Source organism: Prunus mume, linkage group LG2 (genome assembly GCF_029339155.1).
Source record: "Prunus mume cultivar Tortuosa linkage group LG2, ASM2933915v1, whole genome shotgun sequence".
NCBI classification, from domain to species: Eukaryota; Viridiplantae; Streptophyta; class Magnoliopsida; order Rosales; family Rosaceae; genus Prunus; species Prunus mume.
In genome coordinates, this window is record NC_142699.1 from 6,230,390 (window position 1) to 6,345,666 (window position 115,277).

Sequence of the window (115,277 nt, forward strand, 5' to 3'; positions counted from 1 at the left end):
GAGCTGTTGTATTATTACATATTCAGATAAAATGAAAATGGGGTCTGTGTTTGATTAGGTGAATGAATGAAAAAGAAGGAAAAAAAAAAGGGTTAAATGATATTTTGATCACTGGGTTTTATATGGAAATTCAATTTGGTCATTGGAAATTTTTTATAACCAAATTGGTCACAGTGTTTTCCAAAGTTTCTGATTTATAGACATTCTGTTATCTTACATTAAGTGCAGTTTTTATTTTTATTTTATGAAGAACTTCAGTCTTCTTCCTCTAACTCAACAAGTTAGGTATATTGTGCTATTAGGGTTTAATGATTGAGAAAAAAAATTGGGTTGAAATTGAAATTGTGAGGTATAAGGAAAATAAAAAAGCCAAACCAAATTAAAATGAAAATCAACAACTTTCGAATATATTTTGGTGCCCTATCACCTTGAATACGTCTTCTTGCCATTCGAAGTCACAATACGGTTGTCACTCAATCGATTCAAGTTCAATATATCATCCATTTTGTGACCTTATACCTCACAATTCCGATTTCAACTCAAAATTTCTCTCAATTTGTTAAAACCTAATAACACAATGTACCCTAACTTGTTTTTTTATTATAAAAAAACTACACTTAAAGGAAGATAATAAAATGTCTATAAATTGTAAACTTTGAGAAACACAGTGACCAATTTGACTAAATTTTTTTCTCAATAACCAAATTGAATTTTCGTGTAAAATCCAATAACAAAATAGGCATTTAACCCCAAAAAAAATCAGTGATAGTGCAATACTATCTGTTAGAATAATATTGCCGTCGCAATTGAGATTTCACTTGTGCCCAAATATTTTTTTCAACATTGTCGTCGACGAAAGTGTCAATTATACGAAATTACATAAATACTAAGACAAATATTAGCAAAATATGAAGGCAAAAAAAGAGCTTACTTTAATGAAATGTACTATATAATTTTTTTCTGAAACAAAGTGACGTTGTTATCAATCAATTAGTAAAGGTACAATTCGAGAACGATCTTCAATCAGCACATCCAGAATAATATCTAGGGTCTTCCTAATGAAAATGAATTATTATTTAAGAAAAATATTTTTTGTCATGCACAGAAGATGAGATTTGCTAAAAGGTCATACCTAATATTAGGGTCTTACTACTATTAGTGAATGCTCATTATACTAATATTTCGTTAATTATGTTTAAAAATATGATATTTTTTTAAATAAGATTAAACACCATGATCCATGGCCATGCAGAGAAGATGAGATTTGCTAAAAGGTCAAACCTACCCTTCCATAGTTTTAATGGCCACAAACACAACCGGGTTCAGGTAAGGATTTGCAGATGCGTCCCCAAAAGGCTAAGCCATAAAAAATAATGTTAACAAGAGGAAAAGGCTTTGGCTTTGGCTTTGTTTAAAAGGCACGTGTTTTTGGTTTGGGCATTTCAAATTTCAACCAGATTTCAGCATCGGCCATGATTCGATCCGAGTAATATTCTTGTTCAAATACAATCCAAACACCCACATCTCCAGCCTCTCTCTCTCTCTCTCTCTCTCTCTCTCTCTCTCTCTTGTTTTAAGAGTTGACCCGTTCTGTGGTTTGGGACTGATGAGGAGCCCGGAATAGTAGCTTAGCTCGGATTTTGTGAGGCCCCCAATTCTTCTTCAATCTGTTTGAAAAGGTCGGATCTTGCCATTTCTTTCGTAGATTATAACCGTAATTTTAGTGGGTCGGTTTGATTTGCATTCCTTGTGCTTGAAAAAGCTTGTTTATTTACCATGATATTGCTGATTTGGTATATTGGGTGCATAATTATGTTAGTTAAAAGGCGCTTTTGTGATTTTTAGTCATGTACTTTACCCGAAAGTTGGTTGATTTTTTTATGGTTTTATGAAAAGAAGAATATAGATTTAATTTCATGAACAAATAGATAGGACACATTGCAAAAACCCACATGAGCAAATCCCAGCTGCACAAACAGGAGATTTTATGTCAATACATTTTCCGGTTATTTGTATGTTAGATGAATGCCAATCCAAGACATTCTGATTAGGTAGATTTGGATATTACTACAAGGTACAAGTTAGTGGTGATTCCAGAGTTGTCATGTCAAAGCTATCACAAAAGGGCTTATTAGGTTGAAAATTTTACTTCAAATAGTAGTACATTGGATGCGAGAAAACATAGTTCAAAAGGCTGTATAGTTTACATGTGAACAATTTCAATTTAAGTCTGATTGACTAGAACATATGAATCTTAATGACAGATAAGGTTGAGACTGAAGGTTTTGAGTAGGATTTCAGTGCTTACCAAATGGTGACACAAATTCTTGTTAGTCATCTCGTGGTTATAGAAATGACAATGCATATGCTGTTTCCAGTTAATAAAATAATGCCAATGTAATTTTGTTCGTAATAGAAAGGAAATGCATATGCTTTCAAGGAAAAGGTTATAGGATTGTATTATGGTTGACATTATTGATCGAATCGTGAAATTGTTGAATGGCATAGGTTCGTTAGTGTTTGGCAGACAGAAAAGTTTTTGTTCCAAAAAGGAGATGAAGGTGGGGCATTCTATTGAAACTGACATGATCCCATGTGTAATTTCTGCAAAGGTGGGAGGATAATCTCAAGGGGGTAGGAGAAATTTAGGAATTTTGTGGTCCTGTCAGCTAAAAGGTCCATGCTAAGCGATGTAATGTTGTAATCCAGCATAAGTTTTATATAGAACGAATTTGTGCAACTCTTGGCATGGTTCAGGGTGATTTGTAAATTTGACAGCTTGAGAGCAGGGAACTAGGTTTCAACAATGTAGTCATTGAGGCTATTTAAATTCTTGGAAATAGATGCTTGAAACCAATTTTTCCGTGCCTGTAGAAACCAATTCAATAGTATTCATTTCCGTTGTGTCTTTTCTTTTCTGTAGTATTTGGATTAGTAACTTAATAATTGAGTAATTGGCATATGTAACTAACATGTAAATCTAAATAACTTCTGACAAAATTAAAACATAATATAAATGAATGTGACCCCTCTTTTCAAAAAATGAATGTGATCCCATACATGATGAATTCTGTCACAATGTCTATTCTTGAAATGTGCTAGCCTTTCTTGAATCATGCTTTTTGATTTTTCAGAATAAGATTGGTTTAATTGTTTTCATTGCTCATTCAAGTGTTTTGTAGCTTATAAAAATATGTATTGACCATAGTTGAGTTGACCGTTCAATCTTAAAACAATAATATAACTATGGTGATGTACTTCATGACTGCAATATGCTAGTTTCCATTGTGTTCAATTAAGAAATTTAATTCTGGTTCTCTAGGGATAAGCTTAAAATATCGTTTTGTTTTTGTAGGATAGAGAACTTGCCTTTTGTTTTTGCACTTTTTTGTATATGTAAGTGATGGAGAGAGGAGACTGAAATGGGAACAAGACATTAGTACTTAAGTTCTGAAGTCTTCATTGTTGATTTACAGATTCTTCTCTGAGAACTATGAGTACGGGAATAAAGAAATCCCCTTCAAATGGCTCTGAGAAGATTTTATCATTTGAAGAGCAGCAGGCAAAGGTATCTGCAGTAAAAGTGCTCCTTTAGCATTTCTATAATCGCTTTCTTTAACTTATTTTAATTCCTTAAGTTGGGGCATGATAATACTATCCTTATTTTGGGGAGAAAATCTATTTATCCTGCAACACTCTTCATATATGCAGATTAACGAAGTGAAGAGGTTGATAGGAACATTGCCTGATAAGTTGTCCATTTATTGTTCTGATGGATCCATCTCAAGGCATCTAAGGGCAAGAAACTGGAATGTCAAGAAAGCTACGAAAATGTTAAAAGATACCTTGAAATGGAGGGCAGAGTACAAACCGGAGGAGATTCGTTGGGTATGCTATCATTTATTGCTTTGTAGTCCGAATTCACATACACAATGTCTGCCAGATTCTACCTTTTCATCCTGCTTAAAACAGGTTCCCTACTCTGATAGTGTACTAGTAGTCAAATGAAGCCTGATATATTCTGCAGGTTGCATCCTTTGTTTTTCTTTCTTTGTTTTCAGTGCATACTGAACTGGCTTATATGGTTGTGGTTCAGTGTACTGAACCTGAGTCAATTGACCTTTCTGGATTTTGTAAAATTTCAACCTTCCACACCTATTAGCAGTTCTTTCTGAATTCAACCCCACCTATCTAGTAAACTGTAAGAAAATTGATAGACACTCAAGAGTCCAGCATAGCTATAATTACTTCAAACCCAGATAATTACAAGGGTCATCTGGAGTCGTTAGGGTTGGAGGTTGTGGATCCATGTCAAGTTCTTCTAGTATATGATTACTGAAGTAACAATGTTCTTACAAATTCATCATTTCCATTTGTAATACAGGAAGAGGTAGCTCGTGAAGCAGAAACAGGGAAAATTTACAGATCAAATTATTTTGACAAGCATGGGAGACCAGTTCTTGTCATGAGACCTAGTTGTCAGGTTTTATCTTCAAAGCCCTTCTGACACCTCCATGAATTATTTGTGATTCATAAGTTAGCTATAACTTAATATTTGAATTTGACTCTGAGCTACATGTGGAATCTTATGTGCTGTAAAACTGTTGTTATTTGTCAGCTTTATTCATCTTATCTAACTAAAATATCCCATATTGAAGCAGATAGTTTTTCCAAAAAGAGATAATAAGCATATTAATCGTAGTGCACGATCAGTGACAAAATCATTGCCTATAGCATCTTCTCGAATTCCTGATAATAGGATATGCTATATATACCCATAAATGTAATGCTTTGGAGATCTATATTTCAGAAGAAATCTATTTTTCCTTGTTAACAGTTCGTAGTTTCTTTTAATTGCAGAACTCAAAGTCGACAAAAGGACAGATTAGATACTTGGTATACTGCATGGAGAATGCTATTTTAAATCTACCTCCAGATCAGGAACAAATGGTTTGGATGATAGATTTTCAGGGTTTCAATTTGTCACATATTTCAGTGAAGTTGACACGGGAAACTGCCCATGTTTTACAAGACCATTATCCAGAACGCCTAGGTCTTGCAATACTGTACAATCCACCAAAGTTTTTTGAACCATTCTTTACGGTAAGCCCAGTTGATTGCAAATTTTGTTGTTAAAGTTTTCACTAGCTCTATACTTTGCAGATGATCATTTTTATAAAGCTGTAACAGTATCTTTTCGCTGTTATACAGCTTTTGGCCTTTGGTCATATTTCCTTTTGGCATATGAATTGCGAATCACAACCTAAATTTGAAAGTGGAAGAAAGCCAAACTTTTTCGTGATAAATTAATAAGATCCATAGTAATAAAATTTGTACACTTGTAAACATGATTTTTTTTGGCAGTTTCATGTTATCCTGTGCCATTCCAAGGGGCTGGCCATCCCCTTTTCCCCTTTTAGTAAAGTCTCAAATAGAGAGGATGTCGCTTGGTACTTGGTAGATTTGTATTAATGTGGAGAAATATATAGCCAAATATATCAGCTTGGTGGCTATGATACTTAAAATAATGTCTTTTGTTGCAGATGGTAAAGCCTTTTCTAGAGCCAAAGACTTACAACAAAGTCAAGTTTGTTTACTCGGATGATGTCAACGCCAAGAAGATAATGGAGGATTTATTTGATATTGATAAACTGGAGGCTGCATTTGGGGGAAATGATACATCAGGTTTTGATATAAATAAATATGCTGAGAGGATGAAAGAGGATGACAAGAAGATGCCTGCAATTTGGACAAGAGGAAATCCTGCTTTGGCAGCCTCAGAACCTGCCCCTACTAGTGCTGCTCTTACATTGGATTCTATCAAGTTAGACTCAGATTCTGATGCATCTGATAATGAAAAAACAGACAGTTCCTCGTCCCATGGGATAGAACCAGAAGTTGTCTCAGACCATGACGAACTGGTGGCTGCCGGTACCAGAAACGCGACCGAAGATGTACATTGAGTATAATAATGGCTCAAGGTATATGATGAGTTAACTGAACTGCTGTATCTTGCTGACCCTTTTTGGCTGTCTGGTTAGGTACCAAAATTTAGAGGGATTCTGTGAACTCGAGTTATCAATTTATTTGACCATTTTGGAGACTCAATGAATGTATTCGCCTTGTGTAAGTCAGAACTCATGTAGTCCACAATTCACATAAGAGATATAGTGTTCGTCTCCGTTCTTTGTGCCTTATTGTTCACTCTTCACTTAAAACATTTTCTCCACGCATGTGCATCATCTTTTTCCTCATAGAAAAAAAGTTCAATTCAATTCAATTGCAATTGGATTTGCTATATTAGAATCCAATCCGATCCAATTAAGTATGTAAAACCAATTCAAAACAAATCCAATTATAGATGGGAGAAATGTGTCTGTCGTACTGAGAACTATGAATCAAAGCCATTATATATACAAGTTAAACCTTTCCTTGACATATAAAGTTCAGCGTTTTAAGATGGAGAAAAACTCGAAAAATTGAATGTACTGAACAGAACCAGTTGCTGGGAATTGCATTACATATAATTTAGGTTTGAACACTACCACAAAAGCTTAAAATACCAGCCGCAAAGCTTACTTATAGCACAAAAAAGAAAAAAGAAAAAGAAGATTAAAGAGTCTCATGGGAAACTCTTGCACTCAGAATTTAATATAGATATATAATATGGTCTATTTGAAAACTTCATCATATTACATCAGATGCTTATACATAGTAATGATAGTAAACTATATATATAATTGTATAAAGAATCATTACCAGTCATCTCAGTCAATGATCACTTAGTGATTAAGTGCAAGCTGTTATTGTCGTTACGGTTAGTTAAGTGATTATTGGAATTAGTGGATTAGCCTATAACAAATTGTACAGCTGGCAGCTCAGCCTTGGTTTTTATATATTTACAGCGTGACAGTTAATTGTTAATTAAGTGAGAATATTCATTTCTCGGTATGGCAGCTCAGCCTTCTGTCTCGCGACTGTTCTCCCCTCATTTTCTTTCTTTTTCTTGCTCTTTCCCGCTTCTCAAACATCTGATTTCTTCACCACCACCACCACCACACCCTTTCCTCTCATTTTCTTTCTTTTTCTTGCTCTTTCCCTTCTCAAACATCTGATTTCTTCACCACCACCACCACCACACCCCTCTCATTTTCTTGCTCTTTCCCTTCTCAAACATCTGATTTCTTCACCACCACCACCACCACACCCCCTCTCTCATTTTCTTGCTCTTTCCCTTCTCAAACATCTGATTTCTTCTCTCTCATTTTCTTTCTTGCTCTTTCCCTTCTCAAACATCTGATTTCTTCACCACCACCACCACCACACCCCTCTCATTTTCTTTCTTTTTCTTGCTCCTTCCCTTCTCAAACATCTGATTTCTTCACCACCACCACCACACCCCCTCTCATTTTCTTGCTCTTTCCCTTCTCAAACATCTGATTTCTTCACCACCACCACCACCACCACCACCACACCCCCTCTCATTTTCTTTCTTTTTCTTGCTCTTTCCGCTTCTCAAACATCTGATTTCTTCACCACCACCACCACCACACCCCCTCTCTCATTTTCTTTCTTTTCTTGCTCTTTCCGCTTCTCAAACATCTGATTTCTTCACCACCACCACCACCACACCCCCTCTCATTTTCTTTCTTTTTCTTGCTCTTTCCCGCTTCTCAAACATCTGATTTCTTCTTTCTCTGACAATTATTGTTAGGGGATTGAGAGAATTCGACTTTTCTTGAGACTTCCTACTCCCCTCATTTTCTTTGGTTTTCTTGATGGTTCTTGCTTCCGAAACACACTGATTTCTTCCTTCTTTGTACTTTAATGGCTTCTCCTTCCGATTCTGAGGCCTCTGTCCCTCCCTCCACTCCGCTCACTCCTCAGCCTACTGGTCCTCTGCTCCCTCCTCAGCCTACGTTAGCTCCGACGGCCGTGGCAGCATCACCTCCTCGGAACCCAATTGACTCCTTTTATGCTGAACTCAATGCCAAGGGATATGAATTTGCTGAGCCAGAGCATCCACCTGAAGTAGAACCAGAGCATCCGCCTGAAGTAGCTGCTGCAATCAAACTGAAAATACTGATAGACGGCAAAGACCTTAACATGGCCATTGCAGAAAATGCGGCCGCAACCTCCAAAGCCACCAGAGGGCCCAAAGCCCCCAAAACCCCAAAAACCCTCAAAGCTCCCAAAGCCCCCAAAGCCCCCAAAGCCCCACCTATGAAACTGAGGATTCTGATGAATGGCAAAGATCTAGCCCTGTCTATAGCAGAAGCTGCAGAGGCCGCGGCAGCCGCCACCGCCACAGTCCCGACACCAGGCTTCAAAAAACCAACGCTTCCAGTCGACGTCAACCCAGAAGCCGAGCCCGCCGTAGTTATTAAGGAGATGTATAATCAAATGGAAGCGGCGGCAATTCTTAAATCACCAGTACAACTACAAGCATCTGATGATTCCTTCAAACAAAAAGAATCAGATGAATTAATGTTACTGGTGGAGGAGGCACGTGATGCCGTTGCTTTCACTGAAAGCCCTGCTGCCCCTGCCTCCGCAATTGATGTAAGGAACCGTGCTATCGTCGACCTGTTACACCGACGCCAGTTGGCCCGTAACATTTTTGTCACCCATAATCTGGGTTTCCCAATAGTGTTACACTGGCTTGTAAGCAACAACCTCATCAATTGCATGCAATGGATTACCCCGGATGCATTCGCAGTTAATGATCTGGGTGGTGTGGCACAACTGATCGAGTGGGGGTTCTTGGGCCGTATATCAAACCTCTCGGAGTTCAGTTTGACGTTGGAGGTGTTTGTAAGTATTACTTTAATAAATTGTTTGAAGTATCAAGATTTGCATATAAGTATCAAATTTTGTATTTAATAACTATTGGAGTGTCTTATATTTTGATTAGGGATTTGTTGGAGTGAGCCAGGATGGTAAAGTCTTTAAACACAAGAACGACTTATTCATTGAAGGGCGTCAAGACTTGCTGAATGATATCAGGGCCTAAAAGAAGTGATGTAATGTTGTTGTAATGCAACTTTTTGCAAGGTTGATTTGTAGATCTGACACCTTTCAAAGGAGAGACTGTTTCAACAATGTAGCCATTTGCGACATTAAAGTTCTTTGAAATAGATACTTGGAAACCAATGAATTGCATGAATTTCCTTTCTGTTTTTTCTTTTATTTAGTTCTCGCCTCTAAAAATGGTTTGAGTAAGGGTTATTCCCATATTAGTTGAATGCCAGTCCAACACATTCTGATTTAATTTTGCAGACATAAGTGTTTGTTCTATAAAGGAGATGAAGGTCAGGCATTCTATTGAAACGGTCTTATGATCCCATGTGTAATTTCTTCAAAGGTGGGAAATAGAGGATAATCTCGATGGGGCAGGAGAAATTTAGGAATTTTTTTGTCCTGTCCTGTCAGCTAAAAGGTCCATGCTAAGTGATGTAATGTTGTAATCCAGCATAAGTTTTATATAGAACGAATTTGTGCAACTCTTGTCAAGGTTCAGGGTGATTTGTAAATTTGGCAAGTTACTTGTTGCCTTGCAATGGATGGTTTCAAAGTACTTGCCTCTGGTTTTGAGGGAGACGAAAAGGTAACTGTATGTTATGTATCTAGATTACTTATTTAAAAATTTCTTGGCTCAGCTACATCAGCAATTGTAGTTTCCGAGTCCAACAGCAAAATCATCATGTGCTTGCTGGTTCCATTTGATAAAGTTTGTTATCCATCTTACCTTTCTGAATTTTCTTCTATTGTTACTATTTTAAAATATGCATTCTTATATTCTGTATTGTAATCAACAGGAACAATTTTACTAGAAATCTTCTGGTTACTTGTAGTGACTGACCTCTATCTCTCTCTTTCTCTCATTATTGATATTTTGATGCTTATTATTGTGTTGCAGGTTAAGATAGAGAAGTTAGTAATAGCAATGGGGGGAGTTTTGCATGCTAAAGCATCTTTGGATGTTAACTTTGTCATTGTGAAAAATGTCTTGGCTGGAAAATACAAGGCCAGTTCCTTTAATTTCTCTCTCTGTATTTTCAAAATTTAATGCCTTATAATTTATTTCTATGTCAATCATGTTGGAATTTGATAGTTTGGTACATTTTAGCTAATAAAAAACTTTAGAACTGTTTTAGCAAGTCTCACTATACAATGTCGTATAATTTGACTTTGGCATGTTTGCTTCAAGCTTGGAGTCAAGGCTTCATCGTGATCCATATATCCTGAATCCAGGGTCTGTAAATACAGTTGTTTAAACTTACAGGTATTCAGATGTTAAACATTTATAGTCTTTTTCTTCAACGGTATTGAAATATTGAGGTTGTCCTTAAGGTTCTCTTTGTTCCCAGTGGATCAGCATCTGCATATTTTCCTAACTTGTACTTTTTTCTTCTTCTCAATGATGGTAGTTTTGATTTTGAACATTAACATGTTGCAAAAACCTTCACATGGGCCCAAAAGGGATAGTTCCAGTGTAAGGTCAAAAAGTTCAATGCTTGAAAAGGCTATTACGGATTTAGAGAAGATGGTTGCATAAAGTTATATTATTCCTTTGAATTTTTGTTTTCTTCTTTTGTTTTAAATGATATTTTGGGTTTGTCCCAGTACCCTCTCTATGCTTTGTAGATGATGATTTGAGGAAGCTCCTTTGCAAACGATCTTTCCTTCTGTGTACAATTACAGCTAGGCCACCTGCTGTGGATAATCAAGAGGCAGATAATTTATCCCAAGCAATTACAAGGAGATTGCCAAGAGATATAAAGGCGAAACTTGCTAGAGTTGCTAGCCTAGCGGTATTCTAAAAAATCCATTTTGATTGTAACTGTTTAACTCTTGGTGTTTTGGTTTATTTGAATAGTCGTATTCACAAACTCGCATACATATTAAGTTGAAACCTGTAATAAGTTTAAAAATAAATGCTCTTTCTGTTGCAGCAGGCTAGCCATGGGAAAATAATGAAAGGGTTACTCAAATGAATATCCTTGGTCACTTAATACAGCTCAGAACATTAAAGGTATCACAATTCATTTTGTTGCTCTTGACTACCGTCTTTTGTTTTCATGGGGCATTTGCTTATGCTAATTCAAGAGACAGGGCCTCTTTCTTTACATTCCTAATGTTGACCTGGTTTCCCCAGCTTTCTTTCCATTGCTGGTTGTTCACTTGTCTTTGTTGCTTTTGACCAAGTCATCCCACATTACTTGCGCGATTTGATTATTTATTTATTTTGTATTATATCTTTTTAACCATCCTTTCTTTAGTGTTACTTTGCTATCTTTGCCACAAATGGAATAGTGGTTTTTTCAGTAACTCGTGTTTTAGGTAGTGCCTTCTGTGGAAGATATTTCATATTTGTTCCGTTGTGAGAAGATTCCGAACCATTGATTTTATTTTTCCATTTCCCCTCGTGATGCTTGCACCATGTCATAATGGAAAGAGTAATAAGAATAACCTTTGTCTGTGGCTCTAATGGAAAGTGCATAATATGTTTTCAGGCATTGCAACAACAATCTCGAGCATCAGATGATTTTCAAGAAATTGCCTCTGGAGCAAAAGAACTTTCTCAAAGAAAACTTAGCATGGATGCTGCATTGGAGGATAAGATTTGTGACCCCTATGACCTTTTTGTTGATGTACTGACTCAAGCTTGCAAATTCCGTCATTGAAAATTTTGTTCCTTTATTTTGCAGATAAATTCCTTTATTGTTGCCTGATTCCCTGGTCTTTATTTCTTGGTTCTAGGGGCTGGATGAAGATGCAGGTCCCCAAATAAGAAAGCTCTATGCTGAGGTACTTCACTTTTTTCGCTGTATTTTTCCCTGATTTGTGATTTGTATTGTCTGTGCTCTCTTGCAGCTTCCAACATGCTCTGTTTAAAGTTTCTGTACGATGCAATGTAACATGAAGGCAGTTGATCTAGGATTTGATTCTTCTTACTGCAGTATTGGAGGTTTGCAGTTTAGTTTTTGGTCGTTTCACTTGAATGCTTCAATTTGAATTTTGAGTGCCTGTTCTCTCTCTCTCTCTCTCTCTGCCCACAAACACACACACCCACCCCTATCCCCAATGTAATATTTTCTTTCACAAAGAGTTGTGATATCTGAATTCAACATAGCAACTTTCAACCAGTAATGGTACATCTCTGAAAGTGTTCTTTTAAAGGCTTTTGTAATCACCTAAACGTATGAAGCTTTCCTGACTTAATTAGTCTCATATGATTCAGCTAGCAGGATTGTGGCCTAATGGTTTCATGGACAACCATGGGATCAAATGCGTAATTTGTCGGTCAAAAGAAAGACGGAGGGAGCATCAGGTTTTGATATAAATAAATAAATATGCTGAGAGGATGAAGGAGGATGACAAGAAGATGCCTGCAATTTGGACGAGGAAATCCTACTTTGGCAGCCTCAGAACCTGCCCCTGCCAGTGATGCACTTACGTGGGATTCTATCAAGTTAGACTCAGATTAAGTGAGTCAGAACTCATGTAGTCCGCAGTTCAAATAAGAGTATAGTGTTTGTCTCCGTTCTTTGTGCCTTCTTGTTCACTCTTCACTTAAAAACTCTCCACGCATGTGCATCTTTTTCCTCAATAGGAAAAAAGTTCAATTCAATTCAATTACAATTGGATTTGCTGAGAACTATGAATCAAGTATGTAAAACCAATTCCAAACAAATCCAATTGTAGATATACTGAGAACTATGAATATATATATATATATATATATATATAGGGTTTTAAGATCATGAAAAACTCGAAAAATTGAATGTACTAAACAGAACCAGTTGCTGGGAATTGCATTACATATACTTTAGGTTTGAACGCTACCACAAAAGCTTAAAATACCAGCCGCAAAGCTTATAGCACAAAAAAGAAGATTAAATAGTCTCATAGGAAACTCTTACACTCAGAATTTAATATAGATATATAATATGGTCTATTTAAAAACGTCATCATATTACATTAGATGCTTATACATAGTAATTAAAGAGGAGGTGGTCTTCGCCATCAGTCATTGTTGCCGGTGGTTGGTTGGTTCGCCGATGGGAGTGTAGAAGAGAAGATGATGAAGGGACATAGAAAACGAAAACGTAGTGCCATCTTCAGAAGTTCTTCGAGCTTCCATTTTTCGTCCATTGGTGATCGTTGAGCCAATGCCAAAATCAAAAGGACCCATTTACCTCTGTAACAAAACAAAAACAAAATCATAATTTTGTATCCAACATTTGCTGACTCATTCTTTTCTCGAGTCTCATGCTAAAATTCGAACAAGTTTCCTCTTGGTGAAAAGAAAAAGAAAATACATATCGTACCTAGAGAGCTACATTATTCTTTAATTAATAGAATGAAAAAGAGTCAGGAAGGGAAATTAAGATATGCTCTAGAATCTAGATGGCAACGAGCATATATACATATACAGGAATTCCTGAATTCGCCTGCATGAGAAAACTGCAGAGAATTAACCACTCCCAATTAAAAGACAAATTCCAATCGCAAACAAATAAAAGTTTACTACTTTAATTCTTGCAATCTACTAGCTAGCTTCTAGTTCCTCCAGCAAGCAGAGATGGGCATGCTGCTGCTGCTGCTGCTACTGCTGCTGTTGCTGGGGTAGTCCAGGAATTGAGGTCGGCCACCATGGGAGAACAACTGTGTAATAGCCCCAACGTTTTGCCCAGTATTTAAATATCTTTGACCACTTTCCTGTGTGAACGTTCCACTTGATAATATCATCGTCCACATGCAGATAAAAAATATCCTTATTACTTGGGTCAAAAGCAATCGGTAAGATATTCGATTTGAATGGAATCATTTCAGCATCAAAGGAATAAACCCTGCGTTTACTCAAATACAACTTTTTGCCAGCAGCAGCTCCATCATCTTGTGATTGTTTCAGTTCATATACATACAGGCTTCTGGAGAGCATGCTCATGTTGCACAATAGCACATATCCTCTGCACACACCTGAGTACTGAAGCATAAAACCAAAGTCTAGAGTCTCCTCAAATATGGTGAAACCCAGTTTATGATCAATAATACCATCACCATTATTGTTGCTGCTGCTAGTTCCATCATTGTCGTAGAATGGACCCAAACCAATAACAATAAAGTCGCGATCTGATAGCCAATATAACATTCCATTGTATGTAAAGGATAACTCCTTTAGGCGACCAAAATTGAAGTGCTGTGGGGACGAGACAACTGATTCTCTCCACTCCCCAGTGTCAGAAGAGAAGATCTCCAAGTTTAATTTGAATGTATCACATTTCTTCTCACCATTTTCAAATTCGACAGGAGGAAGAATTCTCACAACCGTGTACCTACACTCAACATTACGCTGGAAGTTGTTTCCTTTCCAATCATCTTCCTCACATTTATAGTCAGGAACATTGCAGATGAATCCTACCCGCACACTCTTGTGACATCGACTTGGGGTGGGAGGAAGTACAACATATTGCATGGTGTATGCATTGCAGATGTAGTATGTGCGTTGATAATCCTCGGTCATGCAGCACAAAACTAAGTCATTATATGTCGCTACAACAACTGGTTTTTCCATCAAACGGTGGAAACGCATGAATCTATTGAGCGCCCAAGTTCTTAGATTGGGTGACAACGACACCATAGGACGGAATTCCACAGCCCCTTTGGTTATCAAAGTGCGTATCTTTGGAATTCCCTTATTACTTTGGATACTTACAAAGCAGCCAATAAAATAAGGATCTTCGATGAGGGTGCACCAACGCTTGGACACAGTTTTGCATTGAAAAACATATTTAGTGCATGCAAGTCGGCATAGGATTTCAGCCAATATAACGTTAGGTAGATCATCAATTGATGTTCTTCTTTCTGCTGATAATGATCTCTTTGATCTTTTTAACTTACTCGAGGTCGGCAATCCAAGAGACAATCGGGTTCTCTTCCTTGCTTTGGTAACAGTATCGCCTCTCGTCGACCTGCGCCATGCAATATATTATACATATAATTTACGCCCTATAAGAAAATGTTGCGTGGAATCGACAAATGGTTCATTAACTAAAACGAATTTGTACGGCAGAACTAGGCCTGTAAAATGGGTCAGGCCAAGCGAACAGGGCTTATCCCATGCCCTACCAGTCATGAGCTTTTTCGGCCCTAACGGTTGAACACCGGCCCGCCTATCTTAAATAGGCTAAGTCCAAGTCCTACAAAAGGGCCATGAATTATCGAGCTCATGGACCGAACCTATGTGGCCCTATCAAATGGGCCACTAATAACAAATTAAATGCAATCATAATTAAAACTAGTTTACTGTTATAATAATATAAAATAGAATGATAATTAATATTAGTATTAAATAGGTCATTAGTTTCTTTTAAATTTTATAATTCAATGAAGAGGTAATTTATGCACGCTTATTTTATTAACTTATTATAATATATATTAACTTAATTATCAGGCCGGGCCATGTCCGGCTGCCCATGGGCTTAAAAGTTAAGGCCCAAGCCCTACACTTTAGACAACAGGCCGGGCTAAGCCCGCCCATAATACAGGGTCGGGCTAGCCCATAGCCCAAAAAATAGGTACGGGCTCGTGCTTGGGTAATTTTTACAGGCCTAAGACTTAAAGAACATAATGTACCTGAAAGAAAGTCCTTTTCCACCACATTGTTTTCTTAAGAAAGAGAACAGAGATAAAACTTGTTTATCCTTGTTTCTAGATATGGTGATGATACCAATGGATGGTTAGTCGGAATGGTCAGGTGCATGTTTGCTCTCATGTGGGCTGAGGCTTGAAACCCCAAAGGTACCTACCTAGCTAGTCGCTAGTGTTTCCTGCCTCCCAAAGATTATAGAGCTCGGCAAGGAGCCCCAGTTTAAAAGCTGTGTATAGGAAGGTATGTACACTGATTAACATGGTTTTCCGAGTTGATGCATCCTTGTTCACTAAAATGCTGTTTTCCAATCCTCTATAGTTTTTGGAAAGTTTTTGTTGTTTTACCAAAATGTTAAGGTATATTGCAGAATGCAAGGTATGGAACTATGGATGACAGTAAGTAAACCTTCACCAAACAATTGTATTCAACAAATACACCGGCTTCTAATCAACAACCTAAATCTAAATGTTGGAAACCCAGGTCCGAAAAATTTATAAAGAAATGAGGCCTAGATCACATGAATGTTCCTAAAACTATTTATCCCTAGAAGGGATAGAGAAGTGTGAATTCTAATCTGTTTTCAACTCTAGGAATAGAAATTGTGTAATCTGAAACAAACCTGCATAGAGTGTTGGCCTTGAATTGGTTCTGCTCAACAAATCCAGATAAAAGCTTCATGGAACCATTGTCATGCTTAGAGCTCATAAGAGTATTGGTGCTGAACTCGGGCATCTTTGCAGATCTAGCAACATGTTTAGCATCACTAGATTTCTGAATTCCTGCAAGATTCATAAAACAAGATTCTAACTACATTGGCCATCAAAATAAAAATAGTTCTGCATACATTGGGAAACGAAAACTACAAGTAGTCCACCCAGCACATAAGCAATAACAATTAAAGCATCAATCTAATGGAAAAGCTTGAACTGGTAAACGGTTTACCAAGAGTTCAAAACTCATAAAACGAATCGCACACAACGCAAGTGATTTTCAACAGCAGCAATGAACATACAGACAGTTTCTTCCTGACCATGACTACCAAATTTTTAATAAGACCCCATTAACATATGAAAATTCCTATTACCTTAACCGTTAATTCTAGTCACCAATAACAAAGTGCGTAAGGGTCATGAAACCAGATTCAAAAAGGGCACCTAAATTCCACAGATTGGAGAAATGAAGTTTCTTACCATTGTCGGCAATTCTGTTTCTATTGAAGCTTTTACAAGCATTAACGCTCTGTTTCAAGCATTGGCCGGCGTTGGGGTCCGGCACAGGACAGGGGGCGGGGCCCTTGAAGCGGATGCGGAGCCGGCGGGATTGCGCGGCGGCGCCAGCGTCGGCAGCACAGAATTCATTGAGGAGGGGGTTTTCCGATTCAGCCATGAGAGAAGAAATACCGAGAGATAAGATTCAGTTTGAAAAAAACAAATAAATAAACTTATTAGATGTCGGAACAATGGAATGGTGATTCTCACGGCCGGGAGGGTTTTATGGTGGATGAGCTGGCTGATTCCTTTTAGTTTCGGGTATACTGCAATTCAATTCCTTATTGTTAAGGGTTTCGAGAGAGAGAGGGAGAGAGAGAGAGACGTGAGATAAATAAATGGCTTAATTTCACAGTTCACGAAAATATATCAGATTGTGGCATGTTTACTAATCCTAATCGGATTAGAGGAACTGAATTGAGCAGAAATGATTAATTTTGAAAAGCCAATATCAATTAAATTGAGGAGGCATGTTACTTTAACTTAAGGTATATCATCACCACCCTTCTTAATACTTGATATGTATCCATAAACATAGCTATGTTTAACTTTTTATTTTGTATTATGAAACTATATAGTTATGCATATGAACACGTGTCAAATGTTGAAAAGAGTGGTGAACATACACTTTGGATTAAAGTGGTAGACAAAATGCTTTTGTTGAATAGGCTATTAGAGATGCTCTTTTAAGTTGTTTCCTAAGTACCCGTTTGACATTGGATATTTGGGGCTATAAGTGATTATTTTGAATTTTTTGAAAGCGCAACCTGTTTGGTAAAAGATAATAAAATCACTTATTTTGAATAAATGCTATGAGAGAAAACAATTAAGGAAAGCTGGTAATGAGTTGCTTTCATTATTTTTAAGAGGACTCAATGAAACTTTAAATTCAAAAAATAACCCCTTTTTATTTATTACCAATATTTAACAAAAAGTTTACCAAACGCCAAACTACTTTATCTCACAATTGATTTTTTTCACAAATCTGGCATTGATTATTTTTAGGAGTTTTAAAACACCCAAAATGGAGGTTGAAATTATAAAAAACCAACACCCAAAACACTTTATAAACACACCCAAAACCCATCATTAAACACTCAAAACTCATTTATAAACACACCTAAAAAGTTGACTTTGGGGTTGATTTTGGGTGTGTTTCTATGTTTACATAGTGTTTGGGTTTTTTTATAAATACATGTCTAGGATTGGGTTTATTTATAAATTTGTATTATTTTTTTGAACATGAAGAATGCCAAAAATGTCATGAATATGAACTGAAAGCAATTTGATTGTTAAAATGCACTTATTCTAAATAAATTATTGAGTTTATAGTGAATTACAAATTTAGAATTTTAAATTTTGTATAAGGATATGATGGGTAAAAATGATGGATGCCTCATGGGCTAGTTCTCCAATAATTAGAATAGGGATGTGCAAGATCCAATCCAATCCGCCCAAACCGATCGATGATGTTCCCCATTATGAGTTACATTATAAATGTAAATTCATAATGTATGTGACTCTTCATGTACCATATGATTGGATTAGATGGCTGATTTGCTTGTGAAGATTTAATCAAATCAAATCCAAGAAAGTTATTTCGCTCATTAGGTAATTTTCATTAAGAAAGTTATAAACATTATAAGTAATTTGATTGAGTTATGTTTAATATATTATAAAATCAAAATAATTTTGTCTAACATATAATTTATATTTTATATTGACGTCTATTAAAATTCAAACAAGTTTCCTTGGTGAATAGAAAAAGAAAATACATATCGTACCTAGAGAGCTACATTATTCTTAATTAATAGAATGAAAAAGAGTCAGGAAGGGAAATTAAGATACGCTCTAGATGGCAACGAGCATATATACACATCCAGGAATTCCTGAATTCGTCTGCATGAGAAAACTGCAGAAAATTAACCACTCCCAATTAAAAGACAAAGTCCAATCGCAAACAAATAAAAGTTTACTACTTTAATTCTTGCAATCTACGAGCTAGCAGAGATGGGCACGCTGCTGCTGCTACTGCTGTCTAGGAATTGAGGTCGGCCACCATGGGAGCACAACTGCGTAATAGTCACAACGTTTTACCCAGTGTCTAAATATCTTTGACCACTTTCCTGTGTGAACATTCCACTTGATAATATCATCGTCCACACGCAGATAAAAAATATCCTTATTACTTGGGTCAAAAGCAATCAGTAACATATTCGATTTGAACGGAATCATTTCAGCATCAAAGGAATAACCTCTGCGTTTACTCAAATACAACTTTTTGCCAGCAGCAGCTCCTCCATCATCTTGTGATTGTTTCAACTCATATACATACAGACTTCTGGAGAGCATGCTCATGTTGCACAATAGCACATATCCTCTGCACACACCTGAGTACTGAAGCATACAACCAAAGTCTAGAGTCTCCTCAAATATGGTGAAACCCAGTTTATGATCAATAATACCATCACCATTATTGTTGCTGCTGCTAGTTCCATCATTGTCGTAGAATGGACCCAAACCAATAACAATAAAGTCCTGCTCTGTTAGCCAATATAACATTCCATTGTATGTAAAGGATAACTCCTTGAGGCGGCCAAAATTGAAGTGCCGTGGGGACGAGACAAATGATTCTCTCCACTCCCCAGTGTCAGAAGAGAAGATCTCCAAGTTTAATTTGAATGTATCACATTTCTTCTCACCATTTTCAAAATCGACAGGAGGAAGAATTCTCACAACCATGTACCTACACTCAACATTATGCTGGAAGTTGTTTCCTTTCCAATCATCTTCCTCACATTTATAGTCAGGAACATTGCAGATGAATCCTACCCGCACACTCTTGTGACATCGACTTGGGGTGGGAGGAAGTACAACATACTGCATGGTGCATTCATTGCAGATGTAGTATATGTGTTGATAATCCTCGGTCATGCAGCACAAAACAAGTCATTATATGTCGCTACAACAACTGGTTTTTCCATCAAACCGTGGAAACGCATGAACATATTGAGTGCCCGAGTTCGTATAGGACGGAATTCCACAGCTCTTTTGGTAATCAAAGTGCGTATCTTTGGAATTCCCTTATAACTTTGGATTCTTACAAAGCAGCCAATAAAATAAGGATCTTCGATGAGGGTGCACCAACGCTTGGACACAGTTTTGCACTGAAAAACATAATTATTGCATGCAAGTCGGCTTAGGATTTCAGACAATATAACGTTGGGTAGATCATCAATTGATGTTCTTCTCTCTGCTGATAATGATCTCTTTGATCTTTTTAACTTACTCGAGGTCGGTAATCCAAGAGACAATCGGGTTCTCTTCCTTGCTTTGGCAGCAGTATCGCCTCTCGTCGACCTGCGCCATGCAATATATTATACACATAATTTATGCCCTATAAAAAAAATGTTGTGTGGAACGACGAATGGTTCATTTAACTAAAACGAATTTGTATGGCAGAATGAGGCCTGTAAAATGGGTCAGGCCAAGCGAACAGGGTTTATCCCATGCCCTACCAGTCATGAGCTTTTTCAGCCCTAACAGTTGAATGCCGGCCCGCCCTATCTTAAATAGGCTAAGTCCAAGCCCTACAAAAGGGCCATGAACTATCGAGCTCATGGACCGAGCCTATGTGGCCCTATCAAATGAGCCACTAATAACAAATTAAATGCAATCATAATTAAAACTAGTTTACTGTTATAATAATATAAAATAGAATGATAATTAATATTACTATTAAATAGGTCATTAGTTTCTTTTAAATTTTATAATTCAATGAAGAGGTAATTAATGTACGCTTATTTTATTAACATATTATAATATATATTAACTTAATTATCAGGCCGGGCCGTGTCAGGCTGCCCATGGGCTTAAAAGCCCTATACTTTAGACAACGGGCCGGGCTAAGCCCGCTCATAATTCCTGGTCGGTCTAGCCCATAGCCCAAAAAATAGGTACGGGCTCGTGCTTGGGTAATTTTTACAGGTCTAAGACTTAAAGAACATAATGTACCTGAAAGAAAGTCCTTTTCCACCACATTGTTTTCTTAAGAAAGAGAATAGAGATAAAACTTGTTTATCCTTGTTTCTAGATATGGTGATGATACCAACGGATGGTTAGTCGGAATGGTCAGGTGCATGTTTGCTCTCATGTGGGCTGAGGTTTGAAACCCCAAAGGTACCTACCTAACTAGTCGCTATTGTTTCCTGCCTCCCAAAGATTGTAGGGTTTGGCAGGGAGCCCCAGTTTAAAAGCTGTGTATAGGAAGGTATGTACACTGATGAAAATGGTTTTCCGAGTTGATGCATCCTTGTTCACTAAAATACTGTTTTCCAATCCTCTAAATTTTTCAGAAAGTTTTAGTTGTTTTACCAAAATGTAAGGTACATTGGAGAATGCAAGGTATGGAACTGTGGATGACAGTAAACCTTCACCAAACAATTGTATTCAACAAATACACCGGCTTCTAATCAACAACCTAAATCTAAATGTTGGAAACCTGGGTCCGAAAATTTATAAAGAAATGAGGCCTAGATCACATGAATGTTCCTAAAACTATTTATCCCTAGAAGGGATAGAGAAGTGAGAATGCTAATCTGTTTTCAACTCTAGGAATAGAAATTGTGTAATTTGAAAGAAACCTGCATAGAGTATTGGCCTTGAATTGGTTCTGCTCAACAAATCCAGATAAAAGCTTCATGGAACCATTGTCATGCTTAGAGCTCATAAGAGTATTGGTGCTGAACTCGGGTATCTTTGCAGATCTAGCAACAATTTAGCATCACTAGATTTCTGAATTCCTGCAAGATTCATAAAACAAGAGTCTAACTACATTGGCCATCAAAATAAAAATAGTTCTGCATACATTGGGAAACGAAAACTACAAGTAGTCCACCCAGCACATAAGCAATAACAATTAAAGCATAAAACGGTTTACCAAGAGTTCAAAACTCATAAAACGCATGGCACACAACGCAAGTGATTTTCAACAGCAGCGAAGAACATATAGACAGTTTCTTCCTGACCATGACTACCAAATTTTTAATAAGACCCATTAACATATGAAAATTCCTATTACCTTAACCGTTAATTCTAGTCACCAATAACAAAGTGCGTAATGGTCATGAAACCAGATTCAAAAAGGGTAACTAAATTCCACAGATTGTAGAAATGAAATTTCTTACCATTGTCGGCAATTCTGTTCCTATTGAAGCTTTTACAAGTATTGACGCTCTGTTTCAAGCATTGGCCGGCGTTGGGGTCCGGCACAGGACAAGGGACGGGGCCCTTGAAGCGGATGCGGAGCCTGCGGGACTGCGCGGCGGCAGCACAGAATTCATTGAGGAGGGGGTTTTCCGATTCAACCATGAGAGAAGAAATACCGAGAGATAAGATTCAGTTTGAAAAAAACAAATAAATAAACTTAGATATCGGAACAATGGAATGGTGATTCTCACGGCTGGGACGCTTTTATGGTGGATGAGCTGGCTGGTTCCTTTTAGTTTTGGGTATACTGCAATCCAATTCCTTATTGTTAAGGGATTCGAGAAAGAGAGGATAGAGAGAGAGAGACGTGAGATAAATAAATGGCTTAATTTCACAGTTCACGAAAATATCATATTGTGGCATGTTTACTGATCCTAATCGGATTAGAGGAACTGAATTGAGCAGAAATGATTAATTTTGAAAAGTCAATATCAATTAAATTGAGGAGGCATGTTTCCTTTAACTCAAGGTGTACCATCACTACTATTCTTAATATTTGATATGTATCTATAGACAACTCTGTTTAACTTTTTATTTTGTATTATGAAATTATAGTTATGCATATGAATACGTCTCAAATGTTGAAAAGAATGGTGAGCATGCACTTTGGATTAAAGTGGTTGACAAAAATGCTCTCAATGTTGAATAGGCTATTGGACATGCTCTTTTAAGTTGTTTCCAAAATTGTCATGAATATGAACTGAAACTAATTTGATTGTTAAAATGCAATTATTCTAAATAAATTATTGAGTTTGAAGCGAATTGCAAATTTGGAATTTTAAAATTTGTATAAGAATATAATGGGTAAAAATGATGGATGCCTCATGGGTTAGTTCTCCAATAATTAGAATAGGGGTGCAGAAGATCCAATCTAATCCGCCCAAACTGATCGATGATGTTCCCCATTATGAGTTACATTATAAATGTAAATTCATAATGTATGTGACCCTTCATGTACTATATGATTGGATCAGATGGTTGATTTGCTTGTGAAGATTTAATCAAATCAAATCAAATCTAGTTAGTTTCATGCTTATTTGCTCATTAGGTAATTTTCATTAAGAAAGTTATAAACATTATAAGTAATTTGATTGAGTTATGTTTAATATATTATAAAATCAAAATAATTTTCTCTAACATTACACTTATATTTTATATTGATGTCTATTAAAATATTTGATTATATTCAATTTGACTATAAATGTTTCATATTTCATTATTATATTTGTTTCATTATGAAAACTGATCATCCAATCCAGTCTAATCCAATATCAATTGGGTTGGATTGGATCATATTGGATTTAAGCCTCTGCACCTTTCAAAACTACTCCGTGTTATTACTGACTTAGGCATCGGAGGGCCCTTGGCTACCACCACACCGATGGTTTTTCGATTGATTTATTTTGTCTTGCAGGGAATCTAGTAGGAGGGATGAACAAGAGAGAAGAATCATCTACAAATATTCTCAGATGAGAAATTTGCATAAAAAAGGAGACAAAAGCTACGTTTTTTACGAGGACCTCTTTGATTTTCCGGAGGACCCAGAGAATTTGAGAGAGGAAGACTTGAAGGAGCTATGGGGTGATGGTCCATTGGAGATGACCAATACCGACAAGGGGTATAAGGTCTTCAAGATGGTGGCAACTCAACAAACGACGTAGTAATGCAATTTCCGAAGGCAAAGGGGAAGCGAAGGCGTAGTGGGCTGAGTAACGAATTAAGGGAGGCGACGGCGACTTCCAACTTATGCTTCTTCGATACAGCCTTGAGATGGCGTCAAAACACTATCTTCTTGTCTATGATTACGTCAAACACCATTGCCAACCCTTTTCTCTATGGCAGCGGTGGTGGTGGGTTTGCACTAGGTTATGGAAGAGTGCGAGGAGGAGGTGGATCTAGGTGGTGGGGATGGGGGTTGGACAAGAATACCCTCAAAAGTTGAGGCACATGGCATTCATTTGGTTTTTTTAAAAACAAAGATTTGGATGGAATTTGCTAAAAACTGACCTTTGGGGTGTAAATTGGCGATCAAAAATTTCAGGGTGATCACTTGACATGCGTGATAGTTCAGGGCATTTTTCCACAAAAAACCTTATATTAGGGTTTGTGGGTTGGATCTAATGTGGGGGGTCTGTTGTGGGTGTGGGTCAGGGAGAGGTCTAGAGGTGTGGATTAAGGGTGCTGTGTATGAGTTGGTTCTACTTTGGATGGGGGAGAAAGCGAGAGAGAGACCAGATTGGGAGGCAAAGAGGGGAGGTGGAAGGGGCAAGGAGAGGTGCAGTTTTTTTAATAAATAAAATAATCTTATATTTTTTTTAATGGAATTTAAGTTTTTACCTATATTTAAAAAAAAATTCATGTGCTATTATATTATTGGATATCTCCACATATTGAGCGCCCAAGTTCGTAGATCGGGTGACGACGACAACATAGTACGGAATTCCACAGCTCTTTTGGTTATCAAAGTGCGTATCTTTGGAATTCCCTTATTACTTTGGATACTTAACAAAGCAGCCAATAAAATAAGGATCTTCGATGAGGGTGCACCAACGCTTGGACACAGTTTTGCATTGAAAAACATATTTAGTGCATGCAAGTCGGCATAGGATTTCAGCCAATATAACGTTAGGTAGATCATCAATTGATGTTCTTCTTTCTGCTGATAATGATCTCTTTGATCTTTTTAACTTACTCGAGGACGGCAATCCAAAAGACAATCGGGTTCTCTTCCTTGCTTTGGTAGCAGTATCGCCTCTCGTCGACCTGCGCCATGCAATATATTATACAAACTACTTTCTCTCACAATTGATTTTTTTCACAGAAAATCTGTCAGTGATTATTTTTACAGCACAACAATGCTAAACTAGCCTTGTCATGAGAGCTAGAGAGAGCTACATTATTCTTAATTAATAGAATGAAAAAGAGTCAGGAAGGGAAATTAAGATACACTCTAGATGGCAACGAGCATATATACACATACAGGAATTCCTGAATTCGCCTGCATGAGAAAACTGCAGAAAATTAACCACTCCCAATTAAAAGACAAAGTCCAATCGTAAACAAATAAAAGTTTACTACTTTAATTCTTTGCAATCTACGAGCTAGCAGAGATGGGCACGCTGCTGCTGCTGCTGGGGTAGTCTAGGAATTGAGGTCGGCCACCATGGGAGTACAACTGTGTAATAGTCACAACGTTTTACCCAGTGTCTAAATATCTTTGACCACTGTCCTGTGTGAACATTCCACTCGATAATATCATCGTCCACACGCAGATAAAAAATATCCTTATTACTTGGGTCAAAAGCAATCAGTAAGATATTCGATTTGAACGATATCATTTCAGCATCAAAGGAATAAACTCCGCGTTTACTCAAATACAACTTTTTGCCAGCAGCAGCTCCTCCATCATCTTGTGATTGTTTCAACTCATATACATACAGACTTCTGGAGAGCATGCTCATGTTGCACAATAGCACATATCCTCTGCACACACCTGAGTACTGAAGCATAAAACCAAAGTCTAGAGTCTCCTCAAATATGGTGAAACCCAGTTTATGATCAATAATACCATCACCATTATTGTTGCTGCTGCTAGTTCCATCATTGTCGTAGAATGGACCCAAACCAATAACAATAAAGTCGCGATCTGGTAGCCAATATAACATTCCATTGTATGTAAAGGATAACTCCTTGAGGCGACCAAAATTGAAGTGCTGTGGGGACGAGACAACTGATTCTCTCCACTCCCCAGTGTCAGAAGAGAAGATCTCCACGTTTAATTTGAATGTATCACATTTCTTCTCACCATTTTCAAAATCGACAGGAGGAAGAATTCTCACAACCGTGTACCCACACTCAACATCATGCTGGAAGTTGTTTCCTTTCCAATCATCTTCCTCACATTTATAGTCAGGAACATTGCAGATGAATCCTACCCGCACACTCTTGTGACATCGACTGGGGGTGGGCGGAAGTACAACATACTGCATGGTGCATGCATTGCAGATGTAGTATATGTGTTGATAATCCTCGGTCATGCAGCACAAAACTAAGTCATTATATGTCGCTACAACAACTGGTTTTTCCATCAAACCGTGGAAACGCATGAACATATTGAGCGCCCGAGTTTGTATAGGACGGAATTCCACAGCTCTTTTGGTTATCAAAGTGCGTATCTTTGGAATTCCCTTATAACTTTGGATTCTTACAAAGCAGCCAATAAAATAAGGATCTTCGATGAGGGTGCACCAACGCTTGGACACAGTTTTGCACTGAAAAACATATTTATTGCATGCAAGTCGGCATAGGATTTCAGACAATATAACGTTGGGTAGATCATCAATTGATGTTCTTCTCTCTGCTGATAATGATCTCTTTGATCTTTTTAACTTACTCGAGGTCGGCAATCTAAGAGGCAATCGGGTTCTCTTCCTTGCTTTGGCAGCAGTATCGCCTCTCGTCGACCTGCGCCATGCAATATATTATACACATAATTTATGCCCTATAAAAAAAATGTTGTGTGGAATCGACAAATGGTTCATTAACTAAAACGAATTTGAATGGCAGAACGAGGCCTGTTAAATGGGTCGGGCCAAGCAAACAGGGTTTATCCCATGCCCTAACAGTCATGAGCTTTTTCGGCCCTAACAGTTGAATTCCGGCCCACCCTATCTTAAATAAGCTAAGTCCAAGCCCTACAAAAGGGCCATGAATTATCGAGCTCATGGACCGAGCCTATGTGGCCCTATCAAATGGGCCACTAATAACAAATTAAATGCAATCATAATTAAAACTAGTTTAGTGTTATAATAATATAAAATAGAATGATAATTAATATTACTATTAAATAGGTCATTAGTTTCTTTTAAATTTTATAGTTCAATGAAGAGCTGATTTATGTACGCTTATTTTATTAACATATTATAATATATATTAACTTAATTATCAGGCCAGGCCACGTCCGGCTGCCCATGGGCTTAAAAGTTAAGGCCCAAGCCCTACAGTTTAGACAACAGGCCGGGCTAAGCCCGCCCATAATACCGGGTCGGGCTAGCCCATAGCCCAAAAAATAGGTACGGGCTCGTCTTTGGGTAATTTTTACAGGTCTAAGACTTAAAGAACATAATGTACCTGAAAGAAAGTCCTTTTCCACCACATTGTTTTCTTAAGAAAGAGAATAGAGATAAAACTTGTTTATTCTTGTTTCTAGATATGGTGATGATACCAATGGATGGTTAGTCGGAATGGTCAGGTGCATGTTTGCTCTCATGTGGGCTGAGGTTTGAAACCCCAGAGGTACCTACCTAGCTAGACGCTAGTGTTTCCTGCCTCCCAAAGATTATAGAGCTCGGCAAGGAGCCCCAGTTTCAAAGTTGTGTATAGGAAGGTATGTACACTGATTAACATGGTTTTCCGAGTTGATGCATCCTTGTTCACTAAAATGCTGTTTTCCAATCCTCTATAGTTTTCGGAAAGTTTTTGTTGTTTCACCAAAATGTTAAGGTATATTGCAGAATGCAAGGTATGGAACTATGGATGACAGTAAGTAAACCTTCACCAGACAATTGTATTCAACAAATACACCGGCTTCTAATCAACAACCTAAATCTAAATGTTGGAAACCCAGGTCCGAAAAATTTATAAAGAAATGAGGCCTAGATCACATGAATGTTCCTAAAACTATTTATCTCTAGAAGGGATAGAGAAGTGTGAATTCTAATCTGTTTTCAACTCTAGGAATAGAAATTGTGTAATCTGAAACAAACCTGCATAGAGTGTTGGCCTTGAATTGGTTCTGCTCAACAAATCCAGATAAAAGCTTCATGGAACCATTGTCATGCTTAGAGCTCATAAGAGTATTGGTGCTGAACTCGGGTATCTTTGCAGATCTAGCAACATGTTTAGCATCACTAGATTTCTGAATTCCTGCAAGATTCATAAAACAAGAGTCTAACTACATTGGGCATCAAAATAAAAATAGTTCTGCATACATTGGGAAACGAAAACTACAAGTAGTCCACCCAGCACATAAGCAATAACAATTAAAGCATCAATCTAATGGAAAAGCTTGAACTGGTAAACGGTTTACCAAGAGTTCAAAACTCATAAAACGAATCGCACACAACGCAAGTGATTTTCAGCAGCAGCAATGAACATACAGACAGTTTCTTCCTGACCATGACTACCAAATTTTTAATAAGACCCATTAACATATGAAAATTCCTATTACCTTAACCGTTAATTCTAGTCACCAATAACAAAGTGCGTAAGGGTCATGAAACCAGATTCAAAAAGGGCACCTAAATTCCACAGATTGGAGAAATGAAGTTTCTTACCATTGTCGGCAATTCTGTTTCTATTGAAGCTTTTACAAGCATTAACGCTCTGTTTCAAGCATTGGCCGGCGTTGGGGTCCGGCACAGGACAGGGGGCGGGGCCCTTGAAGCGGATGCGGAGCCGGCGGGACTGCGCGGCGGCAGCACAGAACTCATTGAGGACGGGGTTTTCCGATTTAGCCATGAGATAAGAAATACCGAGAGATAAGATTCAGTTTTAAAAAAACAAATAAATAAACTTAGATATCGGAACAATGGAATGGTGATTCTCACGGCTGGGAGGCTTTTATGGTTGATGAGCTGGCTGGTTCCTTTTAGTTTCAGGTATGCTGCAATTCAATTCCTTATTGTTCAGGGATTCGAGAAAGAGAGGAGAGAGAGATAGAGAGAGAGAGAGAGAGAGAGAGAGAGAGACGTGACATAAATAAATGGCTTAATTTCACAGTTCAAGAAAATATCATATTGTGGCATGTTTACTAATCCTAATCGGATTAGAGGAACTGAATTGAGAAGAAATGATTAATTTTGAAAAGCCAATATCAATTAAATTGAGGAGGCATGTTTACTTTAACTCAAGGTGTATCATCATCACTCTTCTTAATTTTTGATATGTGTCCACAGACATAGCTATGTTTAACTTTTTATTTTGTATTATGAAACTATATAGTTATGCATATGAACACGTGTCAAATGTTGAAAAGAGGGTTAGCATACACTTTGATTAAAGTGGACAAAAATGCTCTTGTTGTTGAATAGGGCGGTGCAATAAGGACCAGTGTGGTCCCGAGCTCCTCCCATTTTATTTAAAAAATATTATACTATCGGAGATGCTCTTTTAAGTTGTTTCCTAAGTGCCGTTTGATATTGCATTGTTGTCTTTGTAAAAATAATCATGAGATTTTGTGAGAAAAATCATGAGATAAAGCATTTGCGTTTGATAAATTTTTGTCAAAAGTGTTATTGGTATTGATTTCGCATAATCGAAAATGATTGCCGATAATTATTAAACTCAGTGCATCTTCAAATCGATTCTCATAATCGAAAATGAAAGCACCTCATTATGCTTTCCTTTATAGCTTTCTCACAGCAATTTTTAACAATAAGTGATTTTTTTGCATTACTTATTGAGTTTCACTAAAACACCCAAATGGGGTTAAAATTATAAAAACTCAAGCACTATTTAAACATATAAACACACCCAAAACCCATCATTATACACATTCAAAACCCATTTATAAATACACCCAAAAAGTTGACTTTAGGGTTAATTTTGGGTGTGTTTCTATGTTTAAATAGTGCTTGATTTTTTTATAAATACATGTCTAGGATTGGGTTTTTTTATAAATTTCATTTACTTATTTGGGGTGGTAAGTGATTTTTTAAAAATTTTGAGAAGTCCAATCCGTTTACCAAACGCCAAACTACTTTTTCTTACAATTGATTTCTTTCACAAAGAAATCACGGTGATTATTTTTACAAAGACAACAATACTAAAGCCCTGTCATGAATATGAACTGAAAGTAATTTGATTGTTAAAATGCACTTATTCTAAATAAATTATTGAGTTTAAAGCGAATTACAAATTTGGAATTTTAAAATTTGTATAAGGATATAATAGGTAAAAATGATGGATACTTCATGGGCTAGTTCTCCAGTAATTAGAATAGGGGTGTGCAAGATCCAATCCAATCTGCCCAAACCGATCGATGATGTTCCCCATTATGAGTTACATTATAAATGTAAATTCTAATGTATGTGACTCTTCATGTACTATATGATTGATTGATGGCTGATTTGCTTGTGAAGATTTAATCAAATCAAATCCAAGAAAGTTATTTTGCTCATTAGGTAATTTTCATTAAGAAAGTTATAAACATTATAAGTAATTTGATTGAGTTATGTTTAATATATTATAAAATCAAAATTATTTTCTCTAACATTTCATTTATATTTTATATTGACGTCTATTAAAATTCAAACAAGTTTCCTTGGTGAATAGAAAAAGAAAATACATATCGTACCTAGAGAGCTACATTATTCTTAATTAATAGAATGACAACGAGTCAGGAAGGGAAATTAAGATACGCTCTAGATGGCAACGAGCATATATACACATATAGGAATTCCTGAATTCATCTGCATGAGAAAACTGCAGAAAATTAACCACTCCTAATTAAAAGACAAAGTCCAATCGCAAACAAATAAAAGTTTACTACTTTAATTCTTGCTATAGGCGGCCCATGAGGTGTGCGAGGTGTACGACTGCACAAGGCCCCCAAAATTTATGGGCCTCCAAATTTTTCCAAGTCAATCTATTAAATTAATTAAAACATGAAAATTAAAATGAAATATTAAATATCACCCCACAACACCACATGCAAGGCACCAAAATTGAATTGAATATTAATTATCAACAAATTATACGACTTAGAGAGTAGATGAACTAATTTAATTCATTTTCCTCTTCCCAACTCTCACGCTGCAACTCTTCTTTTTATTTATTTATTATGGTTTGAAACTTGTGTTTTCCTCTTCCCAATTCTCAAGCTGCAAAACAATTCTAATATTCTTTTCTCTTTCAGTAAGTCTTTCTCACTCTCCTCCATCAAAATAAAGACATTTCTCTTCAGTACCAGTGTACCACCCTCTTCCATCAAATTTTGGATTGTAAAAATCCAAGCTTTAGCCATTTCCCCAAAATCACAGTTCTTTCTCCCTCCCTTATTCATGTGAGAATTCACCAAGTATTGAAATTGGAAAATAAATTTATCAGCTATGTGATTTGGAAGGGTGACTAAAGAAATTTTTCTGGGAAGCTCTTTTCGAATATGTTCTTTCCGTGTCAGAAATTTTTGTTTCTATATGAATTTTTTTTTTCCTACTTGTATATATAGGGCCTTGACATCCATATTTGCACAAGGCCACCAAAATCAATGGACCGGCTCTGATTCTTGCAATCTACGAGCTAGCAGAGATGGGCACGCTGCTGCTGCTACTGCTGCTACTGCTGCTGCTGCTGGGGTAGTCTAGGAATTGAGGTCGGCCACCATGGGAGCACAACTGTGTAATAGTCACAACGTTTTACCCAGTGTCTAAATATCTTTGACCACTTTCCTGTGTGAACATTCCACTTGATAATATCATCGTCCACACGCAGATAAAAAATATCCTTATTACTTGGGTCAAAAGCAATCAGTAACATATTCGATTTGAACGGAATCATTTCAGCATCAAAGGAATAAACTCTGCGTTTACTCAAATACAACTTTTTGCCAGCAGCAGCTCCTCCATCATCTTGCGATTGTTTCAACTCATATACATACAGACTTCTGGAGAGCATGCTCATGTTGCACAATAGCACATATCCTCTGCACACACCTGAGTACTGAAGCATACAACCAAAGTCTAGAGTCTCCTCAAATATGGTGAAACCCAGTTTATGATCAATAATACCATCACCATTATTGTTGCTGCTGCTAGTTCCATCATTGTCGTAGAATGGACCCAAACCAATAACAATAAAGTCCTGATCTGTTAGCCAATATAACATTCCATTGTATGTAAAGGATAACTCCTTGAGGCGACCAAAATTGAAGTGCTGTGGGGACGAGACAAACTGATTCTCTCCACTCCCCAGTGTCAGAAGAGAAGATCTCCAAGTTTAATTTGAATGTATCACATTTCTTCTCACCATTTTCAAAATCGACAGGAGGAAGAATTCTCACAACCATGTACCTACACTCAACATTATGCTGGAAGTTGTTTCCTTTCCAATCATCTTCCTCACATTTATAGTCAGGAACATTGCAGATGAATCCTACCCGCACACTCTTGTGACATCGACTTGGGGTGGGAGGAAGTACAACATACTGCATGGTGCATGCATTGCAGATGTAGTATATGTGTTGATAATCCTCGGTCATGCAGCACAAAACTAAGTCATTATATGTCGCTACAACAACTGGTTTTTCCATCAAACCGTGGAAACGCATGAACATATTGAGCGCCCGAGTTCGTATAGGACGGAATTCCACAGCTCTTTTGGTTATCAAAGTGCGTATCTTTGGAATTCCCTTATAACTTTGGATTCTTACAAAGCAGCCAATAAAATAAGGATCTTTGATGAGGGTGCACCAACGCTTGGACACAGTTTTGCACTGAAAAACATAATTATTGCATGCAAGTCGGCATAGGATTTCAGACAATATAACGTTGGGTAGATCATCAATTGATGTTCTTCTCTCTGCTGACAATGATCTCTTTGATCTTTTTAACTTACTCGAGGTCGGCAATCCAGGAGACAATCGGGTTCTCTTCCTTGCTTTGGCAGCAGTATCGCCTCTCGTCGACCTGCGCCATGCAATATATTATACACATAATTTATAAATTTGTATAAAAAAAATGTTGTGTGGAACAACAAATGGTTCATTTAACTAAAACGAATTTGTATGGCAAAACTAGGCCTGTAAAATGAGTCAGGCCTAGCGAACAGGGTTTATCCCATGCCCTACCAGTCATGAGCTTTTTCGGCCCTAACAGTTGAATGCCAGCCCGCCCTATCTTAAATAGGCTAAGTCCAAGCCCTACAAAAGGGCCATGAACTATCGAGCTCATGGACCGAGCCTATGTGGCCCTATCAAATGAGCCACTAATAACAAATTAAAGGCAATCATAATTAAAACTAGTTTACTGTTATAATAATATAAAATAGAATGATAATTAATATTACTACTAAATACGTCATTAGTTTCTTTTAAATTTTATAATTCAATGAAGAGGTAATTAATGTACGCTTATTTTATTAACATATTATAATATATATTAACTTAATTATCAGGCCGGGCCGTGTCGGGCTGCCCATGGGCTTAAAAGCCCTATACTTTAGACAACGGGCCGGGCTAAGCCTGCGCATAATACCTGGTCGGGCTAGCCCATAGCCCAAAAATAGGTACGGGCTCATGCTTGGGTAATTTTTACAGGTCTAAGACTTAAAGAACATAATGTACCTGAAAGAAAGTCATTTTCCACCACATTGTTTTCTTAAGAAAGAGAATAGAGATAAAACTTGTTTATCCTTGTTTCTAGATATGGTGATGATACCGACGGATGGTTAGTCGGAATGGTCAGGTGCATGTTTGCTCTCATGTGGGCTGAAGTTTGAAACCCCAAAGGTACCTACCTAGCTAGTCGCTAGTGTTTCCTGCCTAGAGTTCGGCAAGGAGCCCCAGGTTCAAAGTTGTGTATAGGAAGGTATGTACACTGATTAACATGGTTTTCCGAGTTGATGCATCCTTGTTCACTAAAATGCTGTTTTCCAATCCTCTATAGTTTTCAGAAAGTTTTTGTTGTTTTACCAAAATGTTAAGGTATATTGCAGAATGCAAGGTATGGAACGATGGATGACAGTAAGTAAACCTTCACCAAAAATTGTATTCAACAAATACACCGGCTTCTAATCAACAACCTAAATCTAAATGTTGGAAACCCAGGTCCGAAAAATTTATAAAGAAATGAGGCCTAGATCACATGAATGTTCCTAAAACTATTTATCCCTAGAGAAGTGTGAATTCTAATCTGTTTTCAACTCTAGGAATAGAAATTGTGTAATTTGAAACAAACCTGCATAGAGTGTTGGCCTTGAATTGGTTCTGCTCAACAAATCCAGATAAAAGCTTCATGGAACCATTGTCATGCTTAGAGCTCATAAGAGTATTGGTGCTGAACTCGGGCATCTTTGCAGATCTAGCAACATGTTTAGCATCACTAGATTTCTGAATTCCTGCAAGATTCATAAAACAAGAGTCTAACTACATTGGCCATCAAAATAAAAATAGTTCTGCATACATTGGGAAACGAAAACTACAAGTAGTCCACCCAGCACATAAGCAATAACAATTAAAGCTAATGGAAAATACTGGTAAACGGTTTACCAAGAGTTCAAAACTCATAAAACGCATGGCACACAACGCAAGTGATTTTCAACAGCAGCGAAGAACATATAGACAGTTTCTTCCTGACCATGACTACCAAATTTTTAATAAGACCCATTAACATATGAAAATTCCTATTACCTTAACCGTTAATTCTAGTCACCAATAACAAAGTGCGTAAGGGTCATGAAACCAGATTCAAAAAGGGCACCTAAATTCCACAGATTTGAGAAATGAAGTTTCTTACCATTGTCGGCAATTCTGTTTCTATTGAAGCTTTTGCAAGCATTAACGCTCTGTTTCAAGCATTGGCCAGCGTTGGGGTCCGGCACAGGACAGGGGGCGGGGCCCTTGAAGCGGATGCGGAGCCGGCGGGATTGCGCGGCGGCGCCAGCGTCGGCAGCACAGAATTCATTGAGGAGGGGGTTTTCCGATTCAGCCATGAGAGAAGAAATACCGAGAGATAAGATTCAGTTTGAAAAAAACAAATAAATAAACTTATTAGATATCGGAACAATGGAATGGTGATTCTCACGGCCGGGAGGGTTTTATGGTGGATGAGCTGGCTGATTCCTTTTAGTTTCGGGTATACTGCAATTCAATTCCTTATTGTTAAGGGTTTCGAGAGAGAGAGAGAGAGAGAGAGAGACGTGAGATAAATAAATGGCTTAATTTCACAGTTCACGAAAATATCAGATTGTGGCATGTTTACTAATCCTAATCGGATTAGAGGAACAGAATTGAGCAGGAATGAGGGAAAACCAGAGTTGCAACTTGCATGGATATGATTAGGTACTATTTATTAACTTAAGAACCAATAGAAACATGATAAGTGGGATTGGATTTTAATCGGTTTCGAACAACCTAAAACCAACATCCAATCTGATCAAAAATAAAAAAAACCAACATCCAATCCAATTTGGAGTCTTGAAATTAGCATGAGATTAAGTTGGTTGGTTCCATTGGTTTGGATTGAATATTGCACAACCCTAAAAGGCAACAAAGCTTTGATTAGATTCAGAGTGAGTAATTTGTCTGTGAATATATATATATATATATATTTACTATGAAAAGACGATGAACTGCATGTTCTGTACGTGAGTGACTAATCTCCTTGACAGTGTAACTCAACATCCTTTATTCGTTTGCTGCTTCCCCTAGATCTTTAATTTTACTTTTTCAAAAAAAAAAAAACAAAACAAAAACAAACGAACCAACAAATAAAAAGAATCTAAATAAAATGGCCAAAAAGATGTACCCTTATTCCAATCTATCATTACATGATTACAAACTGAGAAGATTGAATAATAACACAGGAACCAATTTCATTCTACCACATGAGCTTGATTAAATTTGCTTGCTACACACATACAGAAAGTATACAGAAACAAGTAGCCAGGTCTGTGAGCTTGAGAACTGTAACAATATATTTCGTATATACGTAAACCTTGAAATAAGCTGACATCAAACGGTACACTACTGAAAGATAAGCCCCCTGAAAAAGCAGAAGCAGAGAAAACCTGTAAATGAGGTTCCCTAATTGAGAATAAATTGGGCTACCTAGTAAATGAGGTTCCCCTGAAAAAGCAGAAGCAGAGAGAATGTGCACTAGTGAACCATCTCATCTAACTTCTGCCTGTAAAGAGCCAATTTCTGCAACAAAATCCAAATAGCAGAAGCATTAGTGCCTTATTTTAGGATTAATAATTCTAGAAACTAAAAATAAAGAGAAATATAGTTGAAAGTGATATTAAACCCTGTCCATTTGCTCATACATATACTGGGAACTATGAATGAAAGCCATTTTGAGATGTACATTATTAGGGCCTGATTAGAGCCATATATATGAGTCACTGCTTTCCTTGACAGATAAAGTTCAGTGTTTTAAGATCAAGAAAAACTCAAAAAATTGAATGCACTAAACAGAACCAGTTGCTGTGTTTTGGGAGCTCCCTTTCTTTACTCAACAAATGGAAGAGAATATTACACCACATATTTTTTTCCAGCCCAAGTACTCAAGTATTTTTCAAATTGCAACCATTTTGATCATGCTCATGAGTGTGCATGAGGAGACAAGCTATTGAGACTCTAACATTGAACTGCGGAAAAGATCCAACTAAGTGCAGGAAGTTGGATACCTTGGTGTAGGCATAAACCCCAGCCTCAGCAGGTCCGGCAGGACTTCCCCTCCTAATGAATTTCCCCTCTTTGGAAATGTAAAGCATGGGTATTCCAGTTGATAGTTCTAAACTAATAACCTGCCAAAAAAGAACAAAAAATATATATGATTCTTATCTTTTGTTCTGTAAAATGATTAGTCCCAAATATGTCATGCAAATCTCATTGATCAAAATGGGCTGATACCTCTTGAGAAGTTAGTTTGTCAAGATACATTATTATGGATCTCAATGAATTCCCATGGGCAGCAATCATCACATTCTTTCCAGCTAAAAGTTGGGGTTCAATCTGCAGCGTAGTATTTATGCAGTCAGATGTTAGAGAATGGCATAATGTCACTGAGTCTTTTAGAACTACACATAACATATTGAATGTAATACAAACAGGAGGACAATCATATAGGTAATGGTCATTCTTACTTGATCTTTGAAATAAGCAACAGCTCTTTGAGCACACATTTCCAAACTCTCGCCATTAGGAGGGGGTACATCATAACTCCGACGCCACTCATGAACTTGTTCCTTCCCATATCTATCTGCTGTTTCCTGTTTATTGAGACCCTGTAATTCCCCATACCTGAAAACAACATGAATGCCATGCGGGAGTAAGCAGAGGAAGGGGATAAAGGGAAGAAGAATAACTAGACAAAAAGCAGAGATGGAATAACTACATTCTTTCATTCAACCGCCAATCTGCTACAACAGGAATGGATTGCTTTTTTGTGTCTTCACTAAAAATCTGACTCCATGCCGTAGCTTGTTCACTCTCATTATGCATTATAACTGGCACCTGCAGGCTAATTGATGGTTAACAGGCTGAAAAAAGAATATAAAATAAAAAAATCATCCCTCATCCAATGTAACATATTTAGGCCAAAAAAGGAAAACATAGAGACTTAAAAGAGTCTTAATAGTGTACTTTTTTTCTCTTTTTTCCTACTTCTTTATATAGGATACAGACAGATGTTTTGTCTGCTTACCCCTGCCAATTACAACCAAGAGTATAAAACCAATTCAATTATGTATGGACATCAGTTTCCAGTTTCTACTATCATAAAGCTTCCAAATAGCCATTTAAGTTCTTCCTACTGACATTCAACAAAATCCCCAAATTACCTTCTTACGACGGTGCTGTGTCATGGCAAGCATGGCAGTCATCTGTGCACGAATCAGTGCAGATGTATAGATCATGTCAATAGGTATGTTGCTGATTCTCTTGCCAGCTTCAATTGCCTCTTCCACACCCTTCTTGGTCAGAGGGACATCAACACAGCCTGTGAACAAGTTCTTTTCGTTCCACAATGACTCACCATGCCTAATCAAAATCAGAGCTGCTTCACCTGAAATGGATATGGAAACAACAGTTGGAAAATTTCACCAAGAGAAAATGTATTTCAAACTCATGCACACATGCCATATCAATTGTATAAAGTCAACCAATATGGTATTCATTCAGCTCTAGCCTCATAGGAAACGATTTTATGCAAACATGTTATTGTAGAATCAACAACAAACAATTACTATGCGTATATTTACTATTCCCCAATGAATCAAAATAGAATGAGTAAAACTGCTTACCAGATTTCTTCCGAGAATCATTGGATTTATTATGTGAGGGGGATGAAACTATATCGATCAATGAAGTCTGGGAAGTCGAGGCTCGAATTATACTAAGGTTTCTCTGACTGGAGTTATAGCATCCTCTTTTTGACAGTCCAACATCAACCTCAAAAGCCTTTGAAATCAATCTCACTGAACCTTTCCCAAACTCTTGATGCAGGCCGGAGGTATTAAAATGCCCAAGGGACTGAGAAGCCCCAATGCTTTGGTTAAATACAGCAGCAGCCATGCTGAAAATTCAAAATATCCCAAGTAATGGCATAAGTACAAAAGTTATACATACGGGAGGACAAAACTATCTTCAAAACCAAATCATCATAGCTTTGGGGACAAAAGAAAAAGAACATCTTCTTCATCTTCCTATGGTCAAAAGCAGAGATGAAAATAAAGGAAAAAGATTAACTGAAACAAAAAGGCAGTTAAAAGTATTGGCATGCTTCCAAGCAAATGACAAATACCTTTTTCTTCTAAGAGTTCTTTGGCATTCCAAATTCAAAATCCCACATTAAGATGAACATAATCAATCAGCTCCTATTAACTTTGAAGAAAAAAATCCATAAACTTAAATACAAATAAGGAAGGAAACAACAAATGCAGCTCTGAAAAAATGTTTATAACATCATGATCAGGCAAATTTGACTGACACCTGGAAGGTTAATTATTAGAAAACAACTAGTACTGAATATGTAATAAAAGTTTAGAGAGAGAGAGAGAGAGAGAATGTGCAGATCAATATGGAAAGGGTCGAAGCAAGCAAATTTAATGCTCTCGAACAATCAACTTATTCCCAATGAAGATTAGACGAAACTAAAACACCAGAAAGGAATGGCTTTTCCTTAATTCTTCTAAATGTTCAAACACATTCAAGTCAAAATCACAAATGAAAAAACAAAAAGGAAAGGAAAACAGAAAAAAAGAAGAGACCTTTGCAGAGAATCAAGGTATCAGAGAGAAACCCAGAAGCCAAAATGCCCAGAAGCAAATGCAGAACAAATAAAAAAGCAGTTTAGAGAAGGGTAGCGGGTACTTAGAATTTACCTTGATATATAAATGAAAAGCGACACAACCGAGGCAGAGAAAGTGCAAAAGAGAAAATGGGTACAGAGTTTATTACGAGAGAGGTTGACGGAGAAGAAGATGATGAGTTGTTTGTGCAGAGTTAATAGCTACATGTCCTTCTCATTGATCTCCAAATCTCAACGAACAAAACAGGAGAGGGAAAGACAGAAAGAGAGTTACATGTGTATTTTGTGTTTTATATAAATTTTTATTTATAGAAGAAATCGTTGTAGTTTGTCGTCGTCATTAAAAGGCTTCTCAAGGAAACAGTATATTGACAATGGCACCAATTGCCCGACGTTGGCAACAGATTGGTGGGCGTTTATGCCTCTGACTAAGTTGGGCTTGTTTGACTTCAATCTTTTGCTTTTGATTTTTTTCTTCTTTTGTCTAATATTAGTGATTTTTTATTTATTTCAATTGTTATTATCATAGATAATAGAACTTAATTACATGGTTAATATGAGATGAGGAGATAAAGCACCGGCTAATTACTCGGATAACAAATTTCATATCATAATTTGGATAAAGAACATGTTAGAATATGCGATGCGCGTATATAGAAACTAATATAAAAAAAATTTGATGTTGATAATAAAAAAGAATTATTATTACCATTATTTTGTGTTTAAAGTACATGATCCAAATTAGGCTGCCTCATCTACCACAAGAGGGTTTAGCTTTCATGCCCGTGCATGAAAATGAGCGTTGTAATTTATAAATGAGTTAAGAGTTTGAGCGACAAAATGGGTGTCTTATTTTTCAAATAAAGCCAACAATATTTTTGTCTTTTGAGTAGTTGGAAGGGCCATGGCCTCCTAAATACATATAACCAGCAGGTGCAGCTAGCAACACAGATTTAAGGAAAAAAATTATACCAAACAAAGCAACCCTTCAAAGTCACCAATTTAAAAGTACCACCTACCTACACCACCTCAACACACAACTCTCTCTCTCTCTCTCTCTCTCTCTCTCTTGGTCAAGAACATTTTCTCTCTGGTTTATTTGGTGTTTGCATATATAACACGTGCTTGTTTTTGCTTATTCACACAGCTTATGCATGGTTACACCAAATACATGCAATGCAACCATGTGACACCTAACCCCTCCTCCATCAGCAGCATTCAATTATTTATATCAGATCTGGAAATGGACTGGCTCAATGTTGAACGGTTCCAGATTTAACCACGTGGCAATTCAACAAGGAAGGAAGAGGGGTTCAAATAAGTGCGCTGGGTGTACAAAGAATATTCTGGCATTGTTCCTCTCTTCCCTAATTGGAGAAACGTGTGGGTTTTATTGGACTTTAGAGTAAAGCTTCAAGCTTGCCATCCTCACGGATTGTGTTTTAAGTTCAATTATATAAACCATTTTAGCATATTCTCTGGCTATTGTATTCCCGACTAACTCTTGATCTAATGATATTTTTTTTCCAATATTAGAAGAGATTTTAGATTCGAATTCCACATTCTGCATTAATTTAACCCCCAAAAAAAAAACAAAAAAAAAACTATTGATGTTGTGGAAAAACCTATTTTGACCACTTAATATAGTTCGAATTTTTTGTAAATTTTTTTTATCAACATATTCTAGTTCTAGGCATAAATGATTGAATAGGTGGGTGGAAATGGTGAAGTAAACCAAGAATATTAGGGTTTAAAGATGACCAAAAGAGCAAAACTTGTAAGTTTTCCTAAAGGGTGACCTTGTTTCCTGCCTAATTGAGTTAGGCTTCAAATGATTATAAATCTCAGAATGAAAACCAAGTTTCCCATCTTCATACCTGTTAATGCCTACCGCTTATTAATCTACGACTCGATGATTATAATCCATTTAGTCACTCAACTGAACTGAGATTATGACCTCTTATAAAATACTAATCCGTAAAATCATCAGAGGTTGCACTCAAACATACCATACGTATAGAAAATTATAAACAACATGAGCTGAGCCTTTTGTTCATAATTTTTGACCCTTTGTAAATTTTCAAGGCCCAATCCTTGAAGAAAAAAGTCCAACCTCATTTTGAGGGTGTTAGAATCTTTGACCAAGACCCCAATGGCATTCAGACATCATTAAAGACTTCTGCGGAGAAAATATGAAATAGGGTTATAAACAATCATGAACATTATGAATATTTTTGGAATGAATTAAAGATATTGCTTGATATATAACTCTCTGTTCAAAATTTTTTTTTTAAACCCACTTGGCTAAAGCGGATGTGTTCTCTACTCTACATCCGAATTCAATTCTCCCTCCTTAATTTAATTGTAGTTTAAATTTGATTAAAATAAAATATCATTTGTATCTAAAAAGAAAAACCCACTAATCTACCCACCAGGGAAAACCATTATTTATTTGTGTCATATGCGAGACTTGGGCCGACTCAAATTTATCAAGGCCTGCTCCAAATTTTGAAGGACTAAAGTCCAGCCGGTGAGCCCATATAATCACAATTTACATAGACGTTTGCTTGGGACGACTTTTCCCTTGCGCCTTAAAAACACAAATTGGAAAGCTCAACTTCAAGATGCTAATCACTGGGCTTGGCGTGCTAATCAGATTGCATGCTTTAATCCTTCACTAACAATTTCTATGCAATGTATCAGTACCATATTCGATTCAAATCCATTGAGAAAATCAATTTAATCAATAATTAATAATATTATTTAACAGAAGCTATAATTACCAGGCCAGTAGAGACCATGTAATATAGTTTAAGAGAGTATTAGCAAATAAAATCAAGAATCTCTAGATGTTGAGATAAACAAACCAACAAATAGTAGCAAACATTGGCAGGACAAGCCGAGCAAAGTTTAAAAACTAGACACATTCTAGAAACTCAAACCACGGCTACTCGTCGAACTCCTGCAATTGCTTGAGAATCTGGGCACAACCAGGCACGGCTTCATTCTTCATGAACCCCATTGCATTGGCAAAACGGTTGTATGATGCAATGCCGTTGTAGCCAGTGAGGATGACACGTGCACGGTCACGCCCTGGGGCAGCTGCCGCACAGTCCTTCTGAGAGCTGCTAACAAGAACAGCATCACAAAACTGGTCCTCATGGTCCTCTGTGACGGGGATCTTGTAGGTTCCTGTTGAGTCAGTTCTCCCTTCTTTGGTGTATCGGATATCCATGGTCTTCCTGTCTCTGCATTCTAGTCTAACAGTGGCACCTGATACGAACATCACCAAATAAAACTTGTCAACGGAAATGTACAAATCATAGATTCATAACAGTTTCTTCCAATTCCTTATCAAATATCACTTCAAATAATCAATAACACTGAGGATAAATACAACCAATCCCAAGACAATACGAAAGCAGCTATGCACCCTAAATTGATATCCAAAACTAGTTGTCAATTTGCCACTACCTATGTCAAATAGGAGAATAAAATTGTATCAATAACCATCGAATCACCAAACCTTTCCCCAATTTTAGTCACGAATCGATGTCATAACAATGTGTTAGACATAAATGCAGTTGAGAGTGAACCTAGATATGATGAAACACTGTAGCCATTTGTTTTGATGTCCTTAGCATTCTCAAATTGTATGCTAGTATGTACACTCCCACAATGCTTGGGCTTGCTTACAACAATTCTTTTTTTTCAAAACAATTTCATGGGTCTTAATTTTCAATAATTTTTCTGAGATGGGTTCTTTATTTATCTGCACAAAAGAATCCTAAAGCGTCAACATTTTGACCATCTACAGTCCAACAGGTCCAAACCCAGTAAGATCTGAAAGTACAAAACCCATCTGTCACTTCAAATTACAAACCCCATCTTTCACTTCAAATTACAAAGCAAACAAAGAACCCTTCCAGATCTAGCGAGTTAGATCGAAATTCTAAACCATCAACAAAAAACCCACATAACACATAACCAAAATCCAAAATGGAAAGACAAAACCGGAGTAAAAATGCTTACCGGGAATGTAGGTGGTGGCTGAGGTCTCAAACCCAGCACGGCAAGTGTCACAGTAGACCTTTCCTTCCACCGTGAATGGGGTCCTCATGGGACGCGTGGCGACGGCCAGAGCCGGAAGCACACACAGAGCAAACAGCACAATCAACTTCGCCATTGAAAAGCTTTTGAAGTTTGAGTCTTTCTTTTGTTTTTACAGAGATTTGAGGGAGAAGATAAGAGTGATATATGAAGAGAGGAGAGTCAAGAGGCAACGTGATGATGATATTTGATGATAAAAGGCAACGCAACGAGTGGCATTAGTGGGAAAAAGTTCAGCAATAGGCGGACAATTGATTGCCCTAAACCGCGTAAAGAGGGCTCTCCTCTACTTGTCGAAACTATTACACCGCCTTTTAAAACGAATAGGATAGTGCCACGTGGTGAACATTGGTTTTGTGGTAATTTTGAATGAGTTGAAAGTGTTGGGTGGGGAAAGGGTATTGGCGATTGCAAGGAGATATGGGGCGAACGGGAGCAGAGGAAAGAACTGGGCTTGTGATTAAGGGCAGCTGGCGCTGTCGGTGGTCACATGGGGGCTCATGCTTTTGGAAGCTTGTGAAAGCAGTAAAGTGGTGAACTGGAAATGCGCTGTGAAACGACCGCGTATTGACTATAGGATGTAGCGTGTTTTTTAAATAATGGAAACAAATCGAATAAAAAATGGAAATAAATCGAACAAAAAACCAAATGGAAATTAATAGAAAAGGGTCTGGTGGGCTCTAAAGCCCTCACCTTTGACAGTGTTTCAGGCCTAAAACAGAAGTCCATTACACTACATTATGGGCCACATAATCACTTTTTGAGCACAAATGCATTTATATATTCAAGGTTTTTTTGTTGTTGTTGAAAATTAGCAATAATATATATTCGAGTTTTGAATTAACGATTTCATCAATAAATCCCACCTGTTTGTTTGCATACGTGGGTTAGAATAGTTGCCCTTTTTACATTATCTTCCTTCCAATACATTAGAGTGATTTAAAATATTACTTTGTTATAAAAAATCACTCACCTGCCAACTCCGATCATGAATTTTTAAATTTATATATCGCTACAATCAATGTAAGGTTAGAAATTTGTTTGGTAGATCAGACGTCACTAAATTAGACGACTATCAAAGATTATCTTATTATAAGTTATAACCCCTTACGATAACCCCACATTCAAGCTTCTCTCCTTATTGAATGCTTTTTTGAGTCATTTATAAAACCTTCATATAATAGTCATGATGAAACTAGCCCAATCTATTTGTCCCAAAAAAAAAAAAAAAAAAAAAAACTAGCCCAATAAAAACCGAGTCAACCCAGCATCATAAAACTTCAATTTCCGAGGGAAGTTGATTTGTGGAAATCTCTACTTGCCAACTGTCCTGCAGGGGTGCAGGCCACAATAGCACGTGCCACATTGATCATTGGCAGCAAATGAGGAAAAACGAAAAACAAAAACAGCATACAAGATTTGAAAATCTATGGAAGTTGTGAATGCTTTGTACTGGAGCAGGCCTTATGTTTTTTTATGGATATATTCTTGACGGCAACCTATCGCGGTGTTGAAGTGGAGACAATCTAATGGAAATTTGGGAAGCCACTTAGTTTTATATATTTTGATACTGGCAAAATGTTCCTGTTAAACAAAAGAAGATAAAAACAAATCTAAGTTTATTTGCTAAAAGATTTACTTTGGCCTTGATTCCTTCTTGTCATTGAATTGATTAATGATCATGTTTAAAAAAAAAAAAAATCAATGACCTTGTTCTTTGCATCTTCTAGAGGATTGGCCACTTATTTCTTAAGAAAATATCTCTTTTTATATCACTATTTTGAACTTGTCAAATTTAATTCACGAGAAGTCGCTTTAGTCGTATGTGAAATGAAAATTTGGTTGAATGATCAACACCAATGATTTGCTTGCTTGAAGTCTCCACAGGAAAATCTTACATTAATGTTTTGTGACTTTGTGTTATCAGTTACTAGTTGCAAAAAGTAAGTCTGACTTGTTTCGATCAAAGATGATCGATGCTTCATTTTCATTTTCAAACCTCTTCATAATTAAGAGTAAACAAACACCATTTCCCTTTCCACTCAACTGTCTGCCTTTTTGTGATCTTAAATGGAGTTTAAACCCTAAACCTTTATAGTGGTCTAGAAGAATACAATACAAGTAAATCAAGGAACCCTTTGGTAAGTAGTCAACTAATGAGCAAAGCTTGGAATAGGTTTACAGCATTTCTAACAGGCTAAATGTGCGCTTCTATGTTGAACTTTAGAGAGAATGTAAAAATAAGGAGATCACTAGAAGCTCCTAAACATAAACTAGCGAGAAATGGATTTTTAGTGGCTCCATTTCATTAATCTTTAATTATTTAATATTATTTTGAACATCGGATAAAGTAAATGATAATCAGACAGGTTCAACCCCATATAAATGAATCTTAATTCGTTTGCCCTTTTTCCCCACTTCAAATTGGTAGGTTACCACCACTAAAGTTTTTATTTTTTATTTTTAGAAAGAAAAAAATAATTATATTCATAAATTAGGCACAAATACCATCAGCACAAGGACAAATACGAATACCCATAAAGGATAATACAAATATGAAATCACAGTAACCACACATGGTTAATCCATATACAAAATTTCCACCGAAAATATAACAAGTTGTTCTAGTTGACCAATTAAAGTCTTCATGTCAATTATTTTGTACAGAATTTCCAAGGATAACAAGTTGTTGAGTATGTGGAAAATAAATACTCTAGAACTAAAGCTTAAAGCATCCATAAGCTAGAAGATAGCCTTGCATTTAGGATTGGCTAGTATTTCGAACTTGGAACATTATTTTGGTAAGGCTTATTATCACAAAACGTCCCTAAGGTTTACGAAACTATCAGATTGTATCCTTAATAATTTTTTGTGTCACTTGTAGTCCTTAAGATTAGTATATGTGATCACAAATGGTCCCTGCCGTTAGGTTCCGTCAAAAAATCCGTTAGTTTGCTGACGTGGCATATATATATCACAAAACATCCTTGAGGTTCACACACCTATCACAAATTGTCTATATGCAATTTTTTATTTTTTTATTTAAAATTCATAAAATTTGGGTTTTCTTTTATAAATTATTTATAAATGAAAAAACCATTTATATAAGGATTTTAATATTGAGGACCATTTATGAACCCTAAATCTTTAGTTTTTTCATTTTTAAATTTTATGAATTTTAAATTATTTTTTTAAAACTCCATTAGTTTGTTGATGTGGCATATATATGGAGCCCATATCGACAATAATATAGTGTCACATGTATTTAGAATATAATATATATTTTAAAATATTTTAAAATTCATAAAATTTTAAAAAGAAAACTAAAATTTTATGAATTTTAAATGAAAAAATTAAAAAAATTTGCAGGGACTATTTGTGATAGGTGTGTGAACCTCAAGGATGTTTTGTGATATATATATATATATGCCACGTCAGCAAACTAACGGAGTATTTGACGGAACCTAACGGCATGGACCATTTGTGATCACACATACTAACATTGAGGACCACGAATGACAAAAAAAAATGTTAAGGATGCAATCTGATAGTTTCGTAAACCTTAGGGACGTTTTGTGATAATAAGCCTTTTGGTAATATTCGAAAGTTGGACTTTACTTGTAAGTATGAAAAATAAGTTCTCTACATCTAAAGCTAATAAAAGCTCCGCATTAAAGAAAAACACCTCGAATATTGAATATCCTAAACTTCAAACTTCTCCTACCTCTGCTTTGCTTGAAAAAGATGTTGAATCTTATGGATTTGGTTGGAAGCTTCTGATCCAATTGGAATCGCTTTTCATCTCAAAACATAACAAGGAAATAAAAAATTAGAGGGATTCGGATCATACAAATTGACGTCATAGATGAATCCTACAAATGGAGGATTGGCAACCAGTTGCCTTAAATTCTATGCATTGTTATATGAAGTATGATTTGGATGGAGGTCTCTTTACGTTCGAACTTAGGGTGATAAACTAGTGCACGTTTCTGTGTTTCATAATCTTTAATAGGAAAAACGAAGAGGAAGTTTTTTTTGTAACCGGTGATTACAAGGTCAAAAGAGAGAGGGAGACTCGAGACAATTCTCATTCTAGATGATTATATAGTTTTTTTTTTTTAATAACAATTGAGGGAAGATATTCGAATGAGACTTCTTCGAATATTTTTTTTTAAAAAAAGTACCATTACATGTGAGAGAGAGAGAGAGAGAGAGAGAGAGAGAATAGGTTTGCATACACATGGTAAAAAAATTTAGAAGTATTTATGGATTATATAATTCCTTTTTAATTCTTGTTTGGAAATCATAGGTGCTCATCGAAAAGGGCTTTAAAGTCCGTTTGTAGGTAACACTTCAATTTTTAATAAAAATTTTAAGTGCTTCTTTATTTTTTTTATACAATTGATATTTGGTGAATCAAACTTAGGACCTTGAGTGCTCTTAGCCACTTAAACTACACGTTCCTTGTATATTTTAAGTACTTTTTACAGAAGTGATTTCAGTATATGTGCTTATGAGCCGGCAATGCACTTATTTTTATTTTTTGCTGAAGCACACTGAAATGCCCTTCAAACTTCTGTATAAACTCTGCTTTCGAGCATTTCTCTGTGATTAAAGGGAAACCCTGCGCTGACTTTCTAGAAATCTTTGTTTAGGCACCGAATATTATGGCTGACAATGTTGGTTCTAAATGCCTCCTATTCAACAAGGCAAAGTCTAACCTGATAGGTATATGTACTCCGTATCCATCATTGTATTCTGCAAATCTTGTAAAATAATTCAAAATGGGGCATTAAAATATAGAAAATATAGCAGCTTTCCAGGATTCTAAAACTGCACCTATGGCATCCTAAAAGAAGTTTTCAAAACTCCTAAATATTGGTCAAAGTTTTGTATTTTTTGGTTGATATTTGACTCCTGCTATATATCCATTCCATTTCTCACTCCTCAATCTCTTATATAAGTTTTCCAGCCATAGATGCCTGGCATACGACACAAACAAACATAAACAAACCAATGGCTTTCAGCTCAAGGACATGGCTGCTAAGCTCAGCTGTCCTTTTTTCTATCATGTCTCTTTCTTGTGGGAGAGAGCCTCCCAATTCAGGTACAGTAAAAGCTGTTAACCTTGGAGGCTGGCTGGTCACAGAAGGCTGGATCAAACCGTCTCTTTTCGATGGCATTCCCAACAAAGATTTCTTGGTTATTAATTTATCTATCTTGCTAATCATTTCATATCTTGTATATAAGCTTCAACTTCGGTTATAGTTTTTTTTTTTTCTTTTTCGTTTTAATTGTTTTAGGATGGAACTGAACTTCAGTTAAAATCTGTGACAACTGGGAAATATCTTGCTGCTGAGCTAGGAGGAGGAAGCATCATAGTTGCAAACAGAACATCAGCTTCAGGCTGGGAAAGATTTAGGGTAAAATTTTGACATGTTTTTTTTGGTTGATTTGCATTGTCAATATATTCTAGTGTATAGTTTGTGCTCACAGAAATCGACATGGTGCTGGTTATTATTTTGTTGCAGCTGTGGAGGATCAATGAGACCACATTCAACTTCAGGGTTTTCAACAAAGATTTTGTGGGGCTTGATGTCAAGGGCAATGGAGCTCAGGTGGTGGCTGTTTCGAAAACACCGGGTAGCTCAGAGACGTTTGAGATCATAAGGAAGCCTGATGATTTGAGCCGGGTTCGAATCAAAGCACCCAATGGATTCTTCTTGCAGGTGAGTGATTTGATTTGGTTTCATCTTTCTTGTTTTGATTGTTGAGACAGAATGTGATGGTGTGATTGGGGGATGCAGGCCAAGACAGAGGATTTGGTGACAGCTGATTATGCAGGGAGTGGTAGTGGATGGGGAAACAATGATCCATCTGTTTTTGTGATTAGCTTTTCTGGAAAATTGGAGGGAGAGTTTCAAGTAACAAATGGTTATGGTCCAAAGAAGGCTCCACAAGTTATGCGGGTAAGAGATATTGACAGCACAAAACTTCATATTCTGTTTCGTTATGTCAAAACAAACTTATTGGGACATAAGTAGAATAATGTTTTCTTGTCAGATTTATGTTGTCGTACATATGCTAATATGGTTGAACTATAAATCTCAACCACATATTCGAGCAAGAATCAACATGATGTATGGTCTAATTAGTAGTAGTAATTACAACATGTTTTTAGGGATTTATATATATGTGACAATATTCATTGCCTGAAATGTGTATTCAGGAGCATTGGAACACATTCATAGTTGAAGATGACTTCCACTTCATAAAAACAAATGGATTAAACGCTGTGAGAATACCAGTTGGTTGGTGGATTGCAAGTGATCCAACGCCCCCAAACCCTTATGTTGGTGGTTCCTTGCCAGCGTTAGACAAAGCCTTCTTGTGGGCACAGTACGTTTTACTCTTCTTCTTTATTTATTTATTAATGTTTAAAAAAAAAAAATATATATATATATATATATATTCTGCATCCTAACACATTTGCCCAAATATTCTTACTTTTAGAAGATGGTTAGAATCATCGTGTCCAAGACCTTTTTAGCTGCACAGGTCCAGGACGAATATTAAAAAAATCAAAAACAAATAAACAAAAGTAGTGGTTGAGTTTTTTGGACCCAACCCAAAATCCAACCCAAACATGTTGAGATGGTCCAGTCCCACTTTGCAGAACCACTTCCTGTTTCTGAGTTGAGAAAAGTCGCAAATTGGCTTAACACATAAATGTTCACACTTTGCAGGAAATATGGATTAAAGGTCATAATTGACCTCCATGCAGCACCAGGCTCTCAAAATGGTTTTGAACACAGTGCTTCTAGAGATGGCTCTCAGGAATGGGGCCAAACAGATGAAAACATACTGCAGACAGTTGATGTCATTGATTTCTTAACTGCCAGGTAAATACACTAGAACCTAACTAACTTTAGAGTAAAATTATAGGTGCCGTCTTTATTAACAATTTTGTTGATCATTTACATTGTCAAACTGTAAATATAAATGAATGATTTAGGTTAAATTTCGCATGATCAATGTGTGACGCAGATTCATAGTCTAACAATATAAATATTTATCCTAATAACGTAAATTTGACAAGAGAACGTTACTCCAAATAGCAGTCTAATCTTATCCTATGGTTACAATTGTAGGTATGCTAGGAGCCCAAGCCTATACGCAGTTGAGCTCATAAACGAGCCTTTCTCCCCAGGAGCATCTCTACAGAACGTGACCAAGTTCTACAAGGCTGGTTATGCTGCCGTTCGCAAGCACTCCTCCACGGCATATGTGGTGTTTTCAAACAGGCTAGGACCAATGGAGCCAAGGGAGCTTTTCCCCCTTGCCACTGGCTTAAAGGGTTCTGTGATTGATGTCCATTACTATAACCTCTTTGTGAGCGCTTTTGACAACTTGACTGTCCAACAGAACATAGACTTCATCCACACCAATCGGTCCCAGGAATTGAATTATGTTACCACATCAAATGGTCCTCTCACTTTTGTTGGTACGTGACATGACCTAACCGTAGCGATTGTCGATTTTGGCACTTCTAGTTTAGCTTATCGCATTAAACTGGGAGTGCGAAAATCGTTAGCAATAACCCTGATGCTATATTGTTTGCTTGTGGATTTTAGAATGTGGGTTGTGACCAAATTATGGTTTTGCAGGTGAATGGGTCGCTGAGTGGAAAGTTACCGAGGCAACAAAGGAAGATTACCAAAGATTTGCAAATGCTCAATTGGAAGTTTGGGGGAGAGCAACATTTGGGTGGGCTTATTGGACTCTTAAGAACGTCAATAAGCATTGGAGTCTTGAGTGGATGATAAAGAATGGTTATATAAAGCTAACTTAGGTTGTAACATCAATACATGCATGGCGCCTCTATTCTGTAAGCTAAGGTTAATTCAATCTGGGTCCCTCTGATGTCCAAATTATTCAGAATCAATAAAAACCACTGTGTTGCTAGGATCTATTAATTATGTGACATGACAGCAATAAAAGGCATTTTATGACTGTATCAATAAACAATAACAGTTTCTCAAAACTAAAAAAACATAAACTCATGTTTATGGAATTGAAGGGTTGAAGCATACAGGTGAAGTGTAAAAACCCAGCAAGCAAAGGGAAAACAAGTAGAATTCTATATTGTGTTAGATCAAATTGGTTAGTTTAATCCAACGGTTAAGAAATAGGATCTTATCTGAAGACCTCACTATTAGAATGACTCGGAAACCAAATGCATTAGTCAAAACAGAAGCTCTATTAGGCTAAGTTAGACAGACCCAAAACCATTTATTCCCTACTGCTAAAGAACTTTTTTTCCTTTTCTATTCCCTACCGAAATAGAAGCCATATTGGATGTCCATATTTTGGAAAGCCGTTCAACTTTCAACTTGCTGAACCTGATTATCTTATGGTCTTTCATCTTATATATGAGTAATTTTTCGGTGTAATGGTAACACCTAAATTAATACCGTACTCTAAATTTATAACATATCAATCATTTATCTATATTATAACACCTTTATATTGTGTGATTGTGTAACGATCACACCTTATAATAACGACACATTGCATCATACACTAACAAATAAACATGTAGGATCCACTTCTGTTTGATGAACTTTACAGTTTTGTATCGTAATGGTTTGGATATACACAAAAAGGATTTAACAGCGTGACGCACCTAGCAGCTCTTTACACAAAAATCTAGCCAAGTTGCCAGTTGGGGCTGTTTTGGATTTGTCATGATTTCAGTTACCAAAATTCTAACATATTCATTTCATTCACTCTCTTGGATTCGTTTTAAGTATCTATTTATTGATTGATACCTCAATAAGATCAATCTTGTACTTACTTTTATTCATGAGTAGTGGAAATAAATAGAATAGAATAAATAGTTTATTTTACCTAAGAGAATCAATTGGCAGCCCAGCAGAGTGAAACATGAGGGGTAATATATATTATATATGGTACTACTGAATCACACATGATGAAAAACTTTAGGTGCTTCCAATTATGTGTTTGTTGTGTGCATCAAACCTTTTACCCCACAAATGGGATTTGAGCAACAAACTCAAGTGGTGTCCCCATTGCAATTGGAAATGACAGTATAGGCAATAATTTAGGTATAGCCTTTACACAGGCATCAAAAAGTTTTGCTCGTGCCCAACATGTTGGTGGGAAACACATCTTTTATTAATCCATCAAAAACCAAATTTAGATTAATATATTTCTACTTACCTCTTTTTTTTTTTTCATCTTAGAAAACGTCATATATATACGTGCAATTATTTATATGGGATTCAAGTAAACTTCAGATACGTGTAATTACTTGTAAACCACGTGTATAAGATATTTTTCCATAAGTAGTTGAGTGAAAATATAATTTTGGAATGGTCGGTTTTGGTCCGGTGCTAGTGTTATGTTATGGAGGATATTTTGGTTATGATGGTGAGTGCTCTACTCTTCTTACTAGACATTGAAATGGAAGCAACTTACTTGTAAATGTCCACTTGGTGAAGATATTCGTAGGTGCTAAGAAAGCTCTTTGCTTAACAAATTTTAGGCCAATTATTAAAAAGAAAACTATAGCTAGCATTTGGACGTCTCAACTTTATGTGAGCTGTTCACATGTTGTGTAGGCTCCTCCAAAGTTTAGATGGACCACTGGTATAAATCGGTCCCACATTCAAGAGGCCTGATGTGCATGCTCATAGTGATTTCTACATCTGGCAATGATTATGAGTATTGGTCAATTGGGACACATCCAGCATCGATTTTAACAGCCATAGAAAATCTGGCACAAAGAGCTACAAAACTTTCTTCCACCATGAAGTGACAGTTACCTCTTTTGTCAATAAACCCAATTTCACAAGAGGTTTCAAGGCATGAGGTTTCGAGTAGTCAATTCAATTGTTTTAGGTTTGAATTCAAAAAATATCTAACTTCAATTAATATATAATTAAAATTTTGTAATCAACGAGGGAATCGTAGTCATTTTTTCTACTACCAAAATAAAATTAGTAATGAATTTATGGTGTGAGATAAATATTCTACAATCTAAAGCTACAAAGTCTTATATCGATTTTTTTATTTATTATGATTTTATATATATATATATATATATATTATATATTTAGGTCTTACGAGAAATTCATTTTCAACCCATTAACAATAAGATCATTTTTCTTCCCTTTTGACATTTCTTTCTTCAAGATAATTATAATTTTCATTTGTTTACTTATAAGAAAAGCATAGACAGAAACACACTTTGTCTTGGAGTAGACGTGCATGAAATGAATTGAGGAAGTCTCTGCAACAAGGCAAGTCAGAGGAAGTCAGAATGTTCTATACAGAAAGTCGATAGACAAAGCCATTCCTGTATTAGCTACATTAATTGCTAAAAGAAAGAAAAGGCCTAAGCAAAACCTTGTTTGTAGTGTGTAGATTTAGAAAGGAACAATATCTAAATGAAAAGTAAATCCAAGAGATATTAATTCCTTAAGAAAAAGTGACCAAATAGAATATTATAATTTTGCATATGTTCCCCTTCTGCTAATTAGGCTCCGGGCACGATATGCAAATAATCTTATTTGACTGTCACTTGCTATAGCATTTTGTGCATATTGTGTTAAGAGCATATTCTCCACATTAAAAGAATAGGCTGAATTCCCATATAAAATATATGCCACTTTATATTCGATATATCTTCACTCTTCACTCTTCACTCTTCTGAGAGAATGCAAAGTATGGAGAAGAGACTTTAAATGAGACCTAGTCTATTAAAACCTCTATTGAAATGGTGACGATTTCATGAATAATATATGTGTAATCACGTCATAATGGTGACAATAATCACACAAACAACAAAAGGCGTGCAGTTTGAACCGTTAATAGTAAATATTGTGCATTTGTGTTCAAATCTCTCTTCCTTAATCTTACTTGTATTAAACCCAAAAAAAATACTATAATGATTCACACTTTTGCTCTCTTAAATCCTATAAGATCGATACAACTATATAAGTGTTCATTACAAAAGAAAAAAACTAGAACCATAAAAAATAGTTTACATATTAAATTAAACTAGTTAAAGTGCAAATTTTTACAAATATCACCCTTTTAGCCCCTTTCTGTAAACCCTAATTCTTAATCTCTCTCTCTCTCATCCTTGGTCATCTCTCTTCTAATTAGTGTCTCTCTTAGGGTTTCCTTATCCTATAAAAGTCTTATTTTATAGGACCTAGGTAACAACTTCAACTGAAGTAGGAAGCTAAATCCTTTTTTAACCACATTGCAATGATATATTTACATTTTATTGGGACCTCCTTCAAGACTGGTGCATCAGTTTACTTGAATACCACGATATGAGCAGAATTTTTAAAAAAGGTATTATTTTGAGCTACTTGGATATTTCAATTGTTTGTTGTACAGGGCAAGTGGGCAGACCAGGGGTTAAGCAAACCCCGTAAATAGTTGGACTGAGCGTGCAACTCCGAAAATGACATCATAGGTGTGGTAACTTTTTTTTGGTAGTGTATACTGTATTTGTTAATATTTGAAATAAATGAACCAAGAATTTACTACTATGAGAGCACCGATAATGTTCTCAACCTAACTTTTTGCATAATTCAATGGTTTGAGATTTTACGATGACTTTTTGCATAATTCAATGGTTTGAGATTTTACGACAACATGCATCGTGTATCATGTATTGATAGTAAAACCACATATTATATATTTTATTTTATTTACACCGTAAGCTCAACCAAAATTGTAACAATATTGCATTATATATATATATATATATATATACTTTTCTCCAACTACTTAATTCAACTAACCAAACGAGCCGTAGAAGGACTAATACTTTTCTCCCTAGCTACCATACTTTTTCTTTCTCCACACTTATTATTTTCTTTTTCAATTTAGAATGGATGTTTCTAATTTCTGATTAATCAAACACAAAACGTATTCTAATAGTTTGAAGGATTAAAAAATAAATAAACTATAGCTAGACCAACCATTTTTCTTTGACCTTTTTTTTTTGGGTTTGAAAATGAGATGTTTTGTGATTATTTATTTATTTTCTATACAAGTTTGATTGCGAATTCATATGACTATTTTGTAGGCATTGTGCAACTACGTATAGCATTGAACCTTAAATTACCATGAATCTGATCATTTTAAACCTTAAAATCTTATTAATTTGATTATATTTTTGTGTTTTGCATATGCTAGTACTTAGGATAATTCCTTGTGAAATTACCATTATTCTTTTCTTTTTTTACTGTTGACCTATCTTCTCCAAGTCCAAAAAATTAACTCCACCGTATCCAAAACAAAACCAAAATTCTGACAATTGTCAAGCAAGTATTACGTGTCAAATAGAGAGCATGTTTAGGACCTTTTTAATGTGACAAGCAACAAGTACTGCAGCAGCAGCCAGTAAAAATCACTGTAAGTGACTGTAAGCTCCGGAGAATGAAAAGAAAAAGGAAAGAAAAAAAAGCATCCGAAGCTCCCATTTGCCCTAAAAATAAACAAATCAAAATCAAATAAATTATACACTAATGACAATTAGGGTGCTGACGTGGATTTCCCATTTATGCAAACAATAACAACTCACTCACAAGTCACAACTCTCAATCAAATCTCTCTTAAGCACTGCAACAACCAACGGTCCAGATTCACTCCACAGTTTCTGGCTCCTCTTTATCTTCCTCTCCTTCACTTCGCTCTAGGCCTTCCTCTCCCTTTACCTCTCTCTCTCTCTCTCTCTCTCTCTCTATAGCAGTTGTAGCCTTGTGGGTTGTTAGAGAAAGCAGCAGAGAAGAGAAAAAATGTTGCTGGGGAAGAGACCAAGGCCTCCAATGAAGAGGACCACAAGCATGTCAGAGATCACCTTTGATCTGAACACCATCAGTACTGAGGCAGCTCAATCTCAACCGTCCGATCCCAACAACCCTTTTAACCCTTTGGCCTTCTGGGGTGGTGGCGGTGGTGGAGGTGGGCTTGATGGGTTGGATCAAAGGCTCATGATGAAGATGGCCTCACCATCACCATCATCACCATCACCAAGAAGCCACAGAAGGAACTCGGCTGATTTTGTAGAGACTGCCCACTTCTTGAGGGCTTGTGGTCTCTGCAAACGCCGCCTTGTTCCTGGCCGTGATATTTACATGTACAGGTAATAATTCTTCTTCCCGAATGAAATCTTAATTATTGCAACCAACTAGTTCTTAGTCTAGTGCTATTTCTCTCGACTTTCTTGGTCGAAGTTTCATATCTAAATCTCTATCCTCCAATGAAAATAAAAATCTTAGCATCCAATTCCTCGCATACTTCCAGTTTTCAATCAGTCTCGTGTGACCAGTTTTGTGAGAGAAAAGTTTGTACCTAAGAATTTCTCATCTCGTTTCTCCTCGGAATTTTTATTTAGAAAGAAAATATTCAAGGAAGTACTTTAATTATGGAAACCCAGTTGGTTATTTTTGGACTAAGTACTTTAAGTACATGGATTTGTTTTTCACTTTTCTGTCAAATTAAGTTACTTTCACGGTCTTTTCTTACTTGTTGTTTTTACCTTTTTTGGGTACTATTATTACTTCCCAGATTGTTTTCTGATCTTTTTTGGCTTATTTTGCCAGGTTTTTCAATAAATACTCCAAAATTAGGAAACCCTCTATTTATTTGTGTGTAACTTTTTTTTTTTTGTCCCTTTGACTCATTCTTTTTTAACCTGTAATTTGATTTTGCAGAGGTGACACTGCTTTCTGCAGCCTAGAGTGCCGGCAGCAACAGATAAACCTTGACGAGAGGAATGACAAGTGTTGTTCCACCGCCGGAGGCCAAGTCTCCACCAAAGGCGAAACCGTCGCCGCCTTGTAGAGTCCGTCGTCAGCCCGGAACACAGCACCATGTTTGCGAGCTTTGCTCTAATATATGAATATATAAATAGGTTTGGGGGGATGGTTTTAGGTACGTTGCATGAAAATGGGAAAACCTTGAAGCTTTCAGTCTTCATTAATTATATGCTTGTTTCAAGCAAAATTAACTTCAAGTGTTGTACTTCATTTTCATGGTTTCCTCTCTCTTGTTTTCTTTTAGGTAGTAATGGAAGTAAATTGCAAATTTACAGAGTTAATTTAATCTTCCTTTAGTATATTATCTCTCTCTTCTGCTTTTTCTTCTCTCTCTTTTCTGGGTTTTTATCGGCATATACATGTTATGTTTATGTAATATATATGTACGAGTGGTGCTGCAATTTAGTCAGTAAATCGATGCATATATGGTAAGAGCCGGTCCATTGATTTTGGAGGCCCTATGCAAATATGGATGTCGAGGCCCTATATATACAAGTAGGGAAAAAAAAATCCATATAGAAACAAAAATTTCTGACACGGGAAGAACACATTCAGAAAGAGCTTCCTAGAAAAATTTCTTTAGTCACTCTTCCAAATCACAGAGCTGATAAATTGATTTTCCAATTTCAATGCTTGGTGAATTCTCATGTGAATAAGGGAGGGAGAAAAGAACTGTGATTTTGGGAAAAAGACTAAAGTTTGGGTTTTTACAATCCAAAATTTGATGGAAGAGGGTGGTACACTGGTACTGAAGAGAAATAGCTTTATTTTGATGGAGGAGAGTGAGAAAGGCTTACCGAAAGAGGAAATAATATTAGAATGGTTTTGCAGCTTAAGAGTTGGGAAGAGGAAAACACAGGGTTCAAACCATAATAAATAAATAAAAAGAAGAGTTGTAGTGTGAGAGTTGGGAAGAGGAAAATGAATTAAATTAGAAATTGTTGATAATTAATATTCAATTCAATTTTGGTTTTGGTGCCTTGCATGTGGTGTTGTGGGGTGATATTTAATATTTCATTTTTATTTTTATGTTTTAGTTAATTTAATTGATTGACTTGGAAAAATTTGGAGGCCCCTAAATTGTGGGAGCTCTGTGCGGTCGCACACCCCATGGGCCGCCTCTGTTTATGGCCTTTTTGAGGCTTGAGTTTGGATGGTAAATTTTCTTTTTGTTGGTGATGAAGAATTGGATGGTATTGGATTTCAATAGATAAGTGTACGTTTAAATCAATGGTAATAATTCATTCTTTTTTGTTGTGGTACGAAAAAACAAAGTCATGGATCTTCTCTCCCTGCACAAAAAAACAAAGTCATGGTTTTAGTAAATATGAAATCAAATTACAATTAATTCTTTTCTATACTCCAATGATCATTTCATTTGTAAATTGATCTACATCGCACTATGAATCATAAGCACTTATAATCTGTGTGGCGATCATAATTTCCCATGGAAACATTAGCTTCAGCACACCACCTGATGTAATTAATCAAAACTGATTTATGATACATACAAGTATATATATATATATATATATATATTGTATTTTTCTCATCTAAACTTTTTTTTTCTTCATCAAATAGAAATTTTATTAGATAAACTTCAATAATCTAATTTTAATGTCACTCAAGTTAGAATTTTATGTATGGTCAATTTTCAACCACTAAGTATTTATCATGTTCACAATGGTTGAATTAAAAGTCATGCAGAACATTATTCTTTCTTAAGGATGAACACATCGACAAAACTCATTTAACTCCACTTTGACCTCATCAATTTTATTGAACTTGACTCTTTAGACTTAGATTTTATCTGAGGTTCTAAAAACCCTAAAATCTAGGTTCTGAATGATGACTCTACACCCTAAACTATTAAGCATATCAATAAATAAGGTTAAAGTTGAAGAAAACTGAATAATCGTTAGATTTTTGTATTTTTATTTTATTTTAAAAGATGCTATCTTTGGGTAAGAACTTAAGGGCCCATTTGATAACTATTTTATAAGATTGAGAGGGAAGATGAGATGAGAGAACGTGAGGGAGGAGTAATAAGAGTGAAAACAAAAACTAAAAACTGAAATCTATTTCAAATTGTTTTCAGTTTTGTCACTCCTCCCTCTCATCATCTCTCTCAATCTCATTCTCATTCCTATTCTCACTCTCATTTTCCTTCATACACTAGCACAAAAACTAAAAACTAAAAATTAAAAACTAAAAATGAAATTGTTATCAAACGGGCCCTAAGATTTAAAAATATGTAGTTAAGAAAATGATACACTAATGGTTTGAAATGTGATACAAAATGAGTATCTTTGTTACTACATAGATGTAGGGCCTCATGTGGTGGAGTAGGGTGAAATTTGATGACCCTAATATTGATATATTTAAGAAGATTCTGTGTGCATGACATAATAAGAGTCCATCATTAGTGCTTGTATAGCAAGTGATCGAGGAATCTATGGCCGAGTCAGCTTTGCATGGAAATGGGCCCACACTTTGCAAAATACAAGAAAATTAACATTACCAAATTGATTTGAAAGAGAGATTCATTTTGAAATATCGACATTGAAGACTTGATTATCTCCCACTCCCATACCATACCAGTCTTCTGATTCGATCTGGACTGGGGAGAGGACCCAACCCAAAGGTGGGACCACTCTTATAAATATACTGGCCCCACATTTTGTTGTCTCGTGGGCCCGGACTATTGGCTCCACATGATTTCTTGATTTAATAAGACAAGCCATGTGAGCAGAGAGAGAGAGAGAGAGAGAGAGATATCGACAGAAACTCTGTTGTGCTTTTCTCGCGATATTTCGGGCCTATGAATGAAGAACGAGTGGATTTACAATGATAGGCATGAAGTGAAACTACTCAGTTTTCCTTGGGGACCAGGGACAGCTGTTTTTGTTTTTTGTTTTTTGTTTTCATTTTTCTGGTTCAATTTTGAACTTCCTTTTTTGTTTGTGTTAATGGAAGATGGATCATATGAAAATCAGTATTTTTGGCATTTTCAACTCCAACAGGGAGGCAATGCCCCAAATTATTGAATTCATTTTCAACGCCAACCCATGCAAGGGCATTTGTCAAGTCGCAATGAAAAGTGATTTTAAAAAATTAATGCACCAACGTAATATGTCAAATAACTTACCTCTTAAGTTGTACTAAAGCTTGCAAATTTAGTAGTAAAACACTTATTTCAAACGCAATATAAGAGCATGACTCTCCGATAATGTGACAAGATTTAATACATCACGTCGGAATGTCATGTAGTGTATCGGGTACACATGACCATTTTTCTCATCATCTTCTTCCATTATTTTTTTTTATAAAAAAAACTCTATTTGTTGTATTTTTTATATATAATTCACATATGCATGACACTATTCTCTAACAAGATATATAAAATATTTACGTTGTTACACTGTTAATATGCAGTTCACATTCGCATAATGACCATATTTCTTATTTGTAATCTAACAATCATAATTCTCTTTCAAGAATTATTCATTGGAAAAAATAAGTTAAATCCACATTTTTAAATGATCAAATAACTTCCAATACAAATTATATTATTATTTTTACAGGGACGAATTAAAATACATACATAGAAAAATGGTTTAGCTTAGTTTCGTGATTCTAACATCTCCTTTGAAGTATGTTTCAATATTAATTCTTAATGGATTTAATCCTTCATATTTTAGCATACATATATTGAGGCTGTCTCTTACCTCAAATCAAAAGCAATAGACTTGATCTTCAAGAAACAAGTTGTTCAAATTAAATTGCTTAGGACATGACACAAGAAGAGTACTTTACAGCAGTTAGTGCAAAGTCACACAAAAAAGCTCAACTACTGCAACCCTAATTTAATCTTCAAGGAATGCAATATACTTTTATATCTAACCCAAGATTCCAGGTATTCATCTCATATACATGACACGTAAAATGTGAACCTCTAACTCAAAATCAATTGGCAACTGATGACGAGGTACAAGATTTTTAAGCATACTGCAAAACTTCCATTCTCCAAAGAAGTTTCTTGCTACTCGAATGAACTTATTTTATATCTCTGTTTAGATTCAGTCAAATGGTAAACTGCAAAGAAGTTAATATATACTTTGTGTACGTACTAAAGCTAGGGCACCAATTATAAGATGCACAAACATACATAGGTGTACCCCAAAAATAAATAAATTATTACTGAACAATGTTTTTATATAAGATCTAGGACAGCTGAAGAAGATATTACTATATTTCTTTTGAAGGGTCAATGGCCCTCAAATTGGCTAAATGGGGGACAGAACTATTGGGATCGAATAATATCAAATGCGTTTAGGAGATATTTTAATGTTCTCTCTCTTTGCTTGTACACATAAAACAATTGCTTCTCACTCTTCAAGTATGTGCGGCATACAAGTATACATACCTGTACTTTCATAATTAGATTATATTATTTGCTTCCCAAATGTGTGTTTGTGTGTGCTTCTTCACATGACCAATCTTGAAGAACAAAAGTGTAAGCAATTAAAATAAACAAACACACAGAGTGGCAATATTGTAATCTGTCCACACCTCCCTGACCTACTTGATGATCTTTCAAAAAGAAAGTAATACTTGTAATAATGGAGGTTTTAGTTTCTTATGGCAAGTTGTGCCTAGTAGCCCTCCATGAGATTATACCCAGTTTAAGCCTGGGAGATTATTTTTAATAAATACAAAATTTCCTGTCTATGCATAATCACTCGTAAAACACATATATCAGGTAAATTCAAATATTTTTGTATACATGAAGTCTCGTACTTCAAATTTATGAGTTTACAATTCATCCTCTATATATTCACCATTTTATTACTAAATCACCCGTGTTGATTAAGCCTCTTAGAAATTAATTTCCGAACTTTTGACTAGACGTTCCAAATTTTGTTGACTAGATGGTGTGTACAAATGAAAATGTATTATCTCTATCTATGTTATGAAAGAATGGAATATTGTCACGTGTGTAAGTATCATAGCTTTTATTTAGAATGTTCAATTGAAAAATAGAATAGGGTTCTTCGTTTTGCTTTCAAAGCCCAATGCCAATAACTTTTCTTTGCAGAGAAACAGGAAACCAGAGGCACGCATTGAACAAATTTTTGGGACAAACCATATATATATATATATATATACTTTTGGAACAAGTTTAGTGAAAGTTACTTTGTTCTCAATTTCTTGCATCAAACAGCACCACAGTCCAAATGTTGAAGCATAATAATAATTTAAGGCCATTTGTGCAAGTGGGCATGTGTCTGCATCTCTGTGTATTTAAATAATTCGACATTAGCATCAATCTACTTAATTAATGTGTTTGATTACGTCGTAGTCTTCAATTAAAAAGATATCAGGTGGGTGGTGTTCCCACTGGAGAAGTTTTTGTTGTGACCGTCACACTGGCATGTGGTGTAATTAACTCACTCATATTATAATACATGTAATATATAGGAAAAAAGGTCAGAGAAAACCCTAAGAAAAAAGGTCTTAGCCACCGCCCCTTTGGGGATGGCGGCCTCCTTCCCTACCTCCTCCCCTCTCCTTTCATCCCTTCTTTTTTCCTTCCCTTCCTTTTCCCTCAAGATTGTTAGTTTATTTTGTGATGTGTAAGCAGTTGCCGTGAAAGAATGTCATCGCCATGATATAGTCACCGTATTTTGGCCCACGCACACAAGGAGTTGGCTCCCTCGACATAATTTGGAGCTCTAAAGAGGGGAAGATGTTTGGTTGTGTTGTGTTCAGGTTTAACTAGCCGGCATGGCACACTATGATTTTCTTCAGGTTGCTCGGAAGATGTGGAGCGGTGGTCTTGTTTCGTAGTTTTGTTTTAGACTAATAATTTTCAGAAACTCTTTAAGAGTTTGTTGTGATTTGTTTTTCTATTTAGAATTTTTATTTCTTTTTAGTTTTTGACTTTCGATACGGATTTGTTGTGCCATTGTGCGGTGGATTTGAATTGTAGGTCTTAGTACATGTACTTCTGGTTGTTGGATCAAGGATTCAGTCATTGTTTAGGTTGTGCGTGATTTTCTCCAAATAAATTCAGCTTATTGTTGTGTTTGGTTACTGGATAAGATTTACCCATATTCGGCACATGCTTGCTTTGCACTTTTGTTTATTCATCAATAATATACTATCACTTATTTAAAAAAATAAAAATAAATAAATAACATGTGTATTAATGTATTAATGCTATTCCATAACTCTTTGAAACTATGCCATTTTCACCTATATTAATAACATCATGTTGGAAGGTGGTGGTAAAATGTGACAAGCAAAAAGAAAAACTTTTCTGATAAAACCCTAAGAAAAGAAACCCTATCCTCTCTCTCCTTCCCCCTCCTCTCTCATCTCCTCCTATCCTCTCTCTTTTCCTCCCCTCCTTTTTCTCTTTTATTTTGAATTGTTATTTTGTTTTATGGTGTGGAAGCAGTCCATGTGAAACGTTGTTTTGGTCATGATAGTCGTCTTCTTTTGGCCCATGTACATAACGATTTGGCTCCAGTTGTTAGCCTTCAACATGACTTTGTAGTGTGATGATGTTAACAAATGTCTCACAGTTAAGGGACCTAAAAATAGACTTATAAGGAGTTGTTACCAATTGACTTTGTTGTAGAACTCCAACTTCCTTCATGATATCTGAGTCATCCGCCCTTTTTTGGCTAGGCGGTCGCTCGCTCGAAAATGTTCAAAAAAAGAAAAAGGTACATATGTTAGCCCCCCAAAAAAAACATTCCTATCTAGCTGCCCAGCCAGCCAACAACATATTCTCTTCTCATTGTTACTCTTTTGTCTCTCATTTTCTCTTTATCATTTAGTTTGATACCTATTAATGTGTTGAGTTATGAGTTTGTTGTGTTAATGGGTTGGGTTATTTAGTTCTTGTGTCAAATGTCAATGTGTTATTTATCAAATTTTTTTATAGGTTTTTTTGTTTTGTTAATGGGTTAGGTTGTTTTGTTAAAGAGTTATATATATATATATATATATATATAATTTTTTTTTTTTTGAGAGAGTTAATGGGTTGTACTTAACATGTGTGAAAGTTTTACTTCAAAATTCTTTGTTTTAAAGTCAATATCTTCTTCTTTTTTTGTTGATTTTCCTAGATACTTAAAATATGTATAAAAGAGAGTTTGCTAATATGTACTTAACAAGTATGTATGAAAGAGAATTTGCTAATAATAATGTCAATAATATAACATTTTATATTTAAATAGTGTTGTTTTGTATTGCATTACATTTACTCACTGGTGGACCCAGAAATTTTTTAGTGGAGGTGCAATATTGACTAAGTATGAAAAATGGTTTTTGGGAATAATCATTTTCTCAATATAATTTTTGGCGGCTTTTAGTCCTTACACATCAAATAAGAAAACTTGATTTTATGAGATTTTAGTATGAAGTATATATTGACTTAATGAACCATAATTTTTAGGCTAAATCGTATTTTACACTAAAACCGAATTTTCAAATTTTGATTTGGTGGGAATTTAATTTTCTAGTATTTTTATTTGAATCCAAATGGGGGGTACGTCCTTATTTACATTGTAAACTTAAGTTAATGGAGTAATACAAAAATAAATAAAAGTAAAAGGACAAAGACATTTACTTATTTACGTATAGAGATGCATTTGAGGGTAACATTCATTACGTTCTCTTTTTATGTTTATTAATGAAATTCATTTATATCGTCAAATTTAATATGTAAGTTTCACAACCAGTTTTCAAATCTTGAATCCACCATTGTTTATCTTCCATAGTAGTGTACCCTCCTTGTGTTCCTTTATTTTGCATTATTGTATTAATTCAAAATCAGGAAATTAATGTTTTACCACAGAAAAATTTGGTAAAAACAGCAAATTGCTGGTTGTTGGAATAATGAAGATCAATGTAAAATTTTCCACCAAATGATTTGTCATTATTGCTCTAAGAATGGGCGTGAAAAGGACATGTTATGGCGGAGGACCCCATTGGCCATGGGGCCTGGACAGTCGCAAGCAACCATTAATGGCCTTACACGTAAGCACCCCAGTTGCAAGAGTTGGTCGATGGTCAACGTCAACCACGGTTTTGTATTAATACTTTTGGATTCAGGGCTTCCTACTATTTGTTTGGGTGCGGCTCACTTTGTGGACAGCAACTTCCCATGGGGCATGGACTGTCTGAAATTTGAAGAGTTCTCCTCTCCATTTTCCACTTCTCATTTTGATTCAAGTTTCTTGGGATGAATCAGTTTTCTCTCTTCATAATTATCAGCTTTTATTAGTTGAAAAATCGGGATGAACCCACGAAACCGTAGATGTAACATAAGTTTTTAATCATATTCCAAATGTTTTCTTACAAATCCGCACGGATTTACCTGATATGCACAGTGCATGTGATTTTATGTCCGACAGTTTACCTTCAATATTCGTATCAAATCGGTGAAGCAATAGGTAATATCCTGTAAACAACTGTTTTGGTGCATCAAATTTGGTAAAAGGTGAGAAGCCATGAGGGAATGTTGGGTCTCTATCAGTAGGAGGATGGCACCTTTGCATTGAGACCATCTATTTCTGGGCTGGCAATGAGCAATGCATTGAGGCCAAGAAAGTGACAAGTCTTGGAAGTAGGGTTGGAAACAAGGGGTGGGTGGTTGGAGAATTATTGGCGTGGTGTGATTGGTACAAACAATAATTTGGGGTCCCAACCACGCAAGTTTATGGAATTGATGTTAAGGCCTATGCTTCATTGAGCAAACCCAGCCACAAGGTGTACAGATGAGCAACAAAAAATTGGTTGGTCCTCTATGATCAGCATTGAACAAACAAAAGCCTTGTCCACAATCCAAAAAAAAAAAAAAAAAAAATAAAGTGGGCTTTTCATGATTGTATGGTTCATATAGACTAGAAAGACATCTATCACTCCATTACAAGACTAAAGTTTTTTTTAATAAAAAATAAATAAATTATTTTTATACAAGCGATATTGGGAAGGGAGGAATAGAATCTGACTAGAACCTTAGATGTTGGGATAAATACTTTTAACCACTTGAACTACAAACTCCTTATCATTATTACAATAGTAGATGTTGAAAGTGAAAAGAACATTGTTTGACAAAACCTACCAATTACTATGCTGGGATTAAATTTCAATTTTCCATTTGTACATCACCAATGTTTATTATTTCTTTCTTTCTTTCTTTGATACACACCAATATTGATATTTGAGGCCAACCTTGAATTTAGGCAATTCAAAAAACATCAAAGGTTACGTGGACAACATCACAGCCCAAACCCTAAAAACTCGTCTCTTGTATGGTACATACCATTCAAAGGAGATGGGAGAAATTGATGCTACAGCCCAAATAAAACAGGCCATTGAGCTTACATCTCCATTTCATGCGGGTTTGGGCAGCTGGGCTGCTCTTTTCTTCTTTTTCTTCGTTTTTGTTTTTTCAAAAGAGTTTCACCTTGAGAAGAGCTAGCTATAAGTATAAACAATATAAGATAGTTAGGATGGTTCAAACTGATCTCCCATTTTGAGTGCAATTCAAACACTGCCCGAGCGATTTTAGGGAATTTAAACTTCAAAACAACTTTTATCACCATAACTTATTCAAAACCGAAAAACAAAATATAAAAAAGACAGAAATGGAATGCTAGACTCTCAGCATTTGTTGTAGCTATAGACTCTCTCTCTCCCTTCTTCTCTAGAGAAAAAGAATGGAGAGGCTTGTCTTTGTTTCATGCATTCTAACCACATGTCTTGCGTTGGCAAGCTGGTGCACGAGTCGTAGATTCAGCTGGCAATGCACCAGCAATGTCCATGGCAATGTCACCAAGAACATCCTCTTCTTCATCATCAGGCACGACTCCAGGCACGGATGAGTGCTCGGACATCATATTCGGCATGGCGGATTGTGTGCCGTTTATGACCGACGGGTCGAAAGACATGAGGCCAGACGGCTCGTGCTGCCCCGGGTTGGAGATGGTGCTGAAAGCTAGCGATGACTGCATATGTGAAGCCATAGAGAGCTGCACTGATTTAGGCATCCCTTTGAATATGACTAAGGCTATGACTTTGCCTGCTGCTTGTGGCATCTCTGCTCCTAATTCTTTTAGTCAATGTGGCAGTGAGTTTTTGATCTCTCTCACTACATAGTTTTGCACATGTTATTGATTTTTTTCCTTTTTTAATGATATATATAACATGTTTGAATGTTTTCCCTCTTATTTGTTTTGCAGTTCCCTTGCCTCCTGGTGTTTCTGGTACGTTTTAATTGTTTTGTGTATTTTTCTTTTTCTCTTAAGTTTAGCATGTGTTTTCATTTTTCCCCCACGTCTCTCTTATACTTGATTGAAGAAATTGTTGAGAAATTAGAAATGATAGACGTGAACAAGAAAACAGAATGACTATTAAATAATTTTGTTTTGATTTTATGTATTCTCATTATCTTCTCTCTTTTTTGGGTTTGTTATGAAAATATAATGCTCTTCCCTTTCAGGTAAAACAAAAAAACAAAAGATCGAACTATTTTCATCCGGACAAGTAAAAAAACAAAACAACAATGATCATCTCACTACTAGTTCATTGATACTTCTCTTTTCAATATCCTAATATTTCATTTTCAAAATTAAAAAATAACAAATGTTATGTTACTTTCTTTTAAAAGTTGCGATTGTATTTTTAAAGAACTATGACTGTCTTATTAAAAGATGAAAGAACTACGATGATATATTTTCTTTTATCGAACCATTGAACAACATAATATGTACAAAAATCTAACATGACCATTCCTCCAAATGTTTGTAAAATCTCTGTTTGTTTGTTTGTTTTTTTAAAATTGCAGTGAAACCAACTCCAAAATCATCACCAGAGAGTCCATCCCCAAAGAGGGCACCGGCAAGTTCCGACTATGTAGTTCCAGCACCCTCCTCCGCTGTCACAGCTCCAACGCGGTCTCCGAACTTCGGAACTTATTCTACATCTGCCTCACTTGTGCTTATTCTTAGCATGCTTTATGCTTCATTCTACTGTGTTTCATTTTAGGAAGAAGGTTGTTCATAGTTGTTTCTTTTTGTTTCTATCCTCATGGCTACTAATCTTTTTTTTTTTTTTTGGTCAACATGGCTACTAATTTTAGTATGATTGTATTTAGCTGGACTAGATAATGCTTTGTTTAACTTGGGTTAAGTAGGTTTTGATTTCTAATAATTTCGTTTTTTCTTTTTGCATGGATGAGTTGGCCTCATCCTTTTTCTTGAGATAAGCTCTATCAGAATTGGTGTAATGCAGCAACAATGATGACAACAGAGGAAGTAAGGAATTGGATCAATCCCATTCCTCATAAGTAAACATCCCACTTAATTACAAGTTATCTTAAACTTTTTTATGATTTCTTTATATAGCCGTTTGCTAGAAAACTAACCATTTTTTAAAAAGAATTTAAAAACCTATGAAACCATGAAATTCCACTCTAATTGACATTCACACAACAAGGCCGTTTGATGATCAAAATCGGAAAGGCTAGTCTTGTTTGTTGGTAATGTCAAAGTAAGGTGCTGTGATTTTTATTTTATTTTGGTTACAACCGTGCAATGAGGAACTTTTTCATGCTTCGGGACTCTCCCCTAACAAAAAGAGCAATATCGCAAAGGAAAATACTTCCATTCTTACCATGTAAGTAGGAGCTCTTACATTTATGCCAATAGCAATGTAATATTTGTGCAAAAAGTTTTTCTTTTGTGTTTTTGATGAATTATTTTTGCATATATATATATATATATCAAAATGTGATTAGCATGAATGATAAGTATCTTCTTATATGAAAATAGACAAGCAGTATCCTATAAAAAATAGTTATTTACATGTTGAAAAACAAAACGCGTTTGACCAAAAGGTTGACCCACACAAAATAAATATAAAAGACCAAAAAACAATTAACTACGCCTCAAAAATTAAAGCTCTATCTTCCAACCCCCAACTCCCAAACCCACAATATGTGTGAGACCATCGATCACTTATTTTTAAGATAAAATCATCGAACATGTATTCTTGCAAATAAAATTTGAGAGATTCAAGTGACACATAATAAAAATAAATAAAAATAATAGAGTCAACTTTTGATCAAATAATAACAACCGATAAATTATTCAATTTTCATATCAATCAACTATTCACAATCGATCAAATCTTGAGTAAAATGACCAATCACTTTTAGACAGATTAAAGTTATTAATAGGAGTGACTGGAAGTCGGGACCCCAAGTTCTGAAAAATTAAAAATAACCAACTGTGCTTGAAAGAGAGAGGATATGATATAAGGTAAGCCCCAATTCCACTGAAATATCATGGACTTAAAGGGAGAGGCGGCTGCGTCCTTTAATTCTCTAACCAAAAAGAACAAAACAAATTAAGCAAAGAACATCTTGAGTAGGTATGGAGTTAGGTTGAAGCGTGGGTAGGGTTTGACCTGGAAGCATATTTAGCTAAAATTTGAGGCTTCACACGTTAAGTATGAGAAAATGATCAAAGCTAATTGAGATATACTTAGGTACACGGTTCTTCAAACCCTTGCAACACGTGGTCGTTCACTAACCAAAACAAGTGGCCATAAATTCAGTTTTGTACAAATTTGTATATGTTGGGTTTTTATACATGTTAAGTCTGGGAAAGATAATTGTCACTTGAAAACCCACAAGTTGTAGTTCTATATCCACATCATCATGAAATAGATCCAAAGGGCATAAGATTTGGGTTTTGAATTTGAGTTGGGGAGAAAAAAGGGCATTACACACAAACTTTGATTAGGCAGCAAACTCCAAACACATGCATGTTTGCCGAGAGATAGGATATATATCATATAAAAATCACATTATTTTGAATATTTGTGCAATAGAAAAAGTATAGAAAATTATTTTCGGTAACTGTAACTTCACGTGACATGACTCTGAACGAGGATTAATTATATTTTTATGATGTTGGAACATCTCATGGTATTTACCCAAAAAAACATCATGTGACATGTTTACAATATGTTATTATTTTATCTATATAATAACACATGTACGATTATTAAAAACTTAAAGCTTTGCAGCCTAATATTGAAAAAAGGATACTTTTCGTAACTAATTATAGTTCAAAAGAAGAAAAAACTATAACAAAATGTGGGTGTGCACACTTAAGTGAACCAATTGATCAAATCAAAATTAATTGTAACTGACTTTATTCTGAATCATTTCAGCAATCGACTTTCTTTGCCCTAGTTCAAAAGACCCCCAAATTCCTTTTCATCATCCAGTCTAAGCCATGATTATTCAATACCTAAGACAGTTGAATTATGAAATGATAATGACTCTTCCATGACTTTTATATTTTTCCAATTTTATTAAATTTAGGGAAAGAAAGATAGATAGGGAGGTAAGTATAGCATGGATAGACCTAACCTCCAACCATAACCCAAACATCACCATCCAAAATTAATATCAATCTTTTACTAACAAAAGTTCACCTAGACATAAGTATCCTTTCTTTGGTCGTAAATATATGCTTATGTACATTTATTTTGGAAAATATATTCTTGATTTTCGTGTACTCTATTAGAACTGTATGAGAAAACATATTATATATAAATTTATATTGAGAACAGATTATGATAAAAACTTGGAGTTTTGGCATTTATATCGGACAGACTGATTCATCGAAAAAAAAGGAAGGGTGAAGGGTTGGTAGACCGTACCACCCAACTCAACTCACAGTCAAGACGTGCCAACTCCAAAAATTAGTTCCTTCATTCATGAACCGTGATGTAATGTCTGGTTCGTATTTAGTGGCCTAAACCCATAAAAAAGAATCGAAATTTGGTTGAACCCAAAATCCAAATGGGGATTTAAAGAAAAAAAAATTAACACACGAGAAGAAAGAGAGGGGGGAAAAATCATTTGACTGCTTTGAGAATGGAAACGAGACCCACCTTGAGGCCTTGATCATAAATTAGTTTAAGAGAGGAGAGGAGAGAGAGAGAGAGAGAGAGGAGAGAGATGAAAAACAAAGGGGGTAGCTGGGAGTTGCTGCTAACAAAGGAAGAGGGTGTGGAATTGGCAGGTACCACGTGCAGCTCTTATTAAAGCCGTTAAGAATGCAAATAGATACATAAAGCAACAGCTCACAAAACCCAAACCCACACACCTACCTCTCTGCAATTCCTTGACACACTTAAATAGGTTCCCAAGGTTGGTTTTGTGTAGCACTTTGTGTATGTGTCTCTGTGCCAATGATCACATTCACATACAAACACAACACACTGAATTGAATTCAACCACATAACGCATTTCTGGGTTTCTGTTTTCTCACATAACTCTGCCTCTTGATTCATAATGTTTTGTACCCAGATAGTAATTTGAGCAGTTCGATCAAGATTTCAGCTCCTCTTTCTCTTCCTCATTAAGGTATGTGAATCATTTACTTTAAACCCTTTAAAGTAATTGTCTTGTGGGCAGTTCCGTTTGAATAACGTTTTGGTGGCTCGGATATTGCTTGTTTTGGACATTTGTTGATGGGAAGTTGTTTGATTATAGTTGGAATTGGTTTTGAAACTTTCAAAGATTGTATTTTTGTGGGTTGGTTGCACTTTTATCAGTAAGGCTGTGTTTGCTGTGGATTTGGGAATCTACTCTGCAGTTTTCTGGAGTCTATGGTTTAACAAAGGTTCATTCTTTTTTTTCCCCCTTCTCTGTAACCTGACAACTATATCCTTAGGCCGTGTCTAGTTGCCTAGAACTGGAATTCAAAGCTTCAATTAGTTTAACATTGATTCAGTGTTGAGATTTTGTTACATTTGAAACAAGATTACAGAGAAAATGAGAGTTCAGGAATCATGATGGCATGAATTAGATATAAGCATCAACTTCACTTCCATGTAACCAAAAGCAGCCGTAGTATAACCAGGTAGATGTTCATATTTGCTATTATCTTGCGCTTAGGATCATGCATTTGGTGTAAGACTAACGTGATAACCGCTACACCAAAGCAACCCGTTGATGACATTGTATGAAATAAAAGGATCATGCATTTGGTTTAACTTGTATGAAATAAAAGAGCCAATGAAGAAAGGGCCAATTCAGAATTACAAGCTTTATTGAATTAGTTCCAGTACATTTGTTCCCTAAAATTTCATTTACCTTGTTGATGACGTTGTTTCTTGCTCTGCAGCATGTCAGAAGCTCAAAGGAGATTGGTGACAACACCTAGTTTTCCTCGTGGAAATGGGTATGTAAATGGGGTAGTACCACTCAGGCACCCTGCTATAGCATCTGAAGTTGATGAGTTCTGCTATGCCCTTGGTGGGAAGAAGCCAATCCATAGCATTTTAATTGCAAACAATGGAATGGCAGCTGTGAAGTTCATACGTAGTGTGAGGACATGGGCCTATGAAACATTTGGCACAGAGAAGGCTGTTTTATTGGTAGCCATGGCGACACCAGAGGACATGAGAATCAATGCAGAACACATTAGAATTGCTGATCAGTTTTTGGAAGTTCCTGGTGGAACTAACAATAATAACTATGCAAATGTGCAGCTCATTGTAGAGGTGTGTATGCTAAGCTCTTCCCTCATATACTTTCATATTTTCCAGTTTATTTATTTATTTATTTTATCAAAGTGTTTGCGAACAAAGCAGATATTCAACTAAAATCACGAGGAACCTTCTGAGTGAAAGAACTTTGAGTGTCATTTTGCCACCATTTCTTTGACTGCAAGAATTGAATTTTAATATAAATAAGAAGAAAGTATAAGAACTAGATACTTAAAAAAAAAAAAAAAAAGAATTCTCAAATGAAGAGGCTCCATTGTTACTTTTCTCAGAACTCATAGAAATTTATTAGTAATTATGGAAGGTGTGTTTTTATACTTTGAGCTGTATTTCTTGTTGTTACATTTCAACACCAAAAAACCTGGTTTTCTCCATTTGAGCAAAGTTTTTGCTACATTGTTACTTTTCTCAGAATTCATAGAAGATTTATTGGTAATTATGGAAGGTGTGTTTTTATACTTTGAGCTGTATTTCTTGTTGTTACCTTTCAACACCAAAAACCTGGTTTTCTCCATTTGAGCAAAGTTATTGACATCTAAAGTGGTAGTTGTTCGCAAATAGATGATCGCAATCCCCCATACAAACCTTCTGGCTCTCTTTGTTTCATTAGCTACCAAATCTGGAGCAAATTGAGCTAATTCAGGGAACTTTAATTCATATTATGCCATAGTCATGTCATCCAGTCAGTAAACTTTACTGAATTAGCTACCGAAAATGTTACTCACATCTGAGGCGATAAATATGTTTAAGTCTCAAGGGATGAAAGTTTTCTTACTTTATGGATCATGTAAATTAAAAATTGGGTCCTTAGATAGCTCAATCCATAAAACGAATACACACACAAACACAACCCGCTCTCCATTTAGAGTATTTCTACATATTCATAGAAAAACAAAATAAAGAGCACATGGCACAACCTGGGGTATTACTTTACCTGTAGTTCTGAAACATTTCAGAAATTTCTGTAGATCTTGTTAGTATTTCACCTGAATTTGTTGTTCTGTACTACCCAGATGGCAGAGATAACACGTGTTGATGCAGTTTGGCCTGGTTGGGGACATGCCTCTGAGAACCCTGAGCTTCCAGATGCGTTGATTGCAAAGGGAATTGTATTTCTTGGGCCGCCAGCTGTATCTATGGCAGCATTAGGAGATAAAATTGGTTCATCATTAATTGCTCAAGCTGCAAACGTACCCACCCTTCCATGGAGTGGATCACATGTATGAATCCTGAAAATTGTGTCCTATTTTTCTTTTTGTTTCTTTTGCCGGGTAATGCAATCTGATTCTGTTAATGTCTGTTTTCCAGGTAAAAATTCCTTCAGAGAGCTGCTTGGTTACAATCCCAGATGAAATATATAGGGAAGCATGTGTTTATACGACAGAGGAAGCGGTTGCGAGTTGTCAGATTGTTGGTTACCCAGCAATGATTAAGGCATCATGGGGTGGTGGTGGTAAAGGCATAAGAAAGGTTTGTGTCATGACTCATGCATGACAAAATATATATAGGCGATTTGCGTCTGAATTGTTAGCTGAGCCTGAAACAAGATTCATTCACTTATCCAACATGTTAAGGAATTTGGTTGGACCCTTTTCATGCCTTATTCAAGAGCTTAGCTAAGTTGAATTTCTTAATTTTCTAGGTCCATAATGATGATGAAGTTAGGGCATTGTTCAAGCAAGTTCAGGGTGAAGTTCCCGGATCTCCAATATTTATAATGAAAGTTGCATCCCAGGTCAGATAATCCATTGCCTTTTGATTTAGATGAGCATCATTGCCGAACTTCAGACCAGATATTGCCAATTTTTACAATTTAATTTATTTTCTTTTCTCTCATCAGAGCCGACATTTAGAGGTCCAGTTACTATGTGATCAGCATGGAAATGTTGCAGCTTTGCACAGCCGTGATTGCAGTGTTCAAAGGCGGCACCAGAAGGTAATATTTCTGACATGGTAAACTTAGTATTATGTGTTTCCACATTTAGCTTGGTCTTCTAGGGAACTTTTCTTTATCCTTCTAAGATTTTCTTTCTCCAGTACTTAGTAGCGCGTAGTCTCATCTACTGGAGATGTTTCCCCTTGAAAACCTAATTTTCTTGTTTTATGTTCTATAGATTATTGAGGAGGGTCCAATAACTGTAGCTCCTCACGAGACAGTAAAAAAGTTGGAGCAGGCGGCTCGAAGGTTGGCTAAATCTGTTAATTATGTCGGAGCAGCCACAGTTGAGTATCTATACAGTATGGACACTGGCGAGTACTATTTCTTAGAGCTGAACCCTCGGTTACAGGTATGTTATTTCGGTTCTCGTAATTTTTTTTTTCAGCTTATGATCTTATGAACTCATTGTGTGTTCATTTTTGAGTTTGTTTTGTTGGCGGCACTGAATAATGCAGTGACGAATGAAATGCGTATGCCTGAAGTGATAGAAAAAAAAATATGCTTGTTATGTGCTAACCAAGCCATTCAGTCTTCATGCAACCTCTTACAAAAGGGTTGAACATCATATGATCATATTATCATTATAATTATTAGAATTTCATATAGCTGTTTTACTAATGCCTATAGGCATCGATCAGCTGTGTTAGCTTCTGTTCTTGCATCTGCTTTTCAAGAAAAATAATTTTGTGCTTGAAACTAAATGTCTAAGATTTAATTCAATATAGGTGGAGCACCCTGTCACTGAGTGGATAGCTGAAATAAATCTTCCAGCAGCCCAAGTTGCAGTTGGAATGGGCATCCCTCTCTGGCAAATTCCTGGTATCATCTTAGTTTCTGGATTTCTTTAAATATGTTTTGATTTACTTATCATATTTCTTAATTTGTTCACATTCTCTGTCTATACGATTCATTTGATTAGAAATAAGGCGATTTTATGGAATGGAACATGGTGGTGGATATGATGCATGGAGAAAGACCTCAGCTGTTGCTACCCCATTTGATTTTGACAAGGCAGAATCTACAAGGCCAAAGGGTCATTGTGTTGCTGTGCGTGTAACAAGTGAGGATCCAGATGATGGCTTTAAGCCTACTAGTGGGAAAGTACAGGTTAGTTTTGATGGTTCCTCAGGCTTATTCTTACTTTATTTGTCCTAATGCAATACATGACTCTATATTGAGTATGTCTTACTATATGCAGGAGTTGAGTTTTAAAAGCAAGCCAAATGTTTGGGCATACTTTTCTGTTAAGGTAAATATCTTTTAAGTGGATAAGGACAACTTCCTCCAGAAAAGAAAAAGAAAGAAAGAAAATATAGTTCTCAGATAAATTCTGATTGATGTTTTGACATGCAGTCTGGAGGAGGCATTCATGAATTCTCAGACTCTCAGTTTGGTAAGTATTAACCTACTGCAACTTCATTTTATTTCTTTTTCTGTCTAAATAGCCAGAATATAATGTGAATAAAATAGGTCCATACAGTCGGAGAAGCTGAGTGACCGTCAATTATACTTGGGCAATGGCCATTCGGTGGGTGGGTTCATATATAGATATTATGCATAACTGGTTTGAGAACTGTTGTTTGTTAAATCAGTCATCTATCTTTGCTACTAACATATTTAAAAATTCTCTCTTTTTTTGCAGGACATGTTTTTGCATTTGGAGAGTCCCGAGCTCTAGCTATTGCAAACATGGTTCTTGGGCTGAAGGAAATTCAAATTCGAGGAGAAATTCGTACAAATGTTGATTATTCAATAGATCTTTTACATGTAAACTTCACAACAAGACCTATGATACAATTCTATACCATCGTTTTAAAAGATATTATAAAGAACATAGAATTTTGATGAAACATGAAGTAATGCTATGAAACATGTTCTGCAGGCTTCAGACTACAGAGAGAATAAAATCCACACAGGTTGGTTAGATAGTAGAATTGCCATGCGAGTTAGAGCGGAGAGGCCTCCTTGGTATCTCTCTGTAGTTGGAGGGACTCTGTTTGTAAGTTCAACTATCTTATTAACCGTTGAATTTTGAATATTTTACTTGCAAAATGCATCACTTATTATTCCTATTATGCCCTATTCAGAAAGCATCTGCCAGTAGTGCAGCAATGGTTTCAGATTACGTCGGTTATCTTGAGAAAGGGCAAATTCCACCCAAGGTATGGTAGTAAAAAAAACCCTTCTAGGTACATGTTATAGGTGTCAACAATTAATATTTGTCTATCCTGATTGCAGCATATATCACTTGTCCATGCTCAAGTATCCTTGAACATCGAAGGGAGCAAATACACAGTATGTTTTCCAACGATGTCGTTTCATTCCAAAGGATTTTTCTTTTTTGTCTTGGACACGTTTGGACATTTTTGGTTGGTAGAATCTGTAGTTATATATAATCAATGCCATGGAAAACTATTTCTAGATTGACATGGTGAGGGGGGGTCCCGGAAGCTACAGATTGAGGATGAATGAGTCAGAGATCGAAGCAGAGATACATACTTTACGTGATGGGGGTTTGTTGATGCAGGCATGTGCAAATTTTCTCTTTATTGTTTTTATGATTCTAACATCACAGATGATTTTACTCTTGCTCATTATTTATTACTTGTTTGTTCTTGGATTTTTAATTAATATGAGTACTTTTCATTTGAGTAAACTCTTGCTCTTAACTCTTCTTACAGTTAGATGGAAACAGTCACATTATATACGCAGAGGAAGAAGCAGCTGGAACTCGCCTTCTTATTGATGGAAGGACTTGCTTGCTTCAGGTGCGCCCATTTCCCTTCTTTTATCTTCCCCCACATTCCCTTCTGCAAGCTGAGTTGTTGACCTTTGTTGAATCTAGAACGACCACGATCCATCAAAGTTAATAGCAGAGACACCATGCAAGCTGCTGAGGTACTTGATTGCTGATGGTAGTCATGTTGATGCTGACACACCATATGCTGAGGTTGAGGTTATGAAGATGTGTATGCCTCTTCTTTCACCTGCTTCCGGAGTTATCCACTTTAAAATGTCTGAAGGCCAAGCAATGCAGGTAAATCATGTTCCAAGTAGGAAGTAAATACATTCTTCTCTTGATAGAAGTTAAAAAATAAAATTGGTTTTGTGTAGGCTGGTCAACTTATTGCAAGGCTTGATTTAGATGATCCTTCAGCTGTAAGAAAGACGGAACCCTTCCATGGAAGCTTCCCAGTCCTGGGGCCTCCAACTGCAATTTCTGGTAAAGTTCATCAGAGATGTGCTGCAAGCTTAAACGCAGCCCGAATGATTCTTGCTGGTTATGAGCATAACATTGATGAAGTGAGTTCTCTTTCAACATAAACATAATATTTTGAACACCTTGTAATCTGTGATTTCTTGCCATTTTCTTGGGCCTTGTAAATGTGGGAATACATTGTCTGGTATCATTTGGTAGATTGTGTTATTCTTAAACTTGTCTTATTGAATAGTTCTCATCTATCTCAGGTAGTGCAAAACTTGCTCAATTGCCTAGATAGCCCTGAACTCCCTTTCCTTCAATGGCAAGAATGCTTTGCAGTTCTGGCAACCCGCCTACCCAAAGATCTTAAAAATGAAGTAAGCAAAAATGGGGTGGTTTTCCCTCTGATTTATGCTCAAAATGAGTCTTTACCCTCATGCGATTCTCTCATATAATTTTACAGTTGGAATCAAAATTTAAGGAGTTTGAGTTGATTTCTAGCTCTCAGAATGTTGACTTCCCTGCCAAATTGTTGCGTGGTATTCTTGAGGTGAGTTCTATATTTCAAATTCCTTATTTTGATTACTATTTTATCTTAGGATGATCAAATATTTCGAGCCGATATCCATGGAAAATTCAGACTTATGTTTGTGCATTTTTCTGCAGGCCCATCTATTCTCCTCTCCCGATAAAGAGAAAGGAGCCCAAGAAAGGCTTGTTGAGCCTTTGCTGAGCGTTGTGAAGTCTTATGAGGGTGGAAGAGAAAGTCATGCCCGAGTTATTGTTCAATCCCTTTTTGAAGAGTATTTGTCAGTTGAAGAATTATTCAGTGACAACATTCAGGTTAGTCTCTCATTATGGAAGCCAACTTTTTATGCAACTTAGGCTAAATATTTGAGACTGCGGGTACTGTTTTATTTGTATCATGGGACATTGATGGCTTTAGTTGAAACATAAGAATGGAACGTGGCTGCTCATTACAGTTCATTGATGTAGCTCTCTTCGGCTCATAAAGGGCATTTGTTCTTATAAGTTTTATCCTGATTTGACTTGTCTCACTGGGTTCTGGTTATTCATCTGCATGTAAAAAATTTAAAATAGAATAATGTGAATACAATCACATAAGCAAAAGGCAAACCTCTCTAGTTGCTGTCTTGTTGCACATCCTGGTGTTACCATAGCCACCTTTGTTTTTGACTGACTTTTATATATTGTTTTTCAGTTGTGCTATTTTCTTTTTCATTTTTTTTTGTCTTCCTTAAATCTTTAACCTGACTAATGTTTAATTACGACATAGTAGTTAAAAATTGTCTTGAATACTGGTCATTGAACTCTAAATGTGTATTTAGCTTCACAGTTTTACAGTTAACTGTACCCTGTTAATTAGGAACTTGAGGCTGCTCCCAGAGTTTGAATGTTGTAAATTTGTAATCTTTCTTTTTTCTTGTCAGAATCTTCATTCATGATAGCTAATATTTTATCTGCTTCAGGCTGATGTAATTGAACGCCTTCGACTTCAATATAAAAAAGATCTATTGAAGATCGTGGACATTGTGCTTTCTCATCAGGTATTAAAATCAAGTACATGCTCAGTTGGCTTGCCTTCCCAGGTCTCATTCAATTGTGTGTTGAAATTATTTTATACCCATATTATGTGTGTCTTGTGCTTGCAGGGTGTCAAGAATAAAAATAAGTTGATACTACGACTCATGGAACAACTGGTCTACCCCAACCCTGCTGCATATAGGGACAAACTAATTCGGTTTTCTGCACTTAACCACACAAGCTATTCTGAGGTTGGCCGTTGCACTGAGTTAATCAAATCCAGCTTGCACTAAAAACTTTTTATATATGGATATTTCTTTCTCTGTTTATAAGTTTTTCAAAATCCAGACTCAGTTCTCCAGTTATCGTCACACAAGTCATAAATCAGTGGTTATGTACGAGCCATAGAACTGAGTTATTCAAACCATGCTGAGTTATTAGTTTTTAATATGTCGATCTTCCTTCTTCTGCTTTCAAGTTTTACAAAATCCAGTCTAAATTCTCCTCACATCAACAATCAATGTTTATTTACTTTTCATTAGATTTATATTCTCATCTTCTTTTTTGTTTCCTAATATTGTCCTAATGCTGAATTAAATTTATGCAGTTGGCACTAAAGGCCAGTCAACTGATGGAGCAAACCAAGTTGAGTGAACTTCGTTCCAGCATTGCGAGAAGTCTTTCTGAGTTAGAGATGTTTACTGAGGATGGTGAAACCATGGATACCCCAAAGAGGAAAAGTGCCATAAATGAGCGAATGGAGGATCTTGTGAGTGCTCCTTTGGCAGTTGAAGATGCCCTTGTAGGTCTATTTGATCATAGTGATCACACTCTTCAGAGGCGAGTTGTAGAGAGTTATGTGCGTCGGTTATACCAGGTACCATGGTTCAAACACTTTGAGTTCCTGCTTACTTAATTTTTGACAGTAATTTCCTCGCTTAACTTTGTTTTTGCCATCAGCCATATCTTGTAAAGGGGAGTGTCAGGATGCAGTGGCACCGATCTGGTCTTATGGCTTCATGGGAGTTCTTGGAAGAACATACTGAGAGAAAAAATTCCAATGAAGATCAATCAGTTGAGAAACACAGTGAGAGAAAATGGGGAGTCATGGTTATAATTAAATCTCTTCAATTTCTGCCAGCAATTATTAGTGCTGCATTGAAAGAAATGTCTCATCAACTTCATGAATCAATTCCAAATGGATCTACTGAACCAAGTGGCTTTGGTAATATGATGCATATTGCTTTAGTTGGCATCAACAATCCAATGAGTTTACTTCAGGATAGGTATTGTACCTGCCCTTTTTATAATCATTGAAGTTTCAACTTTAAATTCAACATGTGATGAATATTTCAGGACAGGTTTGAAAAGCTAAGCTCGCGCTGTATTCTGATTAGTTTGTAATCTTACTGAGTCTTAGTTTTAATTGGATCGCACTGTATTCTGATTAGTTTGTAATCTTACTGAGTCTTAGTTTTAATTGGATCTGTCTACACTCCAAATTTACAATGGTCCTATTTCAGATAATAAGGAGTTTTAATTATTTCTTTTTATTTGCAAAGACATGCCAAATAGAACCTACAGTTAAAAACCTTATTGACGACCATTGTTGATTCATGCATGGCAGTGGAGATGAGGATCAGGCTCAAGAAAGAATTAAGAAGTTAGCCAAAATACTTAAAGAGCAAGGAGTAGCCTCCAGTCTACACAGTGCAGGTGTCAGAGTAATTAGTTGTATCATACAAAGAGATGAAGGGCGAGCCCCTATGAGGCATTCCTTCCACTGGTCATCAGAGAAACTCTATTATGAGGAAGAACCTTTATTGCGTCATCTGGAACCTCCTCTATCCATTTACCTTGAATTGGTTAGTAATTTTTTGGTTCTAGCACCAGTGTTTTGGGTTAAGAGTGAGAAAAATTATATGCATGGACTCTTGCTATGAAGTTACTCAACTTTTGTTCTGATCCAGGACAAGCTCAAAGGCTATGAGAATATACAGTACACCCCATCTCGGGACCGTCAGTGGCACTTGTACACTGTTGTAGACAAGCCGCTACCAATCCAAAGAATGTTCCTCAGAACACTTGTAAGGCAGCCAACAACAAATGAAGGATTCACTGGATTTCAAAGGCTAGACGTGGAAGCAGCTAGCAAGCAATGGGCTTTGTCATTTACTTCAAGGAGCATTTTGAGGTCCTTATTAACAGCAATGGAAGAGTTGGAACTTAATGCGCACAATGCCAATGTCAAATCCGACTATACTCATATGTATCTTTATATCTTACGTGAGCAACAAATTGATGATCTACTGCCTTACCCCAAGTAATTATTTTCTTTTTCTTATTCAATTTCTTTGCTTCTGAGATAATATGGTGAACTTTTTAGAATCTTACATTTGAATAATTGTGCCAGGAGAGTAGATTTAGATGCTGGGCAAGAAGAAACTGTGGTGGAGGCGATTTTAGAAGAACTTGCACGTGAAATCCATGCTTCTGTTGGTGTAAGGATGCATAGGTTGGGTGTCTGTGAGTGGGAAGTGAAGCTGTGGATAGCATCCTCTGGACAGGCTTGGAGGGTTGTCGTGACAAATGTGACTGGTCATACCTGCACTATACAAGTATGTTTATATATGATGCACATTTTATTTATGTTTTCTACCACCCAGTTACCTTTTCCAGCTAAATAATTGTTGAAGTTCGGTAGTAAAGCATATGGAGTCTCCTTGAACAATTTGTATGGATCATGGGTCATGATTGCATTACTGATAAACATGATATTCAGATCTATCGGGAACTAGAGGATACCAGCAAACATAGAGTGGTATACCATTCAGCTTCTGTTCAGGGTCCCCTGCATGGTGTACCAGTGAATGCGCACTATCAGCCTTTGGGAGCTATTGACCGTAAACGTCTGTTGGCCAGGAGAACCAGCACCACTTACTGCTATGATTTTCCACTGGTGAGATTTGTGATATGGGTTTGGGTTTTTTTTTTTTTTTTTTTTTTGTTGGTAAATCAATTTTATGTTTTTCCATGATTCCGAAGTATGGTGAAACTAACTGGAGATAAATGTTATTTTGCAGGCATTTCAGACGGCCTTGGAACAGTCATGGGCATCCCAATTACCAGGTGGTAAAAAACACAAGGATAAAGTTCTTAAAGTCTCTGAGCTCAAATTTGCTGACCAAAAAGGCACCTGGGGTTCTCCACTTGTCAATGTAGAGCGTCCACCTGGGCTCAATGATGTTGGTATGGTAGCCTGGTCTATGGAGATGTCTACCCCTGAGTTCCCTTCTGGAAGGAAGATATTGATTGTTTCAAATGATGTGACCTTTAAAGCTGGATCTTTTGGCCCAAGAGAGGACGCATTCTTCTTTGCGGTAACTGAGCTTGCTTGTGCCAAGAAACTGCCTTTGATATACTTGGCAGCAAACTCAGGTGCCCGTATTGGGGTAGCTGAAGAAGTCAAATCCTGCTTTAAAGTTGGTTGGTCCGATGAAACAAGCCCTGAACGTGGCTTTCAGTATGTGTATTTGACCTGTGAGGATTATGTTCGGATTGGATCATCTGTGATAGCACATGAATTAAAGCTTGCAAGTGGAGAAACCAGATGGGTTATAGATACCATTGTTGGAAAGGAGGATGGCTTGGGGGTCGAGAGCTTGACAGGCAGTGGAGCAATTGCTGGTGCATATTCGAGGGCATACAAGGAAACCTTTACCTTAACATATGTGACTGGCAGAACTGTAGGGATAGGCGCTTATCTTGCTCGACTTGGAATGCGGTGCATACAAAGGCTTGATCAGCCCATAATTTTAACTGGTTTCTCTGCATTGAACAAACTTCTTGGCCGGGAGGTGTACAGCTCTCATATGCAACTTGGAGGACCTAAAATTATGGGAACAAATGGGGTTGTCCATCTAACGGTTGCTGATGATCTTGAAGGAATATCTGCTATTTTGAAGTGGTTAAGCTATGTTCCTGCCCATGCTGGTGGCCCACTCCCCATTTCATGTCCCTTGGATCCTCCAGAAAGGCCTGTTGAGTACTACCCTGAGAATTCATGTGATCCTCGTGCTGCTATTTGTGGTACTTTAAATGGTAATGGGAACTGGATGGGTGGTATTTTTGACAAAGACAGCTTTGTTGAGACACTAGAAGGCTGGGCAAGAACAGTTGTTACTGGAAGGGCGAAGCTTGGAGGAATCCCTGTAGGAATAGTTGCTGTTGAGACACAGACGGTGATGCAAGTTATACCTGCTGATCCAGGCCAGCTTGATTCCCATGAGAGAGTCGTTCCTCAGGCTGGGCAAGTATGGTTTCCTGATTCTGCAAGTAAGACAGCCCAAGCATTATTAGATTTCAACAGAGAAGAGCTCCCACTTTTCATTCTTGCTAACTGGAGAGGCTTTTCTGGTGGGCAGAGGGACCTTTTCGAAGGGATCCTTCAGGCTGGATCAACCATTGTGGAGAACCTTAGGACTTACAAACAGCCCATTTTTGTATTCATCCCTATGATGGGTGAGCTCCGCGGTGGAGCATGGGTGGTCGTGGATAGTCGGATAAATCCAGACCATATTGAAATGTATGCTGATCGAACTGCTAGAGGTAATGTGCTTGAGCCAGAGGGGATGATTGAGATCAAGTTCAGGGACAAGGAGCTGCTGGAGAGCATGGGTAGGCTTGACCAACAGCTGATCCAACTGAAGGCAAAACTTCAGGAGGCCAGGAGCTGTGGGGCACACGAGATGGTTGAACCCCTACAGCATCAGATAAGATCGCGTGAGAAACAGCTTTTGCCTGTCTACACTCAGATAGCTACAAGATTTGCAGAACTGCATGATACTTCTCTTAGGATGGCTGCAAAAGGGGTAATCCGAGAAGTGTTGGACTGGAATACCTCTCGATCTTTCTTCTACAAGAGATTGCGTCGGAGAATTGCTGAAGAGTCGCTCATCAAGACATTGAGAGATGCTGCTGGCGAACAGCTTTCACATAAATCTGCAATAGATTTGATCAAGATCTGGTTTTTCAGTTCTGATATTTCAAAATCCAGAGAAGATGCATGGGTGGATGATGGCATTTTCTTTACATGGAAGGATGATCCAAAAAATTATGAGGATAAATTAAAGGAGTTGCGGGTCCAGAAGGTATTGCTTCAATTGGCAACTATTGGTGACTCGATTTCTGATTTGCAAGCCCTACCTCAAGGTCTTGCTGCCCTTCTAAGCAAGGTAAACAATCATGTTATTTTCTTTTTTAAAAGCATCTTTGCATGTTATATCTTTGCCACCTGGATGTAATGACTTGAATCTAATGCAGGTCGAGCCATCAAGCAGAGTGCTGTTGATCGATGAACTCCGGAAGGTACTCGGTTAATACAAAAGTTGGTGCTTCACATCTGACGATGGTCCCACAAATTGCGTGTGTTGTATCTGCTTGAATCATAGCCATATCTTGATAAGTAGGTGCATGTTATTTATCTGCCCTTAGCATATGTAAGAACACAATGACTGCTTGCCTATCAGATTGCATCAATAGATTTAGGTTGCTGATAGAAGCTTCAGTGTATAATAGAGGCAGAAGATTTGTAGGGAGCAGTCTGGCTCCCCAGTGTAAAATTTTGTAAGTCATGAGTAAGATATAAGGAAATAGATAGTTAAAAAGGAAATAACCAGCATTTGCAGGCTCTGTTTCATTATTTTCCTACATGGCTGATCAATGCTTGGAAATACAAAATTACAACATAGTTTGTAATATTCTGTAAGAACTATCAATTATTTCACTTGAAATAGCGGATTCATGCTCATCATCATTATGTAATTTTATTCATTCATATCGGACTTCTAGTCTGAAAAAGATCCTTCTAATAACACCATGTCACTACGTTCCATGTCAAGTAATCTTTCTAGGTCAGAACTTTTTTTTTATTTTTTATGCATGGGGTGCTGAAAAGATCCTTCCAAAGCTTGATCTGACTATTTCAGCCTCATTTTAAGTTAAAAGTAACAATGTAATTCATCTCAAAATCTAACAAAACTCAAATCCAAGGATCCATGAATGTTTTCCTTATAAAAACAAAAATTAATAATTACATTATAAACCTTGAATTTGTCACACGACTCAGATCGGATTGAAACTACTCCAGTACGCATAAAAGGGGCGAAGAAATTGAACACCTTGGGAAAAACAAATAAGTGTAAAATGTATTTTAGAGTGCCAATAACACTTCTTTCGACCCCAAAAAAAATGCCAATAACAGCTCTCAATAAAATAAAAGAACTTGGACGGGGATTGCAAATGCCAGTCACTCGATTATTTCTTCACCTTGTGCTTCATTTTTGCCTTCTCTTTTTCTTTTCTTTTCAACTCTTCACGCTTCTTCTTCTCCTTCTCTTTTTTCCTCTTCATCTCCTCTTGTTCTTGCCTCTTCTTCTCCTTCTCTCTCTCCTCCTTTTCTTCTCTTTTCTTTTTCTCCTTCTCTATAGCTTTCCTTTTCTTTTCTCTCTCTTTAAGTTCCTCCTTGGTCAATTCTCTTCCTATTTTGAAACACATTTCGTTTTAGAGGCTTACAATTTCCTTTGTGAAAGATTTCAGATCAATGAATATATATATACACGGTGGCTTGGTTATGTATTTTTCTGGGTTGGTTTTGAGTGACAGCCGTCTCATTTGTTGTTGCAGACGCAAGGCTTTTCTTATCATCTATACTATTTGCCGTCCAAAAGGGCATTTTAGTGGTGACATTGCTATGCTGCATTCAGGACTTCTAAAGCCATTGCTGATGGCCTTTCATGTCCCGATACATTCTCTCTTGATTATTTATAATATTTTATGGTCAATTATCCCAAGATGACCTTGTTTTAATGGCAAAGCCGAAAGCTAAGATCCCACATTGACCCTATTTTCACCATTTCTTCGAATCTTAGACATTACAGACAACAAATGATTCGGCACTGCCGCAAGCAAAATTAACATTGGAGATTTCATTAAAAAAAATATCTTATAAACTTTTCTACTGTGCATATTACATTCCAAGGAGAAGAGAATAGGGCAGAATCAGGCTGAAGTGTTTTAATGGAGAAAAGCATAACGAAATTTTAACTTGGCTACAAAAAAGTTTTCTACCTCATCCTGTCGAATCTAATGTGCTACAAAACTCTCTATGGTTCAATACTTTTGTTTAGCCATATTCTATTTACCAATACAGAACTTGCCAAAAATGTTGGACAAAACCTCCTCTGAAATGTCTTCTCCACTTATCTGACCAAGGGCGATTGCCGCATCCCTCAAATCAATTGTCCAGAAGTCCAAAGGCATTTCCTCTTCTATTGAGGATTTCAACCTCACGAGGGCCTCCTTGGTTCGAACAAGCTGCTCGCATTGTCTCTGAAGATTCATCAAAATTTTAATGCAACAATGAATCAACTGCTAATCATAATATAATTTTTTTATATTCTAATAGGACTAGTCAAAGGATCAATCCAAAGTGAAAGCATTTTCTACCTTCAAATCTGAGTAAACAAGAGATAACAACGCAATTATGGGAGTAAAAAACCAAACACACAGGCTGATGTATAGGTAGCTAACCTGGTTTACAGTCCATCTGCGGCTCCCCACAGAATTTTTGTTGAGACCGACGATCTCTAATATTGCTGTCTCTAAACCTTGGATTCCTTGACCAGTGACAGCAGATGTCAAAACATGCTTACTGAATGAATTGATATATTTTTTAACCCACTCCATGCAATCAGATGGAACACAGTCTATTTTGTTAATTACAAGGATCATTGGGGTGGAAGATCCAGTTGATTTCTGTAATACCAGACAGAAAACAATGATTTATTGTATATCCTAAGCGTAAATTTGCATAATAAAACAGAATGATTGATAAACAAAAGGAGATGTGCATATTATATGATACAGAGAGTGAAAGGAAACCTTATTAGATTGAATTCTATTAAGAAGTTCGGAGTCTTCTGGAGCCCAGCCATCAAGAGCACTTATTGCCATAATAATAACATCAGCACCCATAGCAACTGCTTCAGACCTCTCCACACCTGTGATAAAGACAGTCAAGGAAATTCAGATACACAATACCCAATGCTAGATAGGGTCACCATACATCAACCAATAAGCATATCATTCCTCAAAACAGAACAAATCTAAAACAAAACATATCATTGGTTGTCTGTGAAAAATATCAACATTTCACTTAGGCAACTGGTCTGGTTTAAATCACCAAACTCTATGAGATAAATGCATGGAATGTAAACTATTAAACTACTAAACTAGTAAAGTTTTCAATACAAAATCAGAACTGTAAATGTGCTGTGTTAAAATAAATTCATAAGGCAATGCAGATTCTTGAGGGATCTCATGACAACAAACTCAACACAGAAGAAAATGAGTTATTTCACTAATTCCCAATGGCCCTACTAGTTCAAAAGGATCAATATTGAAAATAACCAAAATCTTATGCTAATGGAAAAGAAACCTAGATATGAGGTGAACTTGGCTTCTTGTACATCTGGCATGAAATCAACCCAAGATCCCTACACATCAAGATTGTACAAAGATGGATAGCCCTACCAATTTTCTCCACAATGTCATTGGTTTCTCTGATGCCAGCTGTATCAAGAAGGGTTACAGGAATGCCATCAACTGTAATACTGGCTTCAACCACGTCTCGAGTGGTGCCAGCAATTTCTGTAACTATTGCTCTCTCAGTCTGCACGCTAAAATAAAAAAGTGGCACTCAGTAACATCTCATACATCAAGTAATTACTAAACATAACAAAATGTTTTAATGGGATCCTATATACATCCAATACTTGAGATGTTATTGATGCTGCATAACTCCAGCAATTCATTAAGCAAATAAGGACTCATGTAGGAATTAATGGCAATCACCCCCTTCCCCAAAAAAAAAAATCGAAATACTAAAATTGCCACCACATACTTTGCTCCATGCATTGAGGAGACTTGACTTCCCAACATTTGGACGGCCCAGAATTGCTATCTGCAAATTGTATTTAGAATGTCATAAAGCAAAGCCAAATGAGGAAGAAAATGTGAGAATGAGAAATCCATTTTGAAAACTGCACCTGTATTCCAGATTGCAGAAGTTGGTCATAATTGGCTGTCTCGAGAGCACTCTCAACATCTTCTGACATGGAATTTATTTTCATCACAACTTGGTTCGTATCAAGTGGTGGCATCTCATCATCAAAATCCAAACGGGCTTCAATTTCTGTAAGCAACTCAATGCACTGAGCTCTTATAGATTTTACCATGGAAGAGAAGCCACCCTATCAAAGTTCAAATGTTTTTTTTATAAAAAAATTTCCGGGTTAATTATGATTTACCCCAACTAAGGCTCACATAAATATTAGTAGCAACCAGTTTCAGAAAGCAGGAACGTATAAATTATTCAGACAAACAAAGACACATGCCTGAATTGCAGCCAGTGCTGCATCTGCTGCAGCTACGGACTTAGCCGAAATGAGCTTGTCAACATTTTCAGCTTGAGTTAGGTCCAAGCGGCCATTGAGAAATGCACGCAGAGTAAACTCACCTGAAAGGAAAAACCAAAGCACACATCGTTAGTCTTTCATTTACTTGTATTCCAAAAGTCCAAAATTTTCAAGCTAAAATTCCAAAAGCTCAAAATTTCAAGCTAAAATTCCTAAAGTTAAAACATTCTGAGCTAAAAATAACGACCTGGTTCGGCAAGCCTTGCTCCAGCTTCTACACAAGCTCTCAAGACGCGATTAAGGCACACTTGGGTTCCATGGCATTGAAGCTCAACCACGTCTTCACGCGTATAAGACCTTGGGGCCAACATGGGCACAGCCAAAACCTGAAAGCAACCAAAACCCATGTCCTGTATCATTCACAGAATTCAAATTTCAACTCCATTCAGTGAAAGTGAAATTGAAAAGTACAGTACCTCGTCGATGACATTGCCGTTGGAGTCGCAAACGACGCCGTACTCAACCACATGGCTAGTGGGCCGCCACGTGCCCACCGTCTTCTTCCTCTTCTTCTTTGTCTGACGGAACAAGCGGCCAACAATGGCCACCGCAGATGGACCCGACAACCGCACAATCCCAACCGCGCCAGGAGGTCCCCCCAGTGACGTCACGATTGCCGCGATTGTGGTGGTGGTCTCCAGCTGCCGGGACCCACTCGCTAATCCCTCGTCTTTGCTGAGGAGCAGCGTTTGAGGCTGGGTCTTTTCTGGGTAAGAGCTAGTGAAAGAAGAGCAGTGGCATAAGGGTAAGTAGAGTGGGGAGGAGGGTGGAGTTTGAGACGCTTGGGGGTGAGATGGGAGATTGAGAGAAGAGAGAGTGAAGTGGAAGCTATGGCGAATAGTGGTGGTTTCAGTTTGGGGCTTCTGTGCAGAAAATGGCGGAAGCTGAAAATGGAGAGCAGAGCCATTGATGTCTTTGTTTTCGGGTGAACGGCGATTCCGATTCTTCAGAACTCCGATGGTTTTCTAGTAGTGGAATTGGATTGGGTGTGTTGATAAAATCCACCAACCCACAAGCATGGGCCTTGGCTTAATTCTATATGAGCCCAAATTGGATTAAGTGGGCCCACTAAAAGTCCATGATAAGCAGAAAAATTTGTGTGAAATGGGAATAACATTGTTTTGCTCTTCCAATCAATCACAACTGGAAAAGTTATCATGCACCATAATTGAAGGGATAGCAAAATAAAGTTATCCTTATTCCATAAAAGTATTTCTCCAAAATGGGCCCATGAGTTGTGGAGTCTAAGTCACTAATCGTGACCAATTTGCACACCTCTTCCTCTTTTTGGAGAGGACAATATGGATAAGCGGAAGTCATTATCAATCATCATCTCCCATTCCTTATCCAAGTTAACTTGGGGATTTTGTAATCTAGGAGGAGAAAAACTTGCATATCTTGGTACTATGCAATAGTTATGTTTCGGCTATCGATGGTTAATGTCCAGTGCAATAGTAGTTGGGTTTATTGGGTTCTTTTTTTCCATGAAATGGAATTTTGATTAGAAAGAATCCGGTTGCATCAAAGTTTTTCTCTTGCGTGACTATTTCTCTCATTATATGTCTATCATCATATGACCTAACATGTGATGAAATAGGTACCATTAATGACATGTTTATTAATCCGTAATTGGATTAGGGGAATTAAATTGAGGAGAATTAGATTTCAGATTTCTATTGAAGTTGTTTACTAAATCATATGGAATTGGTAGTATAAGTGGTACTAATTACTAAAATGTCCTTGTTGTTGGGTTAAAGTATATAGCAAATTTTAAAATTTTAAAATTGTGTTAAGATATAATGGGTAAAAAAGATGAATTCCTAAGAGGTTAGTTCTTCAGGAATTAAAATACCATCTCCCACCCAAGAATTGAATTCCTTCAAAATCAGGAATTCAATTCCTAATTTTGCATGAGCCTCACTTACTACATGAATTTTCTATAGGTGGAATTCAATTCCTAATAAGAATTTCAATTCCTTATTAGTCAACACACCATAAGTTTTACTCAGGATCAAGTTTATACATAAAAATTAATGATTATCCCTTATTTATGGGAAGGGCACCATATAAAAATACACGGTACTAAACTTTTTCCTTTTCTTTGGTAAAAAGAAATACCAAAGTTTAGGATATTGACTCGTACGTAAAGAACAAATGATTTAGAATTCAATTCAGCAATACCTTTGACATTGTTGGATTGGTGCAGAACCCACCTAATGTGAAAAAGTTGAGTTTTTATAGCTTTTTGTCCAAGTGAATATAGTGGAGGATTTTAGGTGGGGTGGAAATGGGAGCTTAATTTCTTCACAAAGTAGTCTAACAGCTGTTAAGCAGCAATATAGTGGAGCATTGCATAATTCCATATAACTTACTAATGTTCAAAGCTAGGATTTCTCTTTTCCACAAAATCTAGAACACTTTCATTTTTAGGTTTACTTCTCAAATAACAGCAAGGTTCTTTTCTACCTGAAATACCACCTGAGAGAATCATATCTTTTAAAGAAAGACATAAAATAATAGTTATCTTGTGCTGCAAAAATACCCTCACTTTATATCCCAACACTTTTCTCACAATTTGAATCAACCCAGAAATGAATATAGCTTCCTTTGCATCTACATTCATCCAAATGCAACAGCCTAACCAAATTCTCTTGTTCCCTTGAGCCCAAATCTCTCAACAACAAAAAAAAAATTAAAGCGCTTGCATTCACTCTGCCAAACTGCTTGTGTCATCATTCTTTATAAATATGGTTTATAAAACTGAAAATGTGGCATCACTTGTTTAATATAATTGTTTATTAAGATATGATTAGCTAGCTAATTAACCCAATTACATGTTGGTGGGTGTTGGATCATATTTAATTAAGGCTTGGCCATGGAGTCAATGGCACAAATAACAACTTGGCTTGAAGAAGGGATATTGGGAAATTTCCAAGGTGCAATGTAAGCACAGAGATTCTAAGGATTTTGATACTTCAAGCCACAATCTTATCTCTTATGCAAAGTGCAAAATCATCTTCCTCTTTCTAGTTTTTTTATATTTTATTAGGATTATCACTACTTTTTGGGGATGAGGAGGATCCCACTCCCCACTTAATTTACCTGCTGCTGCTCTTTTATCCCATCACTTAACTGGACCTATTCTTCTTTCTTATTCCTCATTCCAGTATGCATATATAGACTAGATACCACACTCTATTCTTCCATGTCTTATTTAATTTCTCTGATGATACCAACTACACTTTTCAATTTCATCAAGCTTGTTCCAGCAATTTGGGTAAATGAGAGAGAGAGCTGCTACAAGTTTGGGAGGAAATTTCATTTTGTCCTTTCCCTGCAACAGATTTTGCAAAAGTGGAGCAAAATAGCTTGCTAGGGTTCTTCAGAGCATGCAGGTAAGGCAATTTGGTTTGATTGAAAGCATGTATCTGCAATAAATTAGAAAATGAAGATTGTACACAGAGTGACTTATGCATTCAGTAAAGCCTGCCAAACAAGCACAAAATCATGAGAAATGAGTTCTTTTCAAGTTTCATGATCTTTATTCTTTTAGTTTCTGGTCACCTAATTATCTCAAAACTTCAACATGCAATTCAATAATGAGTGAGTCCACCCCTACCCATTTCCAAATTAAAGGGTTCAGGTGACAGTTGATTGCAGTTTTTTTGTTTTTTGTTTTTTTTTCTCTTTTTGTTGAGATTAGATGTATTTTAGGTTTTGTGCAGATAGTGTAATATTCTCATGCCACTTGGAAACACAGGAATATTGCTACATATATCTAGCTTGGTTGGAAAAGCTTCTGCTCCAGGTTAGTTCTTCACCTATTTCCTGTGAAATCATAGTAAAGTAAGTAACAGAGAAATCCCAAGCACAGGTAGAAGCCCACCATCTAATGAAACAAATTAAATTTTTTGCTGACCCATTGGTAGTTAGGCCAAACCCATTTTCTAGTCCAGTTTGGCAACCAATATTTACATATTGGCTCCAAGTATTTATATGGGTTGGACTGAGTTGGGGTTTACTTCTCATTTCTATCACCTTCTGGGCTAATTGCCAAGTCAAATTTTTGCTTATAGAGCTCACATGTAAAGATGTGCATGTTGGGGATGGTTTTTATGTGTTGACCAATACTAGTCCCCTCATTGGTTAAGCCAAGTGTCTAATTATATAGGTATATATAGTTGTAAGTTTTGAAACCTTGCAGTATGGTGTAGTGTAGAGTATTAGCCTAATAGTAATAGTGACTAACAGCCTAGGGTTTTTTGTTTAAATTTTTTTTTTTTATATAAACAAGCTATATTGGGGGAGGGAGAAATCGAACCTAGGACTTCGAGTGGAGAGATAAATGTTCTTAACCACTTGAGCTAAGTTTAATTCTTCCCTTTATTGTTTTTCAAGCAACAGTTTTAGTATAAGACTGAAAAACAACACCATTTAGCCAGAAAGGCTGTAACATCCATGCTCTTGAACTCTTGCCCATGTAGAAGAAAAGCATACAAATCTATATTTAACAACAAAAACAAGAGTGTTGGCACTAGATATTTGCCAAAAGTAAGAATGCAAAATGCATTTTATCAATTTTCTTCAATACGTCGGGGATACAAGGCAGTGAACTAGAAATCAAAACTACAGATAGCACGATGGTTGAGGTTACAATCTTAACGTAGGAGAGAGAGAGAGAGAGAGAGAGAGAGAGAGAGAGTCAACAGTTAGATTCTCATTCTATGCACATTTTTCTGTATTTTAAACACCCTTTATCGCTTGGAGTGCACCGTGGTGCACCTTTTTATGTTGTTATCTTTTACTTTTTACTTGCGTTGGACCCAGGCACGCCAAACCACTTTCATAATTTGATTCCCCAACATGCACTACTCAAGCTGCACCTCCAATTCAAAAGTGCATACTCGTGCATCCCATTTCTCTCTCAAACAACAATCACATTCCATTTTGATCTCAAGCTTCTTCCACCAATTTTGGAGAACAGGATGAGACAGCCTCTGCAACCGTGAGAAAAATCCTGTCTTCGCCGATCAAGTTTGCGACATGGGATGCATGAATCTTATCAATCACCACTGGACCAGGATTTGCAAGAACAAGCTGCAGGGCAAGTTTGGAGGTAAGGCAACTTGAACCAATTCATATCGCATACAATAGCAGTGTGATTTTTGTCAACTGAAGTACAAGATGACATAAGATGATTTAAGCATGCATGTGATTTACCTGAATGTCTCTCTTTCGGAGACTACTATGCAACTCTTCTAGGGCATGAATGCCACTGGTGTCGATATCAGTCACAGCTGCAGCAAACACAAGACATCGTGAGAAACGAGTTTATGAAACCAAGAGTGATGAATCACCCCATAGGCTGTTTGGTTTTAAAGATCAGAAAACTGCTTACGTGACATTTCAACTATCAAAAACTCAATGCTTGGTAGGTATGCTTCTTTTAGCAGTTCTTCTTCATCTGCCAACCATCTCAATATCCTGCAATTAGGAAGTTGAACTTCAGCACCAGAGGACTGGCAGTATGACTAAAAAGATTGTAAAAATCAAATTCAGACAATTTCTAGGTTCTTTCTATGTAAAGGTCATATAGACTACCAGAACTAACATGACTTATATACACCATACTGCCAGTTTTGAGTACAAAATCTCTAATAATTCGAAGAAACAGCTTAGTAACAGTTTAATCTTTAACAGCCAAAGGAAAATATGCTCTCTCCTTTTCTCCTTTAACACTTATCTCCCTGTGGGAACTCCCTCAATTTATGATTCTTTTAATCATAATGAATTTAGATCAGCTGTCAATTTAAGACAATCAGAAGTTGCCTTTATATGGCTCCTTCTTTAGTGAGATTATATGAACAAATGCCTGAACCAAAATACGTTATTGCTATGGGAGCATGTACAATTACAGGGGGGATGTTTTATATAGATGACAGGTCATAGAATTACCTTTTTTTTTTTTATAACTTAAGAATTACCACAAAGAACTAATTGAACCGAGGATACAGAGAGAGCATATGTACCTCTCCTTAATGTAGTTGGAGTTGGAAAAGTAAATTGCAGAATCAACTCTCACAATCATAACACCTGGAACCTTGGTTGCTTCTGGATATTGTTGGATGTTTCTATATACAGTTGTGTTAGGAATCTTCCCAAGTATTGCAGTCCGTGGTCTGGTAACTTGTAAGAGGATTTTAGCGAATGATATTGAGACCTGGACACAAACATATGATAACTTGTATCACTGATCTCTGCATGATAGTATTGGAAACACAAAGTAGTTAACAATGATGATTTATACCGCTATTAAGAGGCCTATCTCAACAGATGCAAAGATTACACCAAAGAAGGCTCCCATGCAAGCCACAAAATCAAATTTATCAATCTTCCATATAAGGATTGCTGCTTGGAAGTCTATTAGGTTGATCACAGCAGATATAATGATGGCAGCGAGAATGGCATTTGGGGTGTACTTAAAAAGAGGTGTAATGAATTGCAAGGTCAGGAAAACAACACAGGACATCACAATATTAGAGACTGCAGTTTGGCAGCCTGCCATGTAGTTCACTGCCGAGCGAGAGAATGAACCTGCAAGTACGAGCAATTAATCAGTTCCATGTCCTTAGTCACGTGTCCCGCTAGGTACTACGTTCCAAGGTTTCAGGTATGCTTATTGCTTAACCCAAGAGTATCATCTTCAAAGTATTATGCATTAACTATATATTGGCTTTTTATCACAAATGGTCCTTCAGGTTTACAAAATTATCACGAATCGTCCTTCAGGCTTTTTTGTGACACTAATAGTCCTTCAGGTTATCATCTACCCATCAAAATAGTCCTTCTGTTAGTTTCTGTTAAAACTGAAGTTAAACTCACGTGCTCATCCTGTTTTTTGAAATATAATCTCATCATTCCACTCAACTTTTTTGACCAAACCCAACTGGGGGGAAAATGAGCCTTTTAAGGTACTATATGAGGGGCAAAACGACAGTGAGGTTGAAGAGGAACAAGATGAAGATGAGGAAGATCCATTGGATATAGACTTCATAGATAGTGACTATAAGCAAATAGGAGAAGCTGAAGAGATTGAGATCGATAATAATATGTTTGAGGAAAATATAGATAATCCGATTGAAGAGGAGCCTGAAGAGATGGGTTTTGCAGGGGAGATTTCAGACCATTTGGAAAACTCTGAGGATTTTCATAGCAAACATGGGTATGATGAATCTGATGTGGATGATGAAGTTAGCAGCAAGAAGAAAAAGACCAAAGTAGTTCCTAACTATCGACAATGGAGGAGAGAGTCTATGTTGAGGAATCCAAGCTTTGATATTGTTATGCACTTTCCTAACAAAAGTCAATTCAAAGAGGCTGTGATTGCAAGTTAGAGTTCTGACAGTTGGGTTTGGTCGAAGGTTGAGTGGAATGATGAGATTATATTTCAAAAAGCAGGATGAGCACGTGAGTTTAACTTCAGTTTTAACAGAAACTAACAGAATGACTATTTTGATGGGTGGATGATAACCTAAAGGACTTTTAGTGTCACAAAAAAACCTGAAGGACGATTCGTGATAATTTTGTAAACCTGAAGGACCATTTGTGATAAAAAGCCCTATATATTTATAATCCATCTTCAAAGTTTTTAACTGTCAAACTTTAGCATTAAAAAATATCTTAGCCAGCTAGAAGCTTAGAACAAGAGACTACGGCACAAATATGCGTTCCTAATTATTGGTATTGGTGTTCATCACTGTCCAAATAGTATCTAATTTATATAATTTAAATGGTACTTTCTTCTCACCTGTCGACACGTAGCAGGAAGTCATTGAGCCAACAATGTTCATGGTTCCTAGAGCTACCATTTCTTTGTTTCCATCTAGTTGGTAGTCCTTCATGGTAGCAAAAGTTCTTCCAATTGCTATAGCTTCCTGACAATTCACGCCAATAAGAAAGTGTTAGATACAAAAAGAGATATCAATTTTTCTCTTGGTAAGAGGAAATGGGTTATGAGATTGCTCACTGTTAATGCTATCATCCCAGCCACAACACCAATCTTAAAACCCTTCGCGAGATAGTCCCCGGTAAAAAATATCTCATTCACAGATGGAGGATTGATTCCTTTTTCGATATGTCTCACCTTCATACATAGATAAACCATTAGTATTGCTTCTAGTAACTGCCAATCAGAAGTACTAAATAGTATGAGAAAAGAGGAAGAGAAGATTATAACATAGGGACTTACAATTTCAACCCCATTCTTTTCTGCATGAGTTATGTACACAAAAAAGGTGGACAGGATAACCGATATCAGCGGGGCAATTGCTGGGACCCAGAAGAGATTCTTCTTCTTCTTTCCCTGCTCCCCAAAACATGTGAAAATCAGACAAGAACTAACAAGCTTGAATCATATTAAGTAAATAGAGGCAAAGTTTGGGAATTCTTACAATATATTTGGCTAACAAAAGAAACGTTAGAAATGATGCTCCAATGGCCATTGTCTGCCAGTTCCACTGCAAAATTTTGTCATATAGGATCAGTAACTTGATGTTGTAGTCAGTCAAAAAGAAAAACTTGATGTTTCAGGTTTCAGATCCTAGTGGAAAAATACATAAACAAATGAGTTAGAGAGGTAGATAGAAATTACCCCATGATGCGCTGACTGAAATACTGATTGCATTACAGAGACAATATCAGTTTTCTTTGTGAACTTCTTTATGCCAAGAAAACCCTTAAGCTGTTGGAGTGCAATTGTGATGGCAGCTCCGCCCATAAATCCAACAATGGCAGCATGAGATAGGAAATCAATCAAGAACCCCATCCTGATAACAAAAAGAAAACAAGTATAATATTATCCACTAAGAACGGAAAGCTAAAATGCCTTCAGAGATAGAATAAGAATTAAGGTAAGAAACAATTAAGATGTAACTTCCCTTTAAGAATCAGAAAGCTGAAGTAGACAATTACCTCAAAATCCCAAGGGTAGCTTGGGTGATCCCAGCAAAAAAGGTAGCCGTGAACGCCAGCCTCCGGTAATCTACTGGATTTGTAGTGGGGTCAATCTCATTCCGGAGCAAGGTACCCAACAGGAGAGACACCACAGCCACAGGTCCGATGGCGATATCTCTTGAGCTGCCCATGATAGCATAGATCAACGGTGGAACAAAGCTCGAGTCTGTAAAGGTTTGGAACAACAGAAGAGAAGTCTCAGTCTCACAACAATATCCAAGGAAATCAGTTATAAGAGAGGAAGGTGTTGTTGAGTAGCATGGATACTTACACAATCCATACTGGGGAGCCAAGTTTGCAAGTTTTGAATAGCCAATGTCCTGATTTTCCAGTTGAGAACAATCATTAGAACCAACCATGAAAATGGAAAATGACATAAATTAGCTATTCTTTTATTGTTCCCTTCTATCTGTTCATCTATTAAGCTGCTAAGTTACCTGAGGGATGCAGAGACTAGCAATAGTCAGTCCAGCAATTAGATCCCCCCTAAATTTCAACAGATTATATCCTCTCCCCCATTCAAATATGGGGAAGATGGCCTGCACGCCAAGGATGAACTTTCGCGACTTTGGCTGATGCTTGAAGGGCCTTAGAGGATCATCTGAAAAGAATGTTTCTTTGATGGTGTTTGTGAATTCCTTGAAGAGTTTTTGCTTTGGGGGAAGTCCTACTTTGTGAATGTAAGGTGTGCCCTGTGAATGATTGCGCGAAGATGACATACTTCTAGTGTCCATCTCTTTCGTTTCAAGTTCTTCGTCGTTTGAATGAACTGAAGCCATGAATGATCAGTTCACCTGTAATGCAGGAAACAGCAAAAGAAATCATGAGCAGACAGATAAGAACACAGACTCCTATTTATAAACAAAATGATAGAGCAAAAGTGTGAAGGGCTGAAATAAACCACTAGGAGCGGTTTCTAGTTGCATGCAGAAGGTATGTTTTTTTGACACCCTCTACCTTCAACGTTTTAAAGATGGTGATTAATCAACTAGTTCATGGGAATATTTTTCTGAGTGAAGACCTATTCAGTTAATGCACATATCTCAAAAGAATCCATGGCTAATAATATGACAACACTTAAGAAACAAAACTTGTCCGCCGAAAGTGATAGTTATAGAAACTGACTCTAACCCAATGAGAAGAATGGATGCCAGAGAAGGCTTTGCGCAAATAATTGTTTGAAAGTACACACAGGGCTTACGTGAATGCTGAAGGAAGCTAAGAAGCTCTTCCTTATATAAGCACTTAAAAAGGACTTCTGGTCAAACTTTTCAAGCTGAAAAGTCACAAGCACAAAAAACGCATTAAGGTGTGAATCTGGATCTCTTACATGACAAATACATAATTAACAACAAAGTTTAGCAAAAAAAGTTTCAATCCCAACCAGCCGACGGTTTGATTATTCAATTTCTGGTGATTGATGTTAGCAAAGTGATCATCATTTCTTCCATAATTGTAGTGCTTAGGGGTACAATATGTTTTCAAATATTAAAATATGGTGTTGACTTAAGTGCTCGGATGGCAGCAGCTAGAAAACCAGAAGCATATATCCATTCTCTTTAATTATTTATTAGGCCTTGTTTTTCGACCTTAAGTCCATCCCAACAGACACTACAAGTCTAGAAGTAGATGTTTGGTGTCTTAAAAGAAAAAAACAAAAAATATAGAATCAAATTCTTACTTATGGTCCCATTTTGAGGTAAACCCCTGTTATTCTGGTGCAGCAAACCTATGGCCCAACTTGCTTTTCACCTAATGTTGAGAATTTTGTGAGGACAACAAAAAGGTTTGACTGAACAGAGACAAAATGGAAAAGAATGTAAGAAGGGAGGGAAGAAATAAAGGGTTTACCGATCTTCATTGAGAGAAGAGGCGCAGTTGTTGATATAAGCAATACACCTTGTTATAGACAGCTAAATGCATGCTTTTTTCTTTCTTTTTTTTAATTTTTTTTTTATATTTATATATTGGATTCTTCACACTAAGTTGAAATTACAATCACAATGTTCATTGATGCTGATATGAAACAATAGAAGCAGCAGCATCCAAGGCTTTAACTTTAAAACTAGTGTCACAGAGGAAATATGCTATTCCCATAAAGGATTAAAACCCTACTTTATCTCTAAATCTGCATAGAAGTTCAATAATCAATTATGCCACTTTGGAATTCCTAAAAAGCCAACTTGACCAATTCTATTGAACTGCACAATAATCTTTAAACTATTTGGTTTTGATATTAACACCACCCCAATAAAACTCTTTAATCAGAGTCTTTCTTGTTTATGGTTTCCAAATATATTGCTCATTCAAAAGTTTAGTTTAACAGATTGCAGAAAGAATAAAACCAGAAACAGATGATGATAAATATGAACCAAAGACCTGCAAGACATTGTTTTTTCCTCTCTCTGTTTTTTTTTTTTGGGTGCTGGGTCTTTTTCCAAATTGCATATATGTATTTGGAATGGAGAATAAAGTCTAAATCAGAGTCTCTCTTACCTCCTACATATGCTTCTCATGAAAACCACTGATAGTGGGGGGGTACAATTATATGCCTATCCAAAAGGTCTTCCTTTCTGAAAAAATGCACTTGAGCTCAAAACTCCTGTACAAAAAGGGCAAAAGAACCAAACAAATGAATAAAATATTGCATTTAAAAAATAGTTAGAAGCAAAAAAAATTACTATATAACATGCACAAAAAGGCAGAACCCAGCATGAGCTCCCCACCTTCTCTTTCTCTCCCACACTCAACGGTCCTCATGTTTCTGAGAAAAAAAATTTTTTTCAATTTATAAATAATGGGCAATCTTTGAAGAAGCACAAGAGGAAGATTTAGATGGATAAAAAAAAACCCAGTTTTGATTTTGTCTAGGTTCAATGTACCCAAAATTGATTGTGAAACTCCATACCTGTACCACCTGTTCAGTGTTCAGGCATTGTTTAACAAAAAGAAAAAGTCCCCCAAAAAAGAGAAGCCCCAGTAAAATAGGAAACTTGTTTGGTTGCCGAGAAAATTATGTAACCAAAGTACCAAACTGAGCAGCCAGGAGGATCCCCAAAAATTACAAAGCTGAAATTAAAGCCACCAGGACAGCATGAAATCTTTTATATTTTGGCACAAAATCTAGAAACCCAATTCACATTGGTTCACACAAATGGTAGTCGTATTATTGGACCTACTATTGGTATTGTTGAATTTTGAGAACATGTTTGTTGAGGACTCAACTGGGGGCTCGATATTTACGGAACTGCCACGCGTCAAAATGGAAGATTAAGGAAGAAACGACTTGTTTGGCTGCCGGGTTTCGCTTTTCCCTTACTTTAAAAGAAACGTTTTTAGTTTGTTTCTGCGTTTCTTTCGTGGAGAAACGTCACAAATTCAAAGCCCTCCCTGAGCCCGTGTTTTCTTATCCTCGATTTTAATTTTTCTTCGGAGTGGGCCCCTCCCCGCGCGGGAAAAGTAGAACAAGGACGTTTGTGAGGCTAGGTTCGGGATGTGGCATATTGAATGAGGACTTTTCGCCAGTGGTTGACTGGGAGCAGTGGGAATTGATAATTAGTCCATTTGATCATCTGGAGTCATTTTGGGTAAGCATGATTATTAGATAATTAGATTTTATATACTATATATCAATCATTCACCGAAAAAGAAAAAAACATACGTCACCAGTAACGTTCATCTCTCGTCAATTTTTTAATGTTAAACAGTTGTGATGCATATAGAACTAATTACGATATAAATTAAATACATAGGAACTCTACAAGTGTGTTTATATCTTTTTTTTTATTTTTTTTAAAGCGATAGAAACTCTAATTTACTTTATATTAATCTAATTTACAGAAAGAGATATTTGAATTTGGGTTTAAGGGAATGGGCTAAATGATTGGCCAACTCACCTAACCCATGTGTGTGTGTGTGGTTTTTTTTTTTTTTAAAAAAAATTTAATAAACTAAAGAGGCGATTTGAATTTGTGACTTACTTTAGTATTGAAAATAGAAATACCTCTCTCCCTCCCCTAAACTTTTTTTTTTTCCAAAAAAAGAAGAAATATCATAAGACAAATAGCTAAATGATTGTGAGAGCAAATATTCCGGCTTCCAATCACAAGGATACCACGTGAACAAGAAGAATATAAATGGGCTCAATAATTGAGCTCATTTATTTGGCCAATTAATTGATACTAAAAATAGGGATATTATCTTAAATATGAGATATTATCTTTATTTGGAAATATAATCAGTAATTAAAAGATAATATCATCAATTTATGATATTATCATCAATTAGGGATTTGATTCTAATTGAAATCCTTAATTGACTCAATCTCACCATTTAAGGGAAATAATATCTTCCTTTCAAATATGAATTATTATTTGAAAAACCCTAGATGGCTAGAGCCCTATAAATAGATAGCCACATTCACACACAAGGTAATCCGAAAACCTAGCTCTAAAACCCTTGAAACCTCTCTCTCTCCCTAGTCGTCGGCCACCTCCATTGTCGCCGGCCACTCCCTCTCTCATCTCTCCCACATGGCTAAGTGCCATCACACATAGCTCCGGCCACTCGACTCTCCTCGTGAGAGAAAACTTAGTCCAGTTTAGCTATTGCCGCATCTTTTCTCAAAGATCCAATTGAACTAACTTAAGCATCGGAAGGTCTTTGGGCAACACCTCTACATGTGGTCTTTTACTCATATTTGTTTTATAGTAATCGAGGAAAAGAGAAAAGGAAGCTTAAAAGGTGACGGATCTACACACGAACATCCTCTCATGAGAAATTTGCACAAACATTGATCATGTTAGGTATGTATGTATGTTGGAACACAATTTTATTTTTTAAATTTTGGTTGAGAAATTCTGGGATTGTATTCATAATTCAGCCAAAAAAACCATTAGCCACAAATGGCCAATATAAACTAGTTACACAAGGGGCATTACAATAATAGAGCGATCTAACATCAAAATTAAGACAATCTGATGCGCCTCCACTCGATCATACACGATCGGAGAAACTCTAACATAGGCATCCCAATTAAGATTTCAAACTCAAAACAATAAATATATATATATATATATATAAAGCTTGGAAAAACCAAGCTATAACAATACAAATAAAACTCCCACAAAAGAAGAGTGTTTTTCGTGAGAGAGAAAGCTAGGATTTTTGTTGTGTACTTTTCAAGTCATGCAATTTTTCCATCTTATTCTTTGGGTATAGCCATAGTCATTTTCAGTTCTTAATTTTTTTTTCCTTTTTGGTACAATTTCAGTTGGTAATACTGATGAATTTTATTTTATTTTTTCCTTTGTCATAGACAATTATCTGTCAAACTGCGTTGATATTTGAAGTATGTTGACTAAAGTACAAGTACTTCGAAATGGCTTTAATTTTTACTTTTTTTTTGGGGGGATAACATCGAATATACATGCATTGGCCTCAGAAAAAAGAAGACGAGCAGGAAAGAACCGAAGAATCCTCTCTCTCAATTATGTAAACGAATAAGAATAAAATCAGACATGAGAAAACATCTGTCGAGAAGTTGACATCTCACCTAACAATAAAATAAACAATAATAACGACGGAAATAAAATAAAAATATATATTATTACATGGATAGATAAAAGAGGATTATTTTCAACTGTACTTGTGTTTTTTTCTTCGGTCAAGAAATGGTACTTGCTTTTTAGATAATAGAAGGTACAAATCCTAAAGTTTCAAGTCAAAGTTTTTGACAAATAGAAGGCCGAAGTTTATAGAATGGAATTTGCAGGGAGCTTTTCAACTTAGAACATCTATTTTCAATGGACTGAATTAGCATCAAAATTTATAGTATAAATTGTTTACAATAATTTTAAATTTTTATTCTTGAATATCATCGTTCTCGATCTCTAATCTATTTCTATTTTCTTTTCCTTTAAAAAACATAAAGAAATCAAAATATATTAAGTATTACTAAACATGCAGGACCATCCAAAATTAATTGGCAATAGGAGGAGTAGCCCAACGCCTTATAAGTCTTTTTAGGATTTTCTAACTTTCTAAGGTGAAACTTTTTACCTTCAGATTATCATAATTATAATGAATTTGTACCCAATGCCCCATGAAAATTCAAAAAGGTGGGTTCAGAAAATCCAACGTTTAGAAGGGGTCCTTTTCTCACAGCCACAAGTTCATTTTTTTATTTTGTTAATAAAGAGACAGGTGATTACAGATCTAGTTTTTTTTCTTTTCAATTATAATAATTCAGGAAAATCAACGAATGGAATTTAATGAAATTCATCTAAGGGAGATATCAAATACCAAACATCAAATTTAAATTTGATGGTTGATGTGGCAATTTGACATTTATACAGTTTTACACTCCACCTGATATATCAAATAAATAATTATTGTAACAGTCAAACCATTTAAGATAAAGAAGAAAAATAATAAATGAAAGTAACAACCAACTATCTTTAAAAATAATAAAATATTCATTTGACATCTTGCTTTTGGGATGTCAAAAATAACATCTCAACCTCCAGCCTTCATTCCACATCAGTTTTGACACATCGGTTGGAGTGATGTGAGATGTTATTTCTAATAGTTAAATGTCTATGTGGCACTTTTGACACATCGGTTGGAGATACTCTAATGAAATTTTTTCTCTTTGTGTACAACTAACAGCTGGTCTGAAAGAGATAAATCTGCAAAATAGTCGGTCAGTCAGAGAGGCTTCATTCCACACTACACATATGTATGTGATGTGAGTGAGAGGCAAGTCTACGCCTTCCTTTAAAACCAAAGGTCGTCCTAGCATTCTATCCACTTGTTGTTTCAAGTTGATTGTGATGTAAATTCATGAGGAACTTTTCTAAATCAAAGAATCAAATTAGTAACTATATTTTACAAATGAATATCTAACAAGTAATGACTTATAGTTTCCAAAAAAAATTGTTTGTCGGATAGTGCAACGGTAAATTTTGTCACGGTGTCATGAATTCTACACATGCTGATGAGAATGAATTATACTAAGAAGATAATCTCGAGAGTCACGCTCAGCTAGCTATTAGTGTAGTGGTATTTTCCGAGTTCAAATCTTTGTCCACTTGTTTGAGATTTTTTGCTGTGTTTCATGGGTTGGGCCCCTTAACTTGCTCTTCAATGAATTGATGACAAAATTAAAATCTCTCCCCAAAACCCTAGAAAAAAATTATTTCAAGAATTATGTCACATTGTCAATGTGGTCAACCTTTGGCCAATCTGAGTGTGGAGCTTGTTTAGGGCAAACATATCAATGTTGACTCTCACAGGGGAAACCTGCCGAAAGCAGATATCTGTCATTTCACTTTTTTTTTCTTTCTCAAATAAGTAAAAACTCAAGTTATTCGGTTCACATTGTGATGGAGACAAATGAGAGATTATTTTTTGTGCCAAAATAAATGTTGATAATTGATATCATCTCATGTCGATGACCGAAAGTTGCAGGCCATGAATTGACTATAAATATGAGGCTATCAGGTGAGTTGAGAGTACTTGGAGTCTTGGAGATGACTTTTTTCACCTCAAATGAAGTTGAAGATTAATACCTCCCGTAGAATTTTGCATATGCTTGTCTTTCATTTTTTGTGGCCTTTCCCTAGTTGGAAACATCACCACTTTTGACGGACGAGAGAGAAGTCGTGCCTCTCCTCTCAAGCTACCCATTTTTGTGAATTTCATGGACGTTGTAGACTTGTAGTTAAAATACAAGGACCATAACTTGAAACTTATTTGTGTTTGGTTCATTGGGATTTTTTTATTTATTGGATATCCTACAAGATTAGAAAATTAAGGAAATAGAGTTGAGATTGGAGGCATTCCAAATGTTGAAACTCGGCTTAAATTTGAAAGCCCATTTGTACGGGAATGAGAAAGCCCATAGTTGTGGGGGGTTTGAGAAAGTGCACTTCGCCCGCTTCCTTGGTAGCTTAGGATTTTGAAGTCAGTCCTTTGTCCCCACCTATATAAGCCATTATATTCTCATTTGAGGGAGAAACACTTACATGAAATGGGAATAACATTATTTTGTTATTTTTGGCTAACTAGGTGTGGTTGGTCTAGGTTGGAGTAGGTCTGGGTCAGGGTCCCGCTCGATACCATGTTAAATTTCATAGACACGCCAACGACCCACTACTAGAACACTGATATTGTCCCAACTTAACCACCTACAAAGCCCAGTAGGTATGGGGTTTTACCACAAAAGGCTTTGGTGTTATTCGTAGTGGAACAACTTATTATAAGTTGTAATTTATTTAGTCAAGTTTTCGATGTGGGACTTTATATTCTTCAACAAAGTGAGTTTTTTTTTTTTTTTTTTGTCTACTCAAGGTGTTGAGAATTTGTGAGGGAATTCTTTCTTTTTTTTAGTGTAAGAGAGAGTATCTCTCTTCTTTGGTTTGTTGCACATCAACTACACTTCTGGGTTGGTTCTCCTCTTTGGTCCCTTGTGTTTATAGTAGTTTTACCTCTCTGTAATAGCTCTTTTTGGGTCTATTCATTGTGAGCAAGAATATGAAATTTGTTCTTGCCTCATCTGTATATGTGAGAGTGTGAGTGATTTATATGTATGTGGGATTTGGGTTTGTGAGAGCTTAAACATTATTTTCTAATCTCCTTTGGTTATTAGTGAATTTCCTCCTTCAAATTGGATGTAGAAGTGCAAGTCGAATTAGTATAAATCATTTGTGTGTTGGATTTATTTATATGCTATATTTTTGTATATGCGTGATATCTGTTGATTGCCATAAAAGTAAAAGTAAAGAGTAAAACATACCTACAAAGGGAACATGGAAATCTCAAAAAGAATATGCAAAGGAAATAGGCAAAGTTGTACTTTAACAACCTAGGCAACATATTGTCTACCCATTTGTGTCGTTATAAGAGCATGTCTAATGCAAGGGCAAGGGGCAAGGGGCTAGGTTCTGTTTTAGCCCATCAAAATGGTCCTATTCACAAAATCTAACATCTCAATTTTTGTGTGGTTCTAGTTAGGGCTGGGCTCAGTTTGGGTTGGTTCGATTTTGGGCTCAACCCGACACCGAACTGTAGGCTTCGGTTTGGCTATTTTGAAAACCGAAACCAAACCATAATTGATGAAAATCGACCACTTCGGTTAACCGGACTTGGTGGTTTGGTTTGGTTCGGTTTAGGTTTTTTGGCTTTCTTTTTCTGAGAGAGAGAGAGAGAGAGAGAGAGAGAGAGAGAGAGAGAGGAAATAAAAGCAATGGAGAGGAGAAGAAGAAAAAAAGAGAGGAGAGATGGAGAAGAAGAAGAAGAAGAAGAGAAAAAGAAAGGAGACAGAAGAAGAAGAATGAAAAAAGAAGAAGAAGGGAGACGGAGAGAGGGCGTGAAGATATATATAAAAAGAATGAGAAATTAAAAATAGAGAGAGAGACTGATGAAGACAAGACAAACAGAGAGATTGAGAGAGAAGAAAAAGAAAAGATTAAAACTATGTATTATATATATATTTCTTATAATAATATTATATATAATATTTTTTAATATCTTCGGTTTGGTTTGGTTAAACCGTGGTTTTGAATATTGCAAATCGTATACCGAACTATATATTTCGGTTTGGTTTGGGTTCAAACCGATGACAAAAAAAGAATTGAAAAAAAACCAAACCAACCTAACCCATCGGTTTGGTTTGGGCGGGTTGGCCAGGTTTCGGGTCCAAATGCCCAGCCATAATTCTAGTGATGAGGGGCTAAAACTCAAAACTTGTTATTTTAGTTTATTATTATTTTATTAGTGATAAAATCAAAGTCTAAGAAAAGCAACACAAAAATTTATTTTTGGAAATGTAAAAAGCAACTAGGAAGGAGGAGTGAACCAATCATAGAGTTATGAGGAAAAAAAAAGGGACTAGCAACTAGTTGTTGGACTGTTGCATTTGATAGCACCACATGGCAACTCCTCAATGGTTGTTGCAATCAGCTTTTGCTGCTTTTTATTTTTTTTTATTTTATATATATAAAAAACTGAAACCCTAAAATCAACTCCTCATCTTGCCCTAAGCCAAACACATGCCTTAGAAAGTGCTTTTTCTTCTTCTTTCCATTTGAGGCAATCCCACGAGGTATAGTTGTATTCCAATATACACATTGCTTATCGTTAAATATTATACTTTCCAATATTTGCTTTTCGAGTAGGCAAATGTTGCCTACTTGAAGGGAATGAGTAATTTTTACCTACTTGAATGTGTACTCCCTCGAAGATGAAAATGCAGGAAACACCTGAAGGACTTTCCAATGGCATCCCCGGGAACCATGATACATAAAATGAACTATATTATTATAGCAACATTCATGACACAGATATTTCAGGTGCATCTCAAGCCTCGAACTCTCTTCTGTAATATTGCAAATTCAATCCACTTTTATTATGTGTAAGCTCCCGTTATGCATTGCGCCTTTTGTTCTATGTTTGCCTTTGTATTAGGGCTCTTGCCTCATGCAAATCAAAGTAAATCCCCAGCCCATACATTATAATCTTGAACTATTATATGAGAAACTTTAATTTATCAAAAAGAAATATCACAATTATACACTACGTTTAAATGAGAAAATTTAAAAGTACGAAGCACTTTATGAATGATAAAATTCAAAGTAATGAGATTAGTGTTTAGAATTCGTAATGTTTCTTATTTGGCTAATTTAAAAGTTTAATGAATTTGAACATGAAAATTTTGTTGGCGAGTCCTCACTTAGTTAGAATTTTGGTTCCTTATTTCATTAGAATTTTGGTTATTTACCAATTATTATTTAATCATATTGCAATAGAGATTTATTTCATATTGTAATTTAGATATATTTCCTATTTTATTTAGGGTTAACACATCTTTGTACTTGTATAAATACTTCCATATTGGATAAGAATAATAATATGAGCGTATATGAGCATATCTGAATATTTGCCCTACTTTGTTTGACTTGGTATCAGAGCTAGGTTCCTAACCTGTGATAACCTATACCAAATTGAGAGTCGTTGGCACTTCTCATTCCTAACCCACCATGGGTCTTCATCTTGTATAGTCATCTTCTTTTATTCCATCCTCTCATATGTGTTTTCACCACACCTAGCCTTCACATGCTTCTTTGCTATTGTACCAAAAATTTTATTTTTCATCTTTGTATGCCAGATGGTATTTCTTGATGTCTCAGCTTCTCTATCTTTGAAACTTCATAACAAGTCTCTTTACTCTGTGAGCCTCGTCACCGCTCACCGAGCCATTGCTTTCCTCTGCGAGCCTCGTCACTGCTCGCCGAGCCTTTCCTTTGACTGTTCTGCCGGTCTCTGTCTTCTTCAGCTACTCTCTTGAGTTGCCTTTCCGCTTCTCAATTTTGAGCACCCTTTCTATGTTTCTCTCCTTGCTCTATTTAGCTCTCTTTTGTTTATGTTTATCTCTTTTATTTGTCTATGCCCAATGGCTGGTGTTTGTTGTGTTCTTTCCCCACGCCATCGCTCCATCTTTATCACTCTAGCCTTTCCCGTTGGGTGTTTATTATTTATTTTTCTATCTCCTTCCCTTTTACCCTTATGCTTATTTCTTTATACCTTCAGCCTCTTTCCAATATTCATCCTTTCTCTGTTTGTCTATTTCCTCACAGACACCTTCCTTTGTCATTATTTTCCTTCAATCACAGCATTATTCTCTCCTTTTTTTTGGTTCTAGCACCTCACTTTCTTCCACTAGTTTCTTTTTAAAAATGGTCACATGCAATTTCTCATGCTTTACTTTTTAATATCTTTAGTTTCTTTCTCTTTAATCTACTGATATGGTTTCCCCTGCTATGCAGCCGAACTCTTTTCATGTCCTCTCTATTTCTCATCTTTCTTTTACCAACCTTTTTCATTTTTATGTTCTCTCACTGCATTATCTCTCGCTTTCACAACTCCCTTATATAATATTGCTTCCCTTTGATGGACACTTTATCTATTCCTATTCCACACATGAATGGTTTCCTTTTTCGGTGTCCTTTGCTCTAATTCCCGTTTGAGCACCTTATCTTTGTCTTTGTCTCTATTCATGATTTGCTGGGTTTCCTCCCTTACTATTCTCATTTTCTGAAGTTTTTTCTTCATGGGACAGTCGTATGCTAACACCTTCCCCTCCTGCATTTGTTTCTGCCACGAGACTGGCATGTTTAAGTCTCTTTACTATTATTTCAATTTCTCTTATTCCAAATCTCAACCCTTTACCAGTGTTGGATTTGATGGGGAGATAAATGCAACTTTATTTGGGTGCTGCAACTTTATTTTTCAATGTTGCTTTCTCCAAATCTCGACTCTCATACATTGTCGAATTTGAGGGAGAGTGACACCGCTGCTCATCTATTCCGATGCAATTCAGCTACCTATCTGCCATGGCTGATTCTTCTACATTTGAGCGTCACCACTGTTTCTTAAGTGCCACTTTTCTTATGGTTTCGACGACGCCATCTCTTCAGGGGGAGAAGGGAAGTGAAGAGAAGTTGTCTTTGCAATAATGGAAGTATTTGCCATTGTTATTACTACGACTACTATATCCTTTCTTTGGTGTCGATCGCGTTGCTCATACCGTTAGGTCTCTTCTGGGGACAATGTTATTGCTCCTGCCTATTATGACTATTGCTAGGGACAGTGTTGATTATTGTTGATGATGCCTGTTATGTCTTTGCCTTATTGCTCTTGCTATGCCAGTGCCTTGTATTGCTGTTGTTGGTACCAGTATTGTTGCTCCTGCCTATTATGGTGCCCAGTATTATTTCTCATGCCTTTGTTGGTGTGTTTCCATTGTGGTCACGCCCGTTGACTTTACCGTTGCTCTTGACTTTCTTTGTCTTACCTTACCTTATTTTTTTGAGGTTTGGCTTTATCTTGCCTTATCCTCTTTTTTAGGGTTTGTGTTCTGCCTTATCTACGCCTTGCTCACTGTTTTTGTGTTCGCCTTATCTATTGTCGTGCTTACAAGGTTTCTGTGTTATACTTTTATGTGTTCTTCTATATGCCCTATTTTGTAGGGTTTGCTCTTGTGTTTCCGCTACGAACTTTGCTTTAGTTTGTCACTTGTTTCACTCATGGTTGACAAAAAGACATTCTCTACAATTGGTGCTTCTCAAGTATGGTGTTCTGTGACTCGCTTGTCAAGTTGGGCGTGAAATATCTTTGCCCAACTTGAGGGGGAGTGTTGGCGAGTCCTTACTTAGTTATGATTTTGGTTCCTTATTTCATTAGAATTTTAGTTACTTACCAATTATTATTTAGTCCTATTGTAATAGATATTTACTTCATATTGTAATTTAGATATATTTCCTATTTTATTTAGGGTTAACACATCTTTGTACTTGTATAAATACTTTCATATTGGAGAAGAATAATAATATGAGCATATATGAGCATTAAGGGTGGCAATTTCCTACACGACCCATTACATGACTCGAAACTCGCACGAAAAACACGACTCGAACCCGCACGATTAATAATTGGGTAATTTTTGGGTCAACCCGTTTTAACCCGTTTATTAAACGGGTGGGTTTCGGGTCAACCCGCCAACCCTTTAAAACACATGTGTAACCCGTTTATTAAACGGGTCGTGTCAACCGGTGTAAGATACGCCAACCCGCGAAAAAATATAGAGAAAAAAAGATTTCAAAACACACATATGGGGTTTCGAACCCCCGCCATCCTCATTACTCTCCAACATCTCATCCACCTATGCTAGATACAACTTTGTGATTATATACTATACATTTTGATATTTATAATGTTTCTTTTTCTTTCTTTTCCGTCTATCTTCTCCTCTCTCATTTTTAATTTCTTTTCCTTCTCTCTCTCTTTTTTTTTTTATAAATTTATAAATAAACCCAATCCTAGACATGTATTTTAAAAAAACCCAAGCACTATTTAAACATAGAAACACACCCAAAATCAACTTCAACTTTTTGGGTGTGTTTATAAATAGGTTTTGAGTGTGTGTAATGATGGGTTTTGGGTGTGTTTATAAAATATTTTGGGTGTTGGGTTTTTTTATAATTTCAACCTCCATTTTGGGTGTTTTAGTGAAACTCCATTTTTTTTTTTACTTCTCTTTAGTTTTCTCTCATCTCTTATTTTTTTTCTTTCTTTTCCTTCTCTTTAGTTTTCTCTCCTCTCTTTTTTATTTTTATTTCTTTCTCTCTCTCTCTCTCTCTCTCTCTCTCTCTATTTTTCTCTTTCCTTCTCTCTTCTCTCCTCTCTCTATCCTTCTTCTTTTTTCCTTATATTTTCTCTCATTTCTCCGTTTTTTTAAATTAAATTTTTTTAGTTGTGACTTTTGTAACATGCATGTTATTATTTATCAACCCGTTACGACTTGAAACCCATACGATAAAAGACGACTCGAACCCGACACTACACGTTTATTAAATGGGTTGGGTTGGGTTGAGCATTCTTGACACGTTTAATATCCCGACACACGAACCCTCGACCCATTACCAGTCCTAATGAGCATATATGAATATTTGCCCTACTTTGTTTGACTAATTTAACATTTATCTTCTTTCAATAGTGGTGGTAGCATCATGTGTGATATTGAAGGTGGGGCTGCCAGTGATAAGTGGTGGCAATAGTGACGATCATGATGTTGGTATATTGGTGGTGATGGCTGGCTAATGCAATGTTTTTTTTTCCTTCTTAATACTCCACCCTCCTGGAATTTAAAAATTAACAACTATTTGAAAAATGTTGGAAATCACTTAAGTTTTTTTGTAAAACACCCAAAATGGAATTGATAAACACACAAAAAGTTCCTATGTTTAAATAGTCCCAGTTTTTTTAAACACGTTTATTTTCAAACAAGAGAATTAGTATATGTCAATTTAGAAATTCTAACTTTTGTCCAGATTTCAAGTTTATTTCCTCACTCAAATGCATGGTTTGAATTATTGTATGTATTCCAACTAAAAATTAATCTTGTTGCATATCTTTTTCAATGCTGAAAGACGTTCAAAAATTTGAACCGTTTCTCCGCCATTTGATTAAAAAAATACAAATTTATAAATAAACCCAATCTTAGACATGTATTTATAAAAAAAACCTAAACACTATTTAAACATAGAAATATCAACCCAAAATCAACAATTGTATATTTTTTGGGTGTGTTTATAAATGGAGTTTTGAGTGTGTGTAATGATGGGTGTTGAGTTTTTTTTATAATTTCACATTTTGGGTGTTTTAGTGAAACTCTCTTAAAAAAACAAAAAAACAAAGAATCATTGTACATGTGTGGGGGGGATAAAAGACACGTACCCGGACAAGTGATAGCCTAAAGTTTTTAAAGTAGGAAGAAAGTTGCCTTTTCGTTTTTATATCTAGCCTTTGTAGGCTTCTGCTTGTATCCAGTCTGGCTCAGTTCTGATCTTCCTTCTGTCTTCTTTTCCAAATGGATTTTTTTTCTTCTTCTTTTTGCTGCTGCAATGAACAATTTATTAAAAAATAAGACAAAATAATTAGCTCTAAATCTATATTATCCATACCTATATAAAACGCATAAATTCCCCTACCAATATTGTGCATCATAGTGTACTGGAAGTGCTAATATTTGTAGAATAATCCATTATAAAGTGGAGGCCTGAAGCATTATGAGCTGAGTTTTTTTTCTGATCAATGTGAGTCTCAGACATGCTTAGGTTAACTAAGGCACAATGCTTTTAACTTTTAAGTGCTTTTCAAAGGCTTGTATAAGTGCTTTTTTTCTTTTAGTAAAAGCACCCAGAAAAGGGGACTAGTATTGCAATGCCCATCACGGTTGTGAATCTTCCCTCAATTGTGTCCAAGATCATGAGCTTGAAGCATATGAGAGAGGCAGAAGGGTTTCATCTCCAGATTTAGTTTGTAATTTTCCTGGAGGGAGAACCATTTTCTCCTCCAAATAAGCACGAAACACTACTGTGTTTTAGAAATTGACTTCCACTATCTACCAACAATCAATTGCAACACAGGGCATCTTTGAAATATTGGGAATGCATGGACCTACTTGTTAAAAAGAGCAATAATTAATCGAATAAGCTAAATCATCTTGCAATTCCCAGAATATATATATATATATATATATATATATATATATTCCATGTTGATCAGCCTAAGAGGGACTGTCTCCATTGAAAAATGAGAGATGTTCTTCTGACTCAATAGTATGATATCATATGTTGAGTCGTAAAATTGTGAGTTGCATAAAACCATTGTTGTGTTGAATCGTGTTGTATATGTATGATTTAGATTCACAATATGACGATATAACATGCATGATACACAGTAATCAAGAAATCAATATTCTTAAAAGATGAGGTAGAATATTAGCCGAGATGATCGATGAGCAGATGGACATGGGTAGGCCCAAAAAAAATAAAATCAAACTATTGCAGGTTTGGACTCTTCGAACTCCGATTTGGGGCCATGACTCCCAAGAAAACGACAAGAGTCAAATTAACATGGTTTTCTAGGTTAAATTACCATTTTAAGTTTTAAGGGTAATTTTGATTTTTGTAATTTTCTAGTTAACTATCATCCCAAGTGGGTTCTAGGATTTGAGGGAGTATTAAAATCAACTTTAGATAAGAGATTAGAGGTGTTATTACTTTTCTTATTATTAAAACTTTGAGCTTCTCTCAATTTTATAATAGATTCTTACGATGTGTCAAAAGAACACCGAATTAGGTTTCGTATGCCAAGTGGATTTTAGCACAGTCTGCGCTACTTTGAGAGACTGAACAAATTGCAAGCAACTTCATAAAAGCAAATATAAGCTTCCTTACAGATAAAGAAGATGCAGCTTTCAAATGATAAGGACAAAGGCTTCAACTGCATTAGGAATTAATGTGGTCATGAGAGGTCAAAAAAGCTGCACTAAAACAAGAATCAAAGGTGGTGTGGCCACTGGGAAGTCGGTCGTGAAGTGCTAAACTCTACAATGTTGGGGGACTCTATTGACCTATGATTGACAGAAAAGGGGACCATGGCACAAAGTCATATCTAGACCAACCTCCTCCATACAATCTTGTATTCTCTCAGCAGTGGGCACAAGTTCATATATATCCCAACTACATGATGGTGCTGCTGCTTTATTCACATGTCAATGGCCAAGTTCATCGGTTTTCATCCAATTCTTGCTTGTGAAAAGTCCAAATAAGTCATTGTCCAAGTACTAAAAGGGGAAAATAATTGTGTGTAATCTTTAGATATTAGTATCTAATAATA

General features: G+C 36.4%; 12 protein-coding genes, 3 long non-coding RNA genes and 1 pseudogene across 34 annotated transcripts; 8 read left to right on the top strand and 8 right to left on the bottom strand.

Annotated features, from left to right (window-relative positions):
- The first annotated feature begins 1,334 nt into the window (after positions 1–1,334).
- On the top strand, positions 1,335–6,197 carry LOC103332999 (uncharacterized). Its single transcript, XM_008235795.2, has 6 exons — positions 1,335–1,679; positions 3,477–3,568; positions 3,712–3,888; positions 4,385–4,483; positions 4,861–5,103; positions 5,544–6,197. Exons 2-6 carry the CDS (start codon positions 3,494–3,496, stop codon positions 5,961–5,963), a joined length of 1,014 nt encoding a protein of 337 aa, XP_008234017.1. The 5' UTR covers positions 1,335–1,679; positions 3,477–3,493; the 3' UTR covers positions 5,964–6,197.
- A 1,393-nt stretch (positions 6,198–7,590) lies between these two features.
- On the top strand, positions 7,591–9,175 carry LOC103332998 (uncharacterized). The gene is made up of 2 exons (XM_008235793.2): positions 7,591–8,814; positions 8,915–9,175. The coding sequence occupies exons 1-2, from the start codon at positions 7,828–7,830 to the stop codon at positions 9,011–9,013; spliced, it is 1,086 nt and encodes a 361-aa protein (XP_008234015.2). The 5' UTR covers positions 7,591–7,827; the 3' UTR covers positions 9,014–9,175.
- Positions 9,176–12,879: 3,704 nt separating this feature from the next.
- On the bottom strand, positions 12,880–17,286 carry LOC148919510 (F-box protein At3g26010-like). The gene is made up of 3 exons (XM_089046952.1): positions 16,849–17,286; positions 16,278–16,437; positions 12,880–14,978 (listed from the first exon to the last, which is right to left on the bottom strand). The coding sequence occupies exons 1-3, from the start codon at positions 17,042–17,044 to the stop codon at positions 13,613–13,615; spliced, it is 1,722 nt and encodes a 573-aa protein (XP_088903078.1). The 5' UTR covers positions 17,045–17,286; the 3' UTR covers positions 12,880–13,612.
- A 1,412-nt stretch (positions 17,287–18,698) lies between these two features.
- LOC148919511 (uncharacterized) lies at positions 18,699–22,551 on the bottom strand. Its single transcript, XR_016124706.1, has 3 exons — positions 22,113–22,551; positions 21,570–21,728; positions 18,699–20,286 (listed from the first exon to the last, which is right to left on the bottom strand). It is a non-coding gene; the product is annotated as an uncharacterized LOC148919511 (long non-coding RNA).
- A 2,436-nt stretch (positions 22,552–24,987) lies between these two features.
- LOC103332993 (uncharacterized) lies at positions 24,988–28,958 on the bottom strand. Its single transcript, XM_008235789.2, has 3 exons — positions 28,530–28,958; positions 27,960–28,119; positions 24,988–26,658 (listed from the first exon to the last, which is right to left on the bottom strand). The coding sequence occupies exons 1-3, from the start codon at positions 28,711–28,713 to the stop codon at positions 25,296–25,298; spliced, it is 1,707 nt and encodes a 568-aa protein (XP_008234011.2). The 5' UTR covers positions 28,714–28,958; the 3' UTR covers positions 24,988–25,295.
- Positions 28,959–30,792: 1,834 nt separating this feature from the next.
- Positions 30,793–35,418, bottom strand: LOC103333102 (uncharacterized). Its single transcript, XM_008235894.3, has 3 exons — positions 34,707–35,418; positions 34,149–34,308; positions 30,793–32,879 (listed from the first exon to the last, which is right to left on the bottom strand). The coding sequence occupies exons 1-3, from the start codon at positions 34,900–34,902 to the stop codon at positions 32,015–32,017; spliced, it is 1,221 nt and encodes a 406-aa protein (XP_008234116.2). The 5' UTR covers positions 34,903–35,418; the 3' UTR covers positions 30,793–32,014.
- A 282-nt stretch (positions 35,419–35,700) lies between these two features.
- LOC103332992 (2,3-bisphosphoglycerate-dependent phosphoglycerate mutase 1-like) lies at positions 35,701–39,574 on the bottom strand. 3 transcript variants are annotated; one of them, XM_089046247.1, is made up of 9 exons: positions 39,295–39,574; positions 38,715–38,732; positions 38,215–38,486; positions 37,753–37,976; positions 37,308–37,426; positions 37,057–37,213; positions 36,824–36,925; positions 36,598–36,717; positions 35,701–36,112 (listed from the first exon to the last, which is right to left on the bottom strand). In XM_089046247.1, the coding sequence occupies exons 3-9, from the start codon at positions 38,483–38,485 to the stop codon at positions 36,068–36,070; spliced, it is 1,038 nt and encodes a 345-aa protein (XP_088902373.1). In that variant the 5' UTR covers position 38,486; positions 38,715–38,732; positions 39,295–39,574; the 3' UTR covers positions 35,701–36,067. The 3 variants fall into 3 exon arrangements, with proteins under 3 accessions (XP_088902373.1, XP_008234010.1, XP_088902372.1); XM_008235788.3 differs by lacking the exon at positions 38,715–38,732 and having other exon boundaries at positions 39,295–39,571; XM_089046246.1 differs by lacking the exons at positions 38,715–38,732; positions 39,295–39,574 and adding an exon at positions 39,181–39,279.
- Positions 39,575–41,959: 2,385 nt separating this feature from the next.
- On the bottom strand, positions 41,960–43,571 carry LOC103332990 (pollen-specific protein C13). The gene is made up of 2 exons (XM_008235787.3): positions 43,254–43,571; positions 41,960–42,494 (listed from the first exon to the last, which is right to left on the bottom strand). Exons 1-2 carry the CDS (start codon positions 43,405–43,407, stop codon positions 42,169–42,171), a joined length of 480 nt encoding a protein of 159 aa, XP_008234009.1. The 5' UTR covers positions 43,408–43,571; the 3' UTR covers positions 41,960–42,168.
- Positions 43,572–47,944: 4,373 nt separating this feature from the next.
- Positions 47,945–51,307, top strand: LOC103332989 (putative glucan 1,3-beta-glucosidase A). Its single transcript, XM_008235786.2, has 8 exons — positions 47,945–48,533; positions 48,635–48,754; positions 48,863–49,060; positions 49,139–49,300; positions 49,561–49,730; positions 50,078–50,233; positions 50,483–50,835; positions 50,999–51,307. The coding sequence occupies exons 1-8, from the start codon at positions 48,348–48,350 to the stop codon at positions 51,181–51,183; spliced, it is 1,530 nt and encodes a 509-aa protein (XP_008234008.2). The 5' UTR covers positions 47,945–48,347; the 3' UTR covers positions 51,184–51,307.
- A 4,754-nt stretch (positions 51,308–56,061) lies between these two features.
- LOC103332988 (FCS-Like Zinc finger 6-like) lies at positions 56,062–57,495 on the top strand. The gene is made up of 2 exons (XM_008235785.3): positions 56,062–56,520; positions 57,092–57,495. The coding sequence occupies exons 1-2, from the start codon at positions 56,174–56,176 to the stop codon at positions 57,219–57,221; spliced, it is 477 nt and encodes a 158-aa protein (XP_008234007.2). The 5' UTR covers positions 56,062–56,173; the 3' UTR covers positions 57,222–57,495.
- A 9,103-nt stretch (positions 57,496–66,598) lies between these two features.
- LOC103332987 (uncharacterized) lies at positions 66,599–68,394 on the top strand (annotated as a pseudogene). The gene is made up of 3 exons (XR_016124365.1): positions 66,599–67,343; positions 67,456–67,479; positions 68,061–68,394. The product of XR_016124365.1 is annotated as an uncharacterized LOC103332987 (transcript).
- A 2,905-nt stretch (positions 68,395–71,299) lies between these two features.
- LOC103332986 (acetyl-CoA carboxylase 1) lies at positions 71,300–85,297 on the top strand. The gene is made up of 33 exons (XM_089047354.1): positions 71,300–71,441; positions 71,601–71,657; positions 72,421–72,799; positions 73,816–74,022; positions 74,111–74,272; positions 74,445–74,537; positions 74,643–74,738; positions 74,917–75,090; positions 75,467–75,560; positions 75,661–75,848; positions 75,940–75,990; positions 76,095–76,134; positions 76,384–76,508; positions 76,624–76,740; positions 76,829–76,903; positions 76,980–77,036; positions 77,164–77,272; positions 77,427–77,509; positions 77,587–77,778; positions 77,856–78,044; positions 78,210–78,320; positions 78,407–78,493; positions 78,610–78,786; positions 79,434–79,511; positions 79,617–79,739; positions 80,096–80,365; positions 80,449–80,774; positions 81,116–81,353; positions 81,459–81,811; positions 81,902–82,106; positions 82,271–82,447; positions 82,572–84,722; positions 84,811–85,297. The coding sequence occupies exons 3-33, from the start codon at positions 72,422–72,424 to the stop codon at positions 84,865–84,867; spliced, it is 6,783 nt and encodes a 2,260-aa protein (XP_088903480.1). The 5' UTR covers positions 71,300–71,441; positions 71,601–71,657; position 72,421; the 3' UTR covers positions 84,868–85,297.
- Positions 85,298–86,472: 1,175 nt separating this feature from the next.
- Positions 86,473–90,018, bottom strand: LOC103332985 (tRNA modification GTPase). The gene is given in 10 exon segments (XM_008235781.3): positions 86,473–86,877; positions 87,079–87,303; positions 87,430–87,548; positions 88,081–88,219; positions 88,451–88,510; positions 88,596–88,799; positions 88,944–89,065; positions 89,212–89,350; positions 89,441–89,787; positions 89,790–90,018. Coding segments are annotated over 10 exon segments (1,692 nt in total). The 5' UTR covers positions 89,932–90,018; the 3' UTR covers positions 86,473–86,682.
- Positions 90,019–91,430: 1,412 nt separating this feature from the next.
- Positions 91,431–100,537, top strand: LOC148919512 (uncharacterized). 2 transcript variants are annotated; one of them, XR_016123802.1, is made up of 3 exons: positions 91,431–92,419; positions 92,739–92,832; positions 99,761–100,537. It is a non-coding gene; the product is annotated as an uncharacterized LOC148919512 (long non-coding RNA). The 2 variants fall into 2 exon arrangements; XR_016123804.1 differs by having other exon boundaries at positions 91,437–92,419; positions 92,785–92,832.
- LOC103332982 (sulfate transporter 1.3) lies at positions 93,566–100,799 on the bottom strand. 16 transcript variants are annotated; one of them, XM_008235777.3, is made up of 16 exons: positions 100,763–100,799; positions 100,533–100,638; positions 99,238–99,312; positions 98,474–98,830; positions 98,308–98,356; positions 97,995–98,202; positions 97,675–97,849; positions 97,475–97,540; positions 97,273–97,386; positions 97,051–97,167; positions 96,832–96,958; positions 95,332–95,618; positions 95,054–95,244; positions 94,423–94,508; positions 94,245–94,321; positions 93,566–94,121 (listed from the first exon to the last, which is right to left on the bottom strand). In XM_008235777.3, exons 4-16 carry the CDS (start codon positions 98,813–98,815, stop codon positions 93,978–93,980), a joined length of 1,983 nt encoding a protein of 660 aa, XP_008233999.2. In that variant the 5' UTR covers positions 98,816–98,830; positions 99,238–99,312; positions 100,533–100,638; positions 100,763–100,799; the 3' UTR covers positions 93,566–93,977. The 16 variants fall into 16 exon arrangements, with proteins under 16 accessions (XP_008233999.2, XP_008234001.2, XP_088901135.1 ...); XM_008235779.3 differs by lacking the exon at positions 99,238–99,312 and adding an exon at positions 99,718–99,788 and having other exon boundaries at positions 100,763–100,795; XM_089045009.1 differs by having other exon boundaries at positions 97,995–98,356.
- Positions 95,554–99,117, top strand: LOC103332984 (uncharacterized). Its single transcript, XR_016123801.1, has 2 exons — positions 95,554–95,694; positions 98,842–99,117. It is a non-coding gene; the product is annotated as an uncharacterized LOC103332984 (long non-coding RNA).
- Positions 100,800–115,277: the final 14,478 nt, after the last annotated feature.

Bases quoted from the DNA above. Each gene is read 5' to 3' on its own strand.
- LOC103332986 (XM_089047354.1), top strand. From the start codon at position 72,422: ATGTCAGAAGCTCAAAGGAGATTGGTGACAACACCTAGTTTTCCTCGT. The intron at 74,273-74,444 runs GTTTGTGTCATG...TTAATTTTCTAG, and splicing joins GTGGTAAAGGCATAAGAAAG to GTCCATAATGATGATGAAGT. The intron at 77,510-77,586 runs GTGCGCCCATTT...TGTTGAATCTAG, and splicing joins GAAGGACTTGCTTGCTTCAG to AACGACCACGATCCATCAAA.
- LOC103333102 (XM_008235894.3), bottom strand. From the start codon at position 34,902: ATGGCTGAATCGGAAAACCCCCTCCTCAATGAATTCTGTGCTGCCGAC. The intron at 34,309-34,706 runs GTAAGAAACTTC...TGAATCTTGCAG, and splicing joins AAACAGAATTGCCGACAATG to GAATTCAGAAATCTAGTGAT. The intron at 32,880-34,148 runs GTTTGTTTCAAA...TGCATGGCGCAG, and splicing joins AAGGCCAACACTCTATGCAG to GTCGACGAGAGGCGATACTG.
- LOC148919510 (XM_089046952.1), bottom strand. From the start codon at position 17,044: ATGGCTGAATCGGAAAACCCCCTCCTCAATGAATTCTGTGCTGCCGAC. The intron at 16,438-16,848 runs GTAAGAAACTTC...TGAATCTTGCAG, and splicing joins AAACAGAATTGCCGACAATG to GAATTCAGAAATCTAGTGAT. The intron at 14,979-16,277 runs GTTTGTTTCAGA...TGCATGGCGCAG, and splicing joins AAGGCCAACACTCTATGCAG to GTCGACGAGAGGCGATACTG.
- LOC103332990 (XM_008235787.3), bottom strand. From the start codon at position 43,407: ATGGCGAAGTTGATTGTGCTGTTTGCTCTGTGTGTGCTTCCGGCTCTG. The intron at 42,495-43,253 runs GTAAGCATTTTT...TGTTCGTATCAG, and splicing joins AGCCACCACCTACATTCCCG to GTGCCACTGTTAGACTAGAA.
- LOC103332993 (XM_008235789.2), bottom strand. From the start codon at position 28,713: ATGGCTAAATCGGAAAACCCCGTCCTCAATGAGTTCTGTGCTGCCGCC. The intron at 28,120-28,529 runs GTAAGAAACTTC...TGAATCTTGCAG, and splicing joins AAACAGAATTGCCGACAATG to GAATTCAGAAATCTAGTGAT. The intron at 26,659-27,959 runs GTTTGTTTCAGA...TGCATGGCGCAG, and splicing joins AAGGCCAACACTCTATGCAG to GTCGACGAGAGGCGATACTG.
- LOC103332999 (XM_008235795.2), top strand. From the start codon at position 3,494: ATGAGTACGGGAATAAAGAAATCCCCTTCAAATGGCTCTGAGAAGATT. The intron at 4,484-4,860 runs GTTTTATCTTCA...TTTTAATTGCAG, and splicing joins TCATGAGACCTAGTTGTCAG to AACTCAAAGTCGACAAAAGG. The intron at 5,104-5,543 runs GTAAGCCCAGTT...CTTTTGTTGCAG, and splicing joins TTTTTGAACCATTCTTTACG to ATGGTAAAGCCTTTTCTAGA.
- LOC103332988 (XM_008235785.3), top strand. From the start codon at position 56,174: ATGTTGCTGGGGAAGAGACCAAGGCCTCCAATGAAGAGGACCACAAGC. The intron at 56,521-57,091 runs GTAATAATTCTT...TTGATTTTGCAG, and splicing joins CGTGATATTTACATGTACAG to AGGTGACACTGCTTTCTGCA.
- LOC103332989 (XM_008235786.2), top strand. From the start codon at position 48,348: ATGGCTTTCAGCTCAAGGACATGGCTGCTAAGCTCAGCTGTCCTTTTT. The intron at 49,301-49,560 runs GTAAGAGATATT...ATGTGTATTCAG, and splicing joins AGGCTCCACAAGTTATGCGG to GAGCATTGGAACACATTCAT. The intron at 50,234-50,482 runs GTAAATACACTA...TTACAATTGTAG, and splicing joins ATTGATTTCTTAACTGCCAG to GTATGCTAGGAGCCCAAGCC.
- LOC103332992 (XM_089046247.1), bottom strand. From the start codon at position 38,485: ATGGCTGCTGCTGTATTTAACCAAAGCATTGGGGCTTCTCAGTCCCTT. The intron at 37,427-37,752 runs GTAATTTGGGGA...ATTAGCCTGCAG, and splicing joins CACAGCACCGTCGTAAGAAG to GTGCCAGTTATAATGCATAA. The intron at 37,214-37,307 runs GTAGTTATTCCA...TGTTGTTTTCAG, and splicing joins TGGCGGTTGAATGAAAGAAT to GTATGGGGAATTACAGGGTC.
- LOC103332982 (XM_089045009.1), bottom strand. From the start codon at position 98,815: ATGGCTTCAGTTCATTCAAACGACGAAGAACTTGAAACGAAAGAGATG. The intron at 97,850-97,994 runs GTAATTGTCTAC...TTTTGTTATCAG, and splicing joins GCTACCCTTGGGATTTTGAG to GATGGGGTTCTTGATTGATT. The intron at 94,509-95,053 runs GTACATATGCTC...TCCTAATTGCAG, and splicing joins TCCAACTACATTAAGGAGAG to GATATTGAGATGGTTGGCAG.
- LOC103332998 (XM_008235793.2), top strand. From the start codon at position 7,828: ATGGCTTCTCCTTCCGATTCTGAGGCCTCTGTCCCTCCCTCCACTCCG. The intron at 8,815-8,914 runs GTAAGTATTACT...TATTTTGATTAG, and splicing joins GTTTGACGTTGGAGGTGTTT to GGATTTGTTGGAGTGAGCCA.